This window comes from Musa acuminata, chromosome BXJ1-7, assembly GCF_036884655.1.
Source record: "Musa acuminata AAA Group cultivar baxijiao chromosome BXJ1-7, Cavendish_Baxijiao_AAA, whole genome shotgun sequence".
Taxonomy (NCBI): Eukaryota; Viridiplantae; Streptophyta; class Magnoliopsida; order Zingiberales; family Musaceae; genus Musa; species Musa acuminata.
This window is the reverse complement of record NC_088333.1, coordinates 36404153-36542500: the sequence shown is the minus strand read 5'-3', so window position 1 is coordinate 36542500 and position 138348 is coordinate 36404153. Positions and strand designations below refer to the sequence as shown.

The following is a 138348-nucleotide window of genomic DNA, read 5'->3' as shown; positions in this document are numbered from 1 at the left end:
GGTATTACATATCAATTTAAATTTGATGGGAGGAGAAACCAATCTCAGCAATTAGCCTGCACTTGTTTACATTTGCAACTTGATTGTATCTTTTTTCTTTATGAAAATCCAGAAGAAATATAGCTCCAAGGAATTCAGAATTGAGGAGGAGCTTACTTGGTGATGTTCTTAAGTTCCTCGCGATGAAGAGATTGCAACAAATTGAAGTCCAACTTTGCAAGCTCCAGGATGGCATCATCTCGTGTGGCGTCCTCTTGGTAGATGGAGATGTAATCTCTTGCCAAGAGCCTTCTCATTCTTCTACAGAGAGGTGTCTCGAGGTCGAGAGACACTTGCGTTGTTAATGGTGGTTTAAGATCAGCTAATGCAGACACTAGGTTATTCTTCGTAAAAGAGATGGCTTCATCAAGAATGATCTCCCCATGAGTCCCAAGATAGGCTGCGTTGTACAAGCTTAGTAGTCCCTTCACATCACTGCCCAACGTAGACATGAAACTTCCTCCCTCATCTTTGAACTTGTTAAAGGCATCTACAGAAATACAAAAGATTTTTTGCTTTTAGAAAAAAAAACATAAAGCCATAATATCAAAATTAATTTACTGTTTTAAATGATTATGTGATAATCAAAATAAAGACTTTTGTGAGTGATTTTTATGTTTATTTTACCAAAAAAATATTATTGGTACTGTCAAAATCTATGATTGAATTAAATAAAAGATGATAAAAAATATCGTATTGTTTTGGATCACACATACAAATACTGCTTTATTTTAAGGAATTAAACGGATTACTTGGGGACACATAATGTCCGTGTTGTCTGAGCAGCCGAAACCAGAGAGCAGTGTGGTAAAGACCGTGGTCGTCAATATCAGCATCATGGATTCGACTTAGTGCTTCGCTTATTTCCTTCTGAAAGTGATAATCCAATCCAAGAAGCTGGATTGAATCAATCAGCTCCATGGTCTGCAGCAGATCAGTAGTATCATCGAACATGCTCTTTACTTGCCCCCTCAGCTCTTCAGCTCTCTCTTTCATCCTTGCATCATCCATGAATAAAAATAAGTAATGAATGCACATATTTTGAACTCGGAATCGTCCCTTCTTGCTGAGAACTCGAGCATTTCAGGCATACGCATATGTTTAAAGAAGTGATGGCGTTACATGCCTGTGTTTGAGGGGACGACTGGCCGTGTAGGATGAAGTAGTCTCCCCACACGCTCGGATGATAGCCTGCAGACTTACGATCCACAACCTCATCACCTGGAGCAAGTGACTGCAAACCCATAGTCTCCATTTTTTTTTTTGTGGAACCAAAACCTGGGAGGTCGCGATAGCTTGTTGCCTAGTGTTGGAATTTATAAGGAAATACATTCGGTAGTTGTGGTAGAAAAAACAACTCTTAGCCACAACTATCCACTTTGTATAGGTTATGCTCCTCTTTGTCATCCATCAATCGTTATCATTTGATCCAAGACAGAAGATAGAGGTGATATTTTTTATTGATAGGTTCTTCCTATTTATACAGATTAGGAGGAAGAATTTTTCTCAATAAAGTAGCGAGATTTTCTCATGCAGTTGGGAAAATTTTATCTTCTATCATGAACTTGCAAGATGGTACTCCTGTCAAGGATGCCGATCTTGGATCGATGGAATGAAAATAATTTATGGGCGATAGATTTCGTGAGTGAGTATGCTAGTTAATCAGTCATATGTACATGAGAAATACGTAGTTGATGTCGGAGAACTTGATCTCACATGAAGTGAAAGTCGATGACAATATGTTTAATGAGAGAGTGGAACACTGGATTGGTACACAGGTAGGTAGCTATGACATTATCACAATATATTGTAGAAGTAAAAGTGGAGTTAATGTTGAGTTTCTTGAGCAGATTTGTAACCCAATTGAGTTTTGCAGCAGCGGTAGTGATGACATGGTATTCAGCTTCAGTTGTAGACCATGCAATTGTCTTTTGCATCTTAGAACTCTAACTGATTGGACTAGCTCTAAAGAAAATAATATACCCCGACATGAATGTTCTATCATCAAAGTTTCTTGCCTAATCGGTGTTAACAAAAGCATAGAGAAGTGGAGAGTGTTTGCGGAGAAAGAGACCATGATTGAGGGTTCCTTTAAGATATCACATGATTCATTTGACTGCAGACCAATGCATAGTAACGGAATCAATGAAATCCTTTCAACCCGACGTGGTGGTGGCGCTAATGCCAGGCCAGATTCAAGTGTTCCTTGCCTTTTGTCCCACCTTAATTCACTTGTTATTACCAAGTCCTGTATTTTCTTAGATGGCTACTACATAAATTATAATAATTTATTGACCGTAAAAAAGATGTCTGGGTGGGTGAGAGCTAAGTACTATAAGGAGCCAACTACTTGTCGGTATTGAGTGAGTTCCATAGCAAAACTTCCATCACATAATTTGAGTGATTCACTAGTAGAGAGGGGAGTTGTAACCTCTTTTGTGTCTTGCATGTTTATCTTTAATAATAAATCTTGAATATATTTTCTTTATGACAAGAAGAGACCTAAAGATGTATATGTTGCTTTCACTCCTAAACAGTAGCTCAAAGTTCCTAGATCTTTAAGGAAAAATCGATCTGCCAATTACTTGATGAATGTCTAGATCTCCATAGGATTATTGCTCGTGACAATAATATAATCAAAATACACCAAAAGATACATTATGCCTATATGTTGTTGTCATAGAAATAATGAGATATCAGACTTAGAGTTGATAAAGCCAATTAGAGTAAAAAACGAGCCAAGTTTAGTGTATTAGGCTCTTGAAGACTAACGAAGTCCATAAATAGCCTTTTGTAGTTTACAAACATGCATTGGATATTGAGGATAGATGAAACCATGAGGTTGTTGCATAAATACGTTTTCAATTAGAGTCCCCTATAAAAAGGTATTATTAACATCTAGTTTTTGTAATTATCCGCCTCTAGTGATGGCCAAACTTAGGATAGGTCGAATTGTTATAAGTTTAACAATATGATTGAATATCTTAGTGAAATCAATACCAGGTCGTTAATGAAACCCTTTGGCAACTAGACATGCTTTATATCTGGCAATTGATCCATCTGGGTTCCGCTTAATTTGAAAAACTCACTTACACCCGATGATGTTTTATTTGTGATGAAAGAATACAAGGTTCCATTTTGAGTTATGGAGGAGGGCATCATATTATTCGCACATGACTTTATGCCAGTGTTAAGATTTTTGGGCTTGAGTGAATATGGTGAGTTCAATGGTCTTAGGTGAAGATTTTGTGATAGCATGTAGGTCAATGATTTAATGTGGTTTGAAAATACCACTCTTGGAGTGTGTTATCATTGGATGGCTAGAGGATATGGGATTGTGAGGTTGTATTGTTGGTATAAGCGGTGGAGAGTCATTGACATGGGCAGGATCAGGCTAAGGTACATCAGTGTCACTGGGTCTTGAAGAAGGTAAAGACAATGGTTGTGATTCTAAATATATTGGCTCATGAATGGGAGAAACTTGAGAAGAAGGGAGTGAAGTAGTAATTGAGGGAATGAGCTATTGTTGAACTAGAGTAGTAGTAGAGTGTGGATCTTGAGGAGAGGAACTAGATGGTGTCATGGGAGGCTCGTCTAATAGGATAGAGGTATACTCCAATGATGAATGTTTGTTGAAATAGTTTGCATGGTAGGAGACTCATAGTTTTGGAAAGAAAAGATAGAATCCACAAAAATAACTTGGCATGATATAAAGACTTTTTTAGTTTGGAAGTTATAGCATCAGAAAGCATTATATTCAAAAGAATATCCGATGAAAATGTAAGGCTTAAATCTTGATGTTATCTTATGGGAGGTATAGGGATGTAACCATAGATAATATAGACAACCAAATACTTTAAGTTTCTGAACGCTTGGAGATTTATGAAATAGTATTTCAAATGAAGATTGATATTGTATGACTAGCATAAGCATACAATTAATAAGGTATGTTATAGTTTGAAAGGTTGTTGTCCAGAAGGCATGGAGGCCTGATGTAGAAGTGTGAGACCAATTTCAACTATATGTCGATGTTTGTATTCGGTAGAGCCAATTAGTTAAGGAGTATGTGGGGGTAACTTGAGATGTTATATACTACAAGTAGAGAGATAAGATGTTAGGGCTTGAAATTCACCATCACCATTAGAGTAAACTGTTTTGATTGTAGACTAAAAATAGTTCTCAATCAACTTTCTAAAGTTGATAAAGATTGTAGAAACTTCATATTTACGATGAAGAGGATATAACCATGTATACTTAGTGAAATAATCTATAAAAATGGCATAAAATCTGAATTTGTCAAAAGAAATGATTGGAGCAGGCCCCAAACATCGGTATAAATAATTTTAAACGATTTAGAATAGGATATGTAGAATATGTCAAAGGATTATCTATGACTTTTATTACTAAAATATGCATCACAATAAGTTATAAAGCTACTTGATTTAAAAATAGGAAGAGAGTAATGAGAAAATAATTTCTACCAAATAAAGAATGAGGGATGACCAAGACGACGATACCACACATCGATTGGAGCTACAATCGAAGAGCGAACAGTGGGCTGAGTTATTTATGGAGTTGATGATAATTTGTAAATGTTGCCTTTATTCTCGCCTTGGACCAAGAATGCCCCTGTGCTCAAATCCTTGACAAAAAAAGAGTTAAAAAAAATTCAATTGAAGTATTGTTATGTTTGCATAATTCAAAAACAAAAATGAGGTTTCGTTTAATATGAGGTGCACATAGAACATTATCAAGTGTAAAAGTTGCGGTATCGAAATTAAGCGTTATAAAACTAGTATGAGTAATAGGAAGTCTTTTACCATCAACGACGATGATATCTTCATTGTCGCTATAATTATTATGGATAGACAAGTTCTGAAGATCAAAGATAATATAATAAGATGCACCAAAGTCCATAATACAATTGAGTTGACTAGTAGTTAGAGTAGTCATGAGATTCACCTAAGGTCACTGTGATGGAGCAAGGACTCTGGGTCGAAACCGATAGATTTTTACGGAGTATCCAGCTTTATCATACAGTTGGCAAATGACTCTTTGTTGACTTGTGAGTCCAGGACACTAGGGTTGATGCTTATTGGAGTTGCCACCTTGATAGGAATGTTGATGATGCTAATAAAGGGGGGTTTATTTTAGACTCATAGGGTCAAGAGATATTTTCGCCAAACCTTTGTTAATGTTCTTGTTGTATTAGTTGCTCTTCCACTTGGACTTTTGACTGACTTGAGCTATGATGGTTGGTTCAAGCAACTTGTCCTCGTGTTTCAAATATATTTCATAGTCAGTCAACTTGTTATAGAATTCTTCGAATAACATTGGTGAGTTGCGTACTCGAATTGTGGCTACCAATTCCTTCTACTCAACTCCAAGGCCATTAAGGGTATGGATTATGACTTTTTCTTCATATAGGGAATGACCTATCAAAGCTAAGTCATCAATGATAACTTTGATATTTTGATTTCTTACTCTAATACCATGATACAAGATAGAAGATAAAAGTGATATTTTTTATTGATATATTCTTCCTATTTATATCGGTTAGGAGGGGAGATTTTCCTTAATAAAGTAGCAAGATTTTATCGAAATCTTATTTACTATCAAATTTCCTATAATAATAAAAGGCTGCAATCTATAGGGCCAAGTTCTTTCATCGGGAGTCTAAGGTCGTATTCCTCGTAGTGGTCCATGAATAATATTTCAACCACTCTATGATAGTAGCCCCATCAGTCTCAATGAAACTATGATGGATATGTGGGAGGAGACCTAGTTGAGGGAGTTTGCGGTTGTGTTCCTTCTATTGAAAAAAGGTTATAATCTATAGGGTCAAGTTCTTTCGTCGGGGAGTCTTAGGTCGTATTCCTCGTGGTGGTCCATGAATAACATTTCAACCACTCTCTCGATGATAGTAGCCCCATTGGGAGTTTGTGGTTGTGATAGGAGGAGACTTGATTGAGGGAGTTTGTGGTTGTATTGCTTATATTGGTCTATTAATAATGATTTAACTTCCTATAAAGAAATAAATCTATCATGCTTGTGATTTAGCAATAGGATCAATTGAATTTTAATAAAGAAAAATATGCACTCAAATCTAATTTGAATATTCAAATAACAATTTAGTTAGATTTAAATTAAAAAAAATCTTACCAATGTGAGATCTGGATATACAATCTTACTTCTAAATATTTAGGGATCATTTTCCTGACTTAAATCTTAGACTCAAGTTTAGATAAGCTTAAATTATATTTAACATATTTAAATTAAATAAAACATGTTGGAATTCAACTTGAAGATCAGATTTGGATTTTACTTAATATAGAAAGATTGTACCCAAAACATGTTGGATTTTACTTGACTCAAATTCAAATAAATACGTGTTTCCATCAAATAAATACAAGTATTCAAATAAATACTTTGTGAGTCTGTTTTCGTGTTCGACGCCCTTCGGCGAACACGTGGATGTGCTCATCTCTTCTCGGTGGTGGATGACTTCAATACTGGGAGTCACCCGTAGCTGCAGCCTCAAATGAGATGTACATTTGGACTTATATGTGAGCTACAGCTGCAGTTTTGTTTTTGTTTTTTGTTTTTTTGGGAAAAAAAGAATGAATTAGCACTCAAGAAAGAGAGTTACAGCTGCTCGACAAGGCTGTCGCATCAGCCTTCCCAAAAACACAAAAAGATGATTGTGACCAGAAGTGTTAAGTTGCGTGGGGGATGAAGCTGAACTCGACAACCTTCAGCCTCGTACGAAGGGTAGCATCAGTCAAGACAGCAGAATCAGAGCATATCCAAATCTTGCTCAAGCCCTCCTGCTCTGTAAAATTTAGGGCTTCAAGAATCGTTATTCCTTCCGATATTACAGTATTGTGTGCTTTCCTTGCAGCATAGTCAACTGCTCTAATCCATCTGTTGGTAGGTGGCTATCAAGTTAAAGAGTATTCCGGATATTAAAATATATATTATTAAAAAATTCTAGAAATAAAATATTTTTTTTGACAAAAGTTTAAAAAAACAATTTCTTTCGAAAATTTGTCCAATTATACTTAAATAGTTAGGGAAAAAAAATTGGATTTTACTTAATATATATTAGAAGAAAATTGTTGGAATTCACATCTATCTCTCTCATGGTCACATATGAGATTGTGTGGAGGAAGTTGCATTTGATAGATCACATATCTATGATGGGACCTCCAAATATTAATGAACGCTTGACGAAATGTCCCGAACCACATGTATATGATGCGACGTCTCGTACCACATCTATTTCAATCGATCGGCAGATGTTTCATGCCTTCCGGCAAACATGTGGCTGTGCTTAACTCATTCTCAATGGTGGACGATCAGCTCCACAACTTAAATACGGGAGGTTATAAGATAAGATTTTTTTAACTATATTTTTTTTCCTAATTTATATAAATAGAAGAGGAAACATGTTAATATATTGAAGTATTTTCATTTCTTCAATAATACTTTGAGAAAAGTCAAGTTTCGCTCTTGCCTTTGGCCAGCGACCAACGTCGTTGAGACCAGCGACGTGAAAAAAGGTCGCTGCAGCCATCTGCCAAAAGTTGGTGGACTTAAGGAGAATGAAGGGCGGACTTACGGATAACGAAAGGAACGCTTGTGCCCTCACAGCAACAGCAATCGTAATAGTAGCAACGATCTACTCTTGTCCTACTCACAAAGTTTTTCATTTATAAACCATTCTTTACATCGATCTAAGATTGGTATCCTTATCATGAGCACTATATAGAAGATTATGAGGAAATCTTTCTATTCTGTTGAGAAAAATCCTCTATTCTATTGAGAAAAATTATTTTTTTTAATTTATATAAATAGAAGCGGGAATATATTAATGTATTTTTCTTAAATAACACATGAGACGCATGTTATATTTGGACATACTTATATTTGGACCTACTACTAAAAGGAAACGCACTAGCACGTAAGAAAGAGAGTTACAGCAGCTGGGCAAGACTGTTGCATCAGCGTTCCAAAAGGAAGAGTAATTCGTGAGTTCTCCTAAAAAAATGCAAGATGGAAGGAAAAAGTGTTAAAAGTTGTTAGGGATAAAGCTGAACTTGACAACCTTCAGCCTCATACAAAGGATAGAAATGTTAAAGATAATCCCATCTAGGAATCTGACCATGTTAGCATAATCATATTTAGGTCTTTTTTAATATCCTTCCACTATTACAGCATCGTATGCTTTAATTGTAGTACAATCAACTTCTCTCTTCTATTGATATTTTTTTGCCAAAAAGAAATATCAGTCGACTTCGAACTTTTTCTTTTAGACAATATACAAACATTATCCTTATGTAATCTTCTATAAATAATAAAAAATATTTACACTGATTTCATATTGCATGCTCAATATTCCTATCTTCTCCCAAAGTATGATGATATTGATCTATGCCTCAATAAATGAGTTCTTTAATTTACTCATTTAAATCATAATAGTTTATCTTGAATCTTATATTTTGATGATAAACCAATTGACAGCGTTTATGATTTGATTTACATTTTGAGTGACATAGGAAGCTTTGATCAGAAAGATATAATTAAAATAGGAATAATCATATTAGGCTGGAGTAAAATATGTCAGAAGATTAGATGTTGCGCTGAAAGATTGATCGACATATCAATAGAAGGCGTCAGGCCATGGGATCAGGCATTGGGCCAAGAAGAGCAAAAATTACATCAAGGAAATTGGAGTTACGGAGGTTAACTAGTCAATTAGACAATAAGCTACAAGAGAGGGTGATGCGCTGAAGAATCAAATGAAGTATCGATAAACCAATGACATATCGGATAATATTTGATTCAAACTTTGTAATAATTGTCTAGATCGAAGTAGGTTTTAAGTGTGCAGGATTAACTATGATAGCGATTAAGACATAAATCAAAATGAAGTCCCGGAATTAAGAATGAGATTTCGTTGGGAGATCGAGAGTTCGTTAGAAGTTCGGACATTCATCGGAAGTTCTACCGAAATTGACTAAGAAGTCCAGGAGCTTGCCAAAGAAGCTTGTCAGAACTCACCAAGAAGATTATCGTGAAGTACAGGAGCTTACCGGGAGTCCGTTGGAACATTGTCGAGATATTATCGGAAGTTCGCTAGAAGTTCACTAGAAGAAACCTAGACTAACCGGACTTGATTTGCTTAGTGTATGCCTTAAAATTCATAGTTAGCACATAATTAGGTTGGAATTGGGCCAACTCAATTAGGGGTTAATTGGGCCCAAGTTTAGGCTATGTTGGGCCAAGTAAAAAGGTCTAAACAGTGACCCAACAAGTGAAATCATAGTAACACAGTCTCTAAGACTATGTCAGGTAGTGGTACCACTAGTCTGGCCAGTGGCACCGCCTAGATACAGTCTCCTAGGCGATGGTATCTTCCAGTGTCAGGCTGTAGGCGGTGGTACCATCTGTACCCCGAAATCTCAGGGATTTGAATTTTGGCTCCAAGTTTTGAAGTTATTTAGGGTCTATAAATACCTCAGCTATTATTGTATATATTAATAAGAAAATTGAGCAAAACTCTATGATTCTAAAGTTGTAAATCTTATTAGAAAGTTGAGTTCCCTCCTAAATCTTAGAGAGAGTTCTAAGGGAGGTGTACGAGGGATACCTTATAAAATAGGGTTATAAAATATCATCTCCTAAACCTATGAAAAGGAGAAGAGAGGTGTAAAAGGGTAGTTGATATTTATCCATTGAAAGAAGATCATTAGTGAATGCCGATGGCCTCGACGGAAGAGGAATCAGGAGTGGATGTAGGTCATGACGATCGAACCACTATAAAATATGGTTTGTATTTTTACTTTGCTATTTACATTTATTTCAAACTATCATGTTTCCTCATTACTCTAGCTACACACTCTTACAAATGTGTTTTAAGTTAACATATTTTTGAAATTGGTTTTAATTGGACGAAAGAATTTTGAAATGATGTAATTTTGTTCGATATACTAATTCACCCCCCTAGTGCCGATTCGATCCTAACAGTTGGTATCCGAGCTATGTTATTTCTCGTTTGATTTAATACCCAAGAGAAATGACTCTTTTCGGCTTTCAAGAGGGCTTTTCTATCATTTGTCCTCCCATGTTCAATAAGATGGACTACAAATATTAGAAAACTCGGATGAGAGTTTTCTTGCTTTCATTGAATCTCGATTTATAGAATATAGTCGAATTCAGTTTTCAAAAGTCTTCTACTCTAATGAACGAATATAATGATTTGAAGAAGAAAACTTTTTCTTTAAATTCTAGAGCTATGAACGCTATATTTTGTGCTTTGGATAAACTGAATTCAATCGAGTTTCTATTTGCGAAACGACTTTTGATATTTGGAATATACTCGAAATCACACATGAAGGCACTAGTAGAGTAAAAGATTTTAAGATAAATCTTTTGATGCATTCTTTTGAATTATTTCGAATGAAGCCAAGCGAAACTATTATTGACATGTACACCCATTTTATGAATGTCGTCAGTAGTTTAAAAGCTCTTGGCAAATGTTTTTCAAATTTTGAACTTGTTAATAAGATATTAAGTTCCCTTCTAAAAATTTGGGATCCTAAAATAATGGCAATACAAGAGACAAAGAACTTCAATAATTTTCTACTGGAAGAACTTATTGGTTCATTGATGACATATGAAATGACGTGCAAGGTATATAATAAACATGAGAATAACCTTCCAAAGATTATGAAGGATTTAGACTTCTAACAATAAAGCTTAAGAAGTTCTTAAAACAAGAATCAAAGAATAAAAATAAACTTAAAAAGAACATAACTACTTGCTATGAACATGAGAAGCTGGGTCACTCCAAAGATGAGTATATAAAACTGAAGAAGAAGTTACCAAAGGATGAATCGAACATATCTAAAGACGAAGAGCAAACCAACAAAGATGAGGTGGCCTTCCACAATGAGGTAAATGACTCACCCGAAACCCCTTTAATTTATTTTAAAATTACTTGATGCTTTTTATGAGTTATTTTTAATTAGTTAGTAAAAAAATAGAAAATATATAAAAAATTATCATACTTCTTTTTCTAGTAATTTATAAAAAAATAAAAATTTAAGCATGATAATTGTATGTTAACTCCTAGCATTAAGCATGAAAAGTTAGATTTATTTAAAAAGAAAATTACTTTATGTTTAATGAAATCATACTTGATATTTTAATGATGTAATGAAGTAATAATGTGTATCTTGATGATTTCTATATTGCTTTTTGATTTTGATTGAAAATACTTTTTGTTCACTGAAACCATGGTCGATGATTTGAAATCATGCTTAATGAGTTTATAGTTTGAAATTATGCATGTTATATCTTGAAAACTTGAAACCATGTTTTGATATCATGCATACCCAAGTAATGATGTTTTAAAAATTTTATTGTTTTGGTATCATGCCTAAAGTAATGATGATTTTCTTTTGTGATTTATGGTTTATTGATCTTTATTGTAATGAAAGTTGCTTTTTCGGTTTTAAACATGATGGATGGTTTTCATATGAAAACTTGAGCATACTTATATGAAATCAATAACATAAAATGAAACACATAAAAAAAAAGTATTATCATTAAAATTAAAATGATAAATCAAATCTCTTGTTTAAAGAAGCCTTATGTTTAATGTGTTATATTTTTTGTCATGATGATTTTGATGATGAAATTTATTTTTTAGTCTTAAACGATGATGCATGCTTTGATTTAGCATAAAAAAAACTTGGATATGCTTGTGTGAAATAAATCAAACAAAAAAAAGAGAAAAATATTTTTCTTAAAAATTTCTCAATCCCTATCTTATCGAGTTTTTAAAAAGGATATTGATAAATCTATTTATATGAATCTCTTTCACTATGAAAAAGATTTTGATGATTTGATGATTTAAATCTAAATGAGATTTTTCTAATCGAATCATGAATTTTCTCTTGAGATATTTTCTATTTTATGTGAATCAAGATCTCTTCTTTGTTTTTTTATGTTTCTTTTACCATTTACTAAAAAGGGGATTTTCTATATGAATCATAAGATTTCTTATAATGAATTAAAATCTTTTACTCCTATGTTTCTTTTTTCTATTCACTAAAGAGAATATTTATCAAAATGAATCATGTCTTTTGGTATTCACATGATCTTATCTTTCATGATATGATTTTTATAATTCCTTGTATTCATAAAGTATATCTCATCATCAAATTTTCCTTGTTATCTTTCATGTGATGATATAAAATTATGCAATACTCATGAGAAGTTATGATCATATATGATAGGATGTAATGTAATTTGACATTTTGAAACCATCATGATTTGAATTATTTATGATTTGGAATGATGCATGCAATACTATGATTTGTTGCTAAAATGATATATCATGAATGCTTGAGTATCATGTATGATATGCCATAGTGATGACTTATTTTTGGTATCATGCATGAAGGATGAAATGTAATGTTTTGAAATTATGCATATTTTAATTTAAAACTATAATGATGTGTAAACATATTAAAATAAAATTAATACTTTACCTTTGTCATGATTTGAAAATTATAGTAAAAATAATAATTACAAAATTGTATTCTTCTCTTTTTTTTGACAATGACAAAGGGGGAGATAAATTTGTTAGCTTGCACATTTCCAAGGTAAAAAAACTTACTTGCTTGCTTGCACATCTAAAGAGAAGTAAAAATTGTAAACTTATAAATCTCAAGAGAAGCAAAAGTGCTATCTTGCCTATCTCAAGAAGTAAAACTTGCAACTTGCACATTGCAAAAGAAAGCAAGAATTGCTAGCTTGCACACTTCAACAAGAGGCAAAAATGCTATCTTACATTCTTTCTCTAAAACTTGCTAGCTTTTATGTTCAATACTTGCTATCTAATTAGCTTGCATAGTTGCACTTCTTCTATTTATTGATGACAAACGAAAGAAGTTATGATGATAATCATGTATGGAATGATATATTGAAATTTTGATTATGCATGATTTTATGATGATATATTATAAATATTCATGATTAAATTTACTTTAACTTGAATTCAATCTGAATTCAAGGTTCTATCAATACAGCATATTGATAGGGGGAGTTAAGGTTAACTCCGTCATCAATTGGTTGTTATCATAAAAAATGAAGATATTGTTGAATTTTAAATTTTGATGATAAACTAATTGATAGTATTTATGATTTGATCTGCATTTTGAGTGACGCAGAAAACTTCGATCAAGAAGAGACAGTTAAAATAGGAAGAATCATGTTGGGCCGAAGTATAACATGTCAAAATATTGGATGTCACGATAAAAGATCGATTGACATATCGATAAAAGGCTTCGGGCCATGGGTTCGGCATCGGGCTAAGAAGAGTAGAAATTACGCTAAGAAAATCGGAGTTGTGGAGGTCAATTGACTGATTGGGCAATAGGCTGTAAGAGAGGATAATGTGCTGAAGAATCCAACGAAGCGTCAATGCACCAATGGCATGTTGGACAACATTTGATTCAAGCTTTGTAATAATTGTCTAGATCAAAGTAGGTTTTAAGTGTATAAGATTAACTATAATAACAATGAAGGTATAAAGCAAAATAAAGTCCCGGAGTCAATAACGAGATTTCGTTGAAAGTTCGAGAGTTCGTCGGAAGTCCAAACATTCGTCGAAAGTTCTGCCAGAATTGACTAAGAAGTCCAGGAGCTTGCCATAGAAGCTCATCGGAACTCGCCAAGGAGATTGTCGTGAAGTCCAAGAGCTTACCGGTTGTCCATTGGAACATTGCCGAGAAATTATCGGAAGTTCGTCGGAAGCTCGCTGGAAGAAACCTAGACTAACCGAACTTGATTTGCTTAGTGTATACCTTAAAATTCATAGTTATCATATAATTGGGTTGGAATTGGACTAACTCAATTAGGGGCCAATTGGACCCAAGTTTGGGCTATGTTGGGCTAAGTGAAAAAGCTCAAACAGTGACCCAACAAATGAAATTGTCGTGACACAGTCTCCGAGACTATGTCAGGTGGTGGTACCACCTAATAACCGAGCTTTGTTGAGAGTAACCGAGTTTGTTGGGAGTCCATTGGAACATTGCCGAGAAATCGTCAGAAGTTCGTCGGAAGCTCGCCGGAAGAAACATAGACTAACCAAACTTGATTTGCTTAGTGTATACCTTAAAATTCGTAGTTAGCATATAATTGGGTTGGAAGTGGGCCAACTAAATTATGGGCCAATTGGGCCCAAGTTTGGTCTGTGTTGTGCCAAGTGCAAAGGCTCAAACAGTAACATAACAAGTGAAACTGTCCTACCACAGTCTCCTAGGTGGTGGTACCATCCAGTGTCAAGCTATAGGTGATGGTATCGCCCGTACCCCAAAGTCTCAAGGATTTGAATTTTGGCTTCAAGTTTTAAAATCATTTAGGGTCTATAAATACCCCAGCTATTCCTATATGGAGTAAGAAAAAAGTTGAGCAAAATTCTATAATTTTAAAGTTATAAACCCTATTAGAAAGTTGAGTTCCCTCCTCCTAAAGCTTAGAAATAATTCTAAGGGAGGTGTGTGTGAGATACCTTATAAAAGAGGGTTGTAAAAGGATAGTTAATTTTCACTTGTTGAAAAAAGATTATTAGTGGATGCTGGTGACCTCGACGGAAGAGGAATCGAGAGTAGATGTAGGTCACAACAACCGAACTACTATGGTTTGCATTTCTACTTTGCTATTTATATTTATTGCAAACTACCATACTTTCTTATTACTCTAGCTACACACTCTTTCGAATGTGTTTTAAGTTAATATCTTTTCGAAATTGATTTTAATCGAGCGAAAGAATTTCAAACTGACATAATTTTATCCTCTGCACTAATTCACCCCCTCCCTCTTAGAGTGTCGACTCGATCTATCGTGGCTATAATTATGGTGGAAGCAATAGTACTTGGATTTGTTCCTCCTCTCCAATGATGTCTTCAACTGTTAAGAGTCTTTGAAGATCCTTTTTTTTTATCTATAAAAGACTTTGATTCTAGTCCTATTCAAATGAGTTGACTTAGAACTCGGGTGAGGCAGCTTACCACAACATATCAGGGTGTCCAAGGTGTTGTATAGTGACATCTAAGCGCGAAAGGTGGTATTATGCTTTATCGGGTCAGTATTATTATTAAAGACCTCTAATGATAAGAGACAAAAGTTCATCTAGATTAACTCCTCATAAATGTTATGAGTGAATGAGGACCGATCGGAGATGGGATGGATCAAACTTTCCTCTAATAAAACTCTCGTTGCATCTCTTATAAATATTAGTTCATTTGCTATAGTCAAGTTCTAATTGGGGAGCGGGGCGCTCCCTCCATTAACTGTTCTAATTATATATATATATATATATATATATATATATATATATATATATATATGTATATATGTATATATGTATATATGTATATATGTATATATGTATATATGTATATATGTATATATACATATATACATATATACATATATACATATATATATATACATATATACATATATATACATATATATATATATATATACATATATATATATATATACATATATATATATATATACATATATATATATATATATATACATATATATATATATATATATAAACAAACTTATCTGCATTTGCTATAGGATTGAAATAAAAAAATAAACCCACATTATAAACAGAAAATAAGAGGAACGTTTTATTTGCCAAATTTTATTATATATCTATATTAATTACAATCAATTTATATCGATCGTAATTACTTAAAAAGTAGAAATCGTGGATATAATATCTAACTACGTCAATTATCTCCATGTGTCGAGTTAGCATGGTAATATGATCATTGTTAAAAACTTCGACAGGTGTATGCATCAATATTTTTTTAGAAAAGTAAATAATAAAAGCAGCATTTGAACATTAAATATTATAATAATTTATTAAGATCTTTACCAATTAAACTATATAATATCAAAAAAATTGACTATATAGTTTCCAAAAATGGATTATCCTTTCAAGCAAAGAAATGCTGCACGGAGTTGGATTGAGCCACTCCTAATATATATCCTTCCATGCTTCTGCTACCAATCCTTGCAACCTCTAACATGCAACATGTCCATCTATCCCGTACTCTTTCACGTAGCATTGGATTGTAGAGGCAACATGCTACCCATTTTACCAATACGGTACACTAACTATTTTTCATTCATCAGAAGTTGATGCTCGGAGAACTCTAAAAGTCCATCAAGCCTTTCTTTTGTTTTCTGTTAGTTTTAACATAATCTTTTTATTATCGTTTTGATATGACTAATTATTCAAGCAGCTTCGAAGATCTTTGGGAAACCAGTAATCCACACTAATGAGAAGGGAGAGAAAACAAAAAAATCAAAAGAGAAATTAAAAATTAACAAGTAAAGAATATACCACAATGTCAATGCAAATTTAACATGGTTACTTCTACAAAAGAAATTAAAATTTCACTATGTAAAACAAAATCAATACAAAGAATCACTCTCTCATGAGTTAACCTAAACTCAAATTTAAAATTATTTATACATATTCTTATTTAAAATTAGGATTACTCACAAGTAGTCTAAACTTAGGATTTCCTAAATCTTAAGAGTGATAGTGAAATATATGTGTATTTGATTAAGAAAAACAACGAATAGAAAATAAAATTTAAAGTTTAAAAAATAAATATGAAGCCACGTAATTATTATATTTGATCATTATAAACGGAAAAGAAAAGGAATGTTTTCTTATTTATTCTTGTCTTGGATATGACATAACTAACGCCTCTCTTCCTACAGATTTTGCATTTTACGTAAATTTTGATGGCCCATAAGCCCGATATTGGTTGATGTTGCATTGGCCTTTTCTATATGAACCATAGGTTCTGTACATGTGGATCAATTAATTTAGGCCCATAACCATCGTACACGTTGAAATTTATGGATCTCATTATTCTAATGTGCTAACGTAGCCCACTGATGTAATTGTGATTTGAATGAACTGCGAATTTATATGTCTTAGGCCCGATATTAACTACCGTTTATTACAATTAGATCGTAATTACCGCCCTGCAAACAGCATGTTAGCCTTCGATTCTGCGATCCGATTCCCACCACCGACACCTCTCCACCTCTCATCTCGCTGCGTCTTTGCATCAGAGGTAACAACGGTCTCTGTTGAAACCCACGTTCAAACGCTACCCCCAATCAGTGAGCAGGTAGCTTTGTCGGGTGAGCTTACAGTCTAAAGTTCTGCGAACTAATCGCCACCACCAGGCGTTCGCACCTTTCCGTTTCGCTACGCTTCTGCATCAGAGATGACACTGGGCTTACAGTTGGACCCCACCTAAAAGCTACCTCCAATCATACAGCAGGTGGATTTCAGGTGAAGGCCGGATGTGTCGGAGAAATTTGTGGCTCTCCCATTTCCATCAATCACCCGTACGCGGAGATCGTACAACACCGGCCCATCACAGCTGGCAACGACGATTAACGAGTTCCTGCTCCCTTTTAAACCATGCTTAGGTCACCTAATTAGCAAGTAATTAAATCCCGAAATAATGGTAACAAACTCTTTTTTTATCATAAATAAATAGATACTGTTGTGTCGCCGGCTTTATCGAGATCGGTACCGCTCGCTTCCCGTTCGCTCTCCGTCGGGACGGATTTGCGTGGAGATTTGGGCGAATTTTTTTGACCTCCAGATCTTCGATCCGCCCATTCGTTTGCTGGAATCGCCGGCCGCCGATCGTGAGAACCGGTGCTTGGATCTCTCTTGTCGGTGAGATCTTCTAGGATTCCTATTTGGTGGTCGAAGGCTGGTGATTTGATTGTTTTCAATCGGAGTTGTGGGCGATTGGATATTTGCATCGACTGGGTGGGCTGTAGGGAATAGTGCTTTTTTGGTTGGATCCTTTGGTTAGAGGATTTGGTACCCGATGACTCGGATTCCTTGTAATGTAGGTTTTTGGGACCTGGAATAACGAATTCTGGGGTGTTTAGATTGGCGGATTAGATAGTTCTGGTTGTATTTCGTCGCGGAGGTGAGTTGTAGGGGGATTACTGGCGATTTGCGGAAAGAGAAGGAGGATTTTCTTTTATAACTTCAGTGATTAGGAGAATTCTTTTCTGAGTTTATTATTCTGGGTCAATTTGGCTTGGATCTTCAACTATGGAGCACGTGGTGGCCGGAAAATTTAAACTTGGCAAAAAGATTGGTAGTGGTTCTTTTGGAGAGCTTTATCTCGGTATGTTATTTTCTTGGATATGTGTGCATCATTTATAAATTCCTTTCATGCCTTGCCTTCTACTTATGGTCACCCCATATTTCTTGGTTTATTTGATTCAGGTGTCAACATACAAAGCGGAGAGGAAGTGGCGGTAAAGCTTGTATGTATCATTGCTTAGCTTGAATTCAAAACATTCAAAATTTTAAATCTAGACATATGTGGCTATTTTTTTTTTTTTTAACTTGAATTTGAATCGATGATAACACTAATTTTTTTATGTGAGAAGTTACAAAGTTTTCCACGTATGACTTCTACCCTAGGTTTACATTGGCAAGTTTACCAGTTGAAACCATGTTACAGTCTATTAAATTAAGGTGTGAAGGTGGCACAATGCCTGCAACAAACGTATACATTGTTGCATAATATTTGAAACTTTTACATCCTCCATGATATTAAGCCCATTGATCTTGGATGTTACGTATTAGGTCCCATCTCCGAAAATCTAATGAGTGAAATGGTTGCTTGTTCAGTAATCAATGGAGATCAGTTTAATGTGAATTTTGTTCCTTGGTGTGTAATATGTGTTTGCAGGTTTAGCTTTTAGGAAGTTTTTAAACTTGCACCGACCACTCTGTTTTGTTTCTGAAAGTACATTAAAATTTTCTAGTTTGCTTCAGTACTGTATTCATTTGTGATTCTGATGATCTTGATCATAGTCTTGTACTTTAGTTTTGTCTTTATAGCAATCTACTTTTGCTATTCTATTTAATAACACATGAGATCTGAAAATTTACCATTTATGCTTTAATATTGGCAGGAGTCTGTGAAGGCAAAGCATCCTCAACTTCATTATGAGTCAAAGTTGTATATTCATCTCCAAGGAGGAAGTAAGTTGTTAATCTATAATTATGATTCATCTTGTTTGATTGGACATTGCCATTGATGATTTTATTTTTGTGTTTTAATCAAGCTGGAATTCCCCATCTAAAGTGGTTTGGTGTGGAAGGAGAATACAATGTCATGGTCATTGATCTTCTTGGGCCTAGCCTTGAAGACTTGTTCAACTACTGTAACCGGAGGTTTTCACTGAAATCAGTGCTAATGCTTGCTGATCAATTAGTATGTGCACCACGTTGTTACCTGTCTTCTGTAGCTCTAACCTTTCTAACGTCTAATTTTTTTATACTTTTCTTATGGGACTTTCTAGCAATGTCATAATACCTGTGTTTTTTATCTTTTTAAAGATTAACCGAGTTGAGTATATACACTCAAAGGGGTTTCTGCACCGTGATATAAAGCCAGATAACTTTCTTATGGGCCTTGGTCGTAAAGCAAATCAGGTATGTTATTGAATTACTGGAAACTTCAGTTACTAATTGCCCTTCAGACTGATAGATTGATGGCTTAGTTCTAGGAATATGTGATGATAGTTCTTTTGGACTTCAAATCATACTATGATGTTTTATTTTCTTGTTAGGTGTTGAATTTGTTCATGCAATATGGCAATGCAACTTGTGCTTACCTAAAAGTTATATTACATGCTTCTGAAGGTTAGGATAGAACATTTTTACCAAAGATATTGGCAATTGATTGACCAGTGGTTTCCTCACTATGCTCAATATGGTGCATACAAAAATATGGAATGTCAGTTATACCATACTATCCAACTTCATATTAGGCAAGTTATGAAGATCGAGGAAAACAATCTCCAATTACTGTGCAGATTGTAGTTGTACCATCATCTTATATGGCATTTAACCATTCACTTGATTATTTATATCTAGTACTTCCCTAACCAGGTATACAGTCAGAACACACAGGTAAAGATTTTCTTAACAACTCACTTGGAGTGAATAGTTCTTTAGTTTTAGGTATCTGAATGACGAAGCACTTATTTAGCATATATAATTTGTTTTATTTAAAAAATCTTTAGCATATTCCATTGATCTGTGTCCTAATTTGCTGCAACCTGGATGTTCCTGATGAGCACATTTATTACTAATCTTTGGTTGGTTGTTTTTTCATCGGAGTCCAGGGGCTGGGTCTGTGATGGTTGGCAAAATGATGATGATGGATTTGATGATGAACACAGATGCTCAGTAGCATCATCCTCCATAGGATTGGATCCCTTCGTGTATTGCTCAACAGCAATTCCTTTCTTCTCACCTTGTTCTAGTGATCCACTGTGAATCGGAGAGGTCCTATATCATTTCCAACCAACAGGCTTGATTCCCAGACATTTATTCTCTTGCATCTACTAATGGATAGAGAAAAAGGAACTGCGATATAGTGGAGATCATTATTCCAATAAGCATCCATAGTCGATGCTGTAGTTGGTTATGTTTGTTAGGTGCTATGCTTATATATAGCTTCGCTATAAGGCAGATTATGTTTATAGTATCTGATATTTCAGGCTATTGGTTGTTCCTAAAACTGATCACAGTCTGGCAAGGCTTTGGTCAACAACAACACAAAAGGTCTGAGTAGTGGGTATTTGGACTTTGGCATGGGGGCATTATCAGGGATCTTTTAATGCCAGTGTGGCAATAGTATAGAGGTGCAGGGATCTGTTTTAGTTTGTCTCAAGTTGAAATTACAGCAACCACATCAATCATTTATGTAGAGATTGAGAAACCAAATTATGAAATAATGGCTTTAGTCATGTACTCCCAGCGTTTTATGCTGTGTTCTTTGTCTTCTTCATTCTGTTTTCTTGTTTGACATTTGTTATTTACTCTCAGGTTTATATCATTGACTATGGCCTTGCAAAGAAATATAGGGATCTTCAAACTCATAAGCACATGCCGTACAGGTAATTATATCTTAGTCCTGACATGTTAATATAAAAGCTTTACCAGCCTGCAAAGAACTCATGCCTACTTATGGTAGTTTTTTAATTAACTGTTGCTGTAGTGAAAATAAGGCTAATTTCAGGATAGCATTTTAAATAAGAGAACCTTGAAAACTATTTTTTTTCCCTTTCGTAATTGATCTTTTTGTTACCACTTACTCATGAAATGAAAAGGATTTTATATGATCTAAAATATGCATCTCTCTTATCATTCAGTTTTTAACCTCAAGATGCAAACCCATAAAGGAAAGATAAAAGGGAAAATTGGAAAGAGAGTAATTAAGATTAGTTTAAATTCTTCTAAGTTTGTTACTGATCTTAAGTAAATACTGTGAACAAGAATGAAGTGCTGATGAGTCATGAATATGGGACTGCTGAATTATTTAAGTCAAGAGTAAGTGATGAATTTGGATCTGCATTTTGTATGGAATTTAATTTTGGAAGGAAACAATTTACTGTAGGAGACAATAGAAGTTGGAAAGCATAACACAGAGAAAATTTTGGCTATTAATAATTAAATTGACAGAATATTTTAAAGGCAGAGTAGTTCTTCAAAGTTCAGACCTTTGACGTTTCTATCTTTCTATAACCAATTTGCTAAGGTGGTTAATTTGGTTCTCTCTATCTTGCCCTTGTTTTATTTCTTGTTTTCTTCTGCCAAATGTGTTCGATATCATTTACAACTTCTAAAATGGGATTCTTATGCATATTCAGGAGTTGAGTTTTTGAGTCCTTGCGTTCCATATCTTTATGGACACATGTAATGTTCTTTAGCAATTGGTTATTGCTTATTAATTATGTAAGATGTTATGATCTTTACAGGGAGAATAAGAACCTAACAGGAACAGCACGTTATGCAAGTGTTAATACACATCTTGGGGTTGGTGAGTTTCTTCCACCTAATTTCACATATCATACATCTTGTGCTAACTCATATTGACATTTTCATTTCTACATGCAGAGCAAAGCCGACGAGATGATTTAGAATCTCTTGGCTATGTTCTTATGTATTTTTTAAGAGGAAGGTTAGCATCAATTTGTTGTGCTGTCTGTTACTTTCATTTATAGAATTTGATGACACTTAACATAATATGTCTGATGGTCATTCTTTACCTCAGCCTTCCTTTGCAAGGGCTTAAAGCTGGCAATAAAAAGCAGAAGTATGATAGAATTAGTGAAAAGAAAATGCTTACTCCCGTAGAGGTAACTCGGAATCTTCTTTTTATCTGTTTGATGAAGAACTTGATTATCCAGCATCTTCTATATTTTATTCGCACAATAAGGAAGACGAATGAGAAAACTTTTGGACCTTTTTTTGTGAATCAGGCACTTTGCAAGTCATATCCATCAGAATTTGTATCATACTTCCATTACTGTCGATCATTGCGATTTGAGGACAAGCCAGATTATTCCAGCAGTTCATGTCCACCGCACATCCAAGCAGTCCAAAAGATTGCAACTCGACCTGATGGAACGACATGACATGAAGATGAGCCGTGAATACAGACCATCAACATGAAGTTGCAAGCTTTGTTCATTTAGGAAGCATAGATGCCTTTAATTTCGTCAAACATAGCAACATGATGCTGGGAAAAATTATTATAACTAAATATTTTTTTTCATCTTTGTTTATGAAATTGGGTTTTTCATCAAAATATTAATTTTTTTTTATCAAAAATAAATATTAATCAGAGCAGCACGAAGAGTAGAACAATAAATCAATTAGAAAGTGAGACATCAAATTTTTACGTAAAAAACTAAATGCGAAAAAAAACATATGACCTCCACTTTAAACTTCCATTATCATTAATAATAATAACAGATTTATAATAAGTCTTCTCCAGAATAACTAGAGGATCATAATAACATCAAGAACACAGATCTTAGCTCAATAATAATATATTATCATTACCATAGATGAATTTCATGAAAGAAAAATTTTAGGTTTCATCAAGTGGGTATAGCAAAAAAGTATCTTGAAGAAGATAAACTGTAAATATGTACCGTTAATATTATAAAGCTTATTGCAAGGATTTTCACATAAAATTTGAGCTAAAACCGATAAATTTAACTGCTTAATCATTTGGCAAAAGCTTCAAAACCTTAATTTCTCTCTCCTCTTCTCTCTTGTTATTTTTTGCGCTACCACAATTCTCACCATTGACCTCTGTACGCACCCTTCTCACATCATGCAAACCATTATTTCCTTTTTTTTTTTTAATAAATTAGATTTGGACTCAATGTCCAAATCAATTAGTCCAAGCCCATCTAATATCACATTCACGACAACTATATTGGTCTCTTTTTCATTTTTTTTATTTTATTCTCGTTTTTAAAACCTACACTCTTTTTTTATGTAACCTAACTTATTACAGTGAAAACACTTGATATATCTTCTAGATTTGGATCTTCCTCTATAACCACGTAGATTTCTACTATAATTTCTTTCACGTTTTTCTTGTTTTTCAATAACAAGTATACCAGAAGAAGATTCTCTTTATTCTTTCCTTCTAGCATCTTCATTTAGTAAATTATCTTTAACCATTTTTATACTTAGAGTCTCACATGACATGGAGTTATAAATTATCACCACATACGTTTCTCAACTTTCCGATAAAGGGTTGAGAAGTAACAATCCTTGTATCTTATTATCTATATTCATTTTTTATAGCAACCGGCTTGTTTGCAAGATTCTAAAACAGACTTATATACTCAACAATGTTATTATCATCTTTATTGACAAGCCTTACGAGGAGAAAAATTCTATTTTCTATTAACTTTTTCGTAAAAAGTTTTTTAAATTTTTACCAAACAATATCAGCTCTAATTTCATCAGAAATATACTCATGTAAATTTATATTCATCCATCTTCTAATATAGACTATAACTTTTCTATGTTGAACTTCTTATTCCTTATCTTCCATAGTAGAAGGTTTTTCTTAACTTTAATGAACTTATACAAATCTTTACAATAGAGTAAATCTTTCATTATACGTATTTAAATAGAATAATTTGATGAGTTTAATTTAATCATATCGCTTGACTCTTTCATTTCAATCACAAGAAAAATTAGCATAAAAAAAAATGATGCTCTAATACCACTTATTGGAAAAAACTATTATAGTAGAATAATTTTTTTCTCTCTTTTTTATCAAAATATATTCCTAATCAAAATAACAACTTATTACCAAAAGTAAATATTAACCAGAGCAGTATAAACAATATAACAATGAATCAATCACAAAGTGAGACATTGAATTTTACATAGAAAACCCAATATGGGAAAATCCATAGGACTGTAGTCCACTTCAAATATTCACTATCACCAATACTGATAATATGTTTATAATAAGTTTTATCCAAAATAATTAGAGGATCATAATAACATAAAAAATATAGATCTTGACTCAACAATAACATAACATCATCACCACAATGAAAGAAAAATTTTAGGTCTCACTAGGTATAACAAAAATGTATATCATATACGATAAATCATAGATTGGTATGTTAAGATTATAGAGCTTATTGCCAAAATTTTTTATATAAAATTTGGACTTAAATCGATAAAGTTTAGCTGTTTGATCATCTAGCAAAACCTCGTAACCTTAATTTTCTCTCTTTGGTTCATTTTCTGTGCATCCAAATTTACCATCGTTAGCACGCCTTTATTCGCAGCCTTCTTATGTTGTGCATGCCACTATTTTTTTTTTTTTAATAAATCAGATTTGGGCTCAAATACCAAATCAAATGGTCCAAGCCCACCTATGGGCTGGACCCAACACATGGTCTACAAAGAAATGATGGAAAGATTTCTTTAGACGAGGAAGAATGTGATATGGTGTCAGAGTGGGTGTATGAAACAATTCCAAAACATTCATAGAAGATTAATCTCGAACATAAATCGTCAAAAACGACCTTCGATCATTTAGGAAAGAAGAAATTCTTCCAATTTTTATGACTGCAATATGGTTTACAAGATCTTGCATTAAGCTTTGTTTGCTACAGCTACTCAGAGCCGCTAAAATGATACTGATATAGAGACCTTTATTTCGTATGCAAGTGCTTAAGCGTAATGACGTCGAGCAGTAACTCACTCCTGCAGAAAATTCTAGTATGGATAGCAGTCATAGGAACGTACAACTTCAATCAAACAGCAACGCGTTGGACAAGTAACAGAGTGATACGGTCTTTCATGGTAGTGTTGGAGTGGGTATATGAGTCGATTTATAATTGTATACGTCTGCCATGGATCGTAACAAGTTAATTAATCTTCCGAGCAAAAGGCATGGGGACTGCAGTTGGATCGAGACATTCCTTGTTCACATCCTTCCATGCATCTTGGACCAACACCTGCAGCTTCTTGCATGCCTCATTTGCATCCGTGCTTTACTGTTTTCATGTAGCATTCTACTGTGGAAGCAGTGTGTCCTCTTTCTTGCTCCAGCTGCAACGTCACCGACACGGCTAACTATTTAGTCATTGTCATTTTGTAAAGGGCAATCCTCGATTCAATAACTTGTGTTACTAATCCTATTTAACTTGTGGGATAAGGAAATCTATCATAGTCATTTAAATTAGGGGTTTTGTGATAGAATTTGACATATGTATGGCTAGTTGTATTCAGGTTTTGGTAAAATTTGCGAGTACCAATATTTCATCATCTCAAACCACACCACTTGTTCACTAAAATGACTTTTTTTTAATAAGTAAAATTATATTAGCTAAACTGTAAAATTACAAGGAAATCACTGTCGACCTGAACAAAAAAAAAAAAACTACTCAATTAAAAGGGCTAATCTCTCTCCAAATAAATACAATATGAGTGAAATGTTCACTAAAATGACTAATTAATTATCAACATGATGGACTTAAAATGTTGATGAGTTAACCCTATGATAACAAAAAATATCTCTCATTTTTGTTGCAAGTTCGCTACGGATGATGATAACGACTATTTGGTTTCTCTAAATACAAGTCCATATCAAGTATGAGTTGATGATTTTGCATTAATTACTAGAATAAACCAGAGACAGTATTAGAAAAGAGAAAAAACTTACATGGAGAGGCTTTTAAGCTCCTCGCGATGAAGCGATTGGACTAGATTGGAATCTAGCTTGGCGCAAGCTCTAATAACACATCATTTTGTGCTGCATCCTCTTGGTAGATGGAGAAGTAGTTTCTTGTCAAGAGCCTTCTCGTACTTCGAAATAGAGGTGTCTCAAGGGAAAGACACACTTTCATCGATCACTTAACATAGAGGTAAGTATACGTCTTGTGAAAGAAATGACTTCGTCAAGTATTGTCTCTCCATGTGTTCCAAGGTAGGCTGCGTTGTATAAACTTAATAGTCCCTCCACATCACCCTTCAAGTCAGACATGAAACTTCCTGCCTCATCTTTAAACTTGTTAAAAGCATCTGCAGTACGAAGCTGTGTATTCACGTCTACCACAGACTATTTGGTGAATTATAACAGAAATCTTGTCTACCACGAACTATTTAGTAACAATAGTTGCTCAAGCCTCTTTAAGTCAATTTTGCAGATCTTGTCATCAAAATGATTAATCGATCCGGCGTCAAACTTCATTTTGGATTGCCAAACCAAATGTAACTAAAGCTAGTCTAACGTGACATTGATTTCTTTCATCATATAGGACTGTTCAGTGCTTATATGTTCTTACACTCTCAAAGATTGAAGAACACTACCTGGAGATATGTTATATCCATGTTGTCTAAGTAGTCGATATTGAAGAGCGGCCTCGTAGAGACAATGGGTGTTAAAATCTGCATCATAAACTTTTCTTAATGCTTGGCTTATCTCTTTCTCAAAATGATAGTCCACTCCAAGATTTGGATGGCATCGATCAATTGCATGGTCTGCATTAAACACTGTAGTTCTGCAGCATGCTCTTTATCGGCTCCCGTATGTCTCTTGATATTTCCTTCATCCATGCATGATTGTCCTGCGTCAATTTGCAGCGTAGAATGATAAAACAAATGCAGGTATTCCCGACCATATGAAGCAATCGGCCCACTTCTTGCAGATAGGCCGAATTATGTTTGATTTTAATAGATGCACAGAATTTGCTCAGCTAGCAAGTTGTGCACATTGCATTTTCACAACTTGTGGAATTGTGAGAGAGAGGAAGCCCTCATGGTTCGGTGTTTATAGGGGTTGAGCAATTGCCGTAATTATGTTATTATTGCATGGCTGTCAAATCTGGCATCAGGATCAACATAGAAGGTTGTCTGCTGTGACATATGCTTGCATCTCAAATTATCTAATTCACGTCCAATAAAATGCTATTGACAATTTATTTTGAGCATGGGCAAATCCAAAAGCGTGTGCCATTTTGTCAAAAAATAATTATTTTTTATTCGCATCAATCACCAGGAAAAATTTTGTTCGTGACTCGTGACCTCTCTCTATGGCTTCCCTCTCACAAAGATGTTGCTGTTGAACATGTATATTTGGCAAGGAAAACTCTTCTTCTTCTTCTTCTTCTTCTTCTGATCTTAGTAACTATTTGGTTGTACATGTATTTTCTCATGCCACTTGTCTCATTGCCATATCTGTCTCCTTTCCTCACTTGCAGATCTATTTCAATGCAATATTGGGTTCAAATAATTAGTGGACAATGGTATCTGAAAAAGAGTGGTAACTCAGGATATATAATCTTAAATAAACGCTGCACGAATTATTTTGAACCATTAAGCAAGAAACATATGTATATACGTAAATGTAGAGCCTCTATAACAACACGACTTGCATAGATTTCACTAGCTAGAGCTTCCCATGGGTATCACATTGCACTTTAATATACATAATATGTTTTTCCAGAAAAATTAGAAACTATATTGTTTCAAAAAATGGTTACAATTATTATCCTTAGCATCAGAGGAAAAGTAGTAAGATCAGAAGGGAAGTCCTCCCTCCCTCCAAAAACCATCCACCTTATGAGTCCGAGCATTATTTGCTAGTCAATTTACTGAGTGATTTGTCACCCTAAATTCATATATCACTTTAAACTCCTCAAACATACTTAGGAATCTAAAATATTTTCAGTAAAATTTTAAAAAAAATCTTGAATATTCTCATTTTACTTTTCATATTAGATAATATGATTGATGAAAGTTATATGAGTGCATGGTAACACGATCAAATTCGAATAGAATGAACATAAAGTTATTGTTTAATAACTACAAAACGAAAAATTTAAAACCCAACTATCATTCGTGTTCACAATCCTGTTACCACTCCCAAGCAACATAATGTACCCAAATCTAAGATGCTTAATTGAAGATAAAAAAAACTTCCAAGTCTAGCTAGTCTTTCGAAAATGTTAGCCTTGAAACATAAAAGTGATAGTCAACATATAAGAGATGACAAACTTCTTATCATGATATAAGGGTTATGACCTTCTCAAAAGTTTTCTCCAAATCAATTTTTGTCATGATATAAGGGTTATGACCTTTAGAATAAAAAAAAGAGTGGCAAGCTCCTGAGACATAAGAACATTATCACAGAAACAAACTATTCCATATAAATCATAGAAGGGAGAATAGTTTTCAAACAGTTGGCAGGGACTTTAACAAAGATACGATAGTTCACATTAAATAAAGAAATATGTTTGGAATACTTAATTTCATGTAGAGAAAAGTCCAATCATGAAATCATTTAATAGCCATAGATACAAAATCCTTAATGATTATTTCTCATTTTTTTTATAAAACTTGATAGTAAAAAACCTTCTTTTACCCTTGTCAATAGATCTCTTAAGACCCCAAAAATTTCATCCATAGAAAAGGATTTAATAATGGAATTTCTATCACTATTGAAAAGCACATTAAGGGAAGGCCTGGAAGAAATACCAAGAGACATAAAATGAGAATCATTTCAAAAATTGATGAAAAGAGAAAAAAAGCATCTCTAAAATATGACTAATGAAATTATTCCATCTACAAATAGAAATAAGGTTGTGATAATACGTAAAATTGTCCCTCTATTTAGTGTTAATCTGCCTAAGAAGAGTTCCATACTATTTGGGTAAGACAAATAGAAGGAGATGCTGGTTTTGACTCAAAGAAGAATTGGCCTCATCCCTCTTGAGGGACACAATCTCTGGCGTGGTAAACAGGAGAGATCCAAGTCCACCCAAATAATATTTGTTCCGATAAGAAATCTCACCCCTAACCCCACCAAGGTTTTGAGAAAACAAGACAAGGGCATCAAAAGGACTAAACAAAAATTTCAAAGACTGATTAATGATATGCTTGACCTCCTCATAATCATTCTAAAAATTTTGATATTTAACGAAATCTTTTTTATAAGAAGCATGACTAGAGTATTGGATATGAACAACAATTTCAATTTTACAAAATACATGGGCCCAATTTCACTTGTGCCTATCAAATTGGATCAAAATAGTGATTCAATTCAATTGAACCAAATCCATTCAATTTCCTATCTCACGTTACAATTTCAACTCTATCCGACACAACAACTTCAAGAGCCTTTCTCAAGTGGGCAAGCACTAGGTCAACACGAACTTAAATAGAGTAATTATCATTTAGCTAAACCAACGAGACTTAACCAACAACTTGCAAATTGCTTTGAACTATTAAGCAAGCATTTATTTCTCCATGGATAATATTGGTTTGATCTTCCCGCCATTACAGTAAACATTCATTACACGTGCAGCTTTTAGTTTATAAAAGCTTAAATATATTTCAGGATAAAGGATTAATAAAAGGAGTAAGCATCCTCATACAATCAAATTGGAATAGGAAGTACGAGTAACAAAGAGATAAAGTACTTCATCTTCGTAGAGGAGTTGGTGTATCCATCGACTTGCTTATATATATTTTCCACCATTCGTGAAAAATTAACAGTCCTTTCAAGTAAAGCAATGGGGAATAGAGTTGGATTGAGGCACTCTTCATTTATATCCTTCCATGCATCTTCAACTAGATCTTGGAGCTTCTGACAAGCCACTTGCACATTTGTTCCGTGCTCTTTCATGTAGCATTGGATTGTGGAGGCAACATGTGCCCTAGTTTGTTCCAACTGCAAATTTCATGAAAAAAGAAAATGAATGATCTACAAATTGAATTCTGAGGGATCTTTTCAGGATTTACATGTTCCTCATATTAAAACAAATTATTAGACTACTATCGATAACAAGTTGTAGATGAGAGGAATTTAGGAATCTACAGATGAGATTTTTCGTTTGTACTATATTTGGTAATATATTAAGAACAATGTTTATATGATAAAAATAGAGTAGATTGTGAAGTAATGTCATCCATGATACGACAAATTATTGCAGAAGCTCGGATAATCTTTGGGAAACTAGTAATCCACTCAAATGCCTCCTTAGTTGCTATTTCTCCCATTCCAACAAAAGAAGCACATTCGAGCATAGGATACGCTGCACTGATTAGAGAAACACGTAGATGTTCTTCCAAAGTTGGCACGTAATGTTGATCTCTCCATTTGGATTCCTCAAAATAAGCTTTAGATAAATCTTTCATCTGTACCTAAGTAAAACAAAACCATTTCTTAATATTCGTATTGTATGAGTAGCATCTACGAGTTGGACAATCTAAGTTCAATAATATCGCATCTGAAATGCTTATTCTTTGTATTGGCCATTAGTGGATTTGTTTATTGCTTATGTAATGCTAATTAATAAAAGTGAAAATAAGAAGAACCTTTTAATCTCATCACTCACCGCTTCCTTGAGATATGTTATGTGATATTTCTCACCGAAAGCCAATAAATCTTCAAACTCTTCAAAGGTGTGGATTAACTTTAGATAATAATCCTTCATCTACTCTGGTAATTGATGAACAACCTTCCCGTCCCATCTGCATATGTATTAGTTTCACCATCTTTAAAAAAATAGAACATAAACATACATGTTGTTATTTTGCTATACGCAATGACTAAAACTATTATGTGATATTTTATTTCATTATATGATATTATTAGTGACACTTTTTGTTATCATCTGTTGAGCCATGATAGTCCATGTATATGAGATTTACGAACCTTTGAATTGCCTCAGTTAGTCGTTGACTCTCCTCCAATGTCCTATAAACATCATATATGTCATCCAAAATTAAAGTAAGGGCAATCACTTTGGTTATTATCACTCGTGCACGAGAATAGCAGGGTTCAAAGTATACTCCCAGGATCGAGAAGTAGCATTCCACCAATCGATCTCGAGCAAAACTAAGATTTTTTGAGAGGGCTAATTCATTCCACCACCGTTCACAAATCAAAATAGCATTACATATCAATTTAAGTTTGGTGGGAGGAGGAACCAATCTCAGCAATTAGCCTGCACTTGTTTACATTTGCAATTTGATTGTATCTTTTTTCTTTATGAAAATCCAGAAGAAATATGGCTCCAAGGAATTCAGAAGTGAGGAGGAGCTTACTTGGTGATGTTCTCAAGTTCCTCGTGATGAAGAGACTACAACAAATTGTAGTCCAACTTTGCAAGCTCCTGGGTGGCATCTTCTTGGCATCATTCTTCTACAGAGAGTTGTCTCGAGGTGGAGAGACACTTGCGTTGTTAATGGTGGTTTAAGATGGCTTCATCAAGAATGATCTCACCATGAATCCCAAGATAGGCTGCGTTGTACAAGCTTAGTAGTCCCTTCACATCACTGCCCAACGTAGACATGAAACTCGCTCCCTCAGCTTTGAACTTGTTAAAGGCATCTGCAGAAAAACAAAATATTTTTTGTTTTGAGAAAAAAAAAACATAAAGCCATATTATCAAAATAAATTCGCTGTTCTAAATGATTATGTGATAATCAAAATAATGACTTTTGTGAGTGATTTTTATGTTTATTTTACCAAAGAAAATATTTTTGGTACTGTCAACATCTATGATTGAATTAAATAAAAGATGATAAAAAAAAAGATCGTATTGTTTTGGACCACACCTACAAATACTGCTTTATTTGAAGGAATTAAGCATATTACTTGGGGACACATAATATCCTTGTTGTCAATATCAGCATCATGGATTTGACTTAATGCTTCGATTATTCCCTTTTGAAAGTGATAATCCAATCCAAGAAGCTGGATTGAATCAATCAGTTCCATGGTCTGCAGCCGATCAGTAGTATCATTGAACATGCTCTTTACTTGCCCCCTCAGCTCTTCGGCTCTTTATTTCATCCTTGCATCACACCTCTGCTTCATCCTTGAATATATATATATATATATATATATATATATATATATATATATGTGTGTGTGTGTGTGTGTGTGTGTTCATTTTACTGCAGCCTTCAGTTTCCAAAGGCTTAAATATATTTTAGAATAAATTAACATATTGCAATTCAAACTATTAAATATGGATTTATATCCATACATTCCTTAAACAAGAGATCCTATAGCAAACTAATATAGATAGACTTTCCTAATGATTTATTGGCTAACACAAGAAACTTAAATTTACTGACTCTTCCAACAATACTTTAATATCTTTAACAATAACAATACTATCGATCATTTTGCTGATCGAGATTCAGACCATAGGATTGATAGGAGTACATGATCAAATCTCAATAGGATGCACCAGTAACAAAGAAATATTGTCTCTAGTATAAGTAGACGAGTTGGTGTATCCATCAATATCCTTGTAAATATCATTAAATAGGCATAGAAAATTGACTATCCTTTCAAGCAAAGGCATGGATACTGCAGTCGGATTGAGGCACTCTTCGTTTACATCTTTCCATGCGTCTTCAACCAAAACTTGGAGATTCTCGCATGCCACATGCTCATTTGTACCAAACTCTTTCATGTAGCATTGGATTGTGGAGGCAACATGTTCCCTGGTTTGCTCCAGCTGCAAGTTTCACAACATAAAAAAGCATGGAACTCTAAATATTTGAAAGTAATAAACTTAGATTTGCAGTATCTTCTGGAGTTGAAATCATTTTGTCTTGGGAGCAATATCCTCATGCATGGAGTTTTGTAGGATTAGGAGTTCAAATAAAACTATAGGTTAGTGCATAATTATAGGTTAGTTCAAATAAAGTTATATTATTTAGTTTTACCTCTTCTCCCTTCCAATCTTTATATTATCCTTTCCTGTGATTATATTATTAAGTTTTACATTGTCTACCGTACATAACATCAGGTTGCAAACTGTCGTTTAATAAACTCCTAAAAATTATAGTTCTTTGTTTTGTTTCAGAATTTTTTCTCTTTAAATTTTGTGGTGTTTATATAAGAAAATATTATATATTTTATTTTGTAAGATCAATAAGTATGTTAAATAAGGTTTTCAAAATTCAAAATTAATAATAAGTTACCTCATGTGAAACGAAGTCATTGACGATACGAGCAATTAATGCAGAAGCCTTGACGATCTTAGGGAAACTAGCAACCCACTCGAATGCCTCCTTTGTTGCTACTTCCCCCATTCCAACAAAACAAGCACAAACAAGCATAGGATAGGCTGAACTGATGAGCGAGATTTGCAGATGTTCTTCTAATTTTGGCACATACTGTTTGACAGCCCATTTGTTTTCCTCGAGATAGGATCTTGATAAACCTTTCATCTATGATAAAGGTGAGGAAACGGTGATATTGTGTAAGAAATAAGAAGCCAAAAAACACTTGAAGTATAGCACGACTTGGAATTTGTAGAGTAGATAAAAAATGAAATGTGCAATCAGATTTTTCTTGTTTACCAAATATTAATTCATTACATTAGTCTAAATTGAAATCCATTAAAATAAAAAAAATTACCGCTTCCTTAAGATAAAATAAACGATACTTCTCACTGGGTGCTAGCAAATTTTCGAATTCCTCAAAGGTATGGATTAGGTTTAGAAAATAGCCCTTCATATACTCTGGTAGCTGATGAACAGCCTTGGCATCCCACCTACATATGAATTAGCTTTATCCACAAAGAATCAAACTATTATGCCATATCTGTCATGGCACCCGCTGTTCTAATCAATTGAGATAAGATATCTCATTCCCGACAATAATAAAACAAAAAACGCTATCCAATAACAAGAGATATCCAAACCTTTGAATTGCTTGAGTGAGTAGTTGACTCTCCTCCAATGTGCTATAGAGATCATAGATATCATCCAAGATAGAAGTCATGGCCATCACCTTGGTGGTAATCACTCGTGCACGAGAATAGTGAGGTTCAAAGTACACCGCAAGTATCCAATAATAACATTCCACCACCCGATCTCGTGCAAAACTTAGATTTTTGGTGAGGAATAAATCATTCCACCATCTTCAATGCAATCCACAAACCACAATGTTGTTGCCAATCCAAACATCGATAAAAAAAGATGAACACAATCAAACTTTTCTACAATAACAGTGTTCTACGTATTCAAGTGTACTCAACCTGAACTCTCAATCAATCTAACTGTGGGAAAGAACTTACATGGAGATGCTCTTAATCTCGTCGCGATGAAGACATTGCAGTAGATTGAGGTCAAGCTTTGCCAGCTCTAGTAAGGCATCATTTTGTGTCGCACACTCTTGGTAGATGGAGATGTAATTTCGTGCCAAGAGCCTTTTCATTCTTCTACAGAGAGGACTCTCAAGGAAGAGTCTCACTTGCGTTGCTAATGGTGGTGTGAGATCACTTAACATGGACGCAAGCTGGTCCCTTGTAAAAGAAATAGCTTCATTGAGTATGGTCTCCTCATGTATCCGTAGATAAGCCGCATTGTATAAGCTTAAAAGTCCCTTTGGATCATCCTTCATGGTGGACAATAAATTTCCTTCCTCATCTTTGAACTTGTTAAAAACATCTGTTGATTCATAAAGTTTTGAGAAAACACATAAAGTGGTTTTATTTTATTTACTTTATTGTAACAATTTCACAAAAAATGACCCTTTGATTCTCTTGAAATCAAACATAGTAATTTTATCTCTATAATATTTCAAATATAGGTCAAATATAAATCATGGTATACGCCAAAGATGGTTTCAATAGGAACTTTCAGTGACAAATGCGTATTATCTGATTGCAAGGTCATGAAAAGGAAAACAGTTACTATACTAGTAAGGCAGCAACAATTATAGATGATGTATATATATATATACATATATATACATACATATATATATATACATACATATATATACATACATATATATATATACATACATATATATATATACATATATATATACATATACATATATATATACATATATATATACATATACATATATATATACATATATATATATACATATACATATATATACATATATATATACATATACATATATATATACATATATATATGTATATATACATATACATACATATATATACATATACATAGATATATATATATATATACATATATATATATATATACAAATATATATACATATATATATATATGTATATATATGTTGTTAGAAGCCATCGGATTGGATTTGTCAGTGACTTCTTTTTTGATGGGCTGATTAAGTTGTTCTCCTAAAACAAAAATCCTTCATCATATCTAATAAACAAATCGATTTACTTCTGCAAACATAATATTTCTATGCTTGAATTAAACACATGGCGAACACAAAATTATAGAGAAAACATACAAATACATCTACTCCAAGGAAACGTCAGAGCATATTACCAGGGGTCACATGATACCCTTGTTGTCTCAGCAGGCGAAACCGGAGAGCAGTCTCGTAGAGACCATGACAGTTCAAATCGGCATCATGGACTCGTTTTAATGCTTCACTTATTTCTTTGTCGAAGTGATAACTCAATCCAAGAAGCTGGATTGAATCGACCAAGTCCATAGTTTGCAAGATGTCGGTAGTGTCCTTGAACATGCTTCTTACCTGCTCCATCAGTTCTGCAGCTCTCTCTTGCATCCTTGTATCGCACTCCTGCATCCTCCATAGCAATTAATTGTTCAACCAACAAAACCAAAAGACAGTAGCAACCGCACAATTTTCATGTTAATGAAACATTAACACCATTCGTTCTCGGAGAGTTTCTTGCTTAAAACTTAGAACATAAGTGAGATATATGTGTATATACATGCCTGTGTACCGGGGGAGGACTGGGCCTGTAAGATAAAGTAATCACCCCAAACGGTGGGATGGTAGCTTGCAGACTTGCGAATCACCACTTCATCACCTGGAAAGTGTGGCTGCGAAATCATGTTCTCCATTCTGATCTGGATGCAAGTGATGAGAGGATGGCGAGAGCCTGCAGCCTTGTGTAGCAATTTATAGAGTCTCGAATCTGGTTTGGTTCCGTAAGTAACACGTTTTATGAGAAGAAGATAACGAATGGGCCATCAGGGACTGTACGCTCCTGTTTGCTTGCCTTATGTTTTAGCTTATCCATCATCTTTAATTGACGTCCGACAGAATATCTTGCAAGTGGTATGATTAGTTTTGAATCCAATAATATAGGAAAAAGACGAGATACAATTAGTTTTGCATCCATCATCCTTGCTCTCACTCTCGTAATGGAAACTATAAATCATGTATATAATCGTATATTAACTTAAGTTTTGTTACAAACTCTAAATAGTGTCAAACTCATCCGTCTACTCACTCTCAAACTATAAATATAGTTGAACTTTCAACATTTCTTCCATGTGTGTATCAATCGAACTCTCTTTTAATTTAAAGGGCTAAATTTCTTTCAAAATCTATCTACATGTTCTTGTGGGAGTGATCCACTCATATGAGTTGGTCCATTTTGGGATGTTTCATCTTTATTCAACCATTAAACCTCCACTTTGATTAGTTCAAAAAATAATTCTCGTTTTATTCGCATCAATCACCAAGTAAGTTTCTCTTCGTGCCTCGTGACTTCTCTAGATGGCTTCCCTCCCACAAAGATGCTGTCGCCACACCAATTGCCATGTTCAATGTCAGGATTTTGTCCCCTGACATAGTTATTTGTATATTTAATCACAATGCGCCGCATGCAAGGGTATATAAAATAATTAATTAAAAAAATAACACCACATAATATAACGAAAAAATAAAACACAAAAGGGTTCATTCTAGAGAAGGTGTTTCAGTGGCAACAGCCTGGTCTTGTTCGCAATCCATAGGGTCAGGCTCTATAAAGAAATAAATCTATCACTCTCTATATGTCTGCTACAGCTACAGTTTGGACTTAATGTCAGCTACAGCTGCAGTTTTGTTTTTTTTTCTGAAAGAGGAAATGAATTAGCGCTTCAAGAAAGAGAGTTACAGCTGCTAGGCAAGGCTGTCGCATCAGCCTTCCAAGAAAAGATGATTGTGAGCAGAAGTGTTGAGTTGTGTGGGGGATGAACCTGATCTCAACAACCTTCAGCCTCATCCGAAGGGTAGTATTATCGAAGACAACTGAATCGGAGCATAGCCATATCTTGCTTAAGCCCTCCTCCTCTGTAAAATTTAGGGCTTCAAGAATTGCTAATCCATGATCTATTATCATGGTGAAGGGTCTATGATCTATGATCATGGTGGCATTGATATTTTTGGGAATGAGGGTTTTCTCCCAACGGGGTGAAATGTAGTAATCATTGTGAAAGCTAGATAATGCCTAATGAATCAGGACTTTTAATTCATTCTAGAACTAAAATTTGACAATGAAACTGTTTGGTCCGAGACTTTTGGTGAGGCCTATTGGTTGGGAGCAACAATAATCTCATCCAATGAGAATGGTTTATGAAGGCTGATATGATTAGTAGAGAAAATACTTGGATATTAGGACAAGTCTGCCATTAGAGAGGACAGACGTGTTAATAGAAGTCCAAAGGTTGGTGTACCAACAAGAAGCAAAAGAAGAGAGAATCAGTGTTTGACTTCATTCCAGTCATGGTTAATAATATGGTGGATAGAGTTCCTCTCCTTCTTGAGGTTGAAAATTTTATCGTGGATAGAATTCCTCATCTCCTTGAGGTTGAATATTTTATGAAAAATTTAGAGTTGAGTAACGAAGTTGTCTGTTTAGGATTATGCGCTTATTACATAGTAAAGTGAGTTTAGACCCTTCCTGAGAGAGGGAAAGAGAGGCATCCTTGGCTTCAAGAGTAGTGATCTCTTGGGAGTTAGATTTTATGAGGTTTTCCGCCTTGTTGTAATAATGATGTCAGCTATATTATGGTTTGGTGACTAAAAAATAGTCTTTTTTTATGTCGGCGCTAAAATATTTCCATTCTTTGATCATCAAAACTGTCTTTGATACGTGTAGATATAGTACTGCCAAGTTGGATTGAAATAAATGGTGACAACAAAGTCCAAATTATCTGTCAGACAAGGTAAAAATACAATTATCAGGATAAAACATACAAATTCAGCTACTTAAGGAAATGAACATGTTACCGGGGAGACATGTTGGTTCAGCCTATATGTGGGCGGGCTTGGGCAATTGGGCCTATTAAACCGAAATCGAAAGAAAGGACAAAAGGGACAAAAGATGAGGGTAACAAAATTAGAGTGCATCGTGCAGCGTGCGCATGTGTGCAGGTGTATGTGTAGTGCGGCGGCGTGCAGAGAAAAGAGAGAGAGAAACAAAGAGAGAAAGTAAAGTATTTGAGTTTTCTGCTTGACGATCGGTGGTCAAACGTTGTCAGTTTGGGCCCAAATTTTATGTGAAGAATCCTCGTAGCAAACTCTACAATCCTAACAGTGTAATCTATATTTTACCCTCTCTAAGATACTTTTTTGTTATATCCACTTTGTGAGACTTAGAATTCTCTTACGAGGAGATCTATGATCTTGATGTTATTGTGATTCTCTGATTATTCTAGAGAATATCGATGTAAATATGTTATCATTACTATTGATAGTGGAAGTTTGAGGTGGACTACGGTCCTATGATTTTTCCCACATTGGGTTTTTCACATTAAAATATTTGGTCTTACTGTGTGATTGATTATTTGCTCTATTGTTTATGTTGTGCTGGTTGATATTTTCATTTGGATATCAAGTTGATATTTTGATGAGGAACCCATTTTGATACACAAAGAGGGAAAAGAATATTCCGCTTTAACAAGTTTTTTCCCCATAAGTGGTATCAGAGCAACAGGTTGTTTGGTGCTAATTTTTCTTATGTGATTGAAATGGAGCAGGCAGGTGGTATGATTAAATTGAACTTATCAAATTATTCTACTTGGAGGCGTCTGATGGAAGGTTTGCTATATTACAAAGATTTGTATAAGCCTATCAAGGTTAAAGATAAACCTTCTACTATGGACGATAAAGAATGAGAAGTTCAATATAGAAAAGTCATTGCCTATATTAGAAGATGGTTGGATATAAACTTGCATGAGCATATTTCAGATGAAACCAGAGCTGATGTTGTTTGACAAATGTTAGAAAATCTCTTTGCGAAAAAGACAGTGGGAAATAGAATTTTTCTCCTCAGAAGGTTTGCAAATTTGAAGTATAAGGATGGTGGTAACATTGTTGAGCACATAAGCCTATTTCAGAGTCTTGCAAACAAGTTGGTTGCTATGAAAATGAATATAGATGATGAGATACAAGGATTATTACTTCTCAGCTCTTTACCAGAAAGTTGGGAAACGTATGTGGTGACTATTTGCAACTCCACACCAGAGGGAACTCTAACTATAGATATGGTTAAAGATAATTTGCTAAATTAAGATGCCAGAAGGAAAGAACATGGTGAATCTTCTTCTGGGGCATTTGTTACTGAAAAACAAGAAAGACGTGGAAGAAGTCATAGTAGAAATCCACATGGATATAGAGGAAGATCCAATGCCAGGTCACATAAAGAAAGAGTATAGGTTTTAGAAGTGAGAACAGAATGAAATGAAGAAAAATGAGAAAGAGACCAATACAGTTGCTGCTGAAGGTAATATCACTATTGTTTGTGATGAAGGTTGTGTTAGTCTTGTAGCTCAGGACAGTAATTAGGTAATTGACTCTGGTGCTTCATTTCGTGTTACTTCTCATGGTGATTTCTTTAGATCTTACACTGCTGGTGATTTTGGTAATGTTAGAATGGGAAACAGTGGTACATCTAAGATTGTGGATATTGAAGATATTTGCTTGGAGACCAGTATTGGGAGCAAATTGATACTCAAAGATTTAAGACATGTTCCAGATATTCGTCTTAACTTAATATCTACAGGTAGACTTGATGATGATAACTTTGCATACTATTTTGGTGAAAGCAAATGGAAACTCACTAAAGGTTATCTGATTGTGGCAAGAGGAATTAAACTTAACTCTTTTTATGTCATGGAAGCTAAGCTATACAAAGGAGAGATTAATGCAATTCAAAAAGGTGAAAGTATAGATCTTTGGCATAAGAGGCTTGGACATATCAGCGAGAAGGGACTTCAAACTCTTGCTAGAAAGCAGTTCTTACCAGAGTTGCAAGGTACATCTCTTAAATCTTGTGATCATTGCTTAGTTGGAAAAACACATAGAGTTGCATTTCAGACATATCCATCATCTAGAAGATCAGATGTTATTGATTTAGTTCATACTGATGTTTGTACTATGCAAACTAGAACTCTTGGAGGTGCTCTTTATTTTGTTACTTTTATTGATGACCAATCTAGAAAAGTGTGGGCTTTTGCTTTCACATCTAAAGACCAAGTACTCGATGTTTTCAAGGAGTTTTATGTTAGTGTTGAAATAGAAACTGGCAAAAAACTAAAGTGTATTCGATCAGATAATGGTGACGAGTACAGGGATCATTTTGAGAATTATTGTAGGTTCCATGGTATCAGGTTTGAGAAAACAATTCCTAAAACTCCTCAACAGAACGGTGTGGCAGAAAGGATGAACAGAACCATTGAAAAAATGATTAGGTGTATGCTTTCCCACGCCAAGTTACCAAAGTCATTTTGGGGGAGGCTATGAGAACTACAGTTGATCCGATAAACCTTTCTCCATCAGTTCCTCTGAAAGGTGATGTTCTAGAGAGAGTATGGAGAGGAAAAGATATATCTTATAACCATTTGAGAGTCTTTGGGTGTAAAACATTTGTTCATATTCTCAAAGATGAGAGGTCCAAGCTTGATAATAAGGCAAAAACATGTATCTTCTTAGGATATAGTCATGAAGAGTTTGGGTACAGATTATAGGATCCAGTGAATAAGAAGATTATTAGAAGTAGAGATGTTGTGTTTCTTGAAGACCAATTGTTTGATGATGGTGATAATATTGAGAAGCCAGAAACCTCTGTTTATATTCCTTGGAGTTTGGGCCCAGTTCCTTCACCTGTAGTTCATGATGATCATGGGGGAGATGAACAAGAAGATTGTGATGAGAATACCAGTAATAATACACCTACAGTTGATGATGCTGAACCAACTGAACATGCACCTCCACCACCGATTGAGATTTTATTGAGAAGATCCACTAGAGAGCGACAACCCTCTACCAGATATCCTCCACATGAGTATGTTATGCGTACTGACGGGGGAGAGCTAGAAACTTATCAAAAAGCTATTTTACATGAGAATAAGAGTGAGTGGGTTAAAGCCATGCAAGAAGAGATGAGATCCTTGCTTGAGAACCACACCTATAACTTAGTAAGATTGCCTAAAGAGAAGAAAGCTCTTAAGAATAAGTGGGTTTACAAATTGAAGACTGAAAATAATATCTCACAACAAAGATACAAGGCACGACTAGTTGTGAAAGGATTCAGTCAGAAGAAAGGTATTGACTTTGAAGAAATATTTTCTCCAATTGTGAAAATGTCTTCTATCCGAGTTGTTCTTTGTTTGGCTGCCCGCTTGAATTTAGAAGTTGAGCAACTTGATGTAAAAACAACATTTCTTCATGGTGACTTAGAAGAAGAAATTTACATGGAGCAACCAAAAAGTTTCAAAGTCAAGGGAAAAGAAAATCTAGTGTGTAAGTTTAAGAAAAGCTTATATGGACTCAAACAGACACCTAAATAGTGGTACAAGAAGTTTGATTCATTTATGATAAGCCAAGGGTATGATAGAACCACATCTGATCATTGTGTATTTATGAAGAAATTTTCAGATGATGATTTTTTTATTTTACTGCTATATGTTGATGATATGCTGATTGTTGGTCATGATGTTGGAAAAATTGGAAAGCTTAAAAGAGAGCTAAGTAAGTCTTTTGCCATGAAAGACTTGGGATCAATGAAACAAATACTTGGCATGAAGATTCTTTGTGATAAGAAGAAAAGACAGATTTGGCTATCTCAGGAGACTTATATTGAAAAGGTTCTTGAAATATTCAACATAAGTAAAGCCAAAGCAGTTTGTTCTCCAGGTCATTTCAAGCTTAGTTCGAAACAATGTCCTACAAGTGAGAAAGATAAAAAAGAAATGTCCAGAGTGCCTTACTCATCTGCAGTAGGCAGTTTGATATATGCTATGATTTGTATTAGGCCAGATATAGCTCATGCAGTTGGAGTTGTCAGCCGATTTCTCTCAAATCCTGGAAAGGAACATTGGACAGCAGTGAAATGGGAATTAAGATATCTAAGAGGTACTTCTAGGTTATGTTTAAGTTTTGGTAATGATGAACCTGTGTTAGAAGGGTACACAGATGCAAACATGGCAGGTGATACTGATTCCAAGAAGTCTACTTCATAATTCTTGATGACATTTGCAAGAGGAGCAGTCTCTTAGTAGTCTAAGTTATAGAAGTGTGTTGCTCTATCAACCACAGTAGCAGAATACATAGCAATTACTGAAGCCTGCAAGAAAGCTTTATGGATGAAAAAATTTCTACAGGAATTGGGCTTGAAACAGGAAGAATATACTATTTACTATGACAGTCAGAGTGCCATTCAACTCTCCAAGAATTCAACATATCATTTTATATCCAAGCATATTGATGTGAGATATCACTGGATTCTTGATGTGCTTGAGTTGAAAGAATTACAGTTGGAAAAAGTGCATACCAATGAGAATGTTTCAGATATGTTGACTAAGTCTTTGCCTAAAGAGAAGTTTGAAGCATGTAGGCAAAGAGCGGGCTTAGTACAATTGGAGGGGGAGAATTGTTGGGTCTAACCCATATGTGGGCTTGGACAATTGGGCCTATTGAGCCCAAATCACTAATTGAAAGAAAGGGCAAAAGGGGCAAAAGGTGAGGGTAGTAGTGCATCGTGCAACGTGCGCGTGTGTGCAGGTGTACGTCTAGTGCGACGACGTGTAGAGAAAAAGAGGAGAGAGAAAGTAAAGTTTTTGAGTTTTCTGCTTGATGATCGGTGGCCAAACGTTGTCAGTTTTAGCCCAAATTTTATGTGGAGAATTCTCGCAGCAAACTCTATAATCCTAATGGTGTTGATCTACATTTTACTCTCTCTGAGATACTTTCTTACTATATCCACTTTGTGAGATAGAATTCTTTTATGAGAAGATCCACCCTATGTGATGAAGATATACTATTCTTGAGCCAAGATCTATGATTTTGATGTTATTGTGATCATCTGATTATTCTAGAGAAGATTGATTGTAAATCTGTTATCATTACTATTGATAGTGGAAGTTTGAGGTGGACTACGGTCCCGTGGTTTTTTCCACATTGAGTTTTTCACGTTAAAATATTTGGTCTCACTATGTGATTGATTATTTGCTCTATTGTTTATGCTGTGCTGGTTGACATGTTTAACATGTTTAACATGTTTTTTCCCAATAAAACATAATATATATCCTTGTTGTCTCAGCCATCGAAATCGGAGAGCAGTGTCGCAAAGAACATGGTCGTCAATATGGGCATCATGGATATGGTTTAACGCTTCACTTATTTCCTTCTCGAAGCGATAATCCAATCCAAGAAGCTGGATTGAATCGACCAAATTCATAGTTTGCAAGATGTCAGTAGGATCCTTGGACATGCTTCTTATCTGCTCCATCAGTTCCGCAGCTCTCTCTTTTATCCTTGTATCACACTCCTCCTTCAATAGACGAGAAAAGGGAGATTTTTCATGGTACTGAAACTGCAATACACGTTCATTTACAAAGGCTTAAATATATTTTCACAATAAAGGATTCATAGAAGAAGCAAGCATAGTACAATACACGTTCATTTACAAAGACTTACATATATTTCAGAATAAAGGATTCATAGAAGAAGCAAGCATCGTCATACAATCAAAGTGGAACAGGATGTACAAGTAACAAAGAGATATATTCCTTCGTCTTCGTAGAGGAGTTGGTGTATCCATCGATGTACTTATAAGTAATTTCTGCCATTCGTGAATAATTAATAATCCTTTCAAGTAAAGCAATGGAGAATGCAGTCGTATTGAGGCACTCTTCGTTTATCTCCTTCCATGCATCGTCAACTAGACCTTGGAGTTTCTTACATGCCACATGCACATCTGTTCCGTACTCTTTCATGTAGCATTGGACTGTGGAGGCAACATGTTCCCTAGTTTGTTCCAACTGCAAATTTCATAAAAGAAGAGGATTAATGATCTACAAACTGAATTCTAAGGGATCGTTTCAGGATTTACATGTTCATATATTAAAACAAATTGATAGACTATTATCAATAATAAGGTGTAGATGAAGGGAATTTGGGAATCTACAGATGTGGAAGCTTACGAACGGGAATTTTTTTGTTTGTACTAGATTTCTTAATGTAAAATCATGTAAGTTCAGAAAAACTTTGATAATGCAATTGAGTGACACAAGAAATGCTTTTGAGGTGATAAATACAAGGAATATTGAAGACAATCTTTGGAGATTACCTATTAAACCTCAATTATGGTCCATCTCATCTAATTGGAGAATGTATGTTATTTTCTTTTTCTTTTTTTTGTGTTATCATATTTCTACTACGATAGAAATCAGTGCAAAATTTACTATGAAAAATGTTTATATGATATAAAACACACGAGATTATATTATGACCATACCTCATGTGAAGCAATGTCATTCATTATACGACCAATTATTGCAGAAGCTTGGACAATCTTTGGGAAACTAGTAATCCACTCAAATGCCTCCTTAGTTGCTATTTCTCCCATTCCAACAAAAAAAGCACATTTGAGCATAGGAGATGTTGAACTTACGAGGGAAACATGTAGATGTTCGTCCAAAGTTGGTACGTAATGTTGATCTCTCCATTTGGATTCCTCAAAATAAGCTTCAGATAAATCTTTCATCTGTACCCAAGTAAAACAAAACCATTCCTTAATGTTTGTAATGCATGAGTAGCATCTACAAGTGGGACAATCTAAGTTCAATACTGTCGCATATCAAACGCTTATTCTTTGCATTGGCCATTAGTGTATTCATTTATTACTTATGTAATGCAAATTAATAAAAGTGAAAATAAGATGAACCTTATAATCTCATCACTCACCGCTTCCTTTAGATAGGTTATGCGATATTTCTCGTTGGAAGCCAATAAATCTTCAAATTCTTTAAAGGTGTGCATTAGCTTTAGATAATAATCTTTCATGTACTCTGGTAATTGATGAACAATCTTCACGTCCCACCTGCATATGTATTAGTTTCACCATCTTTAGAAAAATAGAACATAAACATACATGTTGTTATTTTGCTATACACAATAACTAAAACTATTATGCGATATTTTATTTTCTTATGTGATATTATCAGTGGCACTTTTTGTTATCATCTGTTGAGCCATGATAGTAAAAGGTAATCTATCCATGGATATGAGATTTACGAACCTTTGAATTGCCTCAGTTAGTCGTTGACTCTCCTCCAATGTGCTATAAACATCATATATGTCGTCCAAAATTGAAATAAGGGCAATCACTTTGGTTGTTATCTCTCGTGCACGAGAATAGTAGGGTTCAAAGTATATTCCCAGGATCCAGAAGTAGCATTCCACCAATCGATCTCGAGCAAAACTGAGATGTTTTGAGGGGGCTAAATCATTCCACCACCTTCAAGTCGTTCACAAATCAAAATGATTACATATCAATTAATGTTTGATGGGAGGAGAAACCAAGCTCAGCAATTAGCCTTCGCTTGTTTCCATTTGCAACTTGATTATATCTTCTTTTCTTTATAAAAATCCAGAAGAAATATAGCTCCAGGGAATTCAAAAGTGAGGAGGAGCTTACTTGGTGATGTTCTCAAGCTCCTCGAGATGAAGAGATTGCAACAAATTGAAGTCCAACTTTGCAAGCTCCAGGATGGCATCATCTCGTGTGGCATCCTCTTGGTATATAGAGATGTAATCTCTTGCCAAGAGCCTTCTCATTCTTCTACAGAGAGGTGTCTCGAGGTCAAGAGACACTTGCGTTTTTAATGGTGGTTTAAGATCAGCTAATGAAGACACTAGGTAATTCCTCGTAAAAGAGATGGCTTCATCAAGAATGATCTCCCCATGAGTCCCAAGGTAGGCTGCGTTGTACAAGCTTAACAGTCCTTTCACATCACTCCCCAAGGTAGACATGAAACTCCCTCCCTCATCTTTGAACTTGTTAAAGACAACTACAGAAATACATAAGATTTTCTGTTTTGAGAAAAAAACAATCAGTCATATTATCAAAATTAATTTACCGTTTTAAGTGATTACGTGATAATCAATACAATGACTTTTGTGTGTGATTTTTATGTCTATTTTACAGGAGAAAATAGTTTTGGTACTTTCAACGTCTACGAGTGAATTAAAAGAAAGATGATTAAAGAAGATCGTATTGTTTTGGAATTAATATATATATATATATATATATATATGTATGTATATATATATGTATATATATATATATATGTATATATATATTTATATGTATTTATATATATGTATATACTTATATATACATATATATATACATATATATGTACATATATACATATATATACTTTATATATACATATATATACATATATACACACACAGATATATATATATATATATATATATATATATATATATATATATATATATAAAGAGAGAGAGAGAGAGAGAGAGAGAACAAAGTACATCTTTTTAATATAGTTGTTATAGGAGATCAAAACGTTTTGAGAAGTGTGAGGTCACTCTTGTACAGAGAAGAAATTATGTAGCAAATTGACCAGCTAATATTGTTAGAAGCCATCGGATTGATTGTTCAGTGACTTCTTTTTTGATGGGTTGATTAAGTTGTCTTCTTAAAACAAAAATCCTCCATCATTTCTAAAATACAAATTAAATTACTTTTGCAAACAAAATTATAGATAAAACATACAAATACATCTACTCCAAGGAAACGTAAGAGCATTTTACCAGGGGTCACATGATACCCTTCTTGTCTGAGCAGTCGAAACCGGAGAGCAGTCTCGTAGAGACCATGACAGTTCAAATCAGCATCATGGACTCGTTTTAATGCTCCACTTATTTCTTTCTCGAAGTGATAACTCAATCCAAGAAGCTGGATAGAATCGACCAAGTCCATAGTTTGCAAGATGTCGGTAGTGTCCTTGAACATGCTTCTTACCTGCTCCATCAGTTCTGCAGCTCTCTCTTGCACCCTTGCAACGCACTCCTGCATCCTCCATAGCATAGCAATTAATTGTTCAACCAACAAAACCGAAAGAAAGTAGCAAGCGCACATTTTTCATGTTAATGAAACATTAACACCATTCGTTCTCGGAGAGTTTCTTGCCTAAAACTTAGAACATAAGTGAGATATATGTGTATATACATGCCTGTGTACTGGGGGAGGACTCGGCCTGTAAGATAAAGTAATCACCCCAAACGGTGGGATGGTAGCTTGCAGACTTGCGAATCACCACTTCATCACCTGGAACGCGTGGCTGCGAAATCACGGTCTCCATTCTGATCTAGATGCAAGTGATGAGAGGATGGCGAGAGTCTGCAGCCTCGTGTAGCAATTTATAGAGTCTTGAATCTGGTTTGGTTTCGTAAGTGTCACGTTTTATGAGAAAGAAGATAACGAATGGGCCATCAGGGACTGTACGCTCCTTTTTTATTGGCTTGCCTTAAGTTTTAGCTTATCCATCATCTTTAATTGACGTCCTATAATTAGTTTTGCTTCTAATAATATAGGAAAAAGACGAGATATAATTAGTTTTGCATCCATCACCCTTGCTCTCACTGTCGTAATAGAAACTATAAATCATGTATATAATCGTATATTAACTTAAGTTTTATTATAAACTCTAAACAGTGTCTAACTATCATATCAGTCTACTCACTCTCAAACTATAAATAATATTATCTAAACTTTAGTTTAACTTTCAACATTTTTTCCATGTGTGTATTAATCGAACTCTTTTTTACTTTAAAGGGTTAAATTTCTTTCAAAACCTATCTACATATTCTTGTAGGAGCGATCCACTCATATGAGTTGGTTCATTTTGGGATGCTTCATCTTTATTCAATCATGAAACCTCCAATTTGATTAGTTCAGCGAAATAATTCTCGTTTTATTCGCATCAATCACCAAGTAAGTTTCTCTTCGTGCCTCGTGACATCTCAAGATGGCTTACCTCTCACAAAGATGCTGCCACAACACCTACTGCCATGTTCAATGTCAGGATTTTGTTACCTGACATAGTTATTTGTAATATGTAATTACAATCACATTGCACCGTATGCAAGGATATATAAAATAATTAATTAAAAAAATAACATGACATAACATAACGAAAAATTAAAACACAAAAGGGTTCATGCTAGAGAAGGTGTTTGGGACCAATTTTGAGCATAAGACTGAGTGAGGAATTCCAAACCTATCAAAGTAGATATTAAGATCATTTTGATTTGTTGCTAAGATTAAGATATAACCAAGGAATCTATAGATTATCTTGTTCGGAGTAATCAAGTTTCAGTAATAGAATTCTCAAATATTTTTCTCACATGTGGATGTGTGTGGTTGGTTGCACGGCATAGTACTAAAGCAGCAATGACTAATTTCAAAGAAGGCGCACGAGAGATCGTCTCTTTGATATAAATATGTTAACATACAAAAAAAAAAAAAGTTCACATGAGATTTTTAGATGAAAGGATTTGGAAGTTGATTGCCCACATGTCGATGCTCTCACATGCTTGGCGAGGCCGACATGGGATAAACTTAAATCTATGAATTATTCGAATCTATAATGATATATTTATGCCATCATTACGAAACCCAAGGATGTATGACCTAAGCAATGTAGATCCAATAGAGTTTTTTTTTTTTCACCATTGGCAAGCGGGATTTGATTTCATGGCCTTACTATTAATCGTCAGGTTTTTATCAGCTAAGCTGCTGTGTACATTGAACGTATTGGAGATTATCTAAATCTGGGTGTACGTACTATTAGATCATCTAAATCTGCTGCGTATATACTATTCATTGAACATTTTGTTATCAGATCCTCAAGTGGTATAACATGATAAAGCTGTCTCCACACACGCTCGGATGAAAGCCTGCAGACTTGCGAACCACAACCTCATCACCTGGAGCAAGTGACAGCAACTCCATAGTCTCCACTTTTTATGTGGAAAAAAAACTAAAGCTGGCAGATGGCAAGAGCATGTCCCCTTGTGTTGGAATTTATAAGGAATTCCAACACAAGGGACTATGGATTCCCATGGCAACAGCATGTTCACTTTGTGGAGGTTATGCTCCTCCTTGTCATCCATCAATCGTTTGTCAAAGGGAATGCATTAGCACTTAAGAAAGAGTGTTGCGGCTGCTAGGCAAGGCTGTCGCATCAGCCTTCCCAAAATAAAGATGATTGTGAGCAGAAGTGTTAAGTTGTGTGGGGGGATGAAGATGAACTCGACAACCTTCAGCCTCAGACAAAGAGTAGCATTATTAAAGACTGCAGAATCCATATCTTGCTTAAGCCCTCCTGCGCTGTAAAAAATTTAGGGTTTCAAGTTGCTATTCCTTCCGCTATTACAGTATTCTGTGCTTTGATTGCAGCACAGTCAACAGCTCTGACCGATCTGTTGGTAGGTGACTATCAACTTAAGAGTATTCCAGATATTAAACATATATATATTATTAAAAAATTCTAGAAATAAAAGATTCTTTTTGACAAAAGTAAAAAAAAAAAAAAACTTCTTTCCAAAATCTATCCAATTATGCTTAAATGAATAGGCAAAAACAACATGTTGGCGGATTTTCTTAATATATATTAGAAGAAAATTATTGGAATTCATATCTATGATGGGATCTCCAAATATTAAAGACTTCTTATGGAAGGTTCCGAACCCCACGGACATGATGGGACGTCTCGTGCCACAATCTATTTCATGGAGAGCTTTTCCATCAGTCGGCCGATGAGTCTGTCCTCGTGTTTCAAGCCTTCCGGCGAACATGTGGCTGTGCTTATTCCCTTCTCTGTGGTGGATGATCAGCTCCACGACTTGGAAGTTATCTGGAACTGCAGCCTCACATGAGAAGCATTAGCACCTAAGAAAGTGAGTTCCAGCTGCTAGGCAGGGCTGTTGCAACAGCGTTCCAAAAGGAAGAGTACCTCGTGAGTTCTCCCCAAACAAATGCAAGATGGTGATTGTTAGGGATGAAGCTGAACTTAACAACCTTCAGCTTCGTACAAAGGATAGCAATGTAAAAGGCAATGCCATCTAGGAATCAGGGAGTGTATATTGTGCTGTTTACGTCGGTGACGATGTTAGCAGAAGCATATTTAGGGCTTTAAGAATTGCTAATCCTTCCATTATGACACCATCTTGTGCTTTAATTGTATACAATCAATTTCTCTCATCTATCGGCACTCTTTTTTTTCAAACAAAAATATCATTCGGTATTGAAAATGAGAATAAACATATTATAAGAGTTTCAAGACATGTATTTAAAAGAAGAGGATCTGTGAGGATGGGGAGCAAGAAAATGATAAAAACAGAATATTACAATGCAATTAAAAAAGAAACTTTTTTAATAAAAAAATGAAATAATATTAAACAAGAGGTATGATTAAGAACACTCATAAAATATTCCTATATGCACACATCTTTGTTTCATGAACCATAGTCATATTTAATTTTAACAGTAAAATTTTTTATATAATAATATCATAATTATAGTTTTTATGCTTATAATTACTATTAGAGCCTCGGCGACATACCCTGATCATGATGTCACTGCATGTCATAGCATAACAAGGCAGGGTGCTACTTTTGATCGATAATTATAATGATGCCACTATGATGGCGTGTACTGGACATGGCCGATATTGATGGGACGCTGGAGTCCCAAGGGGCATCCGTCGACATGGACATATGTGACCAATGAGTCTCGTATAGTGATGATAGTCGTGCACGAGGGAAAGGAACATCGACGAGGGATTGGTTATGAATGATGATTGGCGAGCAATGGCTATATTGCATCATCGAAAAGTGTTGGCCGCTGGTAAAGAGCGAATGACCATGCACATGGGCGTCACAAAGGGAATCTAGACTGACAATGTGTAGGTGATGGATGGTCGCGCACCGCAATAGCTACAGGCGAGGGACATGCCATGCATTCGGTGGCCACATGCCTTAGCGATTATGGTTTCATCCATTAAAATTACATTTTTACCTTTATAAATTCTTTTAATTTCAGCCTTAACAGCTTTGCCCTTTAAAAATCAGATATTTTCACTACATATTCTGAAAAATTATAGTTTTGTCTTTCGAATTAAATATTTTTTACTTATATCCTAAATTATAAAATTGACTAATTTGACCTTCTTTAATCAAATTTGATTTTGACCATATTTTAACTAATTGACTAAAAGTAGATTTGATCAATCTCATTTTGATCGAATTTAGAAAAAAAATCAATTTTTGATTAATTTTTAACTTTTGTTAATTTTAATTTAGATTGGTCTAATTGGGCTGATATTTAATTTAATTTTGAGAACTATCCATTTAAATAGGAGGATTGACCGGTCTAATTTAGGGTGCCATACGGAATTAAAAACTATAAATTATAATTTTTTTATAGTTTTCTTATATAATATATTCATAAAATTTTTACTTGTTAAAGAAATATAACAAGTGCTAATATAAAATTTTACCTACTACCCATCCCACTTAATTTAAACCTCATATATAAAGATTATGATTTCAGTTCTGTTTGACTCCAAAAGAAAGGTTGTCTAATAGCATCAGTCTAATATTTATACTATAAAGAACAACAATAATATGTCATTAATTATTCCTTTGGATTCGTTGGATAATGGATTGAGATTGTCAAGGTTGCCATATCCTTCAAAGACAACGAGGAATAGTTACAAACCTGTCTCTATTCATCACTAGATTCGATCAAATGAAGTTTATCTAACCTTAACCTGTTTATTAAAAAGCTCCCACAAAAAAGATAGTAGTCAATTGGATCTAGATACCTTTATCTGGAATGAGAATGTATGTCCGATCACATCAATCTAATTTCTGTAGAAGAAAATAAATAAAAACCTTCCCATCATCCACATTGCCTGCATGATTCATTTAATCTATGTCGATGTCGGTTGGATCAGATCTAATGTGATTCATCGAACGTGTTGGCCGATCTTGTCGTAGAAAAACAAACCATAATAATATTGCAAATACAATTTATCGTATCAATTTAGAAATATAACTAAAGCATGAGCCAATTGTATCATGTGTATTATAGAGGGATGAATTAAAAAATAATATAATAATTTCATAGCACTATAAAATATTGTTCTTCAAAATCGAGTTAAATAAAATTGGACTTAGAAAACATTTTTGGTTTATATATGAAAAGTTGTACGTCTCTCTCCTTCCCTTTTCCATTCCAACTCTCCCTTAAAGTGATTAATTGTACGAGGAGCACCAAGATTAGCAGTTTGGGTTCCAAAATACAAAATGCTTTGTTTTTTTTGTAAAAATTGCTAATAGATTTTTTATATTATCATATCCAAAAATACAAAGGACTCTTCTTCATAATAACTTGAACACATGTTATATATTGTTACATAAACCCATGCTTGTATACACATAGACATACGCACGAATATGCGCATGTAGACGTGCATGCCCATACTCACGTGCGCATACTCATAGAAACATAGCAGAAGTAATATAGTCTAAGATATTCTATAGCCAAACATATATTTTGGCCATAGAATGGTAATATGATCAAATCGGAATATGATTAACAAGTATAAAAAATATATTAACCATTTTACTTTAATACCATTTTAGAAAACATAACAAGAATTAATATAAAATTTTATTTACTACACATCTCATGTAATTTAAATCTCATACATAAAAGACTATGATTTTGGTTTTTTTTACTCTATAATGGCATCAATCTAATATTCTGTACTACAAAGCAAAACAATTATATTACTTCCCCATCATTAATTTTTTCTATGATTGTATTAATTGAAAGTGATTTATTGTATTATTGTCCTTTAGATTGGTTGGAGACGTGTTGAGATTGTCAAGAAGGATAGCATCCAATCACATCAATCTAGTCTCCTTTTTCTCGTGATCACATCAATCTAATTTCTATATAAAAATAAATAAAAATATCATAAACCATCCCATCATCCACATTGCTTGCATAATTCAATTAATCTATATCCACATCAGCTAGATCAGCTCCACATAGCTGAGTGTGACTCATTGGACGTGTTGTCCAATCTTGTCGTAGAAAAAGGAATCATAATAACCTTATAAATACAATTTATGACAGCAATTTAGAAATGTAAATAAAACATAGGCCACTTGTATCATGTGTATTATATAGGGATAAATTAAAAAAATAATATAATAATTTTATAGGGCTATAAAATATTTTGCTAGAAAGTCGAGCTAAATACAATTGGAGTTAGATAACATTTTTTTGTTTATATATGATCAGAATATGGAAAAATATATTCGACTTTATTATTGAGAAGTTGTAGGTCTCTATTTTTGACAAGTCTCTCTCCTTCCCTTTCTCGTTCCAACTCTCTCTCTGATTAATTGTACATGGGGCAGCAAGATTAGTGGTTTAGGTTCCAAGATACAAAAAGCTTTCTTTGTAAAAATTACAAAATATAATTTGTATATTTTCACACCCGAAATACAAAGGACTCTTCTTCATAATAACTAGGAACACATGCTATATATCATTATATGCACGCATGCATGTATATACATAGCCGCATACATGAATATGCGCATATACACAAGCGTGCCCATACTTCTGTGCACACACTCGTAAAAACATGACAAAAATATCAAAAATCTAAGGTAACATATATTTTGGCCATATAATGATAACATGATCAAATCGGAATAAGATTAACAAGTATCAAAGATATATTATCCTTGGTATAACCAAAATAGTTGGTCTATTCATGAACATGAACTTGGTACATTGATGTTTAATTGATTATGAGTGTGTGCACATAAGTACAAATAAAAAATACAATGACAATGTACCTATAATCACATCAATGTACCTATAATCACATCAATCGAGTCTCCTTTCTCTCGTGATCACATCAATCTAATTTCTATAAAAAAATAAAAAAATATTATAAACCATCCCATCATCCACATTGCTTGCATAATTCAATTAATCTGTATCCACATCAGCTGGATCAGCTCCACATAGCTGAGTGTGACTCATTGGACGTGTTGTCCAATCTTGTCGTAGAAAAGTGAATCATAATAACCTTATAAATACAATTTATGGCAGCAATTTAGAAATGTAACTAAAACATAGGCCACTTGTATCATGTGTATTATATAGGGATAAATTAAAAAAATAATATAATAATTTTATAGGACTATAGAATATTTTGCTAGAAAGTCGAGCTAAATACAATTGGAGTTAGATAACATTTTTTGTTTATATATGATCAGAATGTTGAAAGAAATATATTCGACTTTATTATTAAGAAGTTGTACGTCTCTTTTTTACAAGTCTCTCTCCTTTCGTTTCTCATTCCAACTCTCTCTTAAAGTGATTAATTGTACATGGGACACCAAGATTAGTAGTTTAGGTTTCAAAATACAAAAATCTATCTTTGTAAAAATTACAAATATATTTTGTATATTTTCACACCCAAAATACAGAGAACTGTTCTTCATAATAACTAGGAACACATGTTATATATTGTTATATGCACGCATGCATGCATATACATAGAGTACACATGAATATGCTGCATGTACACGAGCATGCCCATACTTATGTGCACACACTCATAAAAACATGTCAAAAATATCAAAACCTAAGGTAACATATATTTTGGCCATATAATGATAACATGATCAAATCGGAATAAGATTAACGAGTATTAAAGATATATTATCCTTGGTATAACCAATATAGTTGGTCTATCCGTGAACATGAACTTGGTATATAGTTCCAATCATTGATGGTTAATTGATTAACCTTTCAAGTAATGGCAGGGGAATACAGTCGACTTAAGGCACTCTTGGTTCAGTTCCATGCGTTTTCAACCAAGTTTTGAAGCTTCTCGCATGCCACAGGCATGCTTGTTCCATACTCTTTCATATAGCTTTCCACCATGGAGGCAACATTCTCCATAGATTGCTCACGTTGCAAATTTCATGAAACAAGATAAAAAATAGCCAGTCGTTTGACTTCTATTGATTCTATTTTTTTTTTTATGACTATGTAAACTTAAACATTGGATATTTTTACAAGCATTGCAGGTTCTTTTGTATAGTTTCACAATTTTTCTAAAAATGTTTTTATGGTATTCATGTAAGAGAATGTAAGTTATGGTTGCTCTCTCTCTCTCTCTCTCTCTCTCTCTCTCTCTCTCTCTGCGATGGAGGATTTGGAGGTTACGTAATAAGTTTCATCGCATTTTGATTGAATTGGTAAGGTGAGTCTCGAGGGGTTTCACTTATAGCTGTCGACGGGAAAGACCCATTATGGGTTCGTAAAAATTCAACAATGATGACTCAATACTTAATATAATCAGAAATATTTTCAGCTTATTGCCCTCGTTTGATGATTTTTATATTATCCATATTTTTCAAAAGGTAATATGGTCGTCCATGGATCCACAAATTTTGAGAAACTAAATAGGGAATTATCGTTTTGGCAAGGGAATTTAGAATTGAAAAGGGAAAGGCTGTTCAGGATGACTGCTGTAATCGCAGGATTTTGATTTAATATAATTTAAAAATATAATAACTAGGTTAAGAAAGATCTATATCCAAAATAATAATAAATTACGAAGCAATGTGAAAAGGAACAAGCCAAACAAGCACCTTCATGCAACCCACTAACTATAATGTTACTGTCAAATTCAAAGATAGATCTAAAACACGTAACCTAACAGCTTCTGTGGTCTTTTCAAATCAAACTGCTTTATAACAAACTGAAGATAATATGAAAAAGTAAAACCTACATTGAAGCTTGTCCTACTCTTCCTTGGTTTGATAACTCTATCCCTTCTTCCTATCAAGATCAACATTTGGTATTAGAGTATAGGTTAAGCTATTACCTCTTTCTCAAATACCATTTAACTCCAGATCTCCATATTAACAAAAGAAAATTATGACTTATAGTGCATCCAAATGAAGGTTCTTCTAGGCTCCCAAGATGTATGAGAGTTTATAGAAGATGAATTTGCTAAACCAAATCCAGCAAAAGAAGGAGCAATGAATGCAGAAGAAAGAAAACAACTCAAAAAAAGAAGGAAGAAGGAGAAAAAAACTTTACTCACAATTTACCAAGGGCTTGATGATACAATGTTCGAGATCATCGCTCCAACAAATACTTCAAAGAAGGCTTGGGAAATGTTTCAAAAAGCATTCGGTGGTGTTGATAAGGTAAAGAAACTTCGTTTACAAGTTTTACGCGCCGAGTTTAAAAAATTACAACAAGGTACTTATGAAACTATTTTTGATTACTTCTCAAAAGTCATTTCAATTGTTCATCAAATGAGATGAAATGGTAAACACATAAATAATCAGAGAGTAATAGAAATAATACTGAGATCTCTAGATCCAAAATTTGATTTTATTGCTGTTGCGATTGAAGAATCTAAAGATTTGGAAAAAATATCTTTAGAAGTGTTAGGATCGGAGTGACACTAAGAGGGGGGGGTGAATTAGTGCAGCGGATTAAAACGTCGGTTTTGACAAATCTTTCGTACGATAAAAATCAAACTCGGAAGTGCTTAACTTGAAAGCGTATTCACAAAGTTGTGCAGCAAAGGTAATGAGGAAATAAGGCAAGTAAGAAGGTTTGCAGTAATGTAAATAGCAGTAATGAAATGCAAACTAGAGATTACGCCGATTTTAAAGTGGTTCGGTCAAATGACCTACATCCACTTGCGAGGCCCCTCTTCGATGAGGCTCCCACCTTCCACTAGCAAATCTCTTGAAATGGAAGGGCAAACACCCCTCTTACAACCTTTTACAAGCAGTTCAACCTCTTACAAATTTTCAATAAGAAAAAAGGAGGTGAACACTCTAGCAAATTGAAAAACAAGACTTGCTAAGACTTTCTAAGACCTTTCTCTCAATCAATTGCTTCTCAAAAAGTTGTAATCTCAGTTGAGATTTGAGGGGTATTTATAGGCCTTAAGAAGATTCAAATTTGGGCTTCAAAATTTGAATCCTCTTTGGTTCCCGATGCTGGCGGTGCCACCGCCTGTCAATTTCTGACACTGACAGTTGACTGGCGGTGCCACCGCCTAGCTCTCCGGTTCACTGGTTGGGCTTAAATTTAGCCCAAACCAAATCTAATTTTGGGCCCAATTGGCCCATAACTAGGATATAGGATTATCTCTTAATCCTAATCCTAATTACAAGTGAACTACATAACTAAAAACATCCTAAGCAAGTTTTCAACCGCGAACATCGAGTCTTGTTCTGGCGAGCTTTCCGACGAACTTCTTCCGACGGACTCCCAACGAGCTCCTGATCTTGTGATGACTTTAACGAGTAGCCGAGCCTTCTCGGTGATCTCCGTGAACCTCCGACGATCTCTTTGGCAAACTTCCGAAACTTCCGACAGGTTCTCGATTTCTTCTCGGTTGGTTCCGGCAGCATCTCTGACAATTCTTCGGACTCTTAAACGTTTATCGAACTTGACTCCGGTATTCTTGCTTTGTGTTTTCTGGCTATCGTAGTTAATCCTGCACACTTAACTCAATAATATGGATTAGATCAATTAACCCATCAATTGATTTTATCATCAAAATCCGAGATTCAACAATCTCCCCCTTTTTGATGATGATAATCAATTGATGACGGAGTTAAACATAACTCCCCCTATCTATATGCCATATTAGGAGAAGATAAAAAACGCTTGAATTCCATCCCATTGAATTCAAGCATAAACCGATAAGTTCTAACCGTAGAACTTATCGTTATTCTCACTAAGCATAAGTTAATACGAAACTTCGATGAAAATCATTTTCAAGTCGAATGATAAGAGACAATTTTTACTACGACAGGAGATAAAGATTTTCAACATGAATTTCATGATATAAATGTAAGAGATGCTTTCAATATGATCAATCAATCTTGCGATATTCTCAAGGATTTTGCAAGGCATATAAGACATTCACACATGCTTTTGTAATTCATATAAGTCATGTTATCGATGTGCATAAGACATTTTCATTCATTAAGCCATGCTATCGATGTGGTATAAGTCATCACTTAGTCATCACTTCTCTCCCTTTATCATCAACAAAAAGGGAATGAGACTTGAAGCATATAATTTGTGATTATAACATTAGGAATCCAGAATTGATCATACAAGAATTTATCATTCAAAATTAAGTATGCTAAAATATTTACGCAGAGTTCAACTTAAAAGAAAATTCAGCATTCATCCATTTTATCAAATCTCTTCTTTCTATAGCAAAAATTGTAGGTGTACAAGGAAGAGATTGTGATAAAAAAAAATTCAAGTAATAACTCCAATAAGTCAAGATCATAATTCGAATACAAACTCATTCAAATCGTCAACTTGAAACTCATAATCAAGCCATCAAAATCAATTTTGAGATTCACAAAATATCATAAAATCATTAATCATGATCAGATGGGAGCGGTGTTTGACTCAAGATAGGATAAAGTAATTTAACGTGTCATTTAGAATCGAAAGAGAAGGATCAAATTCACCGTGGAACGGAGAGAGGATGAAAAACTTTACGGAAAATCCATTCAAACAAGTTTATTCTTAGAGACAATTTAACATACCCAATTCCCTTCTGATGAATTCAAATTGGTCTTCATTCAAAGCTTTTGTAAATATATCTGCGAATTGATGCTTTGTGTCAATGAATTCTAGAACAACATTATTGTTAAGGACATGATCGCGTATGAAATGATGCCTAATATCGATATGCTTAGTTCTAGAGTGCTGAATTGGATTTTTGGTAAGACATATGGCACTAGTATTATCACATTTTATGGGAACGCTTTTGAAGTGAATTCCATAGTCTTCTAATGTATTTTTCATCCAAATAACTTGTGCACAGCATGCACTTGCAGCAATGTATTCAGCTTCCGCCGTAGATAGTGCAACTGAATTTTGTTTCTTGGAAGTCCAAGAAACAAGTGCATGTCCTAAGAATTAGCATGTTCCGGATGTACTTTTTCTATTTATCCTGCATCTGCCAAAATCGACTTCTGCATAAGCTATTAAATCGAATTTTTTAGATTTTAGATATCACAATGCTAAATTTGGAGTTCCTTTAAGATACCTAAATATTCTTTTAACACTCTTAAGATGAGATAATTTAGGATTAGATTGAAACCTAGCGCAAAGTCCTACACTAAATATAATATCCGGTCTAGTCGCGGTGAGGTAGAGTAGACTATCTATCATTCCCCTATATATTTTTTGATCGAAATTTTCACTACTTTCATCAATATCTAACTCAGTCGCAGTACTCATAGAGGTGTTTATTGCTTTTGAATTATCCATGTTAAATCGTTTTAACAATTCTAATGTATATTTAGATTGGTTAAGAAATATACCATCACTAAGTTGTTTGATTTGTAATCCTAAAAAGAAAGTTAATTCATCCATTAAACTCATTTCAATTTCATGACTCATACATTTGGCAAATGATTCACATAGTGATTCATCCGAAGACCCAAAAATAATATCATCAACATAAATTTGCACAATAAGAAAATTATTTTCAAAATGTTTAATAAACAATGTAGTATCAATCTTGCCTTTGGTAAAATTATTTAAAATAAGAAAGGAACTAAGCCTTTCATACCAAGCTCTAGGAGCTTGTTTCAAGTCATAGAGAGCCTTAGTCAATTTGAATACATGATTAGAAAGAAGAGAATTTTCAAATCCGGGAGGTTGTTCGACATATACTTCTTCGGAAATAAAACCATTCAAGAAAGCACTTTTGACATCCATTTGAAATAGTTTAAAATTATTACTACTAGCATAGGCAAGGAGCATCCTTATGGCTTCTAATCGAGCCACGGGAGCGAAGGTTTCTTCGTAATCGATACCTTCTTCTTGGTTGAAACCTTTGGCCACTATTCTAGCCTTGTTTCTAACCACGATACCATTTTCGTCTTGCTTGTTTCTAAAGACCCATTTAGTACCAATGACTAAATGGTCACTAGGTCTAGGAACAAGCTTCCATACTTTATTCCTCTCAAATTGATTCAATTCCTCTTGTATTGCAATAACCCAAAAATCATCTTTCATGGCCTCGTCAATGCATTTAGGTTCGATTTGAGAAAGGAAGGCGGCATTAGCACAAAAATTCTTGAAAGAGGAACGAGTTTGAACCCCTTTTGATATATCTCCTATAATTAGCTCCTTTGGATGAGGATCTATATACTTCCACTCCTTGGGTAAGGAAATTTCGGAAGAAGGTGCATCCAAGTTGCTATTTTGAGGAGGGGGTTCATTTAAATTCAAATTATCAAAACCTAGATCATCATCAAAATCATTTTTCTTTAAATTAGAAATTTAATTAAAATCTACATGAATAGACTCTTCTATTACTAAGGTTCTTTTGTTAAAAACCCGAAAAGCCTTAGAAACGGAAGAGTAACCAAGAAAGATGCATTCATCAGATTTAGCATCAAATTTTTCTAAGGCATCCCTTTCATTCAAAATAAAGCATTTACAACCGAAAACTTTAAAATAGGAAATATTTAGTTTTTTATTATTCCATAATTCATAGGGAGATTTTGATAGGGATGGTCTTATTAGGACCCTATTCATGATGTAGCAAGCCGTATTCACGGCTTCGGCCCAAAAATACTTAGGTAGACTATGTTCATTTAACATCGTTCTTGCCATTTCTTATAAGTTTCTATTTTTTCTTTCAACTACTCCATTTTGTTGGGGATTCCTCGGAGTGGAGAAGTTGTGATTGTATCCATTAACTTCACAAAAATTTTGAAAGTCACGGTTTTGAAATTCACCACCGTGATCACTCCGAATTGATGAAATCATGAAACCTTTTTCGTTTTGAGTGAGTTTACAAAACTTAGAGAAACACTTGAAACAATCACTTTTGTGAGCTAAGAAATAAGTCCAAGTGTATCTAGTATAGTCATCCACAATTACAAATGCATATTTGCTTCCTCCTAGACTTATCGTGTCAATTGGTCCAAATAAATCCAAATGAATCAATTGTAAAGGTCTAGTGGTGCTAATTTGAGTTTTTGGTTTGAAACTAGTTTTTATTTGTTTACCTAGTTGACATGCATCACATACTTTGTCCTTAATAAACTTTATATTTGGAATTCCTCATACTAATTCTCTAGATGAGATCTTAGATATTAGTTTCATGCTTGCATGGCCTAGTCTCCTATGCCAAAGCCAAGCATCATCATTTAAAGCGAAGAAGCACATTTCATTACTCAGTTCATCAAGGTTGATGGTGTAGACATTATTTTGTTTTAATGCAATCATAGTTATGTTATGGTTTGGTTTTTCAATAATACACATTTGATTCAAATATAACGATATAACCTTTATCGCATAATTGACTAACACTCAAGAGATTATGTTTCAATCCATCAACTAGTAAGACATCATCAATAGAAAATTTTAATTTGTTACTTATGGTTCCCTTGCTAATGATTTTGCCTTGGTTGTTGTCTCCGAAGGTGACGTACCCTTCTTCTTTACTAGTGAGCATAGAGAAATGATATGGATCTCCAGTCATATGTCTTGAGCATCCACTATCTAGATACCATCTCTTGCTCCTAGCTTGTGATGGTGTATGTTTCTACAAGAAGGGATTATTTTTAGGTACCCATTTTCTTTTGGGTGCCTTAAAAATTAATTTAACTTGTTCATCATATTGCATAGAATTGATTAGGAACCCAAATTAGTTTGTTCGGACTAATTTTCTTGAATGGACATTTATAAGTTTTATGTCCATATTTGCAACAAAAGTTGCAATTGCTTTGGTGCCGAACATGTAAGACAGGGGCCTTTAATGAAGGTGGTTGGATTTTGGTGAGGACTTCTCACAAATCTGATTCCACTTCTTTTAGGAACGTGACCCTTATTTGTAAGGATCATGTTCAAAGATTTGCTACCAACCTCGAATTTCTTCAAGGTGTCCTTAAGTAGCAAGTTCTCCTTTTGGAGAGATTCTAGATCATGGAATTTTATACATGGAGCTAAATTATCATGATATTCAGTTTTTAATTTATCGATATCACAAGTGAGACTATCATGCTCCTTTTTTAGCAATTTATATTTTCTACTAATTGTCTTACATTCATCAAATAACTCATGGAAAGCATTTAATAATTCATGGTAAGGTAAATCTACATCAATTAAATCAGTTACCTCTTCTCCGATGGCCATTAGGGCGTAATGAGCAACTTGCTCGGTGTTGGACTCCTCTTCTTCGGACGCGCTTGAATCATCCCACGTTGCCTTGAGCGCCTTCTTCTTTGATGTTCTCTTTTTGGCTTGAGGACAATCGTTCTTATAGTGTCCGGGTTTTTTGCACTCATAGCAAATCACTTGGTCCTTCTTGTATTCAAATTTATTTTTTGTATTATTTTTAAATTTATTCTTTCTTAAATATTTTTTAAATTTTTGAGTCAAAAGTGCAATGTCATTGTCACTGTCCTCATCACTTGATGTTCCTTTCAAGTGGTCTTCTTGTGATGTGAGTACCATATCCTTCCTGTTCTTTGGAAGGGGGTTCTCGAGCTCGTCATGAGCTTGACATGTCATTTCGTAGGTCATTAGAGACCCAATAAGTTCTTCAAGAGGGAATGTTTTAAGGTCTTTAGCCTCTTGAATAGCCGTAACTTTTGGATCCCAACTTTTAAGGAGGGGTCTTAGGATTTTAGTTACTAGTTCAAAGTTAGTAAAATCTTTACCACGAGCTTTGAGTCCATTGATGACATCCGTAAACCGGGTGTACATGTCTCCGATGGACTCACTTGGTTTCATTCGGAAAAGTTCGTAAGAGTGCACAAGGATGTTGATTTTGGACTCTTTCACTCGGCTAGTGCCTTCATGAGTGACCTCAAGAGTTCTCCAAATATCAAAAGCCGAATCACAAATTGAAACACGATTAAATTCATTTTTGTCTAATGCACAAAACAAGCCATTCATAGCCTTTGCGTTTAAAGCAAAAACCTTCTTCTCCGATTCATTCCATTCGCTCATCGGAAGAGAAGATTTTTGAAATCCATTTTCAACAATAGTCCAAAGCTCAAAATCCATGGAAATGAGGAAGATCCTCATACGAGTCTTCCAATAAGTATAATCCGACCCATTAAACAAGGGTGGACGTGTGATAGAATGACCCTCATGTATGCCGAAGTAAGCCATCTCTCTTGGGTATCAAACCAAGTATGAGAGTGAGCCTAGCTCTGATACCAATTGTTAGGATCGGAGCGGCACTAAGAGGGGAGGGTGAATTAGTGTAGCGGATTAAAACGTCGATTTTGACAAATCTTTCGTACGATAAAAATCAAACTCGGAAGTACTTAACTTGAAAGCATATTCGCAAAGTTGTGCAGCAAAGGTAATGAGGAAATAAGGCAAGTAAGAAGGTTTGCAGTAATGTAAATAGCAGTAATGAAATGCAAACCAGAGATTACGCCGATTTTAAAGTGGTTCGGTCAAATGACCTACATCCACTTGCGAGGCCCCTCTTCGATGAGGCTCCCACCTTCCACTAGCAAATCTCTTGAAATGGAAGGGCAAACACCCCTCTTACAACCTTTTACAAGCAGTTCAATCTCTTACAAATTTTCAGTAAGAAAGAAGGAGGTGAACACTCTAGCAAATTGAAAAACAAGGCTTGCTAAGACTTTCTAAGACCTTTCTCTCAATCAATTACTTCTCAAAAAGTTATAATCTCAGTTGAGATTTGAGGGGTATTTATAGGCCTCAAGAGGATTCAAATTTGGGCTCCAAAATTTGAATCCTCTTTGGTTCCCGATGCTGGCGATGCCACCGCCTGTTATTGGCGGTGCCACCGCCTGTCAGTTTCTGACACTGACAGTTGACTGGCGGTGCCACCGCCCAGCTCTCGGGTGTTGGGAGGTGCCATCGCCTGGCTCTCCGGTTCACTGGTTGGGCTTAAATTTAGCCTAAACCAAATCTAATTTTGGGCCCAGTTGGCCCCTAACTAGGATATATGATTATCACTTATTCCTAATCCTAATTACAAGTGAACTACATAACTAAAAACATCCTAAGCAAGTTTTCAACCGCGAACGTCGAGTCTTGTTCCGGCGAGCTTTCCGACGAACTTCTTCCGACGTAGTCCTAGTGACCTCCCGATCTTGTGATGACTTTAACGAGTAGCCGAGCCTTCTCGGTGATCTCCGTGAACCTCCGACGATCTCTTCAGCGAACTTCCGAAACTTCCGACAAGTTCCCAATTTCTTCTCGGTTGGTTCCGGCAGCATCTCCGACGATTCTTCGGACTCTTAAATGTCCATCAAACTTGACTCTGGTATTCTTGCTTTGTGTTTTCTGGCTATCGTAGTTAATCCTGCACACTTAACTTAATAATATGGATTAGATCAATTAACCCATCAATTGATTTTATCATCAAAATCCGAGATTCAACAATAACTTATGGGTTCCCTTCAAGTTCATGAATCAAATTCTCAAAGAGGAAGAGGAGGCAGAAATCACACCAATCAAGAATCTCCAAACAATGAAAATGTTGGAGAAAATTCTAGCTAAAGAGGCCGAGGTTATGGTTGAGGATGTGATGTGGTCAACGTCATGGACGTGACAGAAACTCTAAAAGGTCTGAAATACAATGCTATATTTACAAAAGGTATGAACATTATTCTTATGAATGTTATTATAATCTTAACAATCAAGGTGATAAGGCAAATTTTTTTGAGAAATAAAAAAAAGAATGAAAATCAAGTTTTGCTAATGAGTTATGATAATTTGAAAGATGATCAGTCTTTGACATGGTATCTAGATATAAGAGCCTTAAATCATATGTGTTGCAACAAAGAGCTATTTTAAAAAATGAATACAAGTTATTCCGGGAACATTACATTTTGTGATTTATCTCAAAGACCAGTAAGAGGCAAAAGTAAAATTCTCCTTGAACTTAATAATAGCAAAGAATTATATATTTCAGATGTTTATTATATTCCTGATATGAAAAATAATATTTTAAGCTTAGGACAATTATTTAAAAAAAGGTTATGATATTGAGATGAAAGATATAGCTCTCTCAATTCATGACAAGAATAAAATATTGATATCACATGTGAAAATGGCAAAGAATAGAATGTTTCCTCTGCATTTAAGTATTTTTGATCAATCAAATTATTTTAAAGCTGATATTGAGGATATTTCTACATTTAGCATCTTAGATACGCGCACTAAAATTTTGAGGCTTTGAAACTTCTAGAGAAGTATAATATGATAACATGAATGCCAAAAATTGATCGCCCATCAAAATTATATGAAGTATGTGTCATGGGTAAGCTAGAAAGAAAGCATTTTAAAGTCAGAATAACAAAAAGAGCATGGCATCGACTTGATCCGGTACACTTAGATATTTGTGGCCCTATCAATCCAGTATCACTTGGAGGAAGCATATATTTTCTTGCCTTCAATGATGATCATAGTGGCAAAACTTAGGTTTATATGTTAAAATAAAAGAAAGAAGTTTTAAGAAAATTCAAAAAATTTAAGGATTTGGTTGAAAGATAAAGTTATTACAAAATTAAATGTTTAAGAACAGATAGGGGTAGTGAATATATATCAAATGAATTTAAAATTTTTGTAGAAATAATGGAATTCTACATCAATTCACCATGCCATACACACCTCAACAGAATGGTGTCTTAGAAAGAAAAAATAGGACTATCCTTAATATGGTCTGATGCATGTTAAAGGAAAGAAAAATTCCTAAAGAATTTTAGGGAGATGCTATTGCTTGTGTAGTTTATTTGCTTAACAGGTTTCCGACAAAGCAAATTAATAATATTACACCAAAAAAAGAATGAAGCTTATAAAAATCAAGAGTTGATCATTTGAGAATTTTTGGAAGTATTGCATTTGCTAAGATACCAGAAGAAAAGAGAACAAAATTAGAAGATAAAAGTCAAAAATATATTTTGTTAGGTTATCCAGAGAATTTCAGTTGTTACAAACTCTACGATCCTATCACTTGGGATACTGTAGTGCTCCCGGATGTGGCTGAGCAATTCCTCAATCACAACATAGTCAAAATCATATAATGACTTTGAAACTTGAAGGGCTCGCCCGGTCCTCTCATTCAACGGGGAAAATACTGGTCTCTAAGAAAAAAGTATGTTGTTCTAGTGGTCGATCGTTTATTAGTGCCAAGTTTCCAAATGCAGCATTTTAGGAATACCAATCTTAGATATTTGCTCATACATAATAGCACCATACGTATCACTGATTTTATTTTTATTCCAAGTACCAATTTGAATTAACTTTGAACTAAAGTAATGCTCAGAATAAGTGTTATAAGAAATGCAGGCTTCAAGTAAAAGGTATATCAAACAACGACCCTTATGATTAAAGGGGGAAGGGTGGTACGAGGTTTTTGGTTAGAGATGCTAGTCACAGGTGCAGGTTGCTACTTCCCCCATTCCAACAAAAGAAGCACAAACAAGCAAAGGATAGGCTGAACTGATGAGCGAGATTTGCATATGTTCTTCTAAGTTTGGCACATAATGTTTGAAAGCCCATTTGTTTTCCTCGAGATAGGATCTTGATAAACCTTTCATCTATGATCAAGATGAGGAAACGGTGACGTTGCGTAAGAAATAAGAAGGCAAAAAACACTTAGAAGTATAGCACGACTTCGAATTAGTAGAGTAGATAAAAAAAAGAAACGTGCAATCAGATTTTTCTTGTTTACCAAATATTAATTCATTACACTAATCTAAATTGAAATCGATTAAAATAAAAAAAAATTACTGCTTCCTTAAGATAAAATAAATGATACTTCTCACTGGGTGCTAGTAAATTTTTGAATTCTTCAAAGGTATGGATTAGCTTCAGAAAATAGCCCTTCATATACTCTGGTAGCTGATGAACATCCTTGGCATCCCACAATTAGCTTAGTTTTGCTTTATCCACAAAGAATCAAACTATTATGGCATATTTGTCATGGCACCTGCTGTTCTAATCAATTGAGATAAGATATCTCATTCTCGACAATAATAAAACAAAAAAACGCTATCCAAAAACAAAAGATTTCCAAACCTTTGAATTGCTTCAGTGAGCAGTTGACTCTCCTCCAATGTGCTATAGAGATCATAGATATCATCCAAGATGGAAGTCATGGCCATCACCTTGGTGGTAATCACTCGTGCACGAGAATAGTGAGGTTCAAAGTACACCGTAAGCATCCAATAATAACATTCCACCACTCGATCTCGTGCAAAACTTAGATTTTTGGAGAGGAATAAATCATTCCACCATCTTCAATGCAATCCACAAACCACAATGTTATTGTCAATCCAAACATCGATAAAAAAAGACGGAAACAATCAAACATTTCTACAATGACAGTGTTCTACGTATTCAAGTTTACTCCTCAACCTGAACTCTCAATCAATCTAACTGTAGGAAAGAAATTACATGGAGATGCTCTTAATCTCGTCGCGATGAAGACATTGCAGTAGATTGAAGTCAAGCTTTGCCAGCTCTAGTAAGGCATCATTTCGTGTCGCACAGTCTTGGTAGATGGAGATGAAATTTCGTGCCAAGACCCTTTTCATTCTTCTACAGAGAGGACTCTCCAGGAACAGTCTCACTTGCGTTGCTAACGGTGGTGTGAGATCACTTAACATGGACGCAATCTGGTCCCTTGTAAAGGAAATAGCTTCATCGAGTATGGTCTCCTCATGTATCCGTAGATAAGCCGCATTGTATAAGCTTAAAAGTCCCTTTGGATCATCCTTCAAGGTGGACACTAAATTTCCTTCCTCATCTTTGAACTTGTTAAAAACATCTGTTGATTCATAAAGTTTTGAGAAAATACTTGAAGTGGTTTTATTTTATTTACGTTATTGTAACAATTTCACAAAAAATGACATTGATTCTCTTGAAATCGAACATAGTAATTTCATCTCTATAATATGCCAAATATAGGTCAAATATAAATCATGATATACGCCAAAGATGGTTTCAATAGGAACTTTCAGTGACAAATGTGTATTATCTGATTGCAGGGTCATGAAAAGGGAAAACAATTACTATACTAGTAAGGCAGTAACAATTATAGACGATGTATACATACATATATATATATATATATATATATATATAACAAAGTACATCTTTTTAATATAGTTGAAAAATATGTGTAGGAGATCAAAACGTTTGAGAGTGTGAGGTCACTCATGTACAGAGAAGACATTATGTAGCAAATTGATCAGCTAATATTGTTAGAAGCCATCGGATTGATTGTTCAGTGACTTGTTTTTTGATGGTCTGATTAAGTTGTTTTTTAAAAACAAAAATCCTCCATCGTATCTAAAATACAAATCGAATTACTTCTGCAAACATAATTTTTCTATGCCTGAATTAAACACGAGGCGAACACAAAATTATAGAGAAAACATACAAACACATCTACTCCAAGGAAACGTGAGAGCATATTACCAGGGGTCACATGATACCCTTGTTGTCTCAGCAGTCGAATTGCTACAGCTACAGTTTTGTTTTTTTTCTGAAAGAGGACATGAATTAGCACTTAAAAAAAGAGAGTTACAGCTGCTAGGCAAGGCTGTCGCATCAGCCTTCCAAGAAAAGATGATTGTGAGCAGAAGTGTTGAGTTGTGTGGGGGATGAAGCTGAACTCAACAACCTTCAGCCTCATCCGAAGGATAGCATTATTGAAGACAGCTGAATCAGAGCATATCCATATCTTGCTTAAGCCCTCCTGGTCTGTAAAATTTAGGGCTTCAAGAATTGCTAATCCATGATCTATGATCATGGTGGCATTGATATTTTTGGGAATGAGGGTTTTCTCCCAATGGGGTGAAATGTAGCAATCATTGTGAAAGCTAGAGAGCAGTGTCGCAAGGGAATGAACATGTTACCAGGGGAGACATAATATATATCCTTGTTGTCTCAGCCGTCGAAATCGGAGAGCAGTGTCACAAAGACCATGGTCGTCAATATGGGCATCATGGATATGGTTTAACGCTTCACTTATTTCCTTCTCGAAGCGATAATCCAATCCAAGAAGCTGGATTGAATCGACCAAATTCATAGTTTGCAAGATGTCAGTAGGATCCTTGGACATGCTTCTTATCTGCTCCATCAGTTCCGCAGCTCTCTCTTTTATCCTTGTATCACACTCCTCCTTCAATAGACGAGAAAAGGGAGATTTTTCATGGTACTGAAACCGCAGGAAACCCCAACTCTGTCGATGAAGGACCAGTTTAAGCATGAGTACTATTTAGCTGGAGCTAAATTTTCAACACCCCTCTTTCCAGGTGACCTTCTTGCTGAAAACTGGAAACATCTTTGGCAGATAGGATGGCCGGGTTACATACCGATGTTGGAGTGATGGACTGGCCATGTTGGATAAAGTAGTCCGCCCCAAACGTTCGGACGATAGCTTACAGACTTGCGAACCATCAGCTCATCATCTGGAACAAGTGATTGCAGACTAAGACTCTCCATTCTTATTTTATGTGAAGACTAATTAAACATGCGAGGTGGCGGAGAGCCTGCTGCCTTGTGTTGGAATTTATGAGGACATAAAATCTTCGTCTGTCGAGGAGGAAGACAAATATGAGCCACGACTCTCATCTACTTTGTGGAGATTACCTACTAAACCAAATTTCACACGACGCGAAAGAGAAAAGATATTATCATCATATATCTCTACTCACAGTTCATACTATCAAAATTGAAGTCGGCTGTATCTGTTCTAACTAAAATAAATAGTAACTTCGTGGTGATAGGGAAGCGACGCAAGGATTACAAATGTGTCAATTTGGCCACCGACAAAAGATATGAAGAGACATAACCATTACAAATGCCAATTGGTTTCCATGCATGGGCGCCATCGACATAAGATATGAAGAGACGTAAGGATTCAGGTCTTTTTGTGTTTTATTGCCTCTTGTGTCGCTCTCCGTTATTCATGTTTCTTATCTGCCACATCAATTGTTCCATATTTGGTTTGAGTGACTCATTGGCAACAAATCCGAATTGTGATGCCATGGTCGCCTGTGGCAGTAACTGTGGGCACTTCAAAGGTCTAAGTTGGTTGACGAAGAGAATTGGACGCTCCTCAAACCCTAATGTGGACTCGGATGCATGTTCCATGATCAATCTGCACGAAGGTTGAGGTTGGATGGACTTCTCAACCTGATTCCTCAGACACTCAAACCATTTGACATTTTATAACGAGTTTAACCCGGGCTGGGCTGTCACATGAGTATATATTGGAACAAATATTACCCCTATCACATAGCATGACCACAAGATGCAGCTTAAGCAACTCTTGGATGGATAATGATATTTTGAATAATATTATTAGCAATCCTAGATACTTTCTGGGTTGATTGTGGTTCTTCCAAGGGTATGCACATTCTTTCAAGGGATTAGTATAGGGATATTCTTTCTAGATATGCTACGTCTTGGGACTGATAACTTTTCTTATGAAATATACACTTCAAGCTCAACATAGACCAATATCTTTCCATCATTGATAGTATATGAGATAAAATAGTTAGAACTAAATATGCCGTGATTTTTCCTTGGAATATTCAAAATTATTATGGCAAAGCTAGAATCGGGTTTGTTTCTTCTCGCTCTTGAAAGTTTAAGAGGAGAGTTCACTAAATTTTTTGGTGATATTTCTATTGTTGATGTTTTCAAAGATAACTATATTTTAGATTCTCGTAGTCCATTCAAGCATGCTTTCAGCAATATACATGCTAGTGATAGATCTTTGGTGGTTCTAATCTCATTGTTAATCCATATATCACATGATCATTTTTAGTTTTAGTAGCTAGATAATAAGAGGGTTTGTTCTGCTAAGTCTGCCTATCATTTTCTTGCTTCTCAGTTGGAATGATTGATCCTAACATGGACTAGTTTTATTGTTTGTGGAAGCTTCCCGTGCTGACTCAGGTTAAATTTTTTTGTTGGAAACTTTTGCACCGCCACCTCTCATTGATCGTCTCAACTAAGAGTGTGCAGTAATGCTACTACTTGTCCCTTTTGTCAATCTAAAGCAGAAACCATTAATCACTTCTTTCTGTGCGTCTTTCCTATTAAATTATGGCAACTCTTTAAATCTTCTACAGAGGGGGGTGCAGTGTCCCAATTCTGATGGTCAAACCTTGTGGGTTCTAAATGATATTAGTCTTTGGTGAATATGGAGGGCTATGAATTATCTTGTTTTCGACCCCATTGCTTGTTCTGTTTACAAGATTTTCAAGAGATAGTAGCATTTGTTCTCGCTAATGACATGGCCAAATCTTCTCATAGTGTCCAACATATGATATCACTAACTTATCCAAAATGTAGCTTGAGTATATATGTTTCCGAATTGTAATCATCCCAATCTTAACTAAGAAGTATCTTGATATCTGATGTAGGCATCTACAAAACCCAACCTCACCATCCCTACACTCTATTTAGCATAGCAGCTTCAAGAGCCTTTCTTAAGTTGTCAAGACTGAAAAGAGTGAAAATTGCAAATAGCTAATATAATTTTGTAACACATACCAGCAACTTGCAAATTGCTTTGAACTACTGTTAAGCAAAGATTTCTGTTTTCCATAGATAATACTGGCTTGAGCTTCCCAGGGCTAGTACAATACACATTCATTTACAAAGGCTTACATAGATTCATAAAAGAAGCAAGCATAGTACAATACACATTCATTTACAAAGACTTACATATATTTCAGAATAAAGGATTCATAGATGAAGCAAGCATAGTACAATACACGTTCATTTACAAAGGCTTACATATATTTCAGAATAAAGGATTCGTAGAAGAAGCAAGCATAGTACAATCCATGTTCATTTACAAAGGCTTACATATATTTCAGAATAAAGGATTCATAGAAGAAGCAAGCATCGTCATACAATCAAAGTGGAACAGGATGTACAAGTAACAAAGAGATATATTCCTTTGTCTTCACAGAGTTGGTGTAACCATCTATGTACTTATATATAATTTCAATCATTCGTGAAAAATTAACAATCCTTTGAAGTAAAGCAACGGGAAATGCAGTTTGATTGAGGCACTCTTTGTTTATATCCTTCCATGCGTCATCAACTAGAACTTGGAGCTTCTTACATGCCACATGCTCGTTTGTTCCATATTCTTTCATGTAGCATTGGACTGTGGAGGCAACATGTTCCCTAGTTTGTTCCAACTGTAAATTTCATGAAAAAAGAGGATTAATGATATACAAACTGAATTCTAAGGTGTAGATAAAAGGAATTTGAGAATCTACCGATGTGGAAACTTACGAATGGGAGTTTTATTATTTGTACTAGATTTCTTAATATAAAATCATTTAAGGAGTTCAGCAAAACTTTGATAATGCAATTGAGTGACACAAAAAATGCTTTAAACCCAAAGTAAACACTTAGGTTTTTCTTATGGTGCCACTTGTGGTGCATCTGACTTCAAAGCTCAGGCCCTTATTTATAGTTCCAATAGGAGATAACAAGCCTGGTTTTCCCGATGTGGGACTATGGGACTTGCCAAATTAATAAATCTCTACCTTGGCATGTCCCAACAAAACTTGCTCCACCTTCTTCATAAAAGCCCCAACGGGCAATCACCAACAATTAACACCAACCAAGTCCAAGCACTGCTTGAACTTGTAAACTGGAAGAGGCTTCGTAAGCATATCAGTTGGATTGTCCTTCGTATGAATTTTCTGAACAAGGATTTTCCCTTCAGCAATGGTATCCCGTTTGCATCCAACAATTTTCTTACCCGAAGGCGGCTTCACAAGATCCCAAGTTCTATTCCGATGGAGAGACTCAATTTCTTCATTCATTGCAATCAACCACTTAGCGAAATTATCATAAGAAACTACATCTGAGTAGGAAGTAGGCTCATCAACTTCACTTGTCTCTTCTGCAACAGACAAAACATATGCAACCAAATTTGCATATCTTTGTGGTAGTCGAATTTCTCTCCGTGGTCTATCCTTGGCTATGGAATATTGCTCTTCCTCTGGATCATCTGCGTTAGTAGACTTGGGACCACATACTGGCATTCTTTGAGTAGAAGAGTTCAACTTAAAAGAATTTGAACTACCAATCTCAAGCTCCACCTACTTCTGCGCACTATCATTTGTACAACTAATAGAATCCTCTTTGGAAGATAACATAGATAATTCATCAAAAGTAACATCTCTACTGATTATAAATTTTGGGGATTTGGGATCAAAACACCATAATCAGTATCCTTTCACCCCAGAAGCATACCCAAGGAAAATACATTTTTTAGCTCGAGGCTCTAATTTTCCTTCATTTACATGCATGTATGCTAGACACCCAAAAATTTTTAAATCAGAATAATCAGCAGGAGTACCTGACCAAACTTCCTCCGGAGTTTTAAAGTTAAGTGCTGCAGAAGGAGCGCGGTTGACAACGTAACAGGCCATATTAATCGCCTCTGCCCAAAAGTCCTTTGTCAACCATGCATTTGAGATCATACACCTCGCTCTCTTCAAGAGTGTTCTGTTTATACGTTCGGCCACACCATTTTGCTGAGGCGTTATCCTAACAGTACGATGCCGAACGATTCCTTCATTTTTGTGGAATTCTTCAAAATCACCTTTACAAAATTTCATGTCATTATCTGTTCGAAGTCGCTTAATCTGTTTACCTGTTTGCTTCTCAATCAAAGCCTTCCATTGTTTAAATGTTAGAAAAACATCATTTTTATGCTTCAGAAAATAAACTCAAACTTTCCTGGAATAATCATCAATGAAAGTCAACATATACCTGGCACCACCCTTAGATTGAACATGAGCTGGACCCCAAAGGTCTGAATGAATATAGTCAAGAGTACCTTTTGTTTTGTGAACTGCCGGAGAAGTGAAGCTAACTCTTTTCTGCTTTCCAAAAATGTAGTGTTCACAAAAGTCCAGTGGCCCAGTACTCTGTCCGCAAAGTAGGCCCCTTTTGCTCAATATGCTCAAACCTTTTTCGCTCATATGACCCAAACGCATATGCCATAATTTGGTGATGTCAGAATCAAACAATGATGATGACGAAACTGCAACCGAACCTGTGACAGTAGTTCCTTGCAGAATATACAAGCTACCAGACTTACAAGCTTTCATAACAATAAGGGCACTTCTAGAAACTTTCATAACTCCACCTTCAGCTGTGTATTTACACCCAAGGGCCTCTAAGGTGCCTAAAGAGATGAGATTCTTTTTTAAATCAGGAACATGTCTAACATTAGTGAGCATCCTCACAATACCATCATGCATTTTAATTCGGATTGTACCTCTACCAACAACATCACATGCGGCATTATTGCTCATCAAAACAATTCCATCATTACAAGATTCATATGTGGAAAACAAATCCCTATTGGGACACATGTGATAAGAACAACTTGAATCTAAAATCCATTCATTTTTAGACCTCGTCCTATCATCAATAGCAGAAAAAAAATTTCCAACAATCTCATCAGTTGCTACACTAACTTCAACAGATTCAGTAGTTTTTTCAACAAAATTTTCCTTTTGCTTTAATTTATTTTTCAATTTAAAGCAATCAGATTTAATGTTCCCCATTTTATGACAATATCTGCATTCCAAATTTTTATGTCTGGATTTAGATCTAGATTTAGATCTACTACTGTCAAATTCTCTTTTATCCATTCTCCCCCTAACAACCAGACCCTCAGCCTAATTCTCTCTACTTTCCCCAGTGATATTCCTGTCAATCTGCTCCTTAGATTTTAGTGCAGATTTAATTTCTTGATACAAAACTGTTTCTTTTCCATAAATCAAAGTATCACGGAAATGCTTAAAAGATTGGGGAAGATAACACAAGAGTAACAAAGTCTTATCCTCATCATCAATTTTTGCATCTATATTCTCCAAATCCATAACCGAATCAAACTTATCAAGATGCGAGAGTATAGATGTACCTTCAATCATCCAAAGCATATACAGACTCTGTTTCAAGTAGAGACGATTCTCCACTATCCTCTTCATGTACAAGGCTTTAAGCTTGTCCAACATGCTCTTAGCCGTAGTCTCTATAGCTACCTCCTGTAAAACCTCGTCAGAGAGATTTAGAATGATGCTTGATCGGGCCTTCTTATCCATACCCGCAAGCTCTTCTTTTGACATATCCATCTTGAGTTGCCACAAGCCGAAGTTGACATTTCTGTCGAATTTCTCGACAACAATCTTTGTTATTGTCATCGTTGCCAAAAGATCCCAAAACCAGGCTCTGATACCAGTTTGTTAGAGCTAGCCCCAGGAAATTTACCACAAGGTAATTTTGGTAACCCAACAAGACAATAAAACGGAAAGAATAAAAGCGAGACAAGAACACCAGATATACGTGGTTTAGTCAATTGACTTTGACCTACATCCACGGACGAAAGAGGAGCAAATTACTACTGCAAAAGAGGGACAATTACAAATGCCTTAGGAAGATGTTCCTAGGCCATAAAACACCCGAAAATACTAAACAAGAAAAACCTCAACTATAAGCCCAAACTATTGAACTGAGTATGGACTTAAACCCAAAGTAAACACTTAGGTTTTTCTTGTGGTGCCACTTGTGGTGCATCTGACTTCAAAGCCCAGGCCTTTATTTATAGTTCCAATAGGACATAACAAGCCTAGTTTTCCCGATGTGGGACTATAGGACTTGCCAAACTAACACCTTATCAGATCTGCTGTATGCTCACAGGTTTATAATAGCATCGAGCAGGAGAATAGTGGCTACAATGAAATAATTGCTATCAAATCAATCTGCAATTCAAGAAGAAATATAGTTGATGATCTGACTCTATCTAAAACCTTGTACAATAATGAAGAACCTCGTTAGCGTACCTTAAAATTTCAAAACATGATAGAAACCAACTCTATAGGTGCTCCGAAAAACCAAGCATCAGTATATATTTTTGTAATGAAAACCCACACTTATTGACTTATCTCACTGATCGTAAAATTTTGCATATATTTTATGAAGAACATTATGACATTTTATCGATGTCAATTTTGTTGAGTTTATAGTCTATTGGTTCAGCTCATAGTGGGCTTTAATAACTCACAGTCTATTTTAGTCTTAACTTTTTTTCTCTTTTAGCCTAAACCTAGATCTAAAAGGGAGTTAATAGTCACTACGAAAAGGGTCGAAAAACTACAACAATGTGATTTAGAAAAAGAGAAGAAAAAGATAGAAAAACAAGAGAAGAAGATAAGGATAACGCAGAGACTGTCCTTAATCATCCATACAATGTTCTCATCACAGGTTCGATCAGATTTACAGTGAATTCTTATTGTGATCACTTGAGGAGATTTTGAATGTTATACACAATGACATAATTCTTGTATCCCAGTTATTCTCTTGTGATTGTTGCTTGAATTTTAGACAAGAGATTCTGATATTTGTATATTCATTATTTTTATAATAGATTTTCTCTAGTTTGTTCCGTGATTTTTATCTTTCATATTGGAGGGATTTTTCATGTAAATCTTAATGTCTTATTTGATTATAATTTTTATTTAATTTCACTGTGTATTACGCCTTACTTGTATTTGTTCGTATAAAAAGTTTCTTCTTTTCATCCCATCAAAATTTTCTTCTTATGCCTAATTTGATGATCGATCACATAATCTTGATATTTTGATTATTACTAATACGAATGATTTAAAGATTCTTTTTTTCCTTTCCTTTTATAGAAAAAGCTTTTACATTCATTTATTAGGTCTCGATCAAGTAGTGAGAGAAAACAAAAAAGTTACTTACAGAGAAAAAGTATTCTTCACAAAAAGTGTAATAAGTTTCACATATCCGCATATAAGCACACACATACATACATGCATAATTTTGAAGATACGGTACTGGGATACATGTCCCGTTTGGTTCACATGCAACATCCATTAAACACACTGTAATACTTAAACAGAATAAGGGATAGGAATTCGACGAGTTGCTAACAGCTTCAGCTCAGTTTTCCTTGTTACAGTAACTCCGTAGGTCTCGCTCATGTCCAACTCCTCTGGTTTCCTGCCATCCGGCAGTTTCCAGTCGAAGTAGAGGAGGAGCTGCGCCAAGGATAGGTGTACGGTGGCGAGACCAAACTCCGTTCCAGGGCATATCCGTCTTCCAGCACCGAACGGCAAGTACTCGAGGTTACCTCCTTTGAAATCAACGGATTTGCTTTCGAACCTCTCCGGCATGAAGCTCTCGGCCTCTTCCCAGTACTGTGTATCTCTGTTGATCGCCCATGCATTGACCAAGACTCGAGTGCCGGCTTCTATCTCGTAGCCGAGCACCTCACACGTCTTCCTACACATTCTTGGTATCAGGCTGACAGGTGGGTGAAGCCTTAGTGTCTCCTTAACGATCGACTTGAGGTAGTTCAGCTCCACGATGTCGGTCTCTTGTATCCTGTTCTTTCCCTTCAGCTCTTCCATCACCTCCTTCTGTGCTTTCTCCATTATCTTGGGGTTCCTTATCAGCTCCGACATGGCCCATTCGATCACTGCAGATGAGTTCTCGGTCCCTCCGAGTAACATGTCCTATAGATAGAATTATGGAATCGAAAGAGTTAGATAACGGAACACTGGTTTCATGTACATTGTGGACACTAACGACTATCACAGGAAGTAGCACTCACAAGGATCACAGCCTTTATTCCGTCCATGGTCATCGGAACTTCTAGTTCGGATTCGTCTTTAAGCCTTAGTAGCGCATCGACTATGTCCTCCTCCACTTCGGCTACTTCCCGACCTTTGTTCATCTTGGCCTTAACCTCATGCTCCTTAACTATGTCATCTAAGATCTTGTCAAGCCTCCGGCGTATCCTGTGCAATTTGAACTTGGCACCTGACAGGACGTGGAGGATCTTCAGCGACGGAAACATGTCGGCGGCATAGAACCCTCCAAGCACGTCGACGACCTCCCTGGCGACCAAGATGAACGTCTCCTGGTGCTTGCTTCGTGAGCCAATCGCCGCCCTGGATATGGCTGCGTTAGACATTCTGAGGAGATTCTCTCTCAGGTTGATCGGTTGTGTTGCCGTGGAGATGTCTCGGATCAAGTAAAGGGTCTCTTCCTCCCTGATGGAGGCGGAAGACCGGATGCGCTTGGTTCGGAGCAGCTCCATGAAGCAGATGTAGCGCAGTTGCTTCCAGTAGGAGCCATAGGGGGAGAAGATAACGTCGGAGCAACCGTAGAAGACGATATCTCCTACGACGAGCTCCGGCCGCGCGGCGAAGTTGGGGTCTTGGTTCTTCAATATCTCTTGGGCGGCTTCCCGGGAGGAGGCCACCGCGAAGTCTACCTGGCCAATTCTGACAAGCATGAGAGGCCCGTAGGTGAGAGAGAGGTGGCGGAATGCGCGGAAGGGGATTTGGCCGGCCAAGTGGTGCATGCATCCGATGATGGGCAGCCTCCACGGGCCAGGGGGAGGTCGCGGGTATTGGGCTTCGGACTTGCTGAATACTTTCTTGATGAAGATGATCAAGAAGAGCATGGTGGCTACCACAATGGGGACGGAAGCCAAGAGAAGATGCTCCATGGAAATGACGCAAATATCTTGGCTATTCGCTCGTACGTTGGCCTTCGCCCGAAGCTCTAATATATAGATGTACGCTTACGTGTGGCAGGTAACCCTCCACGTGCGGCACGTGCAAGTGCTGAATAAGACAGCAAGGTCAGTTAATCCACCTGTAGTTTATCTCTCCACTACATGTTGATAAGGGTTGGGAACCAAATGGATAAGGTTTTATTATTATTATTTTTATTTTCTCAGAGTTGAAGAGTTTTAAACAAGATAGGAGTTCTTGTGATAGCTGAAGTAAAAGTATAGATTAACCTCTCTTTAGACGGATAGTAAATTTATTTAAAAAATAACTCTAATAAGAGATGTAGCTGAAGTTAAAGTATAGATTGACCTCCCTTTAGAGGGACAGTGAATTTATTTAAAAAACAACTCTAACAGGAGAGATGAGATAGATCCAAGATATACATAATTTTAGATATTCTAAATTACTAGGTTTAATATTTTTTTCGTTTTTCCTCTATCTAAAAATTAGGAATTAATCATACATGGTTAGAACATGATCAATAAGTAAGTTTCATTATCATCTTGCAAATCATGCTTATCTACCTTGGACGCCTAGAATTCTTAGTTCTTTCTTTTTCGAACAAATAAAGAAAGGAAAAAAAAAATCTATTAGATATATATATATATATATATGTATATATATATATGTATATATATATATATATATGTATATATATATATATATACATATATATATGTATATATATATATATGTATATATATATATGTATATGTATATATATATATATGTATATGTATATATATATGTATATATATATATATATATTTATTTATTTGCATTCATTCTGTAATTATTTTGCCTCATTCACGGATTGGACCCAGCTCGCATGTTATATCACTAACAAAAACTTAATAAAGGTTTTATCTTTTTATTATTTTGTTTTGATAGTTATAGAGTGAATTCCATAAAGAATATTTTTCACCATTATGATTGTGCCTATAGAATCTCATAAGTTTAACTTCTAACATATTGTTTAACTTATTGATCATTTCTAAGGTGGTAAATCTTTCTCCTCAAAATGAATATACTTCTTCCTATAATATACATGATCCACTCACTTTCTTATATTCATTTTATTGTGCACACATATCTTCAATTAGTAATTCATAGTTTAGCCAATTTGGCATTGCCCATCTCATTTTGATAAATTGATTTATTAGTTTTATTTGGCTTGAGTGACTTAACTCAGTTTTATTGTTTAAAATTTTATATACCACACATCTCATTGAATTTAAATCTCATATATAGAGATTTGGTTTTCTTTACTACAAAAAGAAAGGATGTACAATGGCATCTAATATTCTGTATTACAAAGCAATCACCTTGGTCATTATCACTCGTGCACGAGAATAGTAAAGTTCAAAGAAAACTCCCAGGATCCAGAAGTAGCATTCCACCGTTCTATCTCGAGCAAAATTGAGATTTTTTGAGGGAACTAAATCATTCCACCACCTTCAAGTCATTCACAAATCAAAGTATACTCCCATGGCAACAGCATGTTCACTTTGTGGAGGCTATGCTCCTCCTTGTCATCCATCAATCGTTTGTCAATTTCCTATAATGAAAAATGTCTATAGGGTCAAGTTCTTTCGTTGGGAGTCTCAGGCCATATTCCTCGTGGTGGTCCATGAATGATAGTAGCCCCATCAATCTCCATGAAACTGTGATGGATACGTGGGAGGGGATCGGGTTGAGCAAGTTTATTGTTGTGTTCCTCCTATTGGTCTATTAATAATGATTTAACTTCCTATAGAGAAATAAGTCTATCAAATTATATAACTCGATTGTGATTTAGCAACGGGATAAATTGAATTTTAATAAAAAAATATGCACTCAAATCTAATTTGAATATTCAAATAATAATTAGTTAGACTTAAATAATAAAAAAAAAACTCTCACCAATGTGGGATCATTTTCCTGACATAAATCTTAGACTCAAATTTAAATAAGCTTAAATTATATTTAACATATTTAAATAAAAGAAAACATGTTGGAATTTAACTTGAAGATCAGATTTGGATTTTACTTAATATAGGAAATTTGCACTCAAAACATGTTGGATTTTACTTGACTCAAATTCAAATAAATACATGTTTCCATCAACCGACGACGAGTTGTTTTGGACGTCAGGTCTTTGTTAAAGAGTCTGTTTTCGTGTTTGACGCCTTTCGGCGAACACGTGGCTGTGCTTATCTCCTCTTGGTAGTCGATGATCAGCTCCGGGAGTTCATTACGGTGGGGGACCTGTAACTGCAGCCTCAAATGGGACGTATATTTGGACTTAATGTCAGCTACAGCTACAGTTTTGTTTTTGTTTTTCGAAAAAAGGAATGCATTAGCACTTAAGAAAGAGTGTTGCGGCTGCTAGGCAAGGCTGTCGCATCAGCCTTCCCAAAATAAAGATGATTGTGAGCAGAAGTGTTAAGTTGTGCGGGGGATGAAGATGAACTCGACAACCTTCAGCCTCATAGAAAGAGTAGCATTATTAAAGACTGCAGAATCCATATCTTGCTTAAGCCCTCCTGCGCTGTAAAAAATTTAGGGTTTCAAGTTGCTATTCCTTCCGCTATTACAGTATTGTGTGCTTTGATTGCAGCACAGTCAATAGCTCTGACCGATCTGTTGGTAGGTGACTATCAACCTAAGAGTATTCCAGATATTAAACATATATATATTATTAAAAAATTCTAGAAATAAAAGATTCTTTTTGACAAAAGTTAAAAAAAAAAAAACTTCTTTCCAAAATCTATCCAATTATGCTTAAATGAATAGGCAAAAACAACATGTTGGAGGATTTTCTTAATATATATTAGAAGAAAATTATTGGAATTCATATCTATGATGGGACCTCCAAATATTAAAGACTGCTTATGGAATGTTCCGAACCCCACATCCATGATGGGACGGTCTCGTGCCACAATCTATTTCATGGATAGCTTTTCAATCAGTCGGCCGATGAGTCTGTCCTCGTGTTTCAAGCCTTCCGGCGAACATGTGGCTGTGCTTATTCCCTTCTCTGTGGTGGATGATCAGCTCCACGACTTCAATACGGGAAGTCATCTGGAACTGCAGCCTCACATGAGACGCATTAGCACCTAAGAAAGTGAGTTACAGCTGCTAGGCAGGGCTGTTGCAACAGCGTTCCAAAAGGAAGAGTACCTCGTGAGTTCTCCCCAAACAAATGCAAGATGGTGATTGTTAGGGATGAAGCTGAACTTAACAACCTTCAGCTTCGCACAAAGGATAGCAATGTAAAAGACAATGCCATCTAGGAATCAGGGAGTGTATATATTGCTGTTTACGTCGGTGACGATGACGATGTTAGCAGAAGCATATTTAGGACTTTAAGAATTGCTAATCCTTCCATTATTACAGCATCTTGTGCTTTAATTGTATACAATCAATTTCTCTCATCTATCGGCACTCTTTTGTTTTCAAACAAAAATATCATTCGGTATTGAAAATAAGAATAAACATATTATAAGAGTTTCAAGACATGTTGTATTTAAAAGAAGAGGACATGTGAGGATGGGGGAGCAAGAAAATAATAAAAACAGAATATTATGATATAATTAAAAGAGAAATTTTTTAATAAAAAATAAAATAATATTAAACAAAAGGTATGATTAAAAAACACTCATAAAATATTTCTATGTGCACATATCTTTGTTTCATGAACCATAGTCATATTTATACTACCTAATGATAACTATTTTATTAGGATCACTTTCAGCTTGATAGAAACATATCAAAAAGGATGTTGAATGTATGCTTGACTTAGAATAAGAGTGCAATTAAGGAAGAAAACAACAGTAATGAAGAGCAACAAGAAAGTGCACATAGTGGTTCGGTCGTCGTAACCTATGTCCACTCCCAATTCCTTCTCCGTTAAGGTCATCATCATCCACTAATGGTCTTCCTTCAATGGGTGAAGACCAACCACCCTCTTATAACTCTTTCTCCTTTATACAGGTTTAGGAGACAATATTTTTCAAACCTCACACCTCTCTTAGATTGATAACAAAACTAAAGAAGGAAGAGGAGGACACTTGGCACTTTTTACAACACTTTCACACCCCAAAACGTCAAGACTTTTGTTCACACTTTAGTGCTCTTTCTATTAGGATTAATATGACACTAAGAGTAGAGTGGGGGGGAGGGGTGGTGGGGGGTGGGGACGTAAAAACATCAATTTGAAAAACTAGTTCGATGAAAACCAATATCAGAAATATGTTTAAACTTGAAAGCATTTGTAAGTGTAGTAAATAAGTAAGCAAGTAAATTAGTTAGCAATTATAAATAAAAAGCATAAAAAAAATTATAAACTAATTTATAGTGGTTCAGTCGTCATGACCTACGTTTTCTCTCGATTCCTCTTCCGTCGAGGCTACCGGCATCCACTAATGGTCTTTCTTTAATGAACGAAGACTAACTACCCTCTTACAACTCTTTCTCCTTTTTATGGGTTTAGGAGACAACCTTTACAAGCCTGACATCTTTCTTGAATGCTCACAATATTAGAAAGGGAGGAGGACACTTAGCACTTTTATAACATTTTCACACCTTAGAAATCTTTCCCCTTTCTATTTAATTCTTACTACTCCATGCAGGAATAGCTAAGGTATTTATAGACCCCAAATGACTTCAAAAATAAAGTCAAAAAAGTCTCATCCTAGGTTTCCTAGATCCTGACATATAATCGCCTGTGATGGGCAGTACCACTGCCTGCAACACTAATATTGGGCGGTACCACTATTTAGTCTGGCGATACTACCACTTGACATAGTTTGGGAGACTGTATCTGGGCGGTACCATCGTTTGACACAATCTTGAAGATTGTGTCTGGGCGATACTACAACTAGTCTAGTGGTACCATCGCTAGACTTTGCTACAAGACACTTAATGAGCCTTTCTCTTGGCCGAAAATAGCTCTTATTCAAGCCCAATTAGCCTCTAATCAAGTTGGCATGGTTATACCTAAAACTAACTCAATTAGACCTTTAGATTACTTCGATCTAGATAAATTATTACAAGTAAGAATATTAAGTTGTCCAGCATGTCATTGGTTCATCTGACGCTTCGTTCGAACTTTCGGCACATCATCCTATCTTGTGACGTATTGCCTAATCAGCATGTTGACCTCGTAACACTTGATTTCTTTGGTGCAATATCCGATCCTTCTAGCCCAATGCCCGAACTCATGGCACGAAGCCTCCTATCGACATGTCGACCTTCCTTTAGTCCGACATCTAATCTTATGACATATTACATTCCGACCCAACTTGATTCTTCCTGCTTTAATCAAATTGTCTCTCCATGATTGAAGCTAGTCCTGCATCAATCAAAACACACATTAGATTATAACTTTATCAATTAGTTTCATCATAAAAATTCATGATTCAACACTTTAATAATGCAGAAAGGAGTGGGGTATTTATAGGCCCCAATGGCTTTAAAAATAGAGCCAAACAGTGTCTCATCTCGGATTTCCGAGGTACTAGCGGTACCACCGTCATTATTGGGTGGTACCACCACCTGTAGACTAACACTGGATGGTACCACCACCCAGTCTAGGCGGTACCACCACCCAGTCTAGGTGGTATGACTGCTTGACAAAGCGTCGAAGACCGAGCTCAAGCGGTACCACCACTTGATAGGGTGATACCACCGCCTGGCAGCATTAACTATCAATAGTACCATCGCCCAGACCACCTGAGAGGCTGAGTTTCAAGCAGTACCACCACCCAGTTCAGGTGGTACCACTGCTCAGTTTGGGTGGTGCCACCACTTGACATGGTTCCAAATGGCTGAATGGGCTATCCAACCAGCCCAATTCAGCCTTGTTAAGGGCCCAGTTAGCCCCTATTTGAGTTAGTAGGATTTCTCCCAAAACTAACTCAATTTTAAGTTATAACTATGATATTTAAGGCTAAAATAATTAAAATATAAGCAATCTAATTTGTCTAGCACGTCAATTGTTCAGCCGAACTTCGGTGAATTTTCGACGAACTCCTAGTGAACTTCCAGTGAGTGTTCACTACATCGTATGATCCTTTGGTGTATCTCCCAATTCATTTGGCCCGATGCCTAATCATTCACTTTGGCCCAACTTTGATTCTTCTTTAATCATTTTGCCTTTCTTACGATCGTAGTTTGTCCTGCATCACTTATCTCAACACATGAATTAGATCATTAATTCACCAATTGATTTCATCATCAAAATATGAGATTCAATATATTTCACCTTATCGTCTCACCCATGATTAAGTTAGATGTAGGAACTATCATCATCATAATAACTTTTTAGATTATAGACCACTTAGATAGAACTATTTGGAACATAGTCAGAACCATTCAAAATATGACAACTACTGAGATAACTACTTATAAATCAATTCTCAACACTCTCCCTCGATTTATAAGAACATACACTAATTTGAGACATAAAATAAATATGCTTATGAAATATAAGTGATGGTGAGAATATCTGCAACTTGTTCATCTGTGCTACAATACTTCACTATTATGAATACTTGCTACAAAATCCCGGATGAAATGATAATCTCTATATTCTTCATTCTTCCATGAAAAGTTATATTCTTCGTTATTGTAATTGTGGCTTTGTTGTTATAAAATATTTTAGTTGCATCCTTTTATTCTTAATGAAGTTCTCCAAGAAGTCTTCTAAGCCATATTGCTTAATAAGTTGCTGATGTTGCAGCTACAGCTTCCGATTATGATAGTGTAGTTGTTACTTGCTTCTTTGAACTCTAAGATATGGCTTATGATTTGAGGTTAAAAATATTACCTAAAGTACTCTGTTTTTCATCCAAAGCTCCTACCTAATCATTATCAATGAAACCAAATAATTTACATTTAAAATTATGATAATACCAAATGCCATAATCTATAATTTTAGCAATATAACGTAGAATTTTTTAATAGCTCTGAGGTGATGTTAGAATTTTTTAATAGCTCTGAAGTAATGTTTGCTTAGATTATGCATAAACCTAGATACTATATCAATAGAAAAGGTAATATTTTGTTGAGTATGAGTTAGATAAATCAAACATCCAACCAAACTTTTGTAATATCTTACATTTATTAAATATGTACCATCTTTAAGTTCTAATTTCTCATTTATATTCATGGGTGTTATTGTAGCTTTCAATTAATCAAGTTAGACTTTTTGAATAGAACCATTGCATATTTTCTTTATGAAATAAACAAATTTATTTGATCCTCGCTTCACTTTCAACCTATGAAAATAGTGCAATAAACCTAAATTTGACATTTCAAATTTATTTATCTGATAAGATCCTAAAGTCTTATCATCGCTCTGATACCAAATGATAAGACCCTAAAGTCTTATCATCGAAGAAAGGGGAGAAATGGGGATGATAATGATCGCTTCGAGAGGATCGGCCTCCTTGATCGCTTCGAGGGGATCGACCCTCCTTGATCACTTTGAGGGGATCGGCCCTCCTTGATCACTTCGAGGGGATCGGCCTCCTAGGGTTTGTCAAAAGACAGAATAGTATTTTTCATAGATTACTAAAAAGAAGCAGTTACATCCCTATTTATATAGTTCCACCTAGAGTTCATCATGACTTGAACTCTAATAATAAATAAATATTAGATAAACCTCTACTTGACTCTAACTGAACCAAATCGACTCAATAAACAAATGGACTAAACAGACTCAATAAACATTATTCAAAAGCTCAGAAAAAGGGTCCTAACAGTTCCTCCCTCTTCAAATCAGCCTTGTCCTCAAGGCTGAGCAGCATCAATCTCGGGGAGCTTCTCTTTCAGCACTTTAGCCAAAGATTATCTACAACGTATCACAACCCGTTGATCAAGTAAGTATGGTCTCCACTTTTTGACAGTGTAAGCAATAAGTCGATCTTTCAGTGTAGTAATCGCTACAAGAAATTTCTGGCCTTTGCTATCATAAGTTAAAATTCATCCATCAGCTTCGAATATATCACAGCCTTCAATGTGGTGGGCTAATTGGGCTGCAACTTTCCTATTCATAAAATTATTAGTGCTATCTGTATCAATCCAAATAGTGACAGGTTGATGCTTCAAAGTTCCTCCGATTTTCATAGTTTGTGGGTTAGTGTAGCCAGCCAATGCATGCACTATATGTGTGATGACTTCAATATCTTCATCAGTTTTCATACCTTTATGATCGGAGTCCAACTCTTTTACTTCTGGTTCCTCTCTAGTTGGCTCAATCATCAGAAGTTGCCCTTGTTTACATCGGTGCTCCATACTCCACTTTTCATCATAGTACAAACCCTTTGTTGATCTTTCCTTAAGTTCTTCTTGGGTTAGTCTTTGGGTGTCAAGGCTTTGGTTGGGAATAGATAGGGCTGGTGGCTTACTGATCATCTGGTTATTGTCACTTCTGTTTCCATAATTTTCCCTATTGATTTTTTTCTCATGTAGATGTGCGAATGAGATGGCAGCTATCATAGTGCGAGGTTGACGAGTCTTAACTTCACACTGGATCTCTGGAATAAGACCTTCAATAAATGTATCCAGAAGTTGTCGTTCTGAGCAATCTCTAGCTTGATTTGATAATATTTCAAACCTACTCTGATATTCCAACACTGTAGAAGTCTGACAAATTTTTGAGAGCTGTCCATCCACCTTCATGTATGAGTAGATTGTGTCACAATCTTGGGGCCCTTTTCTAGTATTTCCAGATCTGTGCAATATAGAACTTGAGCTCCCACCTTGTTGAAATTTACTAAGGCTCCCCAGTAAGTCCTTTTTTAAATCATTAAGTACTTCTTGTAACCGGTTCTCAATTCTAATTTCCAATGCTTCCATTTGTGCTTTCACTGAGTTATCGGTGGCCATTTCGTAAGACTGCAAATATGTAATCTCAACTCTTATTTTTGGTGTTGGTCAAGGGCATCAATCACTGCCCTATTCGGTGCTGCTGTTGTGATGCAGTCGGTGGCAACACTATGGGAATGAAGGGTTACTGCGAGGATGCGGGGATGTAGCTGCGGTCGCTGCGTTGTCACGGACAAACTTCTAAACAGGGTGTTTGATGTAATGCTTGGGCATGTCCGTGTCTTTTGTTATGTTCATGCTTTGTACAGCATGTAGAGGGACGGCCGAAGGCTTATAAGTCCCATTTTAGTTGGGTCGGTGGCCGCTTTAGGCTTGTAAATAAAGGTTGTGTCATGTGGACACGTAGGAGAGATTATTCGGTCTATAATGGACCATTTTACCCTTTGTTGTGCAACTGTTCAGAGCTTGTAAAGTCTGTTTGTAATTTGCATTGTCTATGAAGTGTTTTTCGGACATGTTTGCTTGTGGATCCCGAGTGAGGCGTTTTCTCTGTCTTGTTCTCTCTTTTGTGAGTCCTAAGGGACTAGGGGAGGCTTCGGGGAGGCTGACCTTTGCGGACGGACACGCAAGGGTGCCGCACGACTTAGGCAAAACCAGCTAAGTCCGTGTCATATGGTATCAGAGCGGGACAAGCACTCATAAAAACACTTAGCATGCAAACGTGGGGGACCTAGCGGGGCTGCGTTGAGGGCAGTCAGCACACGCGCGACTGTTTGGGGGAAAACGGGCATGGAGATGTAGGGAAAAGGAGTCGCTCAGAGGAGCGGGCATCTGAGATTGGCATTCAGAGGAATGGCCAACCCTTCGCGCAAGAGGCACCACGAGAACAGACAAGCTTGGAAGAATTTGAAGCGCACAAAGGTTGGGGTGGCTGAGTTTGAGCTACAGCTCAACGTTGACAACCATACCTGATGGTGCTCAAGGCAAGCGGGGCGCTTGGCAAAAGGATGAGACCATGCAAGGTGGAATGAGTTGTTCAACGACCAAAAGAGTTATGCAAAGCTCACAGAGGTGAGGGGAATTGCTAGCTCGAAGAATTTGGTGCTCATGCATGGGCGTGTATGCGGACGATGGAATGTTCGTGGCCATCCCAAGGCGACCGAAACTCGGCGCCATGGAGCATTGAAACTTTCTCTTCGGCATGTGAAGGATACGTCCGTAGGAGGCTGAAAGGGTGCAACGAGTTCAGCATGTTGCTAGGCCTTGAGGGGTGCAGCGGGGGCTGTATTGACGTGGAGTCGCAATCTAGCAAGTGTGTTTGCAGGAGGCAGAACAATGCACAGTTTGTTCAGCAGATCGGAGTAGTCCAAGGGGATGGTGGTCTCCGAAACGAAGAGAAATGTTGCTCCAACGGGACAGTTATCCAGGAGGGATAAGTCCCGGCTCTCCAGAGGGAGAATCATGTGGGGCGGACCTCACAAGTTGAGGAGGAGTATCTCAACAACCAACAACCCCACGAAGCTCGACGGACTGAGCAAGCGGCGAGGAGTCGTCACATGATCTCGCTTGAGAGAATGCATTGGTGGATGCATTGCGAGATCAAGTGGGGGAGTGACCCAAAGCAACACAAATGAAGGCACACTTAGAGTCGATATGGAGATCGGACTCAAGGGAGGGCTGACCCGTGGAATGGTAGGCGCGAGGGCCACCATCAACTCAATGCAAAAACGAGGAGCGGAGCAACTTGGGTGTAACTTGGCGAAGTACCCAAGCCGCATGAAGGGAGCCAGCATAGAAGATGGAACATGGAGCAGAGGCTTAGTGCTTTCCTTGGACAGAGGTCAAGGACATGAACTCTTGTAGAGGCAAGAGCAGGATCATGTTGTTCCATGGGTCATTCATTCTAATGGAGCGGACTCATCTTGCATGGTGCCAAAGACGGAGGGAGCTTCGGGGCACATGCACTTCATCTCGGAGGAGCATTTGGTGGAAGAACTAAGGCGACTCAGTTTGCGGAGGCGAAGTTGAGTTCAGAAGGCCTTAGCACGGGGCAAGAGGACGCAGAGGCGGGTACTCTTGAAGAATATGCCACAGTGTTGTCATTCAAGTTGTTGTGAAGGAGGCGGTACGCAGCGAAGATTGTGCTGGTAGGGGCAGAGGCCCAGGATCCAGACAATGGTGCACTGATTGCAGCGAAGTCGGGGGACTTCGGGAGCTACTAGGCGACGGACTGTCCTAGAGCGGTGCTTCATCTAGGTGTGACCCAAGAGTGGGTGGATGAAGGTCGATTGCCAAAGGAGCGAACAAAATCGAAGGTGGAGGAGACCCTGCGATGTATTGGCAGAGGCCACACATGGAGGGTTCACAATTCGAGTTTATTCCACAAGGATCAGAATGCAATGGAGATGTCACCAGTAGGCGACATGGTGCAGCGGATCATGGTGGAACAGTTCGTGGCAATGCGATACACACGACTGTGCCCCGTGAGGGACAAGATCATACGAAGGTATGATCGGGAGCTACTGGGAGCTCCACTTCGGTGAACAACACGACGGCAAGAAGGGCTATGGATTCAAGGAGTGAAGGCCATGGTACCGTAGAGGCGGGTCTTCCGGGCGTGCATCGAATTTTGCATCGGATGAAAGCCTTGGTCATCAGCATATGGGGGCTGTGTTCCACCAAGGGAAAAGTTCAAATGCAAGTACCAGTGAGTCCCATGGGAGGGACTTGATCATACAGCAGTATGATTGAAGCAGCTGGAGAGTTAGACTGCTCCAGAGCTCACATTCGCTTAAGGGAGCTCGACAAGTCAGAGGACAAGATCGAGTAAGCGAACGTTGCTACCAAGGAAGCTAAGGAGAGCAGAATCGGTGCAAACCCTACAACGTGATGGCAGTGGCCATGCATGGGAGTTGCAGTCTGTCTTTCCATCGACCAAAGGGAGCTGTTGGGAGAACACAGAGATGTTGAAGCAGGGGGTCGAAAGGGGCGAGGAAGCGACGACGAGTCCAGAGGGACTTAGCTACCCAAAATCCAACATCAGTTAGAATGGAGGTGGACTCAGAGGAGTGCCACAGAGGCATGTCTACTGATTGTGAAGAAAAGGGATGCAGATGTGAGTCGACGGATAGTAGTGCCATGGGCATGGCAGCGCCATGGTACCGCAGAGGCGGGACTTCCGTGAAAGGCATTGATCCCTTGCTCTCACGGAGGGAGAGCGCTTGGTCGTGAAAGGGGCCGAGGAGGTGGAGCATGCAGAGGCAATCTCCAAGTACCGAGACAAGGCTGAAGGGCAAAGGCCAAGAAACTTCGTAAGACCGGTGTCAACAAGTTTCTCATCAAGATAGCCGTAAGTGAAGGACTTCGGGTCATGCAAGAGTGCACGACCAAGGAACGAAGCAGGCAGTACGCGGTGCTGTACCTTTGCTACTCAGTGGAGTAGGCGGCAGGGTTGATGGAGAAGACGGTACAATCCCAGAGGCGACCTCATCTATCAGAGAATTACTCCAAGTTGGGGTGAAAACTTCCCGCATTCCAGAAGTTCGATGGCATTGAGAAGGTGAATCACAGTAGCTAACTCAACGCAAGGAGTGCAAACACTTCAAGTGCTTTAGAAGTGTGAGCAAAGAGCAGGCGAAGTCCAGTAACCAGCTTGATGCATGAAGTACAACCTCGAGGAGGCGGGCGAAGTCAAGTAACCTTTGCCTTCTCAACTCTTAAGAGAATGGGCGAAACCGAGTACCCCAATTCTCTTATCTATCCAGCAGAGGAGCTCTGCACAAGTTCAAAGACCCTTCGAAGATAATGGAAGACAATAGTTGTCAAATCCTCACCAACGGTGATCAGTGCTACTGAGAGTAGATTGTCCGCTTCATTTCCTAACGAAATGTCAATCGAAAGCGGAAGTGATGCGAACCTACTTGGATGTGACAACTAACTGAAAGAAGAGTCAATGAGCAGATTTGTGGAGGAAGGACCCAAAACTTCATAAGTTTGCGAGGCGATGCTCGTTAAAGCTCCAACAAGCATCCACCCAGTTCAAGCAGTATGAGAATCTCTGAGAGACTGGCGCAGTAAGGATGGTCTTTTCCTTCATCTAGCGGATCCGCAGGAATCAACAAGGATCAACACAACTCAGCCAACCCCACAACAGAGTCAAAGTCATTGGTGAGTTGTAGCAGCATGGCGGATCAAAGGTTCGACTACTCAAAAACAGCAGCGGAGAGCAGTTGGGAGCCAGGAGACACATTGCAGCTGGAGCAGAAGATTGAAGACTCAGCAAAGGCGAAGAGTTGCAGTGTTCACAAAGGCTTCGACGAGGACGTCGAAGGGATAAGTGGGGGAGAATGTCACGGACAAACTTCTAAACAGGGTGTTTGATGTAATGCTTGGGCATGTCCGTGTCTTTTGTTATGTTCATGCTTTGTACAGCATGTAGAGGGACGGCCGAAGGCTTATAAGTCCCATTTTAGTTGGGTCGGTGGCCGCTTTAGGCTTGTAAATAAAGGTTGTGTCATGTGGACGCGTAGGAGAGATTATTCGGTCTGTAATGGACCATTTTACCCTTTGTTGTGCAACTGTTCAGAGCTTGTAAAGTCTGTTTGTAATTTGCATTGTCTATGAAGTGTTTTTCGGACATGTTTGCTTGTGGATCCCGAGTGAGGCGTTTTCTCTATCTTGTTCTCTCTTTTGTGAGTCCTAAGGGACTAGGGGAGGCTTCGGGGAGGCTGACCTTTGCGGACGGACACGCAAGGGTGCCGCACGACTTAGGCAAAACCAGCTAAGTCCGTGTCAGCATGGGAGGCAACGATGCTTGTTGCGGTTGCTGCGTAGAGAGATCGCTATTGCTGAGGGATTGGAGGCAGCGATGGTGGTGTGGCTAGGGCAGCACCGCCAAGGGCTCACCGCTGCGATGGCTGCGACGGCGCGGATGGAAGGCAGCGTTGCTCTATTTCTGTCACACTGCAGAAGGAGGCACTGGTGAGAGGCAACAATGCTTGTTGCAGTCGCTGCGTGGATGGATCGCTGCTGCTGAGGGCTGGGAGGCAGCGATGGTGGTGTGGTTGGGGGCAGCGCCGGTAAGGACTCGCCACTGCGGTGGTTGCAAGGGAGGAAGAGTTGCTACCCTATGTTTTTGTCACTGTATGAGATGAGAGCGCTGAGGCTGAAAGGCGACGGTTGTGACTGCTGTGACCCAAGGAAGCAATCGCCGAGCAGCCGGGTTGAGGCTGCGGTGATGGCAACCAACAACTGCAGCAGTGGAGGCAGAAGCGGTGATGGCAACCAACAACTGCAGCAGTGGAGGCAGAACAAGAGGGAGTTGGCGTTGAAGCGGCCGGGGTTGAGGCTGCAGTGGTGGCAACTGGCGGCAGCGGCAAAGATGCAGAGCAAGGGGGCTGCAGCAACGGTGCAGATCCAGGGGGTTGAGGTGAAGGCTGCGGTGGCTGGCAGCAGCAGTCGTTGCTGGCCGGAGCGCAGCGGCGGCGGTGGAGAAGGAGGCAGCGAGGGTCGTGGCAGGCTGGGCGGCGAGCAGCGTCGTCGCTGGCTGGGCAGCAGTGGCGACGGTGGTGGCAACCGGCGTTCGCAGAAGCAAGGGGATGTGCGACTTCGGCAGCAAGGGGACCCGCGATTGCGACGGTGGTAACTGCCCTGTTTCGGTCACCACGGATGCAGAGCAAGGGGGAGCAGCGGCTGGGAAGCGAGCGGGAGCAGCGGCTGGGAGGCGAGCGGCGGTCGTCGCACGGGAGAGCAGCGGCTGGAAGGCGACGGTGACGGCGCTCAAGGCGACGGCGGCGGCTGGAAACAAGGGCAGCAGATGTGAGTTGCCCGTGATTGCCCTGTTTCGGTTACAAAAGATGCAGAGCAAGGAGGATCGGCTGCTGGGAGCCGTGCGGCGGTCGTCGTACGGTCGCTCGCAGCGGTGATGGGTCGACTGGGCGGCGACGACGCTGGAGGTGGCGCGGCTGGTGGAGGCGCGGCTGCGATCGACGAGGGGATGCGGCAACAGAGGAACTCTGTTTCTTCAACCGTTGCAACGAGGGGCTGCGGTTGCGACCCAAGGGGGCGGTACGACTAGAGTTGCGGTGGAGAGGCAGCGGTGGTGGCGCGGCTGGGAGCAGCGTCACCAACGATCGCCGAGGAGGAGAGTCGAGCGGCTAAGCTGCGACGCAAGGGGAGGCGGGTGGCGGCAGTAGGGCTGGGATGGACGCTGGCAGCGTCGTCTCCTGGCCGGGGAACAGCGGCGGTGGTGGTCGCTGGCCGGGAAGCGGGGCAATGGTGGGCGCTGGCCGGAGAGCAGCAGCGACGGGTGGGTTGGCCGGAAGTAGGGGACGCAGGGGTGGCTGCGGCTTCATCTTCCGCTCGTGTTTTTTTTTTTTTTTTTTGAACGAGATGAGGCAGCGAGGAGGTCGAGCGGTGGTCGAAGGTCACTGGCCGGGGAAACAGCGACAACAGTGAAGAAAGAGTTGCCTTGTGTTAGTTTGGCAAGTCCCATAGTCTCACATCGGGAAAATCAGACTTGTTATCTCATATTGGAACTATAAATAAGGGCCTGGGCTTTGTCTCACATCGGGAAAATCAGACTTGTTATCTCATATTGGAACTATAAATAAGGGCCTGGGCTTTGAAGTCAGAGGCACCACAAGAGGTACCATAAGTGGCACCACAAGAAAAACCTAAGTGTTTGCTTTGGGTTTAAGTCCATACTCATTTAAATAGTTTGGACTTATAGTTTGGTTTTTCTTGTTTAGTATTTTCGGGTATTTTATGGCCTAGGAACATCTTCCTAAGGCATTTATAATTGTCCCTCTTTTGCAATAGTAATTTGCTCCTCTTTCGTCCGTGGATGTAGGTCAAAGTCAATTGACCGAACCACGTATATCTGGTGTTCTTGTCTTGCTTTTATTCTTTCCGTTTTATTGTCTTGTTGGGTTGCCAAAATTACCTTATGATAAATTTCCTAGGGCTAGCTCTAACAAACTGGTATCAAAGCCTAGTTCTGGGATCTTTTGGCAACGATGACAATAACAAAGATTGTTGTCGAGAAATTCGACAGAAATGTCAACTTCGGCTTGTGGCAACTCAAGATGGAGGCCATTCTAGTTCAAGACGGAGTTGATTTGGTACTACAGGGAGCCGAGAGCATTCCAGATGATATGTCAAAAGAAGAGCTTGCGGGTATGGATAAGAAGGCCCGATCAAGCATCATTCTAAATCTCTCTGACGAGGTTTTACGGGAGGTAGCTACGGAGACTGCGGCTAAGAGCATGTGGGACAAGCTTAAAGCCTTGTACATGAAGAGGACAGTGGAGAATCGTCTCTACTTGAAACAGAGTCTGTATATGCTTCGGATGATTGAAGGTACATCTATACTCTCGCATCTTGATAAGTTTGATTCTTTGGTTATGGATTTGGAGAATATAGATGCAAAAATTGATGATGAGGATAAGGCTTTGTTACTCTTGTGTTCTCTTCCCCAATCTTTTAAGCATTTCCGTGATACTTTGATTTATGAAAAAGAAACAGTTTTGTATCAAGAAATTAAATCTGCACTGAAATCTAAGGAGCAGATAGATAGGAATATCACAGGGGAAAGTAGAGAGAATCAGGCTGAGGGTCTGATTATTAGGGGGAGAATGGATAAAAGAGAATTTGACTGTAGTAGATCTAAATCTAGATCTAAATCCAGACATAAAAATTTGGAATGCAGATATTGTCATAAAATGGGACACATTAAATCTGATTGCTTTAAATTGAAAAATAAATTAAAGTAAAAGAAAAAATTTGTTGAGAAAACTATTGAATCTGCTGAAGTTAGTGTAGCAATTGATGAGAATGTTGGAAATATTTTCTCTGCTATTAATGACAGGACAAGGTCTAAAAATGAATGGATTTTAGATTCAGGTTGTTCTTATCACATGTGTCCCAATAGGGATTTGTTTTCCACGTATGAATCTTGTAATGGTGGAATTGTTTTGATGGGCAATAATACCGCATGTGATGTTGTTGGTAGAGGTACAATCCGAATTAAAATGCATGATGGTATTGTGAGGACGCTCACTAATGTTAGAATCTCATCTTTTTAGGCACCCTAGAGGCTCTTGGGTGTAAATACACAGCTGAAGGTGGAGTTATGAAAGTTTCTAGAAGTGCCCTTATTGTTATGAAAGCTTGTAGGTCTGGTAGCTTGTATATTTTGCAGGGAACTACTATCACAGGTTCGGTTGCAGTTTCGTCATCATCATTGTCTGATTCTAACATCACCAAATTATTGCATATGCGTTTGGGTCATATGAGCGAAAAAGGTATAAGCATATTGAGCAAAAGGGGCCTACTTTGCGGACAGAGTACTGGGCCACTGGACTTTTGTGAACACTGCATTTTTGGAAAGCAGAAAAGAGTCAGCTTCACTTCTCCGGCAGTTCACAAAATAAAAGGTACTCTTGACTATATTCATTCAGATCTTTGGGGTCCAGCTCATGTTCAGTTTAAGGGTGGTGTCAGGTATATATTGACTTTCATTGATGATTATTCTAGGAAAATTTGAGTTTATTTTCTGAAGCATAAAAATGATGTTTTTCTAATATTTAAACAATGGAAGGCTTTGATTGAGAAGCAAACAGGTAAACAGATTAAGCGGTTTCGAACAGATAATGGCTTGAAATTTTGTGAAGGTGATTTTGAAGAATTCTGCAAAAATGAAGGAATCGTTCGACATCGCACGGTTAGGATGATACCTCAGCAAAATGGTGTGGCCGAACGTATGAACATAACACTTTTGGAGAGAGCGAGATGTATGATCTCAAATGCAGGGTTGACAAAGGACTTTTGGGCAGAGGCGATTAATATGGCCTGTTACGTTGTCAACCGCGCTCCTTCTGCAGCACTTGACTTTAAAACTCCGGAGGAAGTTTGGTCAGGTACTCCTGTTGATTATTCTGATTTAAAATTTTTTGGGTGTCCAGCATACATGCATGTAAATGAAGGAAAATTAGAGCCTCGAGCTAAAAAATATATTTTCCTTGGGTATGCTTCTGGGGTGAAAGGATACAGATTATGGTGTTCTGATCCCAAATCTCCAAAATTTATAATCAGTAGAGATGTTACTTTTGATGAATTATCTATGTTATCTTCCAAAGAGGATTCTACTAGTTGTACAAATGATAGTGCGTAGAAGCAGGTGGAGCTTGAGATTGGTAGTTCAGATTCTTTTAAGTCGAACTCTTCTACTCAAAGAATGCCAGTAGGTGGTCCCAAGTCTACTGACGCAGATGATCCAGAGGAAGAGCAATATTCCATAGCCAAGGATAGATCACAGAGAGAAATTCGACCACCACAAAGATATGCAAATTTGGTTGCATATGCTTTGTCTGTTGCAGAAGAGACAAGTGAAGTTGGTGAGCCTACTTCCTACTCAGATGTAGTTTCTTATGATAATTTCGCTAAGTGGTTGATTGCAATGAATGAAGAAATTGAGTCTTTCCATCGGAATAGAACTTGGGATCTTGTGAAGCCGCCTTCGGGTAAGAAAATTGTTGGATGCAAATGGGATATTATTGCTGAGGGAAAGGTCCTTGTTCAGAAAATTCATACGAAGGACAATCCAGCTGATATGTTTACGAAGCCTCTTCCAGTTTACAAGTTCAAGCAGTGCTTGGACTTGGTTGGTGTTCATTGTTGGTGATTGCCCGTTGGGGCTGTTATGAAGAAAGTGGAGCAAGTTTTGTTGGGACATGCCAAGGTGGAGATTTGTTAGTTTGGCAAGTCCTATAGTCACACATCGGGAAAATCAGACTTGTTATCTCATATTGGAACTATAAATAAGGGCTTGGGCTTTGAAGTCAGAGGCACCACAAGAGGTACCATAAGTGGCACCACAAGAAAAACCTAAGTGTTTGATTTGGGTTTAAGTCCATACTCATTTAAATAGTTTGGACTTATAGTTTGGTTTTTCTTGTTTAGTATTTTCGGGTGTTTTATGGCCTAGGAACATCTTCCTAAGGCATTTGTAATTGTCCCTCTTTTGCAGTAGTAATTTGCTCCTCTTTCGTCCGTAGATGTAGGTCAAAGTCAATTGACCGAACCACGTATATCTGGTGTTCTTGTCTTGCTTTTATTCTTTCCGTTTTATTGTCTTGTTGGGTTGCCAAAATTACCTTGTGGTAAATTTCCTAAGGCTAGCTCTAACACCTTGTGGTGGTGGGGAAGAAGGTCACTGGCCGGGGAAACAGCGACAACGGTGAAGAAAGAGTTGCCTTGTGGTGGTGGGGAAGAAGGAAGCAAGGTTGCGGCGGATTGCGCCAAGGATCGTTGCTCTGATACCAAATGTTAAGACCCTAAAGTCTTATCGTCGCTCTGATACCAAATGATAAGACCCTAAAGTCTTATCATCGAAGAAAGGGAAGAAATGGGGATGATAATGATCGCTTCGAGGGGATCGGCCTCCTTGATCACTTCGAGAGGATCGACCTCCTAGGGTTTGTCAAAAGACATAATAGTATTTTTCATAGATTACTAAAAAGAAGCAGTTACATCCCTATTTATATAGTTCCACCTAGAGTCCATCATGACTTGAACTCTAATAATAAATAAATATTAGATAAACCTTTACTTGACTCTAACTGAACCAAACCGACTCAATAAACAAATGGACTAAACAGACTCAATAAACATTATTCAAAAGCTCAGAAAAAGAGTCCTAACATTATCATGTATTTTTTAAATTCTACCATAAAAGAGTTAGATGAACCCATATATATAATATCATTAGCATAAAGGTAAAATATGAGAATATTATATTTACCCTCCTTCTTTAGACAAAGAGCAGGTTCATCATTGCTCCTCTTAAACCAATTTTGATGAAAATAATAATCAATTTTGGTGTATAATGCCCTTGGAGCTTGTTTAAGCCCATAAATAGTTTCTTTAGCTTATACATCTTTTTTTTATATCCTTTAACTAAAAAACTTTTGAGTTGAGTAACAAAAATCTTTTCTTATAAATCTTCATTTTAAAATATATATTTTATATCAAATTAATAAATAGGTCAACTCAAGTAAGCAACTAAATCTAAGACAATTCTTATGGTTTCAAATCTAGCAATTGGAATATCATCAAAATTAATAGCTTATTGTGTTAGGATCAAGAGCACTAAGAGGGGGGGGGGGGGGGGTGAATTAGTGCAGCGGAAAACTTTCAACGTTTAAAACTGCGTTTGTACGACAAAACCGATTTCAGTAGAAAAGTCGATTTATAAATTTCTTTAACTTAAGATTAGGCAAGAAGTAGTTAAAATGAATCTGTTAAGGCATTTTGCAGTTGTGACGGAAATCAGAATGTAAGCGCAAACTGAAATACAATGTTCGTACGAGAAAAGCGATTTACGTCTAAACACGATTCGGAAAATATTGAGCTTGGAAACGCAATCGTAAAAGCGCAGAAGGCAATAAGCTATGAAGGAGGTTTGCAGTAAGGATAATAAGCTCAAAATAAATGCAAACCAAAGAAGACGGAAGTTTACAGTGGTTCGATCAATCGTGACCTACATCCACTCATTCGATTCCTCTTCCGTCGAGGCCACCGGAATCCACTAACGATCTTCCTTTACTAGGCGAAGATCAACCTCCTTCTTACACCCCTCTTCTCCTTTTACTAGGTTTAGGAGACAGCCCTTACAAGCACTCACTCTCCTCTCTTAAACAGAATTCTAACACTTAAGCTAGATGAGGGAAATTCTAGAGATTGCAGCAGTGTTTTCTCTCTTTTAATCTCTCTGTGCTTATGTATTTTACCTAGGGATTTGAGGGGTATTTATAGGCTCCAAACCAGTTTGAATTTGGAGCTCAAATCTGTAATCCACAGGAATTTCGGGGTCTAGCGGTTGCACCGCCTGACTGGGGCGGTTGCACCGCCTGACTGGGCTCGAAGACTAAGCCTCTGGGCGGTGCCACCGCTTGTCAGGGGCGATTGCACCGCTGTCAGAGGCGGTTGCACCGCCCAATCTCGCTCGGAGACTGAGCCCTAGCGGTGCCACCGCTTGCTGGGGCAGTTACACCACCCAGCTTTGCTGGGAGATCCTCTCCTGGGCGGTGCCACCGCTTACACTATTTCAGCTCACTGGTTGGGCTCCAAACTTGGCCCAAATTAGTCTGAACTTGGGCCCAATTGGCCCCTACTTGGGTTATAGGATTAACACATAATCCTAACCTTAATTAACGTGCTAACTATGAATTTAAAGATATTTTCTAAGCTATTACAAAGTCCGCAAGTCAAGACTTCTTCTAGCGAGCTTCTGGCAAACTTTCGGCGGTCTTCCGATGAACTCTCAGAAACCATTCTGCGGACTCCCGGCAAGCTCCTAGATGAAGAACCTAGGTCATCCACCCACTCTTGGGTCACACCAAGATGAAGAACTGCTCTAGGACAGTCCGTTGCCTAGTAGCTCCCAAAGTCCCCCGACTCGTTGCAATTAGTGCACCATTGTCTGGATCTTGGGCCTCTACCCCTACCAGCACAATCTTCGCCGTGCACCGCTTCCTTTATAGCAACTCGAATGGCAACACTGTGGCATATTCTTCAAGAGTACCCGCCTCTGCGTCCTCTTTCCCCGTGCTAAGGCCTTCTGAACCCAACTTCGCCTCTGCAAATTGAGTCACCTTAGTTCCTCCATCAAATGCTCCTCCGAGATAAAGTGCATGTGCCTAGAAGCTCCCTTCGCCTTTGGCACCATGCAAGATGAGTCTGCTCCGACAGAATGAATAACCCATGGAACAACATGATCCTGCTCTTGCCTCTACAAGAGTTCATGTCCTTGACCTCTATCCAAGGAAAGCACTATGCCTCTGCTCCATGTTCCATCTTCTATGCTGTCTCCCTTCATACGGCTTGGGTACTTCGCTAAGTTACACCCAAGTTGTTCCGCTCCTCGTTTTTGCATTGAGTTGATAGTGGCCCTTGCGTCCACCATTTCACGGGTCAGCCCTCCCTTGAGTCTGATCTCCATATCGACTCCAAGTGTGCCTTCATTTGTGTTGCTTTGGGTCACTCCCCCACTTAATCTCGTAATGCATCTACCAATGCATTCTCTCAAGCGAGATCATGCAACGACTCCCCGCTGCTTGCTCAATCCATTGAGCTTCGTGGAGTTGTTGTTTTGTTGAGGTACTCCTCCTTAACTTGTGAGGTCCGTCTCACATGATTCTCCCTCTGGAGAGCCGGGACTTATCCCTCCTGGATAACTGTCCCATTGGAGCAACATCTCTCTTCGTTTCGGAGACCACCATCCCCTTGGACTACTCCGATCTGCTGAACAAACTGTGCATTGTTTTTGCCTCCTGCAAACACACTTGCTAGATTGCGAGTCCACGTCAATACAGCTCTCGCTGCACCCCTCAAGGCCTAGCAACATGCTGAACTAGTTGCACCATTCAGCCTCCTACGGACGTGTCCTTCACATGCCGAAGAGAAAGTTTCAATGCTCCATGGCGCCGAGTTTCGGTCGCCTTGGGATGGCCACGAACATTCTATCGTCCGCATACAAGCCCATGCATGAGTACCAAATTCTTCGAGCTAGCAATTCCCCTCACCTCTGTGAGCTTTGCATAACTCTTTTGGTTGTTGAGCAACTCATTCCACCTTGGATGGTCTCATCCTTTACCAAGCGCCTCGCTTGCCTTGAGCACCATCAAGTATAGTTGTCAACGTTGAGCCGTAGCTCAAACTCAGCCATCCCAACCTTTGTGCGCTTCACATTCTTCCAAGCTTGCCTGTTCTCGTGGTGCCTCTTGCGCGAAGGGTTGGCCATTCCTCTGAATGCCAATCTCAGATGCCCGCTCCTCCGAGCGACTCCTTTTCCCTACATCTCCATGCCCGTTTTCCCCCAAACGGTCGCGCGTGTGCTGACTGCCCTCAACGCAGCCCCGCTAGGTCCCCCACGTTTGCATGCTAAGTGTTTCTATGAGTGCTTGTCCCGCTCTGATACCATCTGTCACAGACTTAGCTGGTTTTGCCTAAGTCGTGCGGCACCCTTGCGTGTCCGTCCGCAAAGGTCAGCCTCCCCGAAGCCTCCCATGGTCCCTTAGGACCCACAAAAGAGAGAACAAGATAGAGAAAACGCTTCACTCGGGATCCACAAGCAAACAACTCCGAAAAACACTTTATAGACAATGCAAATTACAAACAGACTTTACAAGCTCTAAACAATTGCACAACAAAGGGTAAAATGGTCCATTATAGATCGAAAATCTCTCACACATGTCCACATGACATTACCTTTATTTACAAGCCTAAAACGGCCACCAACCCAACTAAAATGGGACTATTAAGCCTTCGACCGTCCCTCTATATGCTGTACAAAATAAAACATGAACATACCAAAAGACACGGACATACATAAGTATTACATCAAACATTCTGTTTAGAAGTTTGTCCGTGACATGAGCAATAATAATCTCATCCAATGAGAATGGTTTACGAAGGCTGATATGATTAGTAGAGAAAATACTTTGGACGTTAGGACAAGTCTACCATTAGAGAGGACAGACGTGTTAATAGCAGTCCAAAGGTTGGTGTTCCAAGAAGCAAAAGAAGAGAGAATCTGTGTTTGACTTCATTCAAGTCATGGTTAATGATCCGGTGAATGGAGTTCCTCTCCTCCTTGAGGTTGAATGTTTTATGGAGGACAGAATTCCTCATCTCCTCGAGGTTGAATATTTTATGAAAAATTTAGAGTTGAGTAACGAAGTTGTAAGGATTATGCCCTTATTACATAGTAAAGTGAGTTTAGACCCTTCCTGAGAGAGGGAAAGAGAGGTATCCTTGGCTTCAAGAGTAGTGATCTCTTGGGAGTTAGATTTTATAAGGTTTTCCGCTTGTTTTAATAATGATGTCAGCTATAGTTGCTCCACGATTATTTTGATACATGACAAAAACTTTTAATCTGACAACATCAAAATATTATGGTTTGGCGACTAAAAAATAGAGTCATAATAGTTTTTTGATGTCACTGCTAAAATACTTCCATTCTTTGATCATAAATTTCAAAATTTTTAAATCATTTTGGTATATATTAAATTATATCATAGTTGCTGATATTTGATGGTGGAATTGAGAATGAAAAGGATTGAGAATGTGCCGGTCTTCCTTCTTGACAATACTTCCCAACGATTCGTGATCATAAAAATTGGACTATTCCATTTAGCTTCGTGACACATTTGATCTGATTTATTTTGCAAAAAGAACAATATGGCTTTATACATCAAATAATAAGAATAATAGTGAAATATAAGTGTATCCGATTAGGAAAACAACATAACTTATATGAATAAAATATAAAATTTTTAATCCGACAACACATGTTCTGATCAAATTATTATGGTTTGGCAACTAAAAAAATAGAGTCATAACATGTCATGTTTTCGATGTCACCGCTAAAATATTTCCGGTCATCAAAACAATGTCTTCGATACGTATAGATATGCTACTGCCAAGTTGGATTGAATAAATGGTGACAACAAAGTCCAAATTTTCTGTGAGACAAGGTAAAATACAATTATCAGGTCAAAACATACAAATTCAACTACTTAAGGAAATGAACATGTTACCGGGGGACATATAATCGATAGTAGATCATGATAAAAGATCATAGAGATATATGAAAATCTAATATTTAAGAATAAATCATATATTTGAGTAACTGATTTAATTACATGATTTGAATGCATGTTCTTCTTCACTGGTGAAGCCTTCTCTTTCTTGCCGTTCGACGAGCAGTTCCTCATCTCCGAGTATTCTCCTCTCGGCGAAGTGCTCTCCTTCTTTCTTCAGTATCTCTTCTCTACCACCATCGATCCTCCTCATCGGCAAAGCGCCTGCCCGTTCTTCCTCATTGGCGAAGCGCTCTCTATCCCGAATTGCTCGCTGTCCGATGATAGCAATCCCTCCTCTCTTGGCTGTTGGTTTTCTCTCGGTGGTCCATCTACTCGAACAAGACTTCCCTTCTTCGTTGTCTGGCGACTGCAATCGTCTTCTCTCAGCAACTATCCTCACAAATCTATAGCTGTCAACACAGTGTTCCCTGATTTGATCAATTCTTCAGCGAACTACCACCTCCGGTGACGTTGATCAGATCAACGTTTCCCTTTCTTCCTCAGTGACCGCTACCGCTCTTTGCCCTGCATCGAGTGTCGTGTTGGCTGCCTCGCAGCATCCACTGCACCCTCCTCCTCCCAACTCTTTGCTTTAGGCATTGTCACATCTCTTCCTTTTCTAACAACTGTTGCTGTAACACCCTTGATTAGTCGCACATTGGAAGTGGACAACATTGAGATTGACTTATAAAGGTCTGATGAGTATATTATTATTAACTTTAGCTTAAACATTTTGATCAATGGTTTATATCAAACGAAATTGATAGGTCAACTAACCCATTAAACCCGCGTCATGACAGTTTGCTATTGCCACTCCAAAATCAAGAAAATCCAGAGCATCCGCCTGCCATCTTCCTCAAAATAGATTTAAGCATGCCCATCACTATTAATTTGAATATATGATTGAGTATATAAAAATCTCTCTCTCATCTAAATACTCGTCTTCTCATGAATAAAATTAATTCTCTTTCATAATATATTTCTCAATTCAAAAATTAGCTCTCAATCCAACAATTAGCTCTCAATCCAAGAAGCTGGATTGAATCGACCAAATTCATAGTTTGCAAGATGTCAGTAGGATCCGCAGCTCTCTTTTTATCCTTGTATCACACTCCTGCAATAGACGAGAAAGGGGAGATTTTTCATGTTCAACTCAAGGGAATAATTGGTAAAACTGATGAAGGAGAAAATACAATCACAAAGGTGTTTTATCTTCAAAATAAAAATAAAATATAAAATATCACTCAACAAGAGGAGGTAGTGAATGCTACCCAAAACGTGTTCTAACAATTTATACCACTCTCGATGCCATTTGTAAAAACATGATTCATAAAATACTCTGGGTCATAATATGACTATTAACAAATAATTTTTACAATAAAAATCTAAGACAAAAGTTACAAATCTCTTCTTTCCTAATGAATAAAATAAAACATTAAGATCCTTCCCAAAGAGTTGAGATCCTAAAGTAATGACAATTCAAGAAGCCAAGGATTTAAACAACTTTCCCCTCGAAGAACTTATTGGATCTTAGATGGCTTATAAAATGATTTACAATGCTCATGAAGAGCTTGAGAACAACCTTCCAAAGAACAGGAAGGATATTACACTAAGAACTCATGAAGACCATTCGAAAGAAAATTCAAATGATGAGTGATACTCAAGACCCAATTTTGGTTGGATATAGGTACCTTGCAGATCGTGATATCATAAGTTGTGAAGCTGAGGCAATTCGGGAGGTTTTGATGGCTGCATCAGTGGATGTTCAAAAGATTTATAGTTAATTTGATTATATGTGTATTGTTTATATGATACACTACAAACATGATATTTTCTGGATGAGGACTCTTGTGAATTGCATCATCAAAAGGGATGTGGATTTATGTAAATCTAATAGTGTGGACTCACACCCATGTATAAAGAATATCCTAATGAGCCACAAAAAAGAAATTAAAAAAATTCTAGTACCCTTAATTTCATCTTATTCATTTTTGAATTTAACTAACAAATCGATCATCCCTCTTTGGGAGTATTCTATCTAAAGTTGTTTTGGCTTCGGAATCTTGATGATTAAGGTTTCATTTTGTGTAATTCTGCTTATTAATATTTGTATTGTCAGAAGGTTGATTCTGTGATGAATGGGGACAGTTGGCATAGGTTGTGAAAATTATCAATATTACCGAAGGTTAGTATATTTTTTTAGAGAGAAGTGTGGCCCTCTCAATTGGTCATTTTTTTGTGCTCTGATATGCACAACTCCTTTTGTAATTTTATGGTTTAGCTAATATAATTTTTCTTCTTGAAGAAAAAAAAATCAATCATCCTAATTTATCCAAAATGTAGCTTGAATATATATGTTTCTGAATTGTAATCATCCCAAACTTAACTAAGAAGTATCTTGATATCTGATGTAGGCATCTACAAAACCCAACCTTACCATCCCTACACTCTATTTAGCATAGCAGCTTCAAGAGCCTTTCTTAAGTTGTCAAGACTGAAAAGAGTGAAAATTGCAAATAGCTAATATAATTTTGTAACACATGCCAGCAACTTGCAAATTGCTTTGAACTACTGTTAAGCAAGGATTTCTGTTTTCCATAGATAATACTGGCTTGAGCTTCCCAGGGCTAGTACAGTACACGTTAATTTACAAAGGCTTAAATATATTTCACAATAAAGGATTCATAGAAGAAGCAAGCATAGTACAATACACGTTCATTTACAAAGGCTTACATATATTTCAGAATAAAGGATTCATAGAAGAAGCAAGCATCGTCATACAATCAAAGTGGAACAGGATGTACAAGTAACAAAGAGATATATTCCTTCGTCTTCGTAGAGGAGTTGGTGTATCCATCGATGTACTTATAAATATTTTCTGCCACTCGTGAATAATTAATAATCCTTTCAAGTAAAGCAATGGAGAATGCAGTCGGATTGAGGCACTCTTCATTTATCTTCTTCCATGCATCGTCAACTAGACCTTGGAGCTTCTTACATGCCACATGCACATCTGTTCCGTATTCTTTCATGTAGCATTGGACTGTGGAGGCAACATGTTCCCTAGTTTGTTCCAACTGTAAATTTCATGAAAAAAGAGGATTAATGATCTACAAACTGAATTCTAACAGATCCTTTCAGGATTTACATGCTCATTATATTAAAACAAATTGATAGACTATTATCAATAATAAGGTGTAGATGAAAGGAATTTGGGAATCTACAGATATGGAAGCTTACGAATGGGAGTTTTTTTGTTTGTACTAGATTTCTTAGTATAAAATCATTTATGGAGTTCAGCAAAACTTTGGTAATGCAATTGAGTGACACAATAAATGCTTTTGAGGAGATAAATAGAAGGAATATTGAAGACAACTTTGGAGATTACCTATTAAACCTCAATTATGGTCCATCTCAGCTAATTGGAGAAGTATGTTATTTTCTTCTTTTTTTTTATGTTATCATATTTCTACTACGAGATAAATCAATGCAAAATTTACCATGAAAAATGTTTCTATAATGCAAAACACTGGAGATTATATTATGACTATACCTCATGTGAAGAAATGTCATTCATGATACGACCAATTTTTGCAGAAGCTTGGACAATCTTTGGGAAACTAGTAATCCACTCAAATGCCTCCTTAGTTGCTATTTCTCCCATTCCAACGAAAGAAGCACATTCAAGCATAGGATATCCTAAACTGATGAGGGAAACATGTAGATGTTCTTCCAAAGTTGGTACGTAATGTTGATCTCTCCATTTGGATTCCTCAAAATAAGCTTCAGATAAATCTTTCATCTGTACCCAAGTAAAACAAAACCATTCCTTAATATTTGTAATGCAGAGTAGCGTCTACAAGTGGGACAATCTAAGTTCAATACTGTCGCATCTCAAATGCTTATTCTTTGCATTGGCCATTAGTGGATTCATTTATTACTTATGTAACGCTAATTAATAAAAGTGAAAATAAGATGAACCTTATAATCTCATCACTCACCGCTTCCTTTAGATAGGTTATGCGATATTTCTCACTGGAAGCCAATAAATCTTCAAACTCTTTAAAGGTGTGTATTAGCTTTAGATAATAATCTTTCATGTACTCTGGTAATTGATGAACAACCTTTGCGTCCCACCTGCATATGTATTAGTTTCACCATCTTTAGAAAAATAGAACATAAACATACATGTTGTTATTTTGCTATACACAATGATTAAAACTATTATGCGATATTTTATTTTCTTATGTGATATTACCAGTGGCACCTTTTGTTATCATCTATTGAGCCATGATAGTAAAAGGTAATCTGTCCATCGATATAAGATTTACGAACCTTTGAATTGCCTCAGTTAGTCGTTGACTCTCCTCCAATGTGCTATAGACATCATATATGTCGTCTAGAATTGAAGTAAGGGCAATCACCTTGGTCGTTATCACTCGTGCACGAGAATAGTAGGGTTCAAAGTATACCCCCAGGATCCAGAAATAGCATTCCACCGATCTATCTCGAGCAAAACTGAAATTTTTTGAGGGGGCTAAATCATTCCACCACCTTCAAGTCGTTCACAAATCAAAATGGCATTACATATCAATTAAAGTTTGATTGGAGGAGGAACCAAGCTCAGCAATTAGCCTTCACTTGTTTACATTTGCAACTTGATTGTATCTTTTTTAATTTATAAAAATCCAGAAGAAATATAGCTCCAGGGAATTCAAAAGTGAGGAGGAGCTTACTTGGTGATGTTCTTAAGTTCCTCGCGATGAAGAGATTGCAACAAATTGAAGTCCAACTTTGCAAGCTCCAGGATGGCATCATCTCGTGTGGCATCCTCTTGGAATATAGAGATGTACTCTCTTGCCAAGAGCCTTCTTATTCTTCGACAGAGAGGTGTCTCGAGGTCAAGAGACACTTGCTTTGTTAATGGTTGTTTAAGACCGGCTAATGCAGACACTAGGTTATTCTTCGTAAAAGAGATGGCTTCATCAAGAATGATCTCCCCTTGAGTCCCAAGATAGGCTGCGTTGTACAAGCATAGTAGTCCCTTCACATCACTGCCCAACGTAGACATGAAACTCCCTCCCTCATCTCTGAACTCGTTAAAGGCATCTACAGAAATACAAAAGATTTTTTGTTTTGAGAAAAAAAAACCATAAAGCCATATAATAAAATAAATTTGCTGTTTTAAATGATTATGTGATAATCAAAATAATGACTTTGGTGAGTGATTTTTATGTTTATTTTACCAAAGAAAATATTTTTGGTACTGTCAACATCTATGATTGAATTAAATAAAAGATGATAAAAAAAGAAGATCATATTGTTTTGGATCACACATACAAATACTGCTTTTATTTTAGGGAATTAAGTGCATTATTTGGGGACACATAATATCCTTGTTGTCAATATCAGCATCATGGATTTGACTTGATGCATCGCTTTTTCCCTTTTGAAAGTGATAATCCAATCCAAGAAGCTGGATTGAATCAATCAGTTCCATGGTCTGCAGCAGATCAGTAGTATCATTGAACATGCTCTTTACTTGCCCCCTCAGCTCTCCAGCTCTCTATTTCATCCTTGCATCACACCTCTGCATCATCCATGAATTTATATATATATGTATATATACATACATACATACATATATATATATATATACATATATATACATATATATACATATATATATATACATACATACATATATATATATATATAGATATATATATATATATATATATATATATATATATATATATATATATATATATATACATACATACATACATACATATATATATATATATATATATATATATATATATATATATATATATATATATACACATACATATATATATATATATATATATATATATATATACATATATATAGATATATAGAACAAAGTACATCTTTTTAATATAGTTGTTATAGGAGATCAAAACGTTTTGAAAGTGTGAGGACTGATTTTTTGATGGGCTGATTAAGTTGTTTTCTTAAAACAAAACTCCTCCATCATTTCTAAAATACAAATTAAATTACTTTTGCAAACATAATTATAGATAAAACATACAAATACATCTACTGCAATGAAACGTAAGAGCATATTACCAGGGGTCACATGATACCCTTGTTGTCTCAGCAGGCGAAACCGGAGAGCAGTATCGTAGAGACCATGATCGTTAAAATCGGCATCATGGACTCGGTTTAATGCTTCACTTATTTCTTTCTCGAAGTGATAACTCAATCCGAGAAGCTGGATTGAATCGACCAATTCCATAGTTTGCAAGATGTCGGTAGTGTCCTTGAACATGCTTCTTACCCGCTCCATCAGTTCTGCAGCTCTCTCTTGCATCCTTGCATCGCACTCCTGCATCCTCCACAGCATAGCAATTAATTGTTCAACCAACAAAACCGAAAGAAAGTAGCAAGCGCACATTTTTCATGTTAATGAAACATTAACACCATTCGTTCTCGGAGAGTTTCTTGCCTAAAACTTAGAACATATGTGAGATATATGTGTATATACATGCCTGTGTACTGGGGGAGGACTGGGCCTGTAAGATAAAGTAATCACCCCAAACGGTGGGATGGTAGCTTGCAGACTTGCGAATCACCACTTCATCACCTGGAACGTGTGGCTGCGAAATCACGTTCTCCATTCTGATCTAGATGCAAGTGATGAGAGGATGGCGAGAGCCTGCAGCCTCGTGTAGCAATTTATAGAGTCTTGAATCAGGTTTGGTTTCGTAAGTGTCACGTTTTATGAGAAAGAAGATAACGAATGGGCCACCAGGAACTGTACGCTCCTTTTTGATTGGCTTATGTTTTAGCTTATCCATCATCTTTAATTGACGTCCTATGATTAGTTTTGCTTCTAATAATATAGGAAAAAGACGAGATATAATTTGTTTTGCATCCATCACCCTCGCTCTCACTCTCGTAATAGAAACTATAAATCATGTATATAATCGTATATTAACTTAAGTTTTATAATAAACTCTTAACAGTGTGAAACTCATCATATCAGTCTACTCACTCTCAAACTATAAATAATATTATATAAACTTTAGTTTAACTTTTAACATTTTTTCCATGTGTGTATTAATCGAACTCTTTTTTATTTTAAAGGGTTAAATTTCTTTCAAAACCTATCTACATATTCTTGTAGGAGTGATCCACTCATATGAGTTGGTTCATTTTGGGATGCTTCATCTTTATTCGACGAAATAATTCTCATTTTATAAAATAATAAATTAAAAAAATAACATGACATAACATAACGAAAAATTAAAACACAAAAGGGTTCATGCTAGAGAAGGTGTTTGGGACCAATTTTGAGCGTAAGACTGAGTGAGGAATTCCAAATCCTATCAAAGTAGATATTGAGATCAATAGTTTCATTTTGATTTGTTGTTAAGATTAAGATATAATCAAGGAATCTATAGATTTTGTTGTTCGGAGTAATCAAGTTTCAGTAATAGAATTCTCAAATATTTTTCCCACATGTGGATGTGTGTGGCCACGGCATAGTACTAAAGCAGCAATTACTAATTTCATAGAAGGTGCACGAGGGATCGTCTCTTTGATATAAATATGTTAACATACAAAAAAAAAAAAAAGTTCACATGAGATTTTTAGATGAAAGGATTTGGAAGTTGATTGCCCACATGTCGATGCTCTCACATGCTTGGCGAGGCCGACATGGGATAAACTTAAATCTATGAATTATTCGAATCTATAATGATATATTTATGCCATCATTACGAAACCCAAGGATGTATGACCTAAGCAATGTAGATCCAATAGAGTTTTTTTTTTTCACCATTGGCAAGCGGGATTTGATTTCATGGCCTTACTATTAATCGTCAGGTTTGTTATCAGCTAAGCTGTTGTGTACATACTATTCACGTTTTGGAGATTATCTAAATCTGCTGCGTATATACTATTCATTGAACATTTTGTTATCAGATCCTCAAGTGGTATAACATGATAAAGCAGTCTCCACACACGCTCGGATGAAAGCCTGCAGACTTGCGAACCACAACCTCATCACCTGGAGCAAGTGACAGCAACTCCATAGTCTCCACTTTTTATGTGGACAAAAAACTAAAGCTGGCAGATGGCAACAGCATGTTCACTTTGTCGAGGCTATGCTCCTCCTTGTCATCCATCAATCGTTTGTCAAAGGGAATGCATTAGCACTTAAGAAAGAGTGTTGCGGCTGCTAGGCAAGGCTGTCGCATCAGCCTTCCCAAAATAAAGATGATTGTGAGCAGAAGTGTTAAGTTGTGTGGGGATGAAGATGAACTCGACAACCTTCAGCCTCATACAAAGAGTAGCATTATTAAAGACTGCAGAATCCATAACTTGCTTAAGCCCTCCTGCGCTGTAAAAAATTTAGGGTTTCAAGTTGCTATTCCTTCCGCTATTACAGTATTGTGTGCTTTAATTGCAGCATAGTCAACTGCTCAGACCGATCTGTCGGTAGGTGACTAACAAGTTAAGAGTATTCCAGATATTAAAAATATTTATTTTATTAAAAATTCTAGAAATAAAATATTCTTTTTGACAAAAGTTAAAAAAAAAAAACTTAATAATCAATATTAAGATTTTCAATATTCTTTCCAAAATCTATCCAATGCTTAAATGAATAGGCAAAAACTACAGAAATACATAAGATTTTCTGTTTTGAGAAAAAAACAGTCATATTATCAAAATTAATTTACCGTTTTAAGTGATTACTTAATAATCAATACAATGACTTTTGTATGTGATTTTTATGTCTATTTTACCAGAGAAAATATTTTTGGTACTGCCAACGTCTGAGTGAATTAAAAAAAAGATGATTAAAGAAGATCGTATTGTTTTGGATCACACATACAAATACTGCTTGGGGACACATAATATCCTTGTTGTCAATATCAGCATCATGGATTTGACTTAATGCGTCGCTTATTCCCGTTTGAAAGTGATAATCCAATCCAAGAAGCTGGATTGAATCAGTCAGTTCCATGGTCCGCAGTAGATCAGTAGTATGATTGAACATGCTCTTTACTTGCCCCCTCAGCTCTTCAGCTCTCTATTTCATCCTTGCATCACAACTCTGCATCATCAATGAATATATATATATATATATATATATATATATATATATATATATATATATATATATATATATATATATATATGCGCATGTACCCATGCATACACATACTCATAAAAACATAGCAAAAGTATTATCTATGATATTCCAGACATATATTTTGGCCATAGAATCGTAATATGATTAAATCGGAATATTATTAAGATATTAGCCATTCTACTTTAATACCATTTTAGAAAACATAACAAGTACTAATATACAATTTTATATACCATACATCTCATTGAATTTAAATATCATATATAGAGATTTGGTTTTCTTTACTACAAAGAGAAAGGATGTACAATGGCATATAATATTCTGTATTACAAAGCAAAACAATTATATTAATTTCTCATAATTAATTTTTTCTGTGATTGCATTAGTTGGATTATGTAGATCTACATGTTAATTGAAAGTGATTCATTGTACGATTGTCCTTTGGATTGGTTGGAAAACGTGTTGGGATTGTCAAGGAAGATAGTAGCCAATTTGATCTTGATTTCTTTTATCTCTAATGACAATGCATGTATAATTACATCAGTGTAATCTGCTTTCTCTAACTATCACATCAATCTAATTTCTATATAAGAAAATAAAAAATATTATAAGCCTTCCCATCGTCCACATTGCTTGCATGATTCAATTAATCTATGTCCCCATCAGCTGGATCAGCTCTACATAGCTGAGTGTGATTCATTGGACGTGTTGTCCAACATTTGTACTAGATTTCTTAATATAGTATGATTTAAGGAGTTCAGCAAAACTTTGATAATGCAATTGAGTGACACATGAAATGCTTTTTAGGTGATAAATAGAAGGAATATTGAAGACAACGTTTAGAGATTATCTATTAAATTTCATTTATGTTCCATCTCATATAATGGAAGAAGGTATGCTATTTTTTTTATGTTATCATATTTCTACTATGAGAGAAATCAATGCAAAATTTAGTATGAAAAATATTTATATGATATAAAATACAGGAGATTATATTATGACCATACCTCATGTGAAGTAAATATCATTCATGATATGACCAATTATTGCAGTAGCTTGGACAATCTTTGGGAAACTAGTAATCCACTCAAATGCCTCCTTAGTTGCTATTTCTTCCATTCCAACGAAAGAAGCACATTCCAGTATAGGATATGTTGAACTTATGAGGGAAATAGGTAGATATTTTTCCAAAGTTGGCACGCAATGTTGAGCACTCCATTTGAATTCATCAAAATAAGCTTCAGATAAATCTTTCATCTGTACCCAAGTAAAAGAAAACCATTCCTTAATGTTTGTAATTTATGAGTAGTGTCTATGAGTAGGACAATCTAAGTTCAATACTATCGCATCTGAAAAGTGAAAATAAGATGAATATTATAATCTCATCACTCATCGCTTCCTTTAGATAGGTTATGCGATATTTCTCACTAGAAGTCAATAAATCTTCAAACTCTTCAAAGGTGTGGATTAGATTTAGATAATAATCCTTCATGTACTCTAGTAATTGATGAGTATTAGTTTCACCATCTTTAGAAAAACATAACATAAACATAGATGTTGTTATTTTGCTATACATGATGAGTAAAATTATTATGCGATATTTTATTTTATTATGCGATATTATTAGTGGCACTTTTTGTTATCATATTTTGAGCCATGATAGTAAAAGGTAATCTGTCCATTAATATGAGATTTGCGAACCTTTGAATTGCCTTAGTGAGTTGTTGACTCTCCTCCATTGTGCTATAGACATCGTATATGTCATCCAGAATTGAAATAAGGGCAATCACCTTGGTCGTTATCACTGGTGCTCGAGAATAGTAAAGTTCAAAGAATACCCCCAGGATCCAGAAGTAGCATTCCACCAATCTATCTCGAGCAAAATTGAGATTTTTTGAGGGAGCTAAATCATTCCACCACCTTCAAGTCATTCACAAATCAAAGTATACTCCCATGGCAACAGCATGTTCACTTTGTGGAGGCTATGCTCCTCCTTGTCATCCATCAATCGTCTGTCAGTTTCCTGTAATGAAAAATGGCTACAATCTATAGGGTCAAGTTTTTTCGTAGGGAGTCTCAGGTCGTATTCCTCGTGGTGGTCTATGAATAACATTTCAACCACTCTCTTGATGATAGTAGCCCCATCAGTCTCCATGAAACTGTGATGGATACGTGGGAGGGGATCGGGTTGAGGAAGTTTATGATTGTGTTCCTCCTACTGGTCCATTAATAATGATTTAACTTCCTATAAAGAAATAAATCTATCACATTATATAACTCGATTGTGATTTATCAATGGGATAAATTGAAATTTAATAAAAAAATATGCACTCAAATCTAATTTGAATATTCAAATAATAAATAGTTAGACTTAAATAAAAAAAAACTCTCGTGGGATCATTTTCCTGACATAAATCTTAGACTCAAATTTAAATAAGCTTAAATTATACTTAACATATTTAAATAAAAGAAAACATGTTGGAATTTAACTTGAAGATCAGATTTGGATTTTACTTAATATAGAAAAATTGTACTCAAAACATGTTGGATTTTACTTGACTCAAATTCAAATAAATACAACCAACGACGAGTTGTTTTCGACGTCAGGTCTTTGTTAAAGAGTCTGTTTTCGTGTTTGACGCCTTTCGGCGAACACGTGGCTGTGCTTATCTCTTCGCTGTGGTGGATAATCAGCTCCGGGAGTTCATTACGGTGGGTGACCTGTAACTGCAGCCTCAAATGGGACGTATATTTGGACTTAATGTCAGCTACAGCTACAGCTACAGTTTTGATTTTGGTTTTCGAAAAAGGGAATGCATTAGCACTTAAGAAAGAGTGTTGCGGCTGCTAGGTAAGGCTGTCGCATCAGCCTTCCCAAACATAAAGATGATCGTGAGCAGTAGTGTTCAGTTGTGTGGGGATGAAGCTGAACTCCACAACCTTCAGCCTCATACGAAGAGTAGCATTATTAAAGACTGCAGAATCCATATCTTGCTTAAGCCCTCCTACAGTATTGTGTGCTTTAATTGCAGCACAGTCAACAGCTCTGACCGATCTGTTGGTAGGTGACTATCAACTTAAGAGTATTCCAGATATTAAACATATATATATTATTAAAAAATTCTAGAAATAAAAGATTCTTTTTGACAAAAGTTAAAAAAGAAAAACTTCTTTCCAAAATCTATCCAATTATGCTTAAATGGATAGGCAAAAACAACATGTTGGAGGATTTTCTTAATGTATATTAGAAGAAAATTATTGGAATTCATATCTATGATGGGATCTCCAAATATTAAAGACTGCTTATGGAATGTTCCGAACCCCACGGACATGATGGGACGTCTCGTGCCTCAATCTATTTCATGGAGAGCTTTTCCATCAGTCGGGCGATGAGTCTGTCCTCGTGTTTCAAGCCTTCCGGCGAACATGTGGCTGTGCTTATTCCCTTCTCTGTGGTGGATGATCAGCTCCACGACTTGGAAGTTATCTGGAACTGCAGCCTGACATGAGACGCATGTTATGTTTGGACTAGAAAAAGGAAACGCATTAGCACCTAAGAGAAAAGATATTACAGTTGTTAGAATTAAACTCGTTCAAGTATTTATTTCATCAAAATTGAGATTCATTGTATTCATTACATCAAGAAGAAAAATATATTAAATATCTATAAAAGAATTTTCTTGAGAGAAATATAGAAGATTGAAGTTTGTCCTACTCTTCCTCGATTTGATAACTCTATCCATTCTTCCTATCAAGATCAACATTTGGTATTAGAGTATAGATTAAGCTATGATCTCTTTCTCAAGTACCATCTAACTCCAAATCCCCAGATTGACAAAAGAAAATTATGACATATAGTGAATCCAAATGAAGATTCTTCTAGGCTCCCAAGATGTATGAGAGTTTATAAAAGATAGATTTGCTAAACCAAATCCAGCAAAAGAAGGAGCAATAAATGCAGAAGAAAGAAAACAACCCAAAAAAGAAGGAAAAAGGAGAAAAAAGGTTTGCTCACAATTTACCAAGGGCTTGATGATACAATGTTCGAGATCATCGCTCCAACAAATACTTCAAAGAAGGCTTGGGAAATGTTTCAAAAAGCATTCGGTGGTGTTGATAAGGTAAAGAAACTTCGTTTACAAGTTTTACGCGCTGAGTTTAAAAAATTACAACAAGGTACTTCTAAAACTATTTCTGATTACTTCTCAAAAATCATTTCCATTGTTCATCAAATGAGATGAAATGGTAAACACATAAATAATCAAAGAGTAATAGAAATAATACTGAGATCTCTAGATCCAAAATTTGATTTTATTATTGTTGCGATTGAAGAATCTATAGATTTGGAAAAATATCTTTAGAAGAACTTATGGGTTCCCTTCAAGTTCATGAACAAAGGATTATAAAAGGAGAAGACAAAACTATGGAGCAAGCACTACAAACTAAGCTTACTCTTGAAAATAAAAGTGAATCAAATTCTCAGAGAGGAAGAGGACGAGGACAAAGAGGAAGAGGAGGCAGAAATCATACCAATCAAGAATCTTCAAACAATGAAAATGCTGGAGAAAATTCTAGCTAAAGAGGCCGAGGTTATGGTTGAGGATGTGGTCGAGGCCATGGATGTGACAGAAACTCTAAAAAATCTGAAATACAATGCTATATTTACAAAAGGTATGAACATTACTCTTATGAATGTTATTATAATCTTAACAATCAAGGTGATAAGGCAAATTTTGTTGAGAAATAAAAAAAGAATGAAAATCAAGTTTTGCTAATAAGTTATGATAATTTGAAAGATGATCAGTCTTTGACATGCTATCTAGTTACAAGAGCCTTAAATCATATGTGTGGTATCAAAAAGCTATTTTCAAAAATAAATACAAGTTATTCCGGGAACATTACATTTGGTGATTTGTCTCAAAGACCAATAAGAGACAAAAGTAAAATTCTCCTTGAACTTAATAATAGCAAAGACTTATATATTTCAGATATTTATTATATTCCTGATATGAAAAATAATATTCTAAGCTTAGGACAATTATTTAAAAAAGGTTATGATATTAAGATGAAAGATAAAGCTCTCTCAATTTATGACAAGAATAAAATATTGATATCACATGTGAAATGGCAAAGAATAGAATGTTTCCTCTGTATTTAAGTATTTTTTATCAATCAAATTATTTTAAAGCTGATATTGATGATATTTCTACATTTAGCATCTTAGATATGCTCACTTAAATTTTGAGGCTTTGAAACTTCTAGAGAAGTATAATATGATAACATGAATGCCAAAAATTGATTGCCCATCAAAATTATGTGAAGTATGTGTCATGGGTAAGCTAGAAAGAAAGCATTTTAAAGTCAAAATAACAAAAAGAGCATGGCATCGACTTGATCTGGTACACTTAGATTTTTGTGGCCCTATCAATCCAGTATCACTTGGAGGAAGCAGGTATTTTCTTGCCTTCATTGATGATCATAGTGGCAAAACTTAGGTTTATATGTTAAAATAAAAGAAAGAAGTTTTAAGCAAATTCAAAGAATTTAAGTATTTGGTTGAAAGATAAAGTTATTATAAAATTAAATATTTAAGAATAGATAGGGGTAGTGAATATATATCAAATGAATTTGAAATTTTTGTAGAAATAAAGGAATTCTACATCAATTCACCATGCCATACACATCTCAACAGAATGGTGTCTCAGAAAGAAAAACTAGGACTATCCTTAATATGGTCTGATGCATGTTAAAGGAAAGAAAATTCCTAAAGAATTTTGGGGAGATGCTATTGCTTGTGTAGTTTATTTGCTTAACAGGTTTCTGACAAAGCAAATTGGTAATATTACACCAGAAGAAGCATGAAGCTTATAAAAACCAAGAGTTGATCATTTGAGAATTTTTGGAAGTATTGCATTTGCTAAAATACCAGAAGAAAAGAGAACAAAATTAGAAGATAAAAATCAAAAATATATTTTACTAGGTTATTCAGAGAATTTCAGTTGTTACAAACTCTACGATCCTATCACTTGGGATATTGTAGTGCTCCCGGATGTGGCCGAGCAATTTCTCAGTCACAACAGAGTCAAAATCATGCAATGACTTTGAAACTTAAAGGGCTCACCCAGTCCTCTCGTTCAACGGGGAAATACTGGTCTCTAAGAAAAAGGTATGTTGTTCTAGTGGTCAAGCTTTGCCAGCTCTAGTAAGGCATCATTTCGTGTCGCACACTCTTGGTAGATGGAGATGAAATTTCGTGCCAAGACCCTTTTCATTCTTCTACAGAGAGGACTCTCAAGGAAGAGTCTCACTTGCGTTGCTAATGGTGGTGTGAGATTACTTAACATGGACGCAAGCTGGTCCCCTGTAAATGAAATAGCTTCATCGAGTATGGTCTCCTCATGTATCCGTAGATAAGCCGCATTGTATAAGCTTAGCAATCCCTTTGGATCATCCTTCAAGGTGGACACTAAATTTCCTTCCTCATCTTTGAACTTGTTAAAAACATCTGTTGATTCATAAACTTTTGAGAAAACACATGAAGTGGTTTTATTTTATTTACGTTATTGTAACAATTTCACAAAAAATGACATTGATTCTCTTGAAATCGAACATAGTAATTTCATCTCTATAATATGCCAAATATAGGTCAAATATAAATCATGATATACGCCAAAGATGGTTTCAATAGGAACTTTCAGTGACAAATGTGTATTATCTGATTGCAGGGTCATGAAAAGGGAAAACAATTACTATACTAGTAAGGCAGTAACAATTATAGACGATGTATACATACATACATATATATATATATATATATATATATATATATATATATATATATATATATATATATAACAAAGTACATCTTTTTAATATAGTTGAAAAATATGTGTAGGAGATCAAAACGTTTTGAGAGTGTGAGGTCACTCATGTACAGAGAAGAAATTATGTAGCAAATTGATCAGCTAATATTGTTAGAAGCCATCGGATTGATTGTTCAGTGACTTCTTTTTTGATGGGCTGATTAAGTTGTTTCTTAAAAACAAAAATCTTCCATCATATCTAAAATACAAATCGAATTACTTCTGCAAACATAATTTTTCTATGCCTGAATTAAACACGAGGCGAACACAAAATTATACAGAAAACATACAAATACATCTACTCCAAGGAAACGTGAGAGCATATTACCAGCGGTCACATGATACCCTTGTTGTCTCAGCAGTCGAATTGCTACAGCTATAGTTTTGTTTTTTTTCTGAAAGAGGAAATGAATTAGCACTTAAAAAAAGAGAGTTACAGCTGCTAGGCAAGGCTGTCGCATCAGCCTTCCAAGAAAAGATGATTGTGAGCAGAAGTGTTGAGTTGTGTGGGGGATGAACCTGATCTCAACAACCTTCAGCCTCATCCGAAGGATAGCATTATTGAAGACAGCTGAATCAGAGCATATCCATATCTTGCTTAAGCCCTCCTCCTCTGTAAAATTTAGGGCTTCAAGAGTTGCTAATCCAAGATCTATGATCATGGTGAAGGGTCTATGATCTATGATCATGGTGGCATTGATATTTTTGGGAATGAGGGTTTTCTCCCAACGGGGTGAAATGTAACAATCATTGTGAAAGCTAGAGAATGCCTAATGAATCAGGACTTTTAATTCATTCTAGAACTAAAATTTGACAATGAAACTGTTTGGTCCGAGACTTTTGGTGAGGCCCATTGGTTGGGAGCAACAATAATCTCATTCAATGAGAATAGTTTATGAAGGCTGATATGATTAGTAGAGAAAATACTTTGACGTTAGGACAAGTATGTCATTCGAGGGGAGAGACATGTTAATAGCAGTCCAAAGGTTGGTGTACCAACAAGAAGCAAAAGAAGAGAGAATCAGTGTTTGACTTCATTCCAGTCATGGTTAATAATATGGTGGATAGAATTCCTCTTCTCCTTGAGGATGGAAATTGTATGAAAATATTTAGAGTAGAGAGGGAAAGAGAGGCATCTTGGCTTCAAGACTAGTGATCTCTTGCGAGTTAGATTTGTTAGTTTGACAAGTCCCATAGTCCCACATCGGGAAAATCAGGTTTGTCATCTCCTATTGAAACTATAAATAAGGGTCTGAGCTTTGAAGTTAAAAACACCATAAGTGGCACCACAAGAAAAACCTAAGTGTTTGTTTGCTTTGGGTTTAAGTCCACACAATTAAATAGTTTGGGTTAAGGCATTTGTAATAGTCTCTTTTATAGTAGTGATTTGCTCCTTTTTCGTTCGTGGATGTAGGTCAAGGTTAATTGACCGAACCACGTAAATATGGTGTTCTTGTCGCTTTTATCTTTTTGCTTTATTGTCTTTGTTGGGTTACCAAAATTACCCTTTGGTAAATTTCCTGGGGCTAGCTCTAACAAACTGGTATCAGAGCTTGGTTCTGGGATCTTTTGGCAACAATGATAATAACGAATATCGTTGTCGAGAAATTCGACAGAAATGTCAACTTCGGCACGTGGCAACTCAAGATGGAGGCTATTCTGGTTCAAGACGGAGTTGATTTAGCACTATAGGGAGCTGAGAACATTCCAGATGATACATCAAAGGAAGATCTTACGGGTATGGATAAAAAGGCCCGATCCAGCATTATTCTAAATCTCTCTGACGAGGTTTTACGGGAGGTAGCTACGAAGACTACGGTTAAGAGCATGTGGGACAAGCTTAAAACCTTGTATACGAAGAGGACAGTAGAGAATCGTCTCTACTTAAAGCAGAGTTTATATATGCTTCGGATGACTGAAGGTACATCTATACTTTCACATCTTGATAAATTTGATTATTTGGTTATGGATTTGGAGAATATAGATGCAAAAATTGATGATGAGGATAAGGCCTTGTTACTTTTGTGTTCTCTTCCCCAATCTTTTAAGCATTTTCGTGATACTATGATTTATGGAAAAGAAATAATTTCATATCAAGAAATTAAATCTGCACTAAAATCTAAGGAGCAGATAGACAGAGATATCACTGGGGAAAGTAGAGAGAATCAAGTTGAAGGTCTAGTTGTTAGGGGGAGAATAGATAAAAGAGAATTTGACAGTAGTAGATCTAAATCTAGATCTAAATCCAGACATAAAAATTTGGAGTGCAAATATTATCATAAAATAGGGCACATTAAGGCTGATTGCTTTAAATTAAAAAATAAATTAAAGCAAAAGGAAAAAATTGTTGAGAAAACTACTGAATCTGTTGAAGCTAGTGTAGCAACTGATGAGAATGTTGGAAATATTTTCTCTGCTACTGATGACAGGATGAGGTCTAAAAATGAATGGATTTTATATTCAGGTTGTTATCACATGTGTCGTAATAGAGATTTGTTTTCCATATATGAATCTTGTAATGGTGGAATTATTTTAATGGGCAATAATACAGCATGTGATATTGTTGGTAGAGGAACAATTCGAATTAAAATGCATGATGGTATTGTGAGGACGCTCACTAATGTTAGACATATTCCTGATTTAAAAAAGAATCTCATCTCTTTAGGCACCCTAGAGGCCCTTGGGTGTAAATACATAACTGAAGGTGGAGTTATGAAAGTTTCTAGAAGTGCCCTTATTGTTATGAAAGCTTGTAGGTCTGGTAGTTTATATATTCTGCAGGAAACTACTGTCACAGGCTCAATTGCAGTCTTGTCATCATCATTGTCTGATTCTGACATCACCAAATTATGGCATATGTGTTTGAGTCGTATGAGCGAAAAATGTTTAAGCATATTGAGCAAAAAGGGTCTACTTTGTGGACAGAGTACTAGGCTACTGAATTTTTGTGAACACTGTATTTTTGGAAAGTAGAAAAGAGTTAGCTTCAATTCTCCGGCAATTCACAAAATGAAAGGTACTCTTGACTATATTCATTCAGACCTTTGGGGTTCAGCACATGTTCAGTCTAAGGATGGTGCCAGGTATATGTTGACTTTCATTGACGATTATTCTAGGAAAGTTTGGGTTTATTTTTTGAAGCATAAAAATGATGTTTTTCTAACCTTTAAACAATGGAAGGCTTTGATTGAGAAGCAAACATGTAAACAGATTAAGCGGCTTCGAACAGATAATGGCATGGAATTTTGTGAAGGTGACTTTAATGAATTTTGTAAAAATGAAGGAATCGTTCGGCATCATACTGTTAGGATGACGCCTCAGCAAAATGGTGTGGCCGAACGTATGAACAGAACACTCTTGGAGAGAGTAAGGTGTATGATCTCAAATGTAGGGTTGACAAAAGACTTTTGGGCAGAGGCAATTAATATGGATTGTTACGTTGTCAACCGCGCTCCTTCTGCAGCACTTAACTTTAAAACTCCGGAGGAAGTTTGGTCAGGTACTCCTGTTAATTACTCTGATTTAAAAATTTTTGGGTGTCCAGCATACATGCATATGAATGAAGAAAAATTAGAGCCTCGAGCTAAAAAGTGTATTTTCCTTGGGTATACTTCTGGAGTGAAAGGATACAGATTATGATGTTCTGATCCCAAATCTCCAAAATTTGTAATCAGTAAAGATGTTACTTTTGATGAATTATCTATGTTATCTTCTAAAGAGGAATCTACTAGTTGTACAAATGATAGTGCGCAGAAGCATGTGGAGCTTGAGATTGGTAGTTCAGATTCTTTTAAGTCGAACTCTTCTACTCAAAGAATGCTAGTAGATGGTCCCGAGTCTACTGATGCAGATAATCCAGAGGAAGAGCAATATTCCATAGCCAAGGATAGACCACGGAGAAATATTCGACCACCACAAAGATATGCAAATTTGGTTGCATATGCTTTGTCTATTGCAGAAGAAATAAGTGAAGTTGGTGAACCTACTTCCTACTCAGATGCAGTTTCTTGTGATAATTCCGCTAAGTGGTTGATTGCGATGAATGAAGAAATTGAATCTCTCCATTGAAATAAAACTTGGGATCTTGTGAAGCCGCCTTCGGGTAAGAAAATTGTTGGATGCAAATGAGATACTATTGCTGAGGGAAAGATCCTTGTTCAGAAAATTCATATACAGAACAATTCAGCTGATATGCTTACGACGCCTCTTCCGGTTTATAAGTTTAAGTAGTGCTTGGACTTGGTTGGTGTTCATTATTGGCGATTGCCCGTTGGGGCTTTTATGAAGAAGGTGGAGCAAGTTTTGTTAGGACATGCCAAGGTGGAGATTTGTTAGTTTGGCAAGTCCCATAGTCCTACATCGGGAAAATCAGGCTTGTCATCTCCTATTGGAATTATAAAAAAGGGTCTGGGCTTTGAAGTCAGAAATACCATAAGTGGCATCACAAGAAAAACCTAAGTATTTGTTTGCTTTGGGTTTAAGTCCACACTTAGTTAAATAGTTTGGGCTTATAGTTGAGGTTTTTCTTGTTTAGTATTTTCGGATGTTTTATGGCCTAGGAAGATCTTCCTAAGGCATTTGTAATAGTCTCTTTTATAGTAGTGATTTGCTTCTATTTCGTCCGTGAATATAGGTCAAGGTTAATTGACCGAACCACGTAAATCTGGTGTTCTTGTCTCTTTTATCTTTTCGCTTTATTATCTTTGTTGGGTTGCTAAAATTACCCTTTGGTAAATTTCCTAGGGCTAACTCTAACAAGATTTTATAAGGTTTTCCACCTTGTTGTAATAATGATGTCAGCTATAGTTGCTCCACTATTATCTTGATACATGACAAAAAATTTTAATCTGACAACATCAAAATATTATGGTTTGGCGACTAAAAATTAGTCTTTTTTTATGTCTGCGCTAAATATTTCCATTCTTTGATCATCAAAACTATGTCTTTGATACGTGTAGATATAGTACTGCCAAGTTGGATTGAATAAATGGTGACAACAAAGTCCAAATTTTGTTTGTCAGACAAGGTAAAAACACAATTATCAGGACAAAACACAATTATCAGGACAAAACATACAAATACCCTTGTCTCAGCAATCGAAATCGGAGAGCAGTGTCGCAAAGAACATGGTCGTCAATATGGGCATCATGGATATGGTTTAACGCTTCACTTATTTCCTTCTCGAAGCGATAATCCAATCCAAGAAGCTGGATTGAATCGACCAAATTCATAGTTTGCAAGATGTCAGTAGGATCCTTGGACATGCTTCTTATCTGCTCCATCAGTTCCGCAACTCTCTCTTTTATCGTTGTATCACACTCTTCCTGCAATAGACGAGAAAAGGGAGATTTTTCATGGTACTGAAACCGCAGGAAACCCCAACTCTGTCGATGAAGGACCAGTTTAAGCATGAGTGCTATTTAGCTGGAGCTAAATTATCAACACCCCTCTTTCCAGGTGACCTTCTTGCTGAAAGCTGGAAACATCTTTGGCAAATAGGATGGCCGGGTTACATACCGATGTTGGAGTGACGGACTGGCCATGTTGGATAAAGTAGTCCGCCCCAACCCTCGGACGATAGCTTACAGACTTGCGAACCATCAGCTCATCATCTGGAACAAGTGATTGCAGACTAAGACTCTCCATTCTTATTTTATGTGAAGACTAATTAAACATGCGAGGTGGCGACGGAGAGCCTGCTGCTTTGTGTTGGAATTTACGAGGACACAACATCTTCGTCTGTTCAGGAGGAAGACAAATACGAACCACGACTCTCCTCCACTTTGTGGAGATTACCTATTAAACTAAGTTTCACACGACGCGAAAGAGAAAAGATATTATCATCATATATCTCTGCTCACAGTTCATACTATCAAAATTGAAGTCGGCTGTATCTGTTCTAACAAAAATAAATATCAACCTCATGGTGATAGGGAAGCGATGCAAGAATTACATATGTGTCAATTTGGTTTCCATAGCCACCGACAAAAGATATGAAGAGACGTTAGCGTTACAACTGCCAATTGGTTTCCATCATCGACGTAAGATATGAAGAGACGTAAGGATAAAAAATGTGCAGGTCTTTTTGTGTTTTGTTGCCTCGGTCTATAATCTTTGATCATGGTGGCATTGATGTTCTAAAGGAGACGCATGTTACAAAAGATATGAAGAGACGTAAGCATTCGAATACCAATTGGTTTCCATGCATGGGTGCCATCGACAAAAGATATGAAGAGACGCAAGGATTCCAAATGTGCAGGTCTTTTTGTGGTTTATTGCCTCTTGTGTCGCTCTCTGTTATTCATGTTTTTTATCTGCCACATCAATTATTCCATATTTGGTTTGAGTGACTCAATGGCAACAAATCCGAATTGTGATGCCATGGTCCATTTGATGAGACTAGCACAAATCCGGCTTCGCCTGTGGCAGTAACTGTGGGCATTTCAAAGGTCTAAGTTGGTTGACGAAAGACTTGGACGCTCCTCAAGTCCTACTGTGGATTCGAATGCATGCTTCCTTATCAATCTGTACAAAGATTAAGGTTGGATGGATTTCTTGACCTGATCATTCTGACACTCAAACCATTTACCTACAAGTACGGAGAAATCTTAGTGAATAGTCATTGACTTTGATTTCTTCTTATATGGAGGGCTTTTTATAATGGGTTTAACCTGGGTTGGGCTGTCACATGTTGAGTATGTACTGGAACAAATATTACCCCTATCACATAGCATGACCACAAGATGCAGCTTAAGCGACTCTTGGATGGATAATGATATTTTGAATAATATTATTAGCAATCCTAGATACTTTCTGTGTCGATTGTGGTTCTTCCAAGGGTATGTACATTCTAGATATGCTAGGTCCAGGACGATAACCTTTCTTATGAAATATACACTTCAAGCTCAACAGAGGCCAATATCTTTCCATCATTGGTAGTATAATAGATAAAATGGTTAGAACTAAATATACTATGATTTATCCTTGGAATATTCAAAATTATTAAGGCAAAGCTGGAATTCTTCTCGCTCTTGAACGTTTAAGAGAAGAGTGTTGAACTTGACAAGAACAAGGGATAGACTTATCAAATAGAGAAAAAATAGGACAAGCTTCGATCTTCTATATTTTTCTAAAAAAACCCTTTAAAGAAACTCTATATATTTCATGACCTAACATATGAGGTTTATATAGTCCCCAAAAATATAATACATTAATTGTATTCAAAATAAATTATTCTCTTTTAAGAAACTTTTTAAGTACCAATAACCATTTGACTTATCTTTCTATAGACATTTAATCTATTTTTTCTCTTGATTTAATGAATCTCCCTCGTAATGCAATAAACCTTTCGTTTGATAAAATTAATCTCTTTATGATATTTGAAAAAGTTTAATTCTAATATTTTCTCTACTTAAACTTGTTCCATCTAACATGTCAAGTTTCTTTCGAAGTCATTAAAATATTTCAAATTTAAGAGGTTTTATAAGTATATTGGCCACTTGTTCACTTGTCTTGACTTGATATAGCTCAACTTCTTTATTTTTGATATGATCTCTTCTAAAATGAAATCTTATGTCGATATGCTTCGATCTTTCATGGTAAACTGGATTCTTTGCTAAGGCAATAGTTGATTTTTTATCAACATAAATCTTAGTTGACTTCTCCTATGGCTTATGAAATTCTTGGAGTAATCTTCTTAGCTAGATTGCATGGAAAACACTAGAAGAAGCTACTATATATTTTACTTCACAATTTGATAAAGCAATGATCTGTTGATTTTTTTAAGACTAAGTGAATGTAGCTTCACCAAAATAAAATACAAATCTAGTTATACTTTTCTAATCATCGTAGTTTCTGGCCCAATCACTATCACTATATCCAATGAGCTCCAACCTTTTAGATGATGAATAGAATATTCCATACTCAATTGTTCCTTTAATATATCACAAAATTCTTTTAACGGTATTTAAATGAGATGTCTTAAGAAATTTCATATATCTACTTATTAAACCAACTCCAAATAGTATAATAGGTCGAGTGCATATCAAATACCTTAAACGTCCAATTAGACTTTTATAATAAGTTGGATTAATGTATTTACCTTTATCTTCCTTGATTAACTTGGTGCCATATTCAACATGTGTATTTATAGGATGATAATCTTCCATAGAAAACTTTTTTAGAACTTGCTTTGCATAATTTCTTGTGGGATAAGAATTTCTCTATTGTCTTGTATAACTTTAATATTGAGAAAATAAACTATTAAGCCCAAGTTGATCATCTCAATCTCCTTTTTCATAGAGTGCTTAAAGTCTTTAATCATGGAGCTACTATTGCCTATAAATATTAAATCATCTATATACAGGCATACAAACAAGTTATCTCCATTAGAGTTAGATTTTGTATAGAGAGCATATTCATATGGACATTTAAAAAAATTATTTTGAATAAAATAAACATCTATTCGAGAATTCTATACCTATGGGCTTGTTTAAGCCCATAAAGAGCTTTTTTTAAATTGTATACTTTATCTTCTTATTCATAAATAATAAAACCAAAGGGTTGTTGAATATATACCTCTTTTTTAAGAACTCCATTAAATGCTGATTTGACATCTATTTATAAAATTTTTCATTTCATTTGAGCTGCTAGAGAAATAAGTAATCTTATTATCTTTAATCGAGCAACTGGTGTAAATACTTCTTCAAAGTCAATCCTATATTTTTGTTTGTATCCCTTTGCAACAAATCGGGTCTTGTATTTCTCCACCTCTCCTTTTACATTTATTTTTGTTTTAAAGATCCACTTAACATTGATAGCTTGGTAGTCTTCTGGAAGTGTAGTAAGCTCCTATGTATTATTTTTGTTAATGACACGAATCTCCTCATTCATGGCTTATTGCCATTTTTCTTCTCTGCAAGCTTCTTCGAAGGTTAATGGATCATATCCTACAAAAGGATAAAATAAAAAAAGTTCATCATTATTAGTATCAATCATTCGAGTCATATCATATAGCTCCTGAATCGGTCTTATCTTTCTTATAATTGGACTTCTTAAATCATGTGACCTAGCTGATTTAGGTGATGATTCTGGCAAAGCCACTTCAGTGCTTGCTTGTATTATATCATCCTCTTCTAAAGCTATAGCTTTCTTATGCTGCTCATTACTTTTTCAGTTCTAAATATGTTGTTCATCAAACTCAACATCTCTTGACATCATAATTTTGTTTGTGATAGGATTGTAGAGTTTGTAACCACTGGAATTTTATGAATAACCTAGCAAAATGCATTTTTGACTTTTATCCTCCAATTTGATCTCTTTTCTTCTGGTATCTTACCAATACTTCTAAATATTCTCAAATGATCAACTCTTGGTTTTTGTAAGCTCCATGCTTCTTCTAGTTTAACATTACTAATTCATATTATCGGAAACCTATTAAACAAATAAACTGCATAAGCAATAACATCTCCCTAAAATTATTTAGGAATTTTTCTTTTCTTTAATATACATCGGACCATATTAAGGATAGTTCTATTTTTTCTTTCTAAGACATCATTTTGTTGAGGTGCGTATAACATAGTGAATTGATGTAAAATTTTATTTATTTCTACAAAAAACTTTTAAATTCATTATATATATATATATATATATTTATTTATTTATATATATTCACTACCCCTATTTGTTCTTAAACATTTAATCTTACAACTTTGTCTTTCAATCAAATCCTTAAATTCTTTGAATTTGCTTAAAACTTCTTTTTTTTCTTTTAACATGTAAACCCAAGTTTTGCCACTATGATCATAATGAAAGTGAAAAAATATCTGCTTCCTCTGAGTGATACTAGACTGATAGGGCCACAAATGTTTGAGTGCACCAGATCAAGTCGATACTATGCTCTTTTTGTTTTTCTGACTTTGAAAGACTTTCTTTCTTGCTTACCCATAACACATATTTCATATAATTTTGATGGACGATCAATACTTAGTATTCCTATCACCATATTATACTTCACTAGAAGTTTTAAAGCCTCAAAATTTAAATGAGCATATCTAAGATGTCATAGTGTAGAGATTTCCTCAATATCAATTTTAAAATAATTTGACCAATCAAAAATATATAAATGTAAATGAAACATTCTATTCTTTATCATTTTAACATATGATATCAATGTTTTATTCTTGTCACGAATTGAGAGAGCCATACCTTTCATCTCAATATCATAATATTTTTCAAGTAATTGTCCCAAGCTTAGAATATTATTTTTCATATCAGGAACATAATAAATATCTAAAATATATAATTCTTTGTCATTATTAAGTTCAAGGAGAATTTTACTTTTGCCTCTTACTGGTCTTTGAAATAAATCACCAAATAAAATGTTCCAAGAATAACTTGTATCTATTTCTGAAAATAGCTCTTTGATGCGTCACATGTGATTTGAGGCACCTGTATCTAGATATCATATCATAGATAGATCCTCTTTCAAATTAACATAACTCATTAGCAAAACTTGATTTTCGTTCTTTTCTTCCTCAACGAAATTTGCCTTATCACCTTAATTGTTAGGATTATAATAACATTCATAAGAGTAATGTCCATACATTTTGCAAACATAGCATTATATTTTAGACCTTTTATAATTTCTTCTATATCCATAGCCTCGGTCACGTCCTTGGTCATAACCTCAGCCTTTTTGGCTAGAATTTTCTCTAATTTCATGAAGTTAAAGGTAACCCATAAGTTATTCGATTGATATTTTTTTCAAATCTTTAGATTCTTCAATAGCAATAGCAATAAAATCAAATTTTAGATCTAGAGAACTCACTATTTTTTTCTATTACTCTTTGATCACTTATTTGTTTACCCTTTCATCTCATTTGATGAATAATATAAATGACTTATGAGAAGTAATCAGAAATAGTTTCAGAAGTACCTTGTTATAATTTTTCAAACTCGTCTCATAAAACTTGTAGAGGAAGTTACTTTACCTTATCAATATCACATAATGCTTTTTGAAGCATTTCACAAGCCTCCTTTGAAGTATTTGCTAGAGCGATGATCTCAAATATTGTATCATTAAGTCCTTGGTAGATCATATGAACAAGGCCTTTTTCTCCTTCTTCCTTTTTTCTTTGAGTTGTTTTCTTCCTACTACATTCATTGCTCCTTCTTCTGTTGGACATGCTTCAACAAATCCATCTTTTATAAACTCTCATACATCTTGGGAGCCTAGAAAAACCTTCATTTGGATATACCATATATCAGAATTTTCTTTTGTCAATATGGGGATCTGGAGTTAAATGATACTTAAGGAAGAGATCGTAGCTTAATCTATGCTATGATACCAAATATTGAACTTGATAGGAAGAAGGGATAAAGTTATCAAAGAGGAAGAGTAGGACATGCTTCAATCTTCTAAATTTCTCTCAAAACATATCTTTATATTTTATGACAATTGTGGTTCTTCCAAGGGTATGCATATTCTATCATGGGATTCGGAAAAGGATATTCTTTCTAGATATGCTAGGTCTTGGGACTGATAACCTTATGAAATATACACTTCAACTTCAACAGAGGCCAATATCTTTCCATCATTGATAGTATATGAGATAAAATGGTTAGAACTAAATATGCTGTGATTTATCCTTGGAATATTCAAAATTATTAAGGCAAAGCCGGAATCGGGTTTGTTTCTTCTCGCTCTTGAACCTTTAAGAGGAGAGTTCACTAAATTTGTTGGTGATACTTCTATATATCACATGATGTTTTCAAAGATAACTATATTTTAGATTCTCGTATTCCATTTAAGCATGCTTTCAGCAATATACATATTTGTGATAGATCTTTGGTGGTTCTAATCTCATTGTTAATCCATATATCACATGATAATTTTTAGTTTTAGAAGCTAGATAATAAGAGGGTTTCTTCTGCTAAGTCTGCCTATCATTTCTTGCTTCTCAGTTGGAATGGTTGATCCTAACATGGACGAGTTTTATTGTTTGTGGAAGCTTCCCGTGCTGCCTCAGGTTAAATTTTTTTGTTGGAAACTTTTGCACCGCCACCTCTCATTGATCGTCTCAACTAAGAGTGTGCAGTAATGCTACTACTTGCCCTTTTGTCAAATCTAAAGCAGAAACCATTAATCACTTCTTTCTGTGCGTCTTTCCTATTAAATTATGGCAACTCTTTAAGTCTTAACTAGATATTCAATTTTTAATGAGGGGGTGCAGTGTCCCAATTCTGATGGCCAACCCTTGTGGGTTATAAATGATATTGGTCTTTGGTGAATATGGAGGGCTACGAATGATCTTGTTTTCAACCCCATTGCTTGTTCTGTTTACAAGATTTTTCATAAGATATTAGAATTTGTTCTCTCTAATGACAAGGCCAAATCTTCTGATAGCATGGTGCATGAATTATGTCCAACATTTGATATCACTAACTTATCCAAAATGTAGCTTGAATATATATGTTTCCGAATTGTAATCATCCCAAACTTAACTAAGAAGTATCTTGATATCTGATGTAAGCATCTACAAAACCCAACCTCACCGTCCCTACACTCTATTTAGCATAGCAACTTCAAGAGCCTTTCTTAAGTTGGCAAGACTGAAAAGAGTGAAAATTGGAAATAGCTAATATAATTTTGTAACACATACCAGCAACTTGCAAATTGCTTTGAACTACTGTTAAGCAAAGATTTCTGTTTTCCATAGATAATACTGGCTTGAGCTTCCCAGGGCTAGTACAATACACGTTCCTTTACAAAGGCTTACATATATTTCAGAATAAAGGATTCATAGAAGAAGCAAACATAGTACAATACACGTTCATTTACAAAGGCTTACATATATTTCAGAATAAAGGATTCATAGAAGAAGCAAGCATCGTCGTACAATCAAAGTGGAATAGGATGTACAAGTAACAAAGAGATATATTCCTTCATCTTCATAGAAGAGTTGGTGTATCCATCGATGTGCTTATATATAATTTCAATCATTTGTGAAAAATTAACAATTCTTTGAAGTAAAGTAACGGGGAATGCAGTTTGATTGAGGTACTCTTCGTTTATATCCTTCCATGCATCGTCAACTAGAACTTGGAGCTTCTTACATGCCACATGCACATCTGTTCCGTACTCTTTCATGTAGCATTGGACTGTGGAGGCAACATGTTCCCTAGTTTGTTCCAACTGTAAATTTCATGAAAAAAGAGGATTAATGATCTACAAACTGAATTCTAAGGGATCCAAGATTTACATGTTCATTATATTAAAACAAATTGATAGACTATTATCAATAATAAGGTGTAGATGAAGGGAATTTGGGAATCTACAGATGTGGAAGCTTACAAACAGGAGTTTTTTTGTTTGTACTAGATTTCTTAATATAAAATCATTTAAGGAGTTCAGCAAAACTTTGATAATGCAATTGAGTGACACAAGAAATGCTTTTGAGGAGATAAATAGAAGGAATATTGAAGACAACTTTGGAGATTACCTATTAAACCTCAATTATGGTCCATGTAATCTAATTGGAGAATCTATGTTATTTTCTTTTTCTTTTTTTGTGTTATCATATTTCTACTATGACAGAAATTAGTGTAAAATTTACTATGAAAAATGTTTATATGATATAAAACACAGGAGATTATATTATGACCATACCTCATGTGAAGTAATGTCATTCATGATACGACAAATTATTGCAGAAGCTTGGACAATCTTTGGGAAACTAGTAATCCACTTAAATACCTCCTCAGTTGCTATTTCTCCCATTCCAACAAAAGAAGCACATTCGAGCATAGGATATGCTGAACTTATGAGAGAAACATGTAGATGTTCTTCCAAAGTTGGTACGTAATGTTGATCTCTCCATTTGGATTCCTCAAAATAAGCTTCAGATAAATCTTTCATCTGTACCCAAGTAAAACAAAACCATTCCTTAATGTTTGTAATGCATGAGTAGCGTTTACAAGTGGGACATTCTAAGTTCAATACCGTTGCATCTCAAACACTTATTTTTTGCATTGGCCATTAGTGTATTCGTTTATTACTTATGTAATGCTAATTAATAAAAGTGAAAATAAGAAGAACCGTATAATCTCATCACTCACCGCTTCCTTTAGATAGGTTATGCGATATTTCTCACCGGAAGCCAATAAATCTTCAAACTCTTCAAAGGTGTGGATTAGCTTTAGATAATAATCCTTCATGTACTCTGGTAATTGATGAACAACCTTCGCATCCCACCTACATATGTATTAGTTTCACCATCTTTAGAAAAATACAACATAAACATATATGTTATTTTGCTATACACAATGACTAAAACTATTATGTGATATTTTATTTTCTTATGTGATATTTTCGGTGGCACCATTTGTTATCATCTATTAAGCCATGATAGTAAAAGGTATTCTGTCCATCGATATAAGATTTACGGACCTATGAATTGCCTCAGTTAGTCGTTGACTCTCCTCCAATGTGCTATAGACATCATATATGTCGTCCAGAATTGAAGTAAGGACAATCACCTTGGTCGCTATCACTCGTGCACGAGAATAGTAGGGTTCAAAGTATACTCCCAGGATCCAGAAATAGCATTCCACCAATCTATCTCGAGCAAAACTGAATCTTTTTGACGAGGCTAAATCATTCCACCACCTTCAAGTCGTTCACAAATCAAAATGATTACATATCAATTAATGTTTGATGGGAGGAGAAACCAAGCTCAGCAATTAGCCTTCGCTTGTTTACATTTGCAACTTGATTGTATCTTCTTTTCTTTATAAAAATCCAGAAGAAATATAGCTCCAGGGAATTCAGAAGTGAGGAGGAGCTTACTTGGTGATGTTCTTAAGTTCCTCGCGATGAAGAGATTGCAACAAATTGAAGTCCAACTTTGCAAGCTCCAGGATGGCATCATCTCGTGTGGCATCCTCTTGGTATATAGAGATGTATTCTCTTGCCAAGAGCCTTCTCATTCTTCTACAGAGAGGTGTCTCGAGGTCGAGAGACACTTGCGTTGTTAATGGTGGTTTAAGATCGGCTGATGCAGACACTAGGTTATTCCTCGTAAAAGAGATGGCTTCATCAAGAATGATCTCCCCATGAGTCCCAAGATAGGCTGCGTTGTACAAGCTTAACAGTCCTTTCACATCACTTCCCAAGGTACGCATGAAACTCCCTCCCTCATCTTTGAACTTGTTAAAAACATCTACAGAAATACATAAGATTTTTTGTTTTGAGGGAAAAACACATAAAGCCATATTATCAAAATTAATTTACTGAACTTGGTGATTACGTGATGATCAATATAATTACTTTTGTGTGTGATTTTTATGTTTATTGTACCCAAGAAAATGTCACAATAACATGCCCTTATTATATAGTTTGTAAAAAGAGCAAGATAAAGAAGGGCATCAACAAATTATATAAATAGTTCTTCAACTATGAAATCAACTTAATTTCGATGCAAATGGTTTTAGTACTTTGAGCATAAGTTTCTCATCTATGATTTTTTTTTTTTTTAAAGATGATAAAAAAGGTCGTTTTTTATGGATAGCACAGACAAATACTGTTTTATTAAAGGAAATGAGCATATTACTTGGGGACACGTAATATCCTTGTTGTCTGAGCAGCCGAAACCAGAGAGCAGTGTGGTAAAGACCATGGTCGTCAATATTAGCATCATGGATTCGACTTACTGTTTCGCTTATTTCCTTCTGAAAGTGATAATCCAATCCAAGAAGCTGGATTGAATCAATCAATTCCATGGTCTGCAGCAGATCAATAGTATCATTGAACGTGCTCTTTACTTGCCCCCTCAGTTCTTCAGCTCTCTCTTTCATACTTGCATCACACTTCTGCATCATTCACGAACAAAAATAAGTAATGAATGCACATATTTGAACTCGAAATTGTCCCTTCTTGCTGAGAACTTGAGCATTTCTGATATATGTATATGCATATGTTTAAGGATGTTATGGTGTCATTTACTAAACAATAATTACAATTATTATGAAGCAAAAACTATCTTGGAGGAACTTTTTGAGAATGATTAGTGTTATGTCCATATCAAATCAAATTCTAAAATGATACTCGATATCTTTATTAGATAATCTCCTCTCCATTGGAGAGTTTTAAATATTCTTAGAGACATGTTCCAACTTATATTTGTTATGAATAATTGTGAGGCATTCATTCCGAGAAGGAATTCGTGTTACTAATTGGTTGGCCAATCATACTAAGGCCAACAAACTTTCTGATCTTCAGAGGAATTCATTTTTTTCGATCTTAGATCTTTTGGTTCGTGCTGTCACAGGTCATTATCTTTCGTAAAAAAAAGGAATATGGTGGCGTTACATGCCTGTGTTTGAGGGGACGAGTGTAGGATAAAGTAGTCGCCCCACACGCTCGGATGATAGCCTGCAGACTTGCGAACCACAACCTCATCACCTGGAGCAAGTGACAGCAAATCCATAGTCTCCACTTTTTATGTGGAAAAAAAAACTAAAGCTGGCAGATGGCAAGAGCATGTCCCCTTGTGTTGTAATTTATAAGGAATTCCAACACAAGGGACTATGGATTCCCATGGCGACAGCATGTTCACTTTGTCGAGGCTATGCTCCTCCTTGTCATCCATCAATCGTTTGTCAAAGGGAATGCATTAGCACTTAAAAGAGTGTTGCGGCTGCTAGGCAAGGCTGTCGCATCAGCCTTCCCAAAATAAAGATGATTGTGAGCAGAAATGTTAAGTTGTGTGGGGATGAAGCTGATCTCCACAACCTTCAGCCTCATACAAAGAGTAGCATTATTAAAGACCGCAGAATCAGAGCATATCTATATCTTGCTTATGTTGGGGATGGAGGAGCAAGGAAAAAAAATAGAATACTATTATAGTATTAAAAACAGGAGGATTCAAATACTTACAAGATACTAAATGCACACACTCTCTGTCTTTCTTCATAAACTATAGTTCTATTTATAGGACCTAGTGATAACTACCCTATAACTACTAGATCATGATTGAAGTAGTTATTGAAACTACCCTATTACTACTAGATCATGATTAAGGTAGTTATTGAAATCACACTATAACTACTAGATCATGATAACTACCTAAATAACTATAAATCAAATCTCAACACTCTCTCCTTGATTTATACTTACATACACCGATTTGTGACATGAAATAAATATGCTTTTGAACTGGAAGTGACTTGATGAGGATATCTGCAACTTGTTCATCTATTCCACAATACTTCATTGCTATGGCTCCACTTGCTACAAGATCTCGGATGAAATGATAGCATATCTCTATATGCTTTGTTCTTTCATGAAACGTTGGATTCTTCGTCATTGCAATTGTGGCTTTATTGTCACAAAATATTTTCGTTGCTTCTTTTTATTCTTGATGAAAATCTTTAAGAAGTCTTCTAAGCTATATTACTTGACAAGCTGCTGATGTTGCGGCTACATATTCTACTTCCGATGTTGATAATATAGTTGTTGCTTTCTTTTTAGAACTCCATGATATAGCTCCATGATATAACTCTTTCTATCATCTAAAGCTCCTGCCTAATCACTATTAGTGAAACCAAATAATTTACATTTAAACTTTGTTTTGAACACCCATTTTAACCCAATATGTTTCTTTTCTTTCGGTAGATCCATTAGCTCTCAAGTTTCATTCTTCTCGATTAACTTGATTTCCTCCTTCATTGTTTTTTCTCCATTCCTCTTTTTCTGTTAGGATCGGAGTGGCACTAAGAGGGGGGGTGAATTAGTGCAGCGGATTAAAACGTTGATTTCGACAAATTTTTCGTACGATAAGAACGGAACTTGAAAAGCTTAACTTGAAAGCGTATTCTTAAAGTTGCGCAGCAAAGGTAATGATGAAACAAAGCAAGTAAGAAGATTTGCAGTAATGTAAATGACAATAAGAAATGCAAACCAGAGATTACGCCGTTTTTAAAGTGGTTCGGTCAAGTGACCTACATCCACTTGCGAGGCCCCTCTTCGATGAGGCTTCCACCTTCCACTAGCAAATCTCTTGAAAGTGAAGGGTGAATACCCCTCTTATAACTTTTACAAGCGGTTCACTCTCTTACAGATTTTCAACAAGAAAGAAGGAGGTGAACACTAGCAAATTGAAAACAAGACAAGCTAACACTTTTCTAAGGCTTTTCTCTCAAACACTTGTTGCTCAAAAAGTTGTTCTCTCAGCTGAGATTTGAGGGGTATTTATAGGCCTCAAGAGGATTCAAATTTGGGCTTCAAAATTTGAATTCTCTTTGGGTTCCCGCTGTTGGAGGTGCCACCGCCCAGCTAAGCGGTGCCACCGCCCAGGGCTCGGGTGCTGGGCGGTGCCACCGCCCAGCCAGGAGGTGTCACCGCCCAGCTCTCGGGTGTTGGGCGGTGCCACCGCCCAGCTAGGCGGTGCCACCGCCTACAGTGTTTTCAGCCACTAGTTGGGCTTCAATCTTGGCTCTCTAGTTCGCTGGTTTAGCTTAATTTTTAGCCTAAACCAACTCTGACTTTGGGCCCAGTT

General features: G+C 36.3%; 7 protein-coding genes across 9 annotated transcripts in view; 1 reads left to right on the top strand and 6 right to left on the bottom strand.

Annotated features, from left to right (window-relative positions):
- The window catches only part of LOC135680008 (beta-eudesmol synthase-like), a 3318-nt gene extending 1955 nt beyond the window's left edge, over positions 1–1363 (bottom strand). Inside the window, exons 1-3 of the mRNA XM_065193988.1 lie at positions 1166–1363; positions 792–1036; positions 157–529 (exon numbers count right to left, since the gene is read on the bottom strand). Coding sequence (XP_065050060.1) covers positions 157–529; positions 792–1036; positions 1166–1257 — 710 coding nt within the window. The 5' untranslated portion in view covers positions 1258–1363. The remainder of the gene's footprint in view (positions 1–156; positions 530–791; positions 1037–1165) is intronic.
- Positions 1364–17672: 16309 nt separating this feature from the next.
- On the top strand, positions 17673–22772 carry LOC135679184 (casein kinase 1-like). The gene is made up of 10 exons (XM_065192666.1): positions 17673–18317; positions 18419–18459; positions 19117–19186; positions 19270–19418; positions 19544–19639; positions 21041–21111; positions 21973–22034; positions 22112–22175; positions 22269–22353; positions 22477–22772. Exons 1-10 carry the CDS (start codon positions 18242–18244, stop codon positions 22630–22632), a joined length of 870 nt encoding a protein of 289 aa, XP_065048738.1. The 5' UTR covers positions 17673–18241; the 3' UTR covers positions 22633–22772.
- A 6991-nt stretch (positions 22773–29763) lies between these two features.
- LOC103975085 (alpha-humulene synthase-like) lies at positions 29764–36381 on the bottom strand. Of its 2 annotated transcripts, XR_010515173.1 has the most exons (10): positions 36221–36381; positions 35804–36062; positions 34594–34966; positions 34219–34437; positions 33933–34068; positions 33494–33742; positions 32854–33024; positions 31598–31885; positions 30886–31021; positions 29764–30691 (listed from the first exon to the last, which is right to left on the bottom strand). XR_010515173.1 is itself a non-coding variant. In XM_065192665.1 (7 exons), exons 1-7 carry the CDS (start codon positions 36347–36349, stop codon positions 32731–32733), a joined length of 1659 nt encoding a protein of 552 aa, XP_065048737.1. In that variant the 5' UTR covers positions 36350–36381; the 3' UTR covers positions 32609–32730. The 2 variants fall into 2 exon arrangements, 1 of the variants encoding a protein (XP_065048737.1); XM_065192665.1 differs by lacking the exons at positions 29764–30691; positions 30886–31021; positions 31598–31885 and having other exon boundaries at positions 32609–33024.
- Positions 36382–44127: 7746 nt separating this feature from the next.
- Positions 44128–47938, bottom strand: LOC135679182 (alpha-humulene synthase-like). 2 transcript variants are annotated; one of them, XM_065192663.1, is made up of 7 exons: positions 47768–47938; positions 47346–47604; positions 46198–46570; positions 45799–46017; positions 45465–45600; positions 45016–45264; positions 44128–44539 (listed from the first exon to the last, which is right to left on the bottom strand). In XM_065192663.1, exons 1-7 carry the CDS (start codon positions 47894–47896, stop codon positions 44246–44248), a joined length of 1659 nt encoding a protein of 552 aa, XP_065048735.1. In that variant the 5' UTR covers positions 47897–47938; the 3' UTR covers positions 44128–44245. The 2 variants fall into 2 exon arrangements, with proteins under 2 accessions (XP_065048735.1, XP_065048736.1); XM_065192664.1 differs by having other exon boundaries at positions 45172–45264.
- Positions 47939–77609: 29671 nt separating this feature from the next.
- LOC135680007 (premnaspirodiene oxygenase-like) lies at positions 77610–79292 on the bottom strand. The gene is made up of 2 exons (XM_065193987.1): positions 78353–79292; positions 77610–78254 (listed from the first exon to the last, which is right to left on the bottom strand). Exons 1-2 carry the CDS (start codon positions 79253–79255, stop codon positions 77631–77633), a joined length of 1527 nt encoding a protein of 508 aa, XP_065050059.1. The 5' UTR covers positions 79256–79292; the 3' UTR covers positions 77610–77630.
- A 27134-nt stretch (positions 79293–106426) lies between these two features.
- Positions 106427–110279, bottom strand: LOC135680005 (alpha-humulene synthase-like). The gene is made up of 6 exons (XM_065193986.1): positions 109895–110279; positions 108517–108889; positions 108116–108334; positions 107782–107917; positions 107334–107582; positions 106427–106857 (listed from the first exon to the last, which is right to left on the bottom strand). Exons 1-6 carry the CDS (start codon positions 110220–110222, stop codon positions 106564–106566), a joined length of 1599 nt encoding a protein of 532 aa, XP_065050058.1. The 5' UTR covers positions 110223–110279; the 3' UTR covers positions 106427–106563.
- Positions 110280–132692: 22413 nt separating this feature from the next.
- LOC103992316 (alpha-humulene synthase-like) lies at positions 132693–136278 on the bottom strand. The gene is made up of 7 exons (XM_065193700.1): positions 136165–136278; positions 135403–135661; positions 134640–135012; positions 134241–134459; positions 133910–134045; positions 133461–133709; positions 132693–132986 (listed from the first exon to the last, which is right to left on the bottom strand). The coding sequence occupies exons 1-7, from the start codon at positions 136276–136278 to the stop codon at positions 132693–132695; spliced, it is 1644 nt and encodes a 547-aa protein (XP_065049772.1).
- Positions 136279–138348: the final 2070 nt, after the last annotated feature.

Coding starts and splice junctions, on each gene's coding strand:
- LOC135679184 (XM_065192666.1), top strand. CDS start 18,242: ATGGAGCACGTGGTGGCCGGAAAATTTAAACTTGGCAAAAAGATTGGT. Junction 22,176..22,268: donor ATGTATTTTTTAAGAGGAAG/GTTAGCATCAAT, acceptor TCTTTACCTCAG/CCTTCCTTTGCAAGGGCTTA. Junction 22,354..22,476: donor AAATGCTTACTCCCGTAGAG/GTAACTCGGAAT, acceptor TTTGTGAATCAG/GCACTTTGCAAGTCATATCC.
- LOC103975085 (XM_065192665.1), bottom strand. CDS start 36,349: ATGGAGAACATGATTTCGCAGCCACACTTTCCAGGTGATGAAGTGGTG. Junction 34,967..35,803: donor AGGGTATCATGTGACCCCTG/GTAATATGCTCT, acceptor ATGAATCAACAG/ATGTTTTTAACAAGTTCAAA. Junction 34,438..34,593: donor GAGATTAAGAGCATCTCCAT/GTAAGTTCTTTC, acceptor ATTGCATTGAAG/ATGGTGGAATGATTTATTCC.
- LOC135679182 (XM_065192663.1), bottom strand. CDS start 47,896: ATGGAGACCGTGATTTCGCAGCCACGCGTTCCAGGTGATGAAGTGGTG. Junction 47,605..47,767: donor AGTCCTCCCCCAGTACACAG/GCATGTATATAC, acceptor TGGAGGATGCAG/GAGTGCGTTGCAAGGGTGCA. Junction 46,018..46,197: donor GAGCTTGAGAACATCACCAA/GTAAGCTCCTCC, acceptor AACGACTTGAAG/GTGGTGGAATGATTTAGCCC.
- LOC135680007 (XM_065193987.1), bottom strand. CDS start 79,255: ATGGAGCATCTTCTCTTGGCTTCCGTCCCCATTGTGGTAGCCACCATG. Junction 78,255..78,352: donor GAATAAAGGCTGTGATCCTT/GTGAGTGCTACT, acceptor TTCTATCTATAG/GACATGTTACTCGGAGGGAC.
- LOC135680005 (XM_065193986.1), bottom strand. CDS start 110,222: ATGTGCGCTTGCTACTTTCTTTCGGTTTTGTTGGTTGAACAATTAATT. Junction 107,918..108,115: donor CTAACTGAGGCAATTCAAAG/GTTCGTAAATCT, acceptor ATACATATGCAG/GTGGGACGCAAAGGTTGTTC. Junction 107,583..107,781: donor TAACCTATCTAAAGGAAGCG/GTGAGTGATGAG, acceptor ACTTGGGTACAG/ATGAAAGATTTATCTGAAGC.
- LOC103992316 (XM_065193700.1), bottom strand. CDS start 136,278: ATGGATTTGCTGTCACTTGCTCCAGGTGATGAGGTTGTGGTTCGCAAG. Junction 135,013..135,402: donor AGGATATTACGTGTCCCCAA/GTAATATGCTCA, acceptor GTATTTCTGTAG/ATGTTTTTAACAAGTTCAAA. Junction 133,710..133,909: donor TAACCTATCTAAAGGAAGCG/GTGAGTGATGAG, acceptor ACTTGGGTACAG/ATGAAAGATTTATCTGAAGC.